The sequence below is a fragment of the Sturnus vulgaris genome, chromosome 27, assembly GCF_052056855.1.
Source record: "Sturnus vulgaris isolate bStuVul1 chromosome 27, bStuVul1.hap1, whole genome shotgun sequence".
Lineage (NCBI taxonomy): Eukaryota > Metazoa > Chordata > Aves > Passeriformes > Sturnidae > Sturnus > Sturnus vulgaris.
In genome coordinates, this window is record NC_142269.1 from 4,701,755 (window position 1) to 4,835,068 (window position 133,314).

The window sequence follows — 133,314 nt, forward strand, 5'->3', positions numbered from 1 at the left end:
CCCTCCTTCCCCCCTGCCGTGGTCAGGAACACCTTCCATAGCCCAGGGCAGGTTCAGCACTGACAGACACAGCCATGACGGAGCCTCTTCCCCCCTTGTCCCCCTGTACTTCCCTCTCCTTGTCCCACAGCCGGAAAAACCACTTTAGAGTCAAAAACACAGCTCACTGCGCACTGTGGAGGAGCGATGTGGGGCTGAAGTGCGACAACGGGCGCGGAGGGGGAGGCCGAGGCCGTCCTTCGCTGCCAAGCGCCTCAGGGACCTGAAAGCGAGGAAAAAAAAAACTACCAAAAACCTCCCCACAACAAAATACTGCTTAAAAAGCTAAATGGAGTGCTTAGGAAGCAGAACGTTTTAAAAACAGTGTAAAAAGCACCGGGTGTGGGCGAGGGAGCGGAGAAGAAGCGAGGGACCCCGGCGGGGACACCTCACCCTTCCCGCCCTCAGCCCTGAGGGGAGGAAAAAGGGCGGGAAGCGCCGTGCGCGCGCGGGGATGGAGGCGGGGGGAGGGGGGGTCCGTTAGCGCCCCCTCGCGCCCGCGGCGGCCGTTGTGAGGGGCGGCGGGAGCATGGCGGGGGGCGGCGGGCGGCCCCGCTGCCCCCCGGGCGCTCTCCTGGCCGTGGCGGCCGTGGTGGTGGCGGCAGGATGGGGTGAGCGCGGCTAGGGGTGGGAAGTAGCTGCAGGGTTGTGTTGGTGTGAGGCCGGTTCGCTCTGAGGGCGGTAGAGCAGATCGGAGCTCGTCGGCGGCTCTGCTGAGCGGGGTGGGGAATCCCTGTGGAACCTTTCCTCAGAGTGGGAGATTGAAGCCGCGTTAAAGGTGACAGAGAGAGCTCCAGCAACACCACATCGGTAGATACCTCTACACTGCGGGAGACAAATGTCCCTAAAAACCCTTCTCTCCGACTGGGAGATGTCCCCGTTAGAGGGGACAGGGGGGCTCCATTGACACCCCATTGGTGGGTACTGCTCCACTGTGAGGGACAAATGTCCCCAGAAAACCTTCCCTCAGAGTGGGGGATTGAAGCCTCATTAGAAAGGACAGTGAGCTCCAGAGGTGCCCCATTTGTGGGTACTGCTCCACTGTGAGGGACAAATGTCCCTGAAAAACTCTTCTCTCCAAGTGGGAGATGAAGCCCTGTTAGAGGGGACAGAGTGAGCCCCATTGACAATCCATTGGTGGGTACCTCTCCACTGTAGGGGACAAATGTCCCCTAAAACCCTTCCCTCAGAGTGGATGATGAAGCCCCTTAAGATGAGACAGGGAGCTAAAGCCCCTTAAGAAGGGTTGTCATAGGTTCCATTGACACCTCACTGTCCCCCAGGCTCAACTCTGGGACAAAACAATCAGTCAGGACCAACCCAGTGTGTCCATGACCTGAAAAAAACCCCCCATTTCCAATAATTTTCACCTCTCCTGGAGATTCTTGTCACAGATTCTTCATGCCTGACACCAGTCTGCTGTTTTGCAGAAAAGGGCTGAGAGATTCCTACCCTGTGTAGTCTCAGGGTCACACTACAGAGCCTTTTACTTTACAGTCAGATTTTACAACTATTTTATCTGTTATAACTATAACTATTTTAGTGGCTTTTTGTAAAGAGGAAGGTTCATCTGGTCTGGAACCTGGTACATCCAGGCAGGTTTGCAACATGGGCGCTAAAACAACTAAAAAGTGACAGGTCAAAAACATGGACTCCTGCTTGTTGCTGAGAAAAAAAAAAATAGGGAAAAAGGAAAAGTAAGACAAAAAGAAACAAAATGAGGCAAAAACCAGGGTGAAATAAAGGATTAACAATCATACATTTAGATTGATCTCTAATATTCCAATTACTTTTCCCTGCAGTGAGAGCAGAACCAAAGGCAGAGCAATCTATTGATTTAATTGGAAAGAATGAAGTTTACGGTGACACCAGGCATGAAGGTAAATTTGTCCTTTTTTCTATCTATATCTAATTTTTACTGGAATTTGGGGTTTTAAGCCCAGGGATCATTATGTAGCATCAGTATACATACAACCTTGTCTGCACAGGAACAAGATAAAGGAATATATTTGTCAATATACACAAGAAATGTATTTGTCCCATAGTGCTGCTGGAAGCACTGATGAAAATTTAACATCTAAATGAGGGTTTCAGTGAAAAATCTGGTGCTTTTTTTTTGCCTGCACCACAGTTTGTGTGTGGGATGTGAGTGTCTCCCTCTAACAGTCAGCACCAGCCACACTGTGGACAGTTCCAGGATATTAATTAAGTACAAATGGAGATTAATCTTTAATATTACACTTTGCAAGTCCAAAACTGAAAAATACACTTGAAACACAATTTTCAGTGAGGAGGTTTTTTTTGTGATTTCATTCAATATCAGCATTTTACATAATTTATGTGATTCTGTATTGCAGTGAGTGTGTATGTTAAGGTGTTCACAAACAGCCCATTCCTGGTCTGTATGGATTTGGCTCTTTCTCAAGAAAGAATAATAGATCCCAACTATTTGTGGATTGGTCCAGATGGATCAGATTTACAAGGTTAGTTCAGACTAAAAATATCACACATTTTCCTTGTTTCTACTCATAACACGCCTGCCCCGTGGTTCCAAATAGTTCCTTGGCCCTTTGGCAGATATTTCCACAAGTTCTGACATTAAACTACATTTCTCTTCTCCCTCTAAAAGTTCCAAATACTTGAGCTGAAAGGAAATTTGTAGTAAACCCTAAAAGTATGAATCTTAGCTCATTTCTGGCTGACATGAACCAGCATCGTTATGCACAGGAGCAAGATTTTATCTTCAAATATCAGAAAGTGGACATTTCTGGTAATCCAATATTTCTGTTTTAGGGCAAGAATATGTGAATCTGACAGAGACAGGGAAGCTGATGGTGATGGGTTTCAGGGTGTGGATGTCTGGTGCCTACACTTGTACTCTCTCCCATAAAGTCATCGAAACTACGACACAGGAAGAAATAGAAATGGTTGAGGCCTATAAATTCATGGTTTATGGTAAGATTGCTAAGTTAGGAGTAAGCACATGGCCTTTGCAGATTGGTGGGTTTGTGAACTCTGTGATTATTACAAGGCTTGATTTAAAAACAAAACAAAACAAAACAAAAAAAAAAACCAAAAACCAAATTTAAATGTTATCCCAGACTGGAAATTTTTTTTTTTACTTATACACACACATGCACCCTCTCATGCTTTTGGAAAAAGCTTAATATTACTGCTCCCAAGGATGCATGGCAATTAAATCATCTCTACCCTTAGGTACAGAATTAACTGCAAGAATTCCAGAGTTATCTGAGATCTGCACTCCAGCCCCTTCCACCTCTTGTAACCACTCTTCACCAACATCACTTCCCACCCACAACATAACAACCCAAAAACACTTGAGAAACTCCAACTTTTGAAATAATAATAAAATTACTCCTCCACTGTAATTGCATAGAATTGGCACCAATCTGTTTCAGACACACAGCTTTGCAGACATACTGGTTCTTTGCCATTTTACTATTTACCTCCTTTTTTTGTTTTTATTATTTGGGAACAGAGTGTCCACTAAGTATATAAATTCCTGTATACTTCAAATTAAATGTCTTTTACTATTGAGTCAGATGTGGCAAGGACTAACATATTGTGGTATAATTAATGACTGTGATTTATTTATTTATTTTCTTTTGAATAAAAGCCCATATTTCAGATACAAAGAACTGATAATCCGTCTGAGATGGGATCTGTAATTGCACCCCAGATTCACACCCCAACTATTTCCTCCCAGCCTACAGAGAAGCTGACCATGCCTATCAGATATCTGTTCGCTTTAGCACAACGCATTGCAGGCTGAAAAAACACCGTTTGTTTGTCGAGATGTTAAACAAAATCCTCAACAGCACCATCTCCCACCTCACCTGCCACATCACAGGGTCGTCCTACAAGTGCCACTCTATCAGGACACCAAAGAACGGCCTCCAGCATGAGCTGTTTGTTAACTTTCTAGGTAATGCATTTCAGTGCTTGTTTGGGAGGGATCGTTTATTGTTATGAACAACTTGTGAGTGCTCGTGAAAAACAGCAGAGTCAAGAGCACCTTCGAAAGTTGTTCCGGGTTTGTTTCCTTTTTTTTTTTGGAGTCCCTGTATTTTTTTTTGTTGCCCACAGATGGAGCTAAAACGCAGTTTTTATGTTAAATTTAGCATTCAACTTTTTACAATCCTAGCGAGAGCAGTTATTACCAAGGTTACAGAGGATTGTCAGAAGGAGACAGCCCATAATAATGTCACTGTCATATTTAGGTTTTCAGTATTTGATTTTTAATAAGTCTGCTTTTAGAATCACAGAATGGTTTGGGTAGGAAGGGACCTTAAAGCTCATTCAGTTGCCCCCCTGCCATAGGCAAGGACACCTTCCACTGGACCAAGTGGAAAGTCCCATCCAGCCCAGCCTTGAATTTTTTTGCTTGATTCTAGGAAACTGCACAGAGCTAAAGCAAGAGCCTGAGAGCTCCCTCATGGTAATATTGAGGTGGTTTAACCTCACAAACAAGTTAAATCAATCCTGATGCTGCTTTGAGTTATCACTGAGGGAAGGGAGTTATTCTTTAATTCTCTGGCCACATTCACTCCTGTATCTGTTCTCACACTCACCAAGAGAGAGCATCCAATAGGTTAAGGAACACTTTTGTGGATATTTTCCCTTAAGTAAAGTCAAGAAACTTTCATGACCCAAAGACTTTTTAATTTTACACAAAACTTCAGCCCTTTTAGGACCCTGAGGTTGTTATGTGAGACATTAGTTCCATTCTCTCAGCTGAGTGTATTTCCCCCCACTCCCCCCAATTTTATATTGCTTGACCTCTGACTCTTACTAAACAAAGGAAGGCACTGGAAACCACAAGGACATAATCTATCTTTTTTTTCCCCTTTTTCATGGATCTTTTTCCTTCCATCCACAGTCAGTCCATTTGCACCAGGATGGGAAGAAATTTGCCACAAGGTTCCATATGACTGTGAAGATGTGACAAACAGGAGAGTCCGACAGGTTCTGTGTCAGTCACCTCTTGAACACCCACCTCTGCCTTAGCTCCTGTACATATAACTGGTAGTAATCCATCTTTACCCAGATTTTGTGGGATTAATGTTGTAAATGATGATTCATGGATTTAAAATCATTCCATTCAGGAAGAAAAATGGGTTTAGAAGTTAAATTGATATAAATAGCTTTTAAAAAAACTGTTAAAAAATCAGGCTCATTACTTGCTTTGCATTTGCTTCTAATAGTAAAGAATGATAAACATTATTATTTATATTGAACTTCCAGTCCTCTAAATGATTTTTTTTATTTATGATTTGATTAATGGAATGCAATTTAAAGTAAGTCTACTGTAGCCAATTTCTAAAATCTGTTCTCTCTACCTTCTAAATATTAAATCTTGGGATCAGCTCACATCCTAGGTTTGATTCCAAGCCTCTTGAAGCCAAGAAACGCTCCCAATAAAGGTGACAAGTCAGCGTATGGAAATCAGGACTAGAAGATATTTCCTGATATTTTTAAATCAACAAAAATCACTGACTATGTTTTTATTCTCTCAATACGTCTGAATTTTAGGCAGCAGAGCGAATTGGGAAGTTTTTCCATCAGCTGAAGAATGTTTTGAAGTATGAGTTTCACACTGTTCCTACAATACAGTACGTGGACAACAGCTTCTCCATGACTCCCATCGACAGCTGTCGGCCAGGTTTTGGGAAAAACCACCACAGCCAACAGAACTGCGCCAGCTGCTGCGGTAAATATAAAATACATCCATTTAAATATAGCTCCTTGATTTAAATATAGCTGATTAGAGCTGGGCACAGAGCCCTGGGGAGGATTAGGGAAATATTGGGGTCAAAAGCAGGGATATTTCTGTTCATCCTTTGGGAAGTCATTCACATTGTAGATATAAAGTAATGATAGGAAATGAGCCAGTGGAGCGTGTCAGTGCACTCACAGGTGTAGCTGCATTTCCATGCAAAGTGGAAGCAGTGCAGTGGGCTTTTTTCCTTCCAGGTCACTGGTGAGTGAAAATCCTCAGAATCCAGAGACCATAAGAAACAATTCCCTTCATGGAAGTCCTGCTAGGAAATTCTCTGCTGATTTTTCAAGTTCTTTTGCAGCACCTGCTGCAGGCTGTGGAGTTGAGGGGGATTTAGCCAGAGGCTCAGGGAGCTCTGGAAGGGCAGGAGCTCCCATAGGGCACTGGGAAGGCTCATGGGGATGTCTGATGGTCCCCCCGAGGTGGGGGAAAGTGGCTGGAACCCCAGCTCTTTTCTTTTCACAGTGGTTTGTGGTCCTGGAACTTACAGTCCCAACAATGAGGTGACGTGTCGGACCTGTGCCAGCCCTCAAGCCAGAATGTATGGAGCAGAATCCTGCTATTAAACTGGCAGAGACTGGAAAACCAAAGAGCATCTGGGAAAGAATTCTTGGTGCTGTGGTGTTCTTTCCATTTTAGCTGTCAATCCTGGAATCTTCGGTTCCCTGTGGAACAAAACATCCTCATTCATACACCCCTAGGTTTTCCTGTGTTCAGAGACCCCTTAGACTGGAAAAAGCACTGCTTAAAAATACAGTGTTCATGCAAGGAAAAGTAATTAAATGGGAAAAAAAAGGAAGTTTTTCACGTGTTTGAGTGCAGAGTCTGTTTCTTAGTGGTGACACCAGACACGCCACAGCTTTGTGCTGCTCAGAGAACACAAAGGAGCTACAAACAATTCCAGGCAGGATGGCAGGTGGCTCTGATGGAGTTATGTGCCAGACTGGCATATGCCAAAACCTCTGTGAGGAATTTCTAGCAGACACTAACAGAAGTATTTGATCTTTTGAGATTTAAAAGCATTACATTCCCCCCATTTTTTTTCCGACATTTCTTTCACTGTTTCTGAAATGTTCCAGCCTGGACATGAGGAGAAAGGAAAAACAGGTCTCCAAGACAAAAGAGGGTGAGTAACAGATTACACAACCCAGCATTCAGGAGGATTAAGGACCCAAGTTATGGTTCTCTCCTTGTCCCCAAAATATAGAGGGAACATTCCAGAGGGAAGCAGAGTCTGCAGAGCCTCTTCCCCTTCAGCTGCACCAGAGCCTCGTACAGGGCCCGGCTGGCCCCAGGTGCTGCAGGAACAGACGATCCTCTTACACCAGCTGTGAATTCCTGACCAGTTCACCGGATGATACAAATTGCCAAAGCACTGAGCTAATGGGAATGTTTTCTTCCCAGAGAAACCTCACCCCGACCCACTTTGGAAGGTTAGCTGCTGGATCTGCAGCAATCCATCACCTTGCTCACAGAGTGAGTAAAGATTATTTGACCACTATCAAGAACATCATGTGTAACTCCAACAGCTCCCCAGCCCCAGCTGAGCCTCCCATGGCACAGCTCCTGGAACAGGGGCTTTCAGAGCATCTTTCTAAGCTGTTCTCTGTGGGAGTTTCTACCTTCCCGACTCACTTTGGTGAGGGACATCAGAGAACTCAGTTTCTACACACACACTGAGCCGCGGAAAGCAGTGCCCAGCTTTCCTCCTTTTTTTCACAAAGCAAAACTAAGTCAAGCAAAAGAAGCATCTCCCACTCAACAACCCCAACTTCTTGCAACGTCTCGAAATTCCTTGGTGGGTATTCATCCAAAAATCGACCCGATTCAACCCAGTTTAACTTATCCATAGTGACAGGAACACAGCAGGAGACAGCACGGGCACAGACCCCGCTCCGAGCTTTTCAGAGTCATTACTTATTAAATACTGAGGAATAAAGTGTGCTGTAATGAGCATTTCCACTGCCCTTGGGCTGATTATCCTTGCTGCCAACTGGACACTGTGCACTGCTCAGGCTGAGACAGATGAAGCAGCCCGAGCTCTGCAGTGCTGCCTGGTTCTCTTGGCCTATTTCAGCAGGAGGAAATGTCACATGCATCAATTATGAGGGGAAAAAAGCCCTAAGTACATACTAAGAGCCATGGAAAGTCACAAATGAACTGTACTCCCTCCTAAAAGCTTTTACAGCATCTCCACTTCTTCAGTGGGCCTCAAACTTTGTGGGACAATTTTAGTTGGATACACAGAGGAAACTCTTCCCTGTGAGGGTGGTGAGGCCCTGGTACAGGTTGCTCTGGATCCCTGGAAGTGTCCAAGGCCAAACTGGGCAGAGCTTGGAGCACCCTGGGATAGTGGAAAGTGTCCCTGCCCTGAGAGGGGGTGCAGCTGATGAGTTTTAATGTCCTTTCCAACCCAAACCATCCTGGAATTCTATGATTCTAAAAGTAGAAAAATAGCTCAAATATTGAAGTATCACATTGCAAAGTAGTTTGTGTCAGTAATTCTGTGGAGAGTCATAAAAATCTGACAGGAAGTGACTTCTCTCTGACCTTTCCTGTGTGAAAGTCCTCTGCATCCAGCAGAGCTGGGTGTCTGGGGCAGCAGCTGAGCTTTTCTTTTCTGACACCATCCCTCACACCTCTCTTCTCTGTCACACCTGGGGATATACAAATTCCTGTGATCAGCTCTCACCTCAACTGTTCTCATCCCTCTCTACCTCCGACAGCTGCAACAGCTCATGAGGAACTGCAAGATCCTTCCTCACTGCTTTAAACCCTTCTCAAATTCTCCTCTTCTGCTTGGCTCTGGTTTTACTGGAGGAATCATGGAAACCTGATGCTCTTGGTGAGGTGGGGCAGCTCCATCACCCCTGCAGGCTCAGCCCTTTGAACGCCCACCTAAACCTGCCCTGGTCCCACAGCTCTGACCTCACTCTGTGCCAAGGACCACCACAACACCTTGACAAAACTGAGGAGTCCTCACAAATAATAAATTTAGAACTTCAAACTTCCTGTCCTCTTCTCCATACAGACCTCCTAGATCTCAGCATGTACTGACAGCACACGAGAGCTTTGAAACATCCACAAATGGCAAAAATAACAGGAATAATCTGCCAGCTGGAAGCTGTAGCCCATTGTTTTCCCATCAGAGCTGCCTGGAACAACCCACTTGAGAAACACTTAAGGAACACGTGTTCAAACATTCACTGCAGAGCTGCAAGCAGTGACGAGACTCGTCCATCAGGCGACAGTGACACTTCTGCTCTGGTGGGAAAGTTGTCTTGTAACTCCCTGCAGCAGCTTCATTAACCTACAATCAAGATTTTCCTTTAAATTTAAGCCAAGAGGAGTTGAAGGAACCACAGACCTGCCCAGGACATAACTCATGGCCCCCACTGATAAGGTGATAAGGGGAGGGCATGTGGGAAGCAGGCAGAGCAGGGTTGGCACATCCCAGGTACTGATCACACCTGGCATGGGTGTGGTGCAGCTCTGGCTAATCCATCCCCAGGAATTCCTCCAAGGACACATCCAGGAGCAGTTTCAGTGGAAAGTTGCTTGAAAAGAAACCTTGACCAAGAGTTGAGTGTGTTCCAAGAGTGCCCAGGTGGGACTGAAGGTGCCACAGACACAGGTACCTGGTGCTTCCACAGGAGGATGAACCTGAGCCCCACACCATGGAGGCTGATGGTCCTGAGTCTTCTGAGACACGAAAAATACCTGGAAATACAGCATTTCCCTCTGAGGGAGAAAACTTTGAGAGTCACACAATTTCATTAATTGATATACAACTTCATCCTAAAAGAACAGCTGTTGGAAAATGATCCCTGATCTCAGCCATGCCTGCCTTGGACGAGTGATGAGAGGGAAAATCACCAGGGAGTGTGGAGGGGAGTGTCAGCCAGCTGAACTGCTGAGCTCTCAAACACAGGCACAGGAAGTGCTATTGTGATTTTTAGATCTGCTTCGTTTTCCTACCCACTGAAATTAAATTTTCTCCTGCCCAAGCCCAGTGACCACACGATGTGCCTAGCAGCCTTCCTAGAACCACTGGCATCATTGGATTAATGAGTCCTGTACAGGCAGTGAACAAGGATGATTCATTATTGGCAACAATGCAGCTCTACATGGATTGTTTTGGGGTGAAAAGAAATAAATAAGGTCCCTAACTGAAAGGCGGGTGATGAAGTGTAGCCTGGCTTTAATCCCAGTGTAACCGCTGCCATCACTCCTAATTATTGATAAATATTTTTCTAATTGTGGAAATTTAACAATTAGACATCCTTCCTTCCCTCCTGGAAATCTAATCAGTCTAAAGTTCAGGATGCAGTCTGGGGCCACTGCTGCAGAACATGCTTCACTTGTGGGCTGAGGAAAACAGAACTTCTCCCAAAACCTCCCAAAGGCCCCCAAAGCCCCCCTGCCACCAGCCATGCTGCTGGGAGCACGGACACACGGGCAGGGAGTCCCCTGGCATTGGATATCCTGGGGGTTTCCCAGGAGCACTCCTCCATCCCTGTGCTCCCAAAGGATTCCAGGGCCAAGTAGGCAAAGAGTCATCCCTGCAAAAGAGGATTCAGGACGTAGATCTTGCCCCAGTGACATATTTTCCTCCATCCTGGAGAGGAGAACAGGCTGGTTAATGACCAGGCAGGCAGAGTTCCTTGGAAGTTAATAACAAAGATTTACCAGCGTGCTGGAACGCACCGAAGGAGGTCACGCTGTTAATTCTCCTGCTGCTGATCCCTGTGGATAAATCTACATCAGGAAACGAATTACCCAGGGAAGGGTATTAAAAGGGATGATTCTAATTCCTTGCTGAAGGAGAAGTGTTGCCTTTAACACTGAGCCCTTCGTGCCCACTGTGCCAAGTGCCAGCTCCCTCTCCCAGCAGGATCTGGCCCACAGCACTGCACAACTGGAAAGAATGGGATGAGAAAAATCCCTCCTTGAGGTTTAAGCCACCTGGCAGACTGTGTCCCCCTGCTCCCGAGAGCCCAAGTTGGCCAGAGCACCCCCAGGAAATAGCCCTATAAACCCATTTTTCCATTCTTCCCCGTTCCCTGTCACACACTGATCTGACAGTACTGATAGCCTAAGTCCAGAACAATTCCATCCATCCCAGACCAAGTTACCTTCCCAAATCTTATTGCAAATTTTTGTTAGACTTCTCATGTATTTTATCCCCCTGTACACCCACACAGGCCGGTGGCTGTTCCACATCCAGACAAATCCCTGGAATCACTTCCTTTCCCGTGTTCTCATCAGTGTGGGTTGTAATGAGCCTGATGGTTTCCATCCAAGTAATACCAAGACAGGATCCAGAGCAGGGCTGACCCCGGGGGACTCAGCATTATCCAGCCCCGTGAGAGGGACACCGGCAGGATTCCAGGGAGCCACGGCCCCACGGACAGGGTGGCAGCTGGGGCCACGTGTCCTGCGTGTCCCCCAGCCCTCCCCAGCTGCTCCGGGAGCCGCGGGAGGAGGATCCCCAGGGAGTGACCGGAGTGGGGGACGGCAGCCATCTGCTCCAGAGCCCGGGGTCTGCGTCTGGAGACAGCCGAGTGACAAACAAGGTTAATGTCCCACGAGCGGGAACTGTCACTCTGCGTTAGGGCCCGGGTTTCACCTTCCATGGCACAAGACTCCAGCGCGGATCGCGCGGGGAGAGGCGCCGGCAAACCAGGACGGGGCTGTGACCGGAGAGGCCTCTTGTGGGGACCGGTGGGACCGTGGTGTTGGAAGGGTTTGTCCTTCCCGGCCGTCACGATCCTGCCTGTGTGCCACGCGATGCCGGAGGCTGCTCCGGTGGGGACGGGAGGGCAGGGAGCGGAGCAGAGCCCTGGGAAACCATTCCACGGGGTCCTGGGTGTCGCGGGGACCGGCACCGTGCCAGCGACCTGAGCCGGGCCGCGGGTGTTCATTATTGAAGGCTGGGGCAGGGTTACCGGAGGGACAGGTGTCCTGTTTCTGCAAGCGCCTGCCCACAAAGACATCGGCTATCGCGGGCACCTCCGTCCTTCCTTTGCAGCCACGACGTCACCAAGGTCCGGTGATCCACAGACACGCACACACACACCAGCACACACCGGCCACCGGCTCCGAAGTAATAGCCAACTTTATTGTCGTATAAAGTAAGAACTAAAATGTCCCTTAACCCAAACACGGATGGGTCGAGTGGTTCCAGCATCCCCCATGCTGCGGTGGCCTGGGGGGAGCAGCCTGGGGGGGTTCAGTCGGGTCCCCCCAGCCCCTTTTCTCCTCAGCCGGTTCTGGAGGGGGAAGGAGCTGCCTTGGGGCTGCGGGGACGCCTGGATGGGAGCTGGGGCTGAGGTGCTTGTGCGTTGCAGAGCTCCAGCTCTGTGCTGGGATCAGGCACTTGTGGAAGGGCGCGGGCCCTGCTCCTGGCCGGCTCAGTCCCACGGCTCCCACCGGCACAGGGGCACGAGGGCACTGGCAGCAGCCGGGGCCAGAGCCCTGCCTGCACTGAAACGTGCTGCCCACACCAGGGGCTGAGGCTGGGCCTGGCAACAAGGCAGGTCTGGCCCGGTACAGAGGAGGTTCCAGCCTCTTTGGTTGGTGCTCTTGTTGAGTTAAGGCAATATAGCATTGGTTGGTTTAAAAAAAAGGCCAAAACCAGCAAAACCAGATGTCCCAGAGGCCCGACAGGCAGGTGGAAGAGTCTGGGGCTGCTCTGGCTTTGCTCTGAGTTGCCACTTGGACCCTGCATGCCCAAAAGTGGGCACTAAGCCCTGCCTGTGCCAGCTCTGTGCTCAGCATCACCTCCACCACCACCACCAGGAACCTGCAGCCCAATACCGGAAGAGTCAAGAAGGGACTTTGGGATATTTTAGGGGAGATTCAGGCTCCTGACAGCAGTGCGGGAGTGGGGAGAGGACGGAGGAGCTGTGGCAGCTCCCTCCATCCTGTTTCCCATCACAGTGACCGGTCAGCAGCTTGTGAGGTGGGAGCTCTGCTCTGGCAGTGACATGAGCAGATGGTCAAGGGTGCTGCAAACACCCTCCCACGTGGTCCCCAAGAGCACTGAGGGGAAGCCTGCTCCCCCAACATCCCAGCAGGGCTGGACCCACTGCCAGGACCCCAGCAGCTGCCTCTCCATCAGCACCCACATCCTTTGGCAGCCCCAAAGGGCTCTGCCCCAGGGGGTTCATTCCATGTTTAGTTCTCTTTCCCCATACTCTGAGGAGAAAGGCCCTGGGTTTGCCCATCAGTGACCCTATGTCTGAGTGGGGACCCACATACCCCTTGCCCCACCTGGCCTGAGAGTGCTGGGAAAGGGGCAGGGAAATGAAATGAAAGATGAGGTGGCACCAACCAGTGTGTCCCCACCCCCTGCCCCACCTCTTGGTCACACTGGCTGCGGTCAAAGCCTGTGACCCTCCAGGGCCAGTGGCCTGGCAGGGCACTGGCCGTGCACCTGTACTGCTCCTCCCCACTGCCCTCCCAGCAGGGACCCAGGCCCTGGCTGCCCTGGGCTGCTGGACCATCCCTTGGGCAACCAAGGGGGAGCCAAGGAGAGATGAAAACACCGATTCCATTAATGCCCCAGGGGATTTCTGCAAAGGAAATAGAAAAAGTTTTAGATGAAGTCCAAATGTCCAGATCAGTCAGAGCAATGGCCGCACGCCAGGGGGATGCTCCGGGTTGCTCCAGTCCTTCATAACTTGGGAGAATGCTGCGGATCCTCCATGCTCATGGCTGATATCCATCCCTGACCTCAGCCACTAGAGCCAGGGACTCATCAGCTGTGGCTGCTGCTGCCAGGAGGAGAACGGAACAAATCCATGAGTATCTCTGTGCGATGCCGGTGGCTGGTGACAGCTCCTGCAGCCGTGGCGAGCCCCTGGAGTGGCCGGTCCTCATCTCCACACATCCCTATGTCCTGCAGGTTGCTGGTGCTCACACCACGGTGCTGATGGTGGATGACTCCTCCGATCGCCGCTGCTTGCTGGGCAGTGACTTGAGATACTCCAGGTGCCGCCGGGCGTCCTCCTGGTTCTGCCTCACGTAGTAGACCAGGTAGGAAATCACCATGGCGAACCAGCCAAACATGGTGACCAGCATGGCGATGTCCGTGGTCTTCTTGTACACGTTGCAGAAGTCCGTGTCGGCAATGACCTGCAGGAAAGCTTTTCCCACGTGCTCCTCCTGCGTGGAGGAGTCACACACGATGCCCCCTGAGGAGTCGGCCGCCAGCTCCACTGCGCGGATCAGCTCCTGCAGCCGACAGTCACACAGCCATGGGTTGCTGGACAGGTTCACCTTGGCTTTCAGGTTGCCAAAGGCGTCTTTGCTGACTGACACCAGCCTGTTGGAAGACAAGTCCAGAGAGTGCAAGTGCTCTGCTAGGCCCTGAAAAGCGCCACTTTCGATTCTGGTGATGGCATTGTGGGACAGATCCAACTCCAGCAGGAGTGGCAGGTCCCGGAAGGCATCGCGAGGCAGGAAGGAGATTTGGTTGAAGTCCAGGTAGAGCTTGTTGGTGTCATTGGGGATGTCTCTGGGGACCTCAGTCAGCTGAGCATTGCTGCAGCGAAAGGTCTTCAGCCCCTCCTCTTCTGAGGGGTAACAGCCCTTGGGGAAGGCAGCAGCTGGATGGAGGCAGGAGCCCAGGAGGAGGAAGAGGCTCTGCAGGAACAGTCCCATGGTGATGGGGTGGAGGAGAAGCCCCCGAGCTGCAGTCATGGTGCTGCACTGCCTTCCTCACAGCCACAGTGGCTTTAGCTGGACTTGGCACATCTGAGACAGGGACAACAAGGGGACAGTGTCAGGCTAGGGGAGACAGGGGCAGAACTGTCACTGCACTGGCTGTGAGCACCACATCTGACCCTAGCCATGAAGCAGGGACAAGGACGGGGACCGGGACAGCCGTCATGGCTCACGCTTTCCCCCATGCCCGACCATCATCTCGCTCTAGGCTCCTGCGTGGCAGGATCAGGCCCCAGGGGCTGGGCACGTCTCCTGCTCCGGCAGCTGGGTTATAACAACCGGAGACGCTCGGGCTGAGGCAGAGGCGGGGTGAGCTCCCGCCCTGCCAAGGTCACGGCGCCGCGATCGCTGCTCGCAGGAGGCCGATGCATCCTGCGGCGGCCGGAGGACGAACCAGCGCGAGCCCCGGCTCCGGGCGAGCAGCCGCTGCAGGCAGCCCCCGGGGAATGCCACGGAAAACATGTGCAGGCAGCGGCTCAGAAGGTTCCTGCTCCCGGCTCCACTCTCCGGGAGCGCTCGGGGCACACGCGGACACGGGGCGGGTTTTCTCCTTCCGAGGGGACCGGCACAGGTGGGTGCTGGGTGCTGCTGTGCTCTGCCCACTGCCACCCCACCGTGGGGTCGGGCTGCTCACACCACCCGGTAACCATGGGCCTCATCCAGCCCTTGATTCCGGAGGGGAAAAGCGTCAGCAGGAAAGAAACAAAAACAGAAAAAGGAAATTCACTGGAGCTGAGCGTGCAACCAGTTCCCAGGGTGGTGGCAGCAGATAAGGGCAGTTTCTGAGCGCTCCGAGCGCTGCCCGGCTCTCCCAGCCCTGGGTCCCACCACGTCCAGGGGTCCCAGCTTGCCTCTGAGCCGGCCGTGGCAGCGGAGCTCTGGAGGTAGGATGGAGGTGTTCTCCCTCCACCTCACAGTCAAAGCCATTGGCGCTAACACGCGCCTGTGTCAGCCGGTCAGGCAGAGCTCAGTGATGCGGGAGCCCCGAGCTACGCCACCAGCAAAGCTGCCTGCTGATCCCACTGCTCTCCTGAGCACCCCAGCACCGGCAAACCCGCTTTGGGATGCTAATCGGGGGTCCTCGGTGTGGTGTAGAGGTGGCCACCCAAGGGTGGTCCCCACAGCACAGGCAGGTGAGCACAGGTTGGGCACTGTCACACAGACCTGCCACGCCGGCACACCCCAAGGTCACACCTGTGCAGAGCTGACCCCTGCACTGCCGGAGCCCCGGAATCCAGGAGGGTCCTGAGAGGGAACCAGAGCTCAGAGTACACAAAGGGCACACGGACTCCAGAGCCCCACATTGCACCAGCCCCTCAAGCCTTCCAGAGGTAACCTGGGACAAACACAGCCCCTCGGTACCCTCTTCCAGATGCCCACCGGGGAAACCACCGGGATGAGCCGGGACCCGGTGTCCCGGGAGGGGGCTGCTTCGTCCACGGAATCGGGACACCTCTGCAGGTGGGATGCGGACCAGGCACGGCAGAGACGACAGACAGGCAGTCTTTGCCCCACCGCGGGTTTCCCAGCCCGCAGCCGGGCGCGGGGATTCCCAGCCCGACCCCGGGGGTGGCCGCCAGCCTCAGGTAATGCGGTTGAGGAGCCGGGCCAGTGCGGATGCCAGGATTCTCCGTGAGCCCGGGGATGCCCGGGAATCCCCCCGGCCCCTCTCGACACCGGGGGCGTCGCAGGCGAGGGAAGCCCCGGTGCTTCCCCGGGGGAAGCTCCGCTCAGCGCGGCGCTGCCGGCCCTCCCCTCCCCGCCTCCAGCCCCGCCGGAGGTCCCGTTGCGGACTCACCTGCCTGTGCAGTCCCCGGCGGCGGAGCGGCCCCGCGCCCCGGGCCGGAGCGGCCGCGCCCCGCGCAGCGCGGCGGCCCCGGAGCCGGCGGCGGCGGCGGGGCCGGTGGGCGGGATCCTCCGCCCGGGCCTCCCCGGGGCTCCCCGCCCCCGGCCCGCCCCGCCTGGGGGGGCCGTGCAGCGCCGAGCACCCTCGGCCCCGCTCTCGAAGCATTCCCAGCTCCTCGCCCCACGGGGGAAGCGCTGCCCCGGGTGCTCAGACCGGGAAGGGCGGGAAGACACCGGAGAGACCCAGTGAGGAGCTGCCGAGACCCCCGAGCCAAGGGCAGCTGCTGCAGGGGCGTCCCGGGACATTCCATTGCTTCCACCCCGCCGCGTCCCCGCCGAGCTCCAGTGGGAGCCCTCTCGGCTCCGCCCGGCTTCCCGGACCCTCGGCGCCCCCCGGCGCTGCCCCCACAACCCCCCAGGAATCCACTCATCCCCCTCCCCAGATCTTCGGGGCGACCAGGACCCCAGTTCTCCCACTCCGGCGGGGTCACGGTGCCCCCCCGCCCTGCACCGGCATCGCTTACTCGGGGAAACCCGACCCGCAGCGGTGGCACCGGGCGGGGCGGGATCCAGGGGAACCGGAGTGGGTCCCCAGCTCAGCCCCCAGCTTTCTGGGGCGGTGGCCGCCGGGCTGGGCCGTATCTCGGGGTCCCGCCGCACCGGGGCACCGGCGAGGCTGGCTCAGGACCATGGAGAGCGGCCGCCGTTACCGGGCCGGGGCCGCCCGTAGGGACGCGGTTCCCGCTGCCCCCGTCCCGGATCTCCGCGGCGGGACAGCCCGGCCCCGGGCACTGACGTTCTCCTGCTGCTGCGGGAGGATAAACTGTTTAGGAGGCGTCTGGCCTGAATCTCGCCTCAATTAGGAAAAGGGAACCTGACGACAGCCAGACACGGCAGCGGACAGATCCTCCCCAGAGACCCCCGCACTCTCCGGAGCCCCCTACGCTCCGCCGGGAGCAGGCCACTGCTGGGTCTGGCACCCTGGAAGTGTTCAATAAACGTGTGGATGTGGTACTTGGGGACATAATTTGGTGGTGAAGGTGACAGGGCTTGGTTATTGGTTGGAGTCGATGATCTTAGAGGTTTTTGATGTTTCCATGCCCGTAGGCAAGCCCGACGCTGGACCGGTGCTGGGCTCACTGGGCAGGGCTGTCCCGGGACACTGCCAGGATCCCGGCAGGCAGCAGCTGGCAGCCACAGTTGGTTCTCTTGAGCACTTCTCTGGAATCTCCCCGTTTGGGAGCAGCCCCGTGCTGCCCATCACCATTTCCCGAGCCGCCAGGAGCTCTGCACGAAGCGGGAGCAGGGATGGGCATGTTGGGACGTGGCGGCTCCGGTGACACAGCCACCTGCCACGGGACGATGGTGGACACCGAAGGGCCAAGGTGACAGGCAGGTGAATGGGGACACTGAGCTGGGACCCGAAGAGGCGGTGGGTGATCCCGGCAGCGGGCACAAACTCGGGAGCGGGAGCAGCCCCAGGGCTGCACCCCATGGGAGTCCCACGTGGAGGACACGGAACCCACCAGCACAAAACCTGCAGTGCAGCACGACCCACAGGGACCCTTCCCATTGCAGGATGGCTAAAAATAGCTGGCACCGGCTTCTCGCTGCCACCACGGAGCTAAATATAACCGGCATCGACAGGGCAGGGGGACCGGCAGCCGGCAGAGCGGGAGCTGAGCACGGCCCGGCACCGGCTGGGGCTGGGAGCGAGCGAGGCCTAGGAATCCACACGGGAACGGCCCCCCTGAGCACGGGGGGAACGCGGGTGCGACTGCTGGTGAGCGGATGGGGCCGGATCCCCCCAGGGAACTCCCCGCCCCCGGTGCCGGTGTTCCCTGGGCGGGTGAACGCGGTGTGGGGAGCCCAGAGAGCGGGTCGGGTCCCCCCCGCGCTCCACCGGCAGCGGCGGCTGCTGCATCACGGAGAGCGATGAATATTGATGGGCGTTTAAAAATAGCTGCTGCATTGTGCTTCCCCCTCACGTGCGGAGCCAGCGGGGTGCGGGGAAGCTGCTAAATTAGATGTCACCGCGCAAAGAGCTGCTCAGTCAGGCAGGAGCAGGATAAAAATAGAGCCTGCTGTGCGTGCGTGGATCTCCTGCAAAGCAGGACCGGATCCCGTGGGATCCCCCGCCTCCGCACGCCGGCATCCCCGCACCTCGCCCTGCCAAGAGAGCACCGCAGAGGAGCCGGGCAGGGACAACGCGGTTCTACAGGGTGGCAATCAGTGGCCTTTCATCTGCTTTAGCCCACATGTGAGTCTCTCCGTGCCCAAAGCCCTCTGGAGGCAGACATTGCTGAGCTCTGGCTCCGGCAAATGACTCCGTGCCCTGCCAGCAACATGGTGCCAGCGTGTGAGACTCAGGCAGCCCCGGCCCTGGCAGCCCGTGGGGTCTGCATCTTCTCGCCGTGCCCTGTAAGGATCTGCGGCTGGAGCCGAGGCCGGATGGATGCAGACAGGGTCAGGACAGCTCAGCGTGGAGGCACAGGGGGACTCAGGGAACCTCGATGTCGCTGTGACTCCACCTGGGCCAACATCAAAACCCACCGTGGGCTGTGCCGAGCGAAGTGTCTGTGCCAGCTCGGGGGGCTGCGAGCGGCACCGGCAGAGCCACACGTGCCCCGCGGGCAGGCGGGAGCGCCGCGCTCGGGCTCCGCACACTGCCAGGGGCTCTGCTCGGCTCCGGGCAGGGGGTTTGCAGCCCAAAGCGGCTCCGGCGCTGCCCCTCGGCTGCCGGAAGAGCCGGCAGCAGGCACACATGGAGCCCTGCACAGATGGCTGCGGCACCCGTGGGCCGTGCCAGCCCCACGCGTCGAGCTTTGATGGTTGTGCAAACAAAAGCGGAGCCAGATGGTCTCCCCCCGCGCTCCAGCGCTGGAATCCTGCGCTCGCTCCCAGCGCCGACCTTGGCCGGGTATCCTGCAGCGCTGCCGGCCTGCCCGGGCTGTCTGCACGATGCTGCTGCTGGGATTTTCACGGCGTCACGGAATCGGAGTGGTTTGGGTGGGAAGAGATTTTAAAAACCACCCAGTCCTACCCCCTGCCACGGGCAGGGACACATTTCAGTATCCCAGCCCCGTTCAACCCGGCCTCGAACACTACCAAGGATAGGGCAGCCACAGCTCCTTCGGGAAGCTGCCCCAGTGTTCCGCCGCCCTCGGATTTCCCGTGGGAAGAGCGGCGGGGGAGGCAGCCCACCCTCCTCGAGCAGGCTGAACGCACCCAGCCGGGTCTGGGGCCTCCTGTGAGCGGAGCGGGGGTCGGTGCAGTCCCCGATGCCCGTCTCGGAGCCGCTCCCGCCGGTTCCCATGGCGGCTCCGCCTCCCCCGCTGCTGCCGGACTACAGCTCCCGGCGTGCCGCGGCGGGGCGGGCCGAGGGGCCGCCGGGAGCGCACCGGGAGAGCACCGGGAGCGCGGCGGAGCGAGCGCCGGCCCCGCCAAGCCGAGCCGGGCCGGACCGGACGGGAGCGGTGAGTGCGGGCCGGGGGCGCGGGGCGGGACCGGGGGGCTCAGCCCTCCCCGGGGGCGGCGGCGGCCGAGCCCCGCGGCGGGGCCGGGGGAAGGTGGCTCGCATGGGCCCGGCCCGAAAGGGAAACACCCCAAAAGAGAGAAGCGGGTGCTGAGATGGAGCTGGGAAGCGGTGGGGTGGGAGTGGGGGGTCCCAGATAGGCAGTGCGGGTCCCCGCGGTGGGGTCGCGCTGTGCAGAGCCCGGCAGGGAGCGGGTCCTGCCCCGGCCTCCCGGGGCACCGTCCCGTCCCGGGGAAACGGGGAGGAAAGTGGAGTCTGGGACCCCACGTGAGCCCTGAGGAGCCCAACCCCGGCCTTCTCTTCGTGTCCAAGATCTCCCGTTAAATCCACTAGGAAAGGCCGAGGGGGCAGGATCCCCACCCTCAGCCGGGGCGGCTCACGCGTGTCCTCGTCCCCGTGTTCCCCGTGTTCCCCGTGTTCCCCGTGTCCCCTGAGGGGCTCTGGCAGCCTCCAGCTCCCCGAGGAGGAACCGGGCAGCGCTGGGGTTTAGACAGGTCTAACACGGCCTCGGGCTGGAGGGACACGGAGCGTTGTGTTCCCAGTCTCACCTCTCACCCAGCAGCCGCCTCCCAGCACGGCCCAGTTCACCAGCGTCCCCCATGTCCTCCATGCTCTGGTTCATCCGTTGCCAGCGGCAAAGGGTTTAAAGGATTTGTTTGGGAGATGACAGCTGTTGCTGCTAGAGATTGGGATCTGTGATCCGTGGGATCATCATCGCCTGCAGTCTGGGAACACTCGAGATCAAGATAAGCACCTGAGCCCTCCTTCCCTCACTAGACCTGTGAAGATCCTGCAGCAGGGTGCCAGGATCAGAGCATGATCCTGAAATCCCTGGGTGAAGGGGGACAACACTGCCAAATCATAGATCATTTTTTTAGGATGGAAAAGACCTTTAAGATCATCAAGTCCAAGCATTAAGCAAGGGATCAGGAACAAATGGTGGTCACGCTCCTCTGGGGACAAAGGTGAGGAAGGAGCTGCCCGTGGATAGGGAGCAGGACAGGCAGGATGAGGCAGAGGGAGGGCTCAGCTCCACCGCCACATTGTGCCCTTTGCCACTGACCACAGCTCCGACTTTTCCCCTTCTTGGATGGCCACTGTCCAATGTCAGCACAGCCCTGACCTTCACCCTCAGCCTGGTGCAACATTCAGGCTTTTCTGTCACAAAAATGAGTGGGAAAGCAGAGCCTGGCAGCAGCTGCTCTAGGAAGGGGGGGCTGGAGTCCTTCCCATGGTGGGCTGTGCCTTGTCCTGCAGGTGAACAAATCCTGGTGTGGAATTGGAAAGCAAACATGGCATGTGGGATGGGGGTAGGGACAGAGCTGTGGGAGCTCATGTGTCCTCACCAGGCTTGTGCAATATGAAATTTGGGAGAGCTGGGCCAAGGGCTGCAGAGCCCAGGGCAGAGCTGGTGAAATATTTAAGGTGGGGAAGGACAGAGTTGGAGACGTGCAATCACCCTCACTGCAGCAGTGAGTGCTTGGTGTGTCTGTATCTCCTGCAAGAATGAATTAATCTCTCGTGTATTCTAGCATTCCACCCCTCTAATCCTTAATTTTACAAGGAAGGGAAACTGAGGCACATGAAGGAGAATTGCTTCACATACAGCTTCCATGCTGGGCCCTTTCCCACCCAGGGTCTGCAGCTGCCCTCATTTGCAGAGGAGACTAAGTCCAAGCTTTTCCTTAGTTTTTGGAAGTTACACTCATGGTTGGAAATTCCACAGTACCAGCCATGTGCACCTCTGGCCACAGGGAGCTTCCACAGCCCTTGGATAAGAGTATCAGGAAAGACTCAGGAGAGACTTCTGGAGAGAAGGTTTTTAACTGTTAATGAAACTAAGGCTTCCAGCAAGAGCATGGATCCCTTTCTGTGGGCAGTCCCTTCCCACATCCCTCCTCCTGCACCCCTGAGTTGCTCCAAGACCCAGCCATGTGGTTGCTGCTGCTGCACAGCTGGAATCCCACAGACACAGCTCTCTGTGGAGCATCCGACTGTTCCTCACGCCTGTCTCCAGCATCCTCCAGACTAAACAAACCCGTTTCCTTCCAGCTGTCCTTGCAGGTCATGTTTTTCCTACACCTCTGCTCATTTTCTCCAGCTCCTCCCAGGACTGGACAGTGTTCACCCAACATCCAGGAGAACTATTTCCCATGTCTGGCACTCAGCACTCCTGTTTACACATTCCATAAGATGTTTTGCTTTTTGTTGTTGTAACAATCTGACTCTTTTTGACTCGTTTGTGCTTCACCCCAACTTCCAGTCTTCCTTCTGAGAGCCCTTGGGAAATGCAGCAGGTTTAGGACAGAGCTGCTCCTTCTGCCAGGGGTGAAGTGCTGAACTCTGGCTCCCAGTCCTGTTTGCAAACCAAACTTTGGGTTTTTCTCTGAATTTCTGTAAGCTGGTGAGCTGGAAGGTGGGCAACAAGGGAGTGAGCACCCCGGAGACCTGCAACCTCTTTCCTGGAACAAAATCCTTCTCCTGGTATGATAGAGTGAGGTGAGGATCTGCAGCAACAGCTGCCTGTGTGCATGGAAGAGGCTTGGGAGTTACTTGGAGCATTCCAAGAGCTGTGGAGTGGAGGCTGGCTGTGAGTCCCAGCCCTGGGCAGGAGTGGGGATGGTGCCAGCTCCTGAGACAAGGCAGGCCCAGCACTCCACGAGGGAGCTGGGAACAGCTGGCAGTGAGGAGAATGTGATGTTGGATCTGGCTCAGGCTCGCCTCCGGAGAGCTGAGGGAACAGCAACACAGCTTCCAGCTGTGGGAAACAACAGCAAAGCCACGAGGCCAGACATCAGGAAACAGCCTTCACTGTGGGGTGCTGTAGCCAAAGAGGATGAACTGGATCATCTCATCAAACTCCCCTTCCTTGGGACACAAAGATGATTTTACATAAGAATTTCCCTGATCTTGGTGTGAAGACATTCAGCTTTACAGTGAGTTTCGTTTGTGCTATAATCCCTGGATACCAGTGAGCTAGAGCTCTCTTGCTGCCACTGGCACTCTGTCAGTCCAGAAAGCCACTTGATACCTTCACTGTCTCAAGGGCACCACTCCAAGGACTTGCTTTGAGAGTGACACTCTCTTGCTTCCTCTCCTTCCTGACATTGTCCAGAAAACCATCCTTGTGCTCCTCCTACATGGCAGTTGTTCTTTCCAGGTAGGGGAAGGGCTAGCTCCTCCACAGCTCTTCCTCCTGAAAGATCCTCCCAAGGCACTTTGTGCTGTTATCTCTCCCTTTTTACTTTTTACATTCCACAAGAAGAATCTCATTCCTTCCCTGGGGGGCAATTTTTTTATTCCTCTTTTTTTCCATTCTGTATATCTTAAATCTGAAGGCAAAACACATGAACCAGAGTGGGAGACCAGCAAACCTCCTGAGCTGTGCAGAACCCTCTTAATTTAGTTAAATTAATTAGGAGATCTGTTGATACAGAGCCTTTCCTCTGCAACTACTCTGTTCTCTTCCCAAGTTTAAAGGCATGCTTAACAACTCCATAAACATGCAGGAAGCTTCCTGTGCTGTGTGTTTCCATGATTAACACTGTGTTGAGGATTTTAAAGTGCATAAAAGTATTGGTTTGAGTTTTGTCAGGCAATCGTGGGATTGAACCTCAACACCTCGGCTCCAGGAAAACATCTCAAATCACAAGAAGCTTCTGTCACAGACAAGCTTCCCACACATAATTCCCAAATCTCAACCACTCCTGGAGTTAGCGACGTCAGCTCTAAGAATGGCAATAACGAGGGGCAGAGGAGGGAACTGACTCGGGATTTTTATAGCAAACAGCAGATTTTGGGTTTGCTTGACAACCAGCCGGTGCTCAGCCCCACTGAGCAGTTTGGATCCAGGCTCTGACTTCAGTGTTTCTGTTCCAGGGGCTCCCGTCAGCCACGAGAGCCAGGATGAACGTGGGAACGGCGCACAGTGAGGTGAACCCCAACACCAGGGTCATGAACAGCCGTGGCATCTGGCTGTCCTACGTGCTGGGCATCGGGCTGCTGCACGTCGTGCTCCTGAGCATCCCCTTCTTCAGCGTCCCCGTGGTCTGGACTCTCACCAACATCATCCACAACCTGGTAAGGGAGCGGCGTGGCCAGGGGCACATACGGGGAGCCTTGCCACGGCTGTTGCTCTGAGCAGTCTGCTGAGATTCCTGTTGAAACAATTCCTTTGTGTTTCCAAAGATGCTGGGTGTGTTGCTCAACTTCCAGCCCTCAGCCTGTACTGGTGCCTCTGGGTCATGGATTTAAATCCAGCCCGGGTACAGGTGAGGAAGCAATACCAGGTGAGGCTGCTCAAAGGGGATGTGGATTCATTTCCTGTAGGACAAGTCCTTTGTTGTGTCCCCTTCCCAAAGCGGTCTGTGGCAGGCTCTAGACAGTGGCAAGACATAACTGGGGTTGGTAAAACCTGAATTTGCTTCTTGAGAGTTAAGAAAAAACAAGATTAACCCCGAGATTTTGCTCCATTTAAAGTAAAAGATTAGTCCAGGAACTGATTTGTCCTTCTGAAGATCAAGTCCCCAGATAGGTCTCCTTGGGCAGAGGGGACAAAAAACTTCAGGGATGGAGCAACTGATTGTGGATCTTTTATTTTAAATAATATCTCAGCCTGGGAATATTCCAGAGACAGAAATGACAGGGATTGAGGACCCTCACGATAAGTTATTACTAGTGAGGGATCGAAACCTCCACAAACGCCCAAACTGGAGCTGCTCAGGGGATAAAAACAACCACAAACCCCCAAACTGCAGCTGCTCAGCACTCAGCTCACAAGCTGCTGGCTTCTCATCCATCTTCCCTGGCAGCTTTAGGTTCTAGGGACAAAAAGGAATTTAAAGGCCAGGAGTGGCTGTGGTGTAGCTGGAATGTTTATGACCTGTGTTCCCTTGGTAATCAGGGGGTGACAGACCTTCTCCCAGCACGTTTTCGGGGAGCCTTCAGCCGTGCCGCAGCAGGCAGGCGCTAATCTCCCGATCGCAGAGATCCCAGGGCTGTAATCTTGCCACCGCCTCCTTGGCTCACACCCAGGAGCCGAGCGAGAGGTTTGACGTGGAGCAGCCGAGCTGCCCCGGCCTTTCCCAACTCTCCTTTCCCTGCTTCCGTGGCCGCTCCGAGTTTTCCAGCAGCTCCACATCCCTCTAGTGGAACGGCTCGGGGGTGCAGGCGCCCAGATCGGCTGCCCTGCACCTGGGGTTTTGGGGATGCAGGGTCCGTGTGCCTCACGCTGTGTGTCCTGCAGAGCATGTACATCTTCCTGCACACCGTGAAGGGAACCCCCTTCGAGACCCCGGACCAGGGCAAGGCCCGGCTGCTCACACACTGGGAGCAGATGGATTATGGAGTCCAGTTCACCGCTTCCCGCAAGTTCCTCACCATCATGCCCATCGTCCTGTGAGTATTCTGGGGTGGCTGAGCTGCCTCGTGTCCTCCTACCCATCAGTGTTCTGTCCTGGGAGACAAACACACGGGATGCCACAGCTCAGTTTAAACTCTCCCTCTGTTCCCACCTTCCCTTTCCAGGTATTTTCTAACCAGCTTTTACACCAAGTACGACCGGATACACTTCATCATCAACACCATCTCCCTCATGAGCGTCCTGATCCCCAAACTGCCTCAGTTCCACGGAGTCCGGATCTTTGGGATCAACAAGTACTGAGCAGCGTGGCCAGAGCGGATGGCGGAGGAGTGGGGCAAAGGGGGGGTTCCTTCTCTCCAGCCCCATTTCCTCCCCCAACACAGACTGGGATGTGGTTTTGCAGCAGCTGTTTAAAGCAGATCCCAACAGACACATTCCGCATGCTGGATCCTCGTGCCCAATAAATCCAAGCCAGCTCCAGAGTAGAGTTTAGTGCGGAGCAGGATGTGCGACACCGGATTTCTCTTATCCCAGGGTCATCAATAGATGCAAAACCACTGAGACTTTGAGGTACAACAAGGATGAATTTTGGGAAGAGTCTCATCTATTCCAGACATGGAATGTCAAGGATAGGGATGAGGGGAAAAGCTTTTAGTGCTGGTACTATTGCTGTGGTAAATGCACTTTAAAATACATTTCCCTTCCTGAAGCTGGGTGCTTTGAGCAGAACGTGAGGGAAATCCAAAGGGATACAGCCAGACTTTCCCAGGACTGGATTGTTTTGGGGTCTGATTTCCAGTTTTAGGTGGGAAGTGGGAGGGGGAAGTGAATGACAGATTTTTACTTTGCAGTTGTTGACACCACTGAGAGGGAAAGTTCTTTTCCTAAAAACAGCACAGGAAGGAATGACCTGCAGTTTAACAAACCTTTTGGTTTCCTACAGCACCATCCATGTGTTCCAGGGGAAAGGTGGATAGATCCCAAATCATGCTTGTTATTTTCAGCTTATACCCAAATCTGCCCAGGTAACTCCTCTCCTCACCCCAAACTGCTGTTTTTCAGTGCAGAGGGGCTCAGTGGGCATTTGGATCAAGGGCTGGGGGCAGGTGATTTAATGACTGACTACAAATGCCATGGAGCTCCTTGGAACATGGACATGGACAGGTGTGGGAGAGGCTGACAATGGGCAGGTACAGGAGGAGGGCTGATTGCTCTAATCAAGCACGCAGCCATCCCTGACTTGGAATTCTTCTCCTCACTTCAGCATGTAAATGGTATTTGCCATTTCTCCATGGACTCAAGGGTTGGATTTCTGGCTTACCTGGAAATCTGTCCCTCAGCTCCATGCCCAAGGGCTGTGTGAGCAGCAGCACCAGCAGCAGATGAATTGACCAGCAGAAGGAGTCGATTGGTCACTGATAATAGATCCTTTCACACAGGAACAAAATCAAGCCATTTTCCCTCTAAAATTACCACCTAAATAAAGCAGGCTTAGGTTTCCTGGCTGAGACAGCTTTTACTGTTTTACTGAAAATCAGAATGACCTGATTTTCCTTTGGGTTGTATCCCAGATGGAATGTGTTTTCTCTCACTCTTCCCGTGTAACCCCACGAATACCTGTATTTTTGTTGTCTTAGTGCTTATATTGTCTCACCTTTTCTGACAATGGTATAAATCTTTTAAATCTGCTTTTTTTTTTTTTGTCCCTGCAGTAGCAAATCCAGCTTTAGAGGCCATGGTGGAGAGTGTTGAGGTTTTGGATGGTCTGAGCATAGGACATGGAAGGGGGAATTTCAGATCTCTTACTACTTCATGCATAATTTTAGGCAAGTTGCTTCACTTCTCTCTCAGACTTCCTATGGGACTGCTACAGGGAAGGAAAAATATGGAATGTACCTCAGAGGGCTGCTGGAATGCAGGGAGAATCATTCCCTAATGTGTTTGAAAAGTGTAAATCCAAGTGAAAAGAAAGTTTTCAAGCAGGTAGAAGGAGAAGAGTGTCTGGCTGGAGACCCCAGGGTATTGACAGATGTGCAATTTCCTTGATGGGCAGTTTAAACCTTCAAACCTAGGATAGAAGAGCTGCTGCTTTAGCTAAGGTACTCTCTACCCTAATCGGCTCTTTAAGCTACTAGACAATGATAATTGTGATAAAAATAGAGATATTTCATCAATCAGCTGGGAAATAGACAGACATGAGCAGTATTCCTGCAGAAAAGGCAGCTCCAAGGGCGGACAGGTCCTGGCAGGGCAGCTGAGGCTGGACCTGAAATGCTGATTGTGGTGCTGAGCAGACCTGAGTGTCTGCCCAGACACCACTTCCATCTCCAGGGGAAACGAAAGAAAACTAATTATTGTCATAGAAAACATGGGAAAAAACTTTTTTTGCAACAGAAACAGCCTCTAGATGCTTTCAAACGTGACTCCTCACAGACAGACATATGCTGGGTATTTCTAAGTATATGCACATCACAGATTTGTAAATTTAGAATAATTATGAATTGAAAGGATTGGGGTTTTTTATGAAATACAGCAATTTCCAGAGTCTCCTTGAAGGCATTGACACAGCTGTGGGCTTGAACACTTGTATGGTCACTGACACTATGGACATGTGACTCTGTTTCCTTAAATTAAAGACCAACTGAATGGGATTATAAACTTATCAAACAAGCAGATTCTAAAGCCTAAATCCCCAAACTTGTAATTAAGACTCTGCCTAGCAATAAAAGTAAACTTTTTTTTGATTTCTCTGCTTCACACAAATGATCAAAACAGCCAATGCCAGATTCACGTGACACTCTTTACAACACAGGTGTGGCATTTTTCCATGGAATAACTGAGATTAACTTGGACTCAGTTAATCCAATCAAGGGAAACAAATGGAAACAGGAGAAATATGGATAGAAGCGAGTTGAAAAAAGATTTCATGTTCTGTTGTGGTGAGTTAAGTACCTATACATGATGAATAAGTATTTGAATAATTACACTTCGTGTAGCATCTTCCTTAAGATCCAAATTTAAGGGTAGGTGTCAGGATCAATCAAAAATAAAAAGCAGGAAGTTAATTGTAATTAAACCACCATTCTTGGGTGTACCTGATGCAGTCTGAAGTGAAAGAACAGCATGAGCAGGCTGAGGGATGGTCAGACGTGTCTTGGCAGGAGAGAGATCAGAGGTGAAGCCACACTGTGGGAGGAGAAACCAAAAGTGAGCAGAACTTTTTTGAGTGGAGTTTTCCCCAGGTGCCTGCATGGAGGAGGTAATTGTTACTGATTGTAAATGGGATTCTGATCACACTTGACAGATTTCCTCTCACACTTGTGCTGTATCATGACCAGGACAAGTTCCTACCTGGAGAGATCAACTCTCCTGTGATGGAGAAACAAACCCTGCTAAGAAGGTATTTTCTGTTTTGTTCTGCAATGCAAGAGAAAATCTTTTGAAAGGTTGGAAGCGTTCTCAGGAACTGGCAGCAGCCTGTCCCATCTTGTACTTGGCAAAGCCTCCTCAGCCACTGTCAGCACCACGCACGAATCCACGGCGTACGGCCGTCCCTGCTCCAGGACACTCAGAAAACCAGCACGTCCTCCCAGCCTGGTGCTCCTCAATCAGGGATCCTGACCTGGGACTTGTTCCACAGAGCTACCAGCCTGGCAAATAGTCCAAACCTTTGCAGGAAAAAGCCTCTAAAATAAACTAAATGGAGGGCTACTTATTCTCATGTACTTTTCTGTTTGAATCACTGTTCAATTTTGGGTTGTTTTTAGAAGCTCGGTACTGGCCCTCGAGGAGGGAACAGCAGTGGGTTCACACATTAATATTCCTCCTTGTGACTTCTGTTGCTTTAGCATTACCTAGAATATCTTTTAAGCATGTGAGTGTTGGTGTGTCCATATCCTCCTTGGATCAGTTAAATCAGCTGAATTAGTTGGGAGGGTTTTTTAAAGGAATGTTCTGTACAAAGTTTTAGGGCTTTTTTCCCATAGCCTTGTTTTTGCTGTGGATACAGGAGTCTCATGTAGAGAACTTTCTAAAATAAAGTGTGAATATTTTTATTACTCCTTTGTACAGTATTCTAAGAGAGACTAATAAAAGTGAAGTATTCAGGTAAAAAGTTGCACTTGCCTCCTGGAATTTTCACATGGATGCCTTTTGCTATCATACAAGCATGGCAATGACTACAGGAAACATGGAATGCCTTGTGCTGGAAGGCACCTTAAGGATCATCCATTCCTGCCTCTGCCATGGGCAGGGACACCTTCCACTCTCCCTCTGGGTAAACAGTGCCAGGGCCTGACCAGCCCCACAGGGAGAAATTCCTTGTCAACGTCCCCTCCTGAGTCCATTTTTCCATCTGTCAAAGAACAGCAGCATTACCTGGCTCTATCAAGTTGAATCATGCAATGATGGAATGCTTTGGGTTGAAGAAACTTCAAGCCCATCCAGTCCCATCTGCTGCCAGAGGAAGGAAGACCTTCCTGTCCAGTCTGATGTTGGAGACTTCCAGGCATGGGCTTACATCTCCTACATCTATAGAATTTCAAGTTATCCAAAGTCCATATAATAAACTCTGCTCAAGGAGGTGTTACACAAGTAACAGCCGTTTGGAGGAAAGTAAACACTGGGGAGGAGGATGGTAAATAAAAAAAAGTTGGGAATAACTCTGGGCAATAATAAAAGTGGTGTGAACAGCCAGGATCTGCCGGCAAGGATCAGATCTAATGCTGCAGCTGCCCAGGTGTTGCTTTGGGGAGCCTACTGTTAGCAAGGTAAGAGAAATCAATTTACTCTTTTCCCTGGGTTTGTGGATGTGCCAGCTTCCTGTCAAACTCGCCACTCCCATACTTAGCAAAGACTGCCTCCCCTTTTAGCAGAGAGCCAGAGAACTTCTCCCAGTTCTGCTGCTCTCTAGAGCCCACATCACCTCAGCAGCTCCGTGGTCTGCTCTGCACACCCACTGCCCCACAAACAGGCGAGTGCATTATCCCAGAGCCTTGGGTATGGGAGAGGGTTGGTGGGAGCTCTCTTGTTAAATGCTCTTGTTTAGTTTTTCTCTCTTCTTGGAGACTTCCAGGGGAAAGAATCCGGAAGTGCTACTAACACTGAGCACACAAAGTATTTGTCTTTGGAATGATTCAAACGGAAAGAAAGTAGAGTTAGATGGGATGTTGGGAAGAAATTCCTCTGTGTGAGGGTGCTCAGCCACTGGCACGGGCCAGCTCACATCCCTGGCAGTGTCCAAGTCCAGGTTGGAAGGGGCTTGAAGCAATCTGGGATAGTGGAAGGTGTCCCTCGCCATGTTAGAGAAAGGAATGGAATGAGCTTTAAGGTCTCTTCCCACCCAAACCATTCTGGATTGCTCAATTTCCACAGCCTAACTCCATCCTGTAAAACATCTGAAAAATTAAACTGAATTTTTTTATTAAAACAAGCTGAGTCAGAAAAGAAACAGGGATTTCTTTCTGACACTCAATCACCCGTTCTCCCCTGCAGACAAACAGGGTCTCTCCGAGGAGCTGGACTGGGCTGATTTCTCTCTATTTTGGGGCACATTTCTCCCTAAAATAAACATCCTTAGAGTGTGCTAGCTGTGTTCTCTCTGCACCATAATTGGAGCTCACCAGCAAAGGAGGACGAGGCCAAACAAACCACAGCCCCTGCTGTTTCCTCTCCAAACACTCCCTGTGAAACTTGTGTCCCTGGGTAATACTATTTTGAAAACTACTTAATAATTAAAGTAACACTTTGTTACAACGTCCTGCTTAAGCTGTACAAGGGGGAATTTAGCACAGACATCAGGAAAAAGTTCTTCACTAAAAGAGTGATTGGTCACTGGAATTGTCTGCCCTGAGAGGTGGTGGAGGAATCATCCCTGCACATGTTTAAAAAAAGTGAGGAGGTGGCTCTCAGCACCGTGATTTAGTTGATGAGGAATGTTAGGTCACAGGTTGGAGTAGATGATCTCAAAGGCCTTTTCCAACCTACTTCATTCTGTGATTCTGTGCTATTATTTCAAGCAATTTGGCTTAATTTGTGCTGCATCTTTCCCAAGGCACAAATCCACTTGGCTTTGCTTCAAAACCTCAGCTACTGCAGAATGTTTAAAAAACTCACCAAATTCATCGCAAAGGAAATGGATCCATACAAAGAATTGGTCCCTGTCGAGAGCATTGCATACAATGAGCACTTCAGGCCTCTCTGTCTACTGAAAAAAAAGAGAAAATCAAAAACCATATTCCACCCAGCTCCCTACTACCAGCAGACAGGGTTCACACTGCATGATGTGCTGCTGCCTGGAGAAGATGGTGAAAACACAGGTAAAGCCCAGATTTATCAATCTGAATTTAAGAAATGCCATAGATAATATTTTTGAACCCTTTGTTTCTAAACAGTATCAGCTTTCCTATGTGTGATATACTTCCAGTGCTGAGTCTGTGTAATCCTGCTTAAGATAACAAATGAAATTATTTCAGAGTCCCTCCTTCAAGATTCCAGCCATATTACTCTCACAAAAACCAGCACAGACCAAGCTGATGGAGGTCTCAGCATTTCATTTGACCCTGCAAGTGTAGAAATGCATGGAGGTGCCTCCTTGTCCAAGGCAATTGCTATCAAGCCACAGAAGAAGAGTGTATCACTGCAATCACTGGAAGCACTGAAAAAAGAAAGGTAAGGAATGATAAAGGGAGCACACACACTCCAGTCAGCCTCCTCCAGCCTCCAGCACCAGGTTAACAATGGGTTTTCAAAAGCCTAAAACCAAGATTAAGACCTTAGGGCATGAATTTCCCCTAACTAGGCCAGGGTAGACAGAGAATGGAGTGACAAGATCCCTCCTGACTCTCCTCTTCTGCAAGCTTACCCCGGTTGTGGTTTGACCCTGACGAAATGCCAGGCACTGACAAACGTCACTCACTCTCTCCCCTGCTACAGCTGGGTAGAAGAGAAAAAATTATACGAAGGGTTCATGAGTTGAGAAAACACTCTAGGGGCAAAACAGGCTCAACTTAGAGCTACAAAATGAGTTTATTCCTAACAAAATGAGAGGAGGATAATGAGAAATGAACTAAGCCTTTAAAAACACGTTTTTGCACCCCAGTCCCTCCCTCCTTCCCACCACCAGTGCCAGGGAAAGGGCAGGGGGGTTTTGGTCAGTTTGTCATCCGTGGTTTTCTTCTGCTGTTCAGGGAGAGGAGTCCTTCCCCTCCTAAGCTCTGGGGGTCCCTTCCCATGGGAGACAGCTCTCCGTGAACTCCTCCAGTGTATTTCTAAATCTCACGAGCAGCAGTCCTGCCAAAATTACTGCAAGAGGAGTCCTTCCCATTGGAAACAGTCCTCTCAAAACTGTGGTGTGGGTCACTTTCCCAGTCCTCCAAGTGGTGGAGTCCTGCACCCCACCACGGGGTGCAGTCCTCCAAGGAGAGGCCGTTCCAGCTTGGGAGCAGGGACCCCCTCCACTGGATCACAGCCTCATCCAGGCATCCAGCTGCTCTGGCATGGGCAACTCTCCCAGGGTCTGTGGGTGGATCTCTGCATTCCCCATAGATCCCCAGGGGCTCTGGGTGGATCTCTGCATCTCCCATGGATCCCCATGGGCTGTGGGTGGGATCCTCATGGATCCCCATGGGCTGCAGGGGCACAGCTGCTTCACTGTGGGATTCACCACAGCCTCCACAGGAATCTTGGCTCTGGTGCCTGGAGCACCTCCTGCCCCTCCTTCTCCACTGGCCTTGGTGTCTCCATGTTCTTTCTTTCACATGTTCTCACCACCTCCTCTTCTCTGGCTAGGAAAAAACTGTGTCCAAATTTGTTTTGATTTTCTTCATTAAGTATTTTATCACAGAGGTGTTACCAACATCTCTCATTGGCCCAGGCTTGGCCAGCAGCATGTCCATCTTCAGAGCCATCAGGGACTGGCTCTGCCAGACATGGTGGAAGCTTCTGGCAGCTTCTCACCACAGCCACCTCTGTGGCCTCCCGCTACCAAAAACCAGCCATGGAAAACCAACACATCCCTCCAGCTGCATCAGCCACTCCTGGTGCTCCAGAACCTTCCTAAACTTTTTGTCTTTTAGACAAATCAACATGGATCATTCCTTCATCCGACAACTACAGAGAACTGACATCGATCTATATGTGGTCACTGAAATCCTCGAAACCTCAGAGGAGACTGTCTACAAGGAATCCACCAAGGCAGATGGGGGCTTCAAGGCCACATTTTATGCCACATTCTCTGCAAAGGTTTGGCCCTTCCTTCCTTCCTTCCTTCCTTCCTTCCTTCCTTCCTTCCTTCCTTCCTTCCTTCCTTCCTTCCTTCCTTCCTTCCTTCCTTCCTTCCTTCCTTCCTTCCTTCCTTCCTTCCTTCCTTCCTTCCTTCCTTCCTTCCTTCCTTCCTTCCTTCCTTCCTTCCTTCCTTCCTTCCTTCCTTCCTTCCTTCCTTCCTTCCTTCCTTCCTTCCTTCCTTCCTTCCTTCCTTCCTTCCTTCCTTCCTTCCTTCCTTCCTTCCTTCCCCCCCAACACCTGCACCCAGGTGTTCTCACTGCTTGTTTTCCTTCACCAGGGCACCAGAGAGAAGAACCAAGACATAGTCATTCCCAAGGGCTGCACCCTGGCCTTCAGGACCATCCCGCTACTCATTGGAGATGGAAAATGGGGTAAGTAACTTCCAGAAATGACCAATTCCTCCTTTCCAGAAACAGTGCAGAAGAGGAAGAATATTTTAGCAAGCATCACTCAACCCTACTCTGCCCTCAGCTGGTGTGCAAGGAGATGAGGAAGTGTGAGGGACAGAAATCAACTGAGGGAGGTCAGATAACCCATGCGAGGTCAAAGAGCTACAGGGGAAAGATGCTCTTTAAGGAGGGGTCAGTTAAGAAAGGAAAGAAGGAAGCCTCAGGCCTGTATTTCAGGAGCTGCAGAATTCCCATTCATAAATAACACAGAGAGCAGAGTTTGGTTTCTTTCTTTTCTCTGTTTTTTTCTCTCTTCTTTGCTCATTTTCTTTCTTTTCTTTTTCAGACGAAAAGAGACAAGGAGAAAAGAGGGTGGGTGAACAACACTGGGAATACAACACTATAAATTGTCATTTTTTTGTTCTCTTTCAGATGTGGGTTATTTCTTCACAACAAGACAGAATATAGAAACTGTGGGAGGTGATCATAAGTAATGTATTTTAGAGCTTTCACTTGCAGAACTTTTACCTGCTTTGGGTAAGATGGAATCACCCAGTATAAAACAAATCACCTGCAGTGATTTGCCTCTGCTCTAAGATATCACAACTGTCCAAATTCCATATCACTTCAAAAACACTCATACAAGTGTTTCAATCTCTGGGTTTAGAGCTGCTAATGAACTCCTAGAACTCAAGTGACAGATTTGGTCTTATTCTGGTTTACAGATGAATCAATGGGAAGATTAGCAGGTGTCATGGGTGAAGTGGAATGCCGCTGTCAAATTTTCTCCAAGTTGTCTCCTGACCTGCTGCTCATTGTCTTCAACACCATCAAAGCTGTGATGACAGACAAGAACCTCTTTCAAGAGCTCAGACAGAAAGTAAGTGAAGCTTTTCTTACTGCCACGATTTATAAATACAGACACAACCAGGACCACGCCTCTTGCCCCACGACTCACCTGTCCTGTGCCACAACTGCCCATCCAAAATTCCCTCACTCACCACATCTCTCTGTACTGGACAAGCAGCAGCCTCAGCCCTCAGATCCTGACATTTCTTTCCCTTGTTCCCACAGATGGAAGAAATTCTTGAGCAAAATTACGGTTATGAGCTGAAAACTGAGAGCCCAGACTTAAAAGACCTGTTCAGCAACTTACAGCATTCTCCAAGAGATTGTCTCCTTCCACTGGCAGAAGGAATCACCTACATCCTTGATGCTTTGCATGGTGAGGCTTTGAGACTTCAGGAGGGAAATCAAGGCAGGGATGACTCCCAGACCTGCCATTCTCTTCCACCTTCCACTCTCACTCCTTTTCCTCCTCAAGTGGAATCAACATCCAAGTCCCGTGGAGGGGAGAGGAGAGAAATCCCCTCCACACCCACCCAGGGCTCCCTGCTCCCTCAAAGTGCAGTCACAGCTTCTGCCCAAGGGCCACCTCCAATCTCTGCTCTGGTGACCATGGACAGGACACAAGCAAATGGCTGGAGCTGTGTCTGGGAGGGTCAGGTTGGATATCAGGGAAAGGTTCTTATCCCAGAGGGTGCTCAGGCACTGAACAGACTCCCAGGAAATGGTCACAGCCCCAAGGCTGACAGAGCTCCAGGAGTGTTTGGACAACTGTCTCAGGCACACAGTGGGATTGTTGGGGTTGTCCTGTGTAGGGACAGGAGCTGGACTTCAATTATCCTTGTAGGTCCCTTCCAAATCCATATTCGATGATTCTGTGAGTTACAGCCAGATCACTCTCACAGTGGAACTATACAAATCAGTTCCATTAAAACATCCAAACAACTTCCAAACAAATGGGCACGAGAAATGATCACCCTTCCCCTCCTCTTTACTCTCTCCCATCCTTCTCACCAGTCCCATTCCACCACTAACTTTGGCAGGAAGTTTTGCATCCAAACCCTGTTTATTTCTGCAGAGTTAATGGACGATCAGCTGCTGCTGTTGCTGGAATCCTTGGAAAGGAATATTCTGTACCAACAGCTGAACCTGGTGAGAGTACACATCACACTTGGCTACTTTCAAGGGGGCACAGACTATTTTAATTCTAGCAGCATCACCATAGTGATGTCACAACTTGACAACTCATTGACATCCTGATTTTGCTTTTTTATTGTTGTTCAAAGGTTGCAGAGCTACTGAAACATGACCTGGAGGATAAGATGTGTAATTTCCATGTGGATGCCAGGCTGCTCTCCTTCCCACACAAGGAGGAACAGATGTTAACCATGGATCTGGTGGAGCTGAGTGGAGTGCAGCTCCAGGAAGATGGATCAGCTGTCCCTAGGGATCAACCCTTCGAGGCTGTGGCAGCCCTGTTTGTGGCCCTGTACTTCCTGAATGGCTTGAATATGATGTACCTCGCCCTGTCCAGGGAAAGGCTGGATAAAGCAGCAGGAAATCTCTGCTGACCAACCAGGTTTCTCTCCCAGTATTATCCTTGTTCATGCTCAAGGCTGCTTTGGCTGGGCAAAGCAAATTTAAGGCTGAAAAATTAATTAGTGATGCTATGATAGGCTGGATATCAAAGTGGGTTTGTCTGTCAGTCTCCCCAAGAATACTGAGCTGCAACAGGAAAATCCACAAGCTCACAGAATCCCAGGCCTGCCACTGGTGCCTCATGCAATCCTGCTTCCCTCAAAATGCTGCTACTGCTTCTGCAATCAATAAATGGGAAAGGGAAGGGTAAAGGGGTATGCAAAGGTAGGGGAATGCAAAGGAAAGGGGGAAATGAAAAAGAAACGAAAGCCAAAGGAAAACATGAGCAGTGATTCACTTACCCTGCTTCCTCTTGGCTTCAGTGGGGATTCCATGAACTGCTAGTCCCAGGAAGGTGGGGAAATCCCAGAGGTTTCACTGACACCTCCTGGTCCCACCTCCCTGAGTTGCTTGAGGGACCCGGGCTGCACTTCAGAGCAACACTACAAATACTCTCATGATCACTTTATAAATAAAGAGCAGCTTCTTGCTAAGCAATTGGGTGCTTTCAAAGGCAATTTCTTATTTTCGTGGTTTTGGTCCCATGGCACAACTGACAAACTCAGGATTGAAGCTGTACCAGAAATAAGGGCCCTTGATGTGGACACAGCAGTCTCATGTAGAGAACTTTCTAAAATAAAGTGTGAATATTTTTATTACTCCTTTGTACAATATTCTAAGAGAGACTAATGAAAGTGAAGTATTCAGGTAAAAAATTGCACTTATCTCCTGGAACCATCACATAGATGCTTTTTGCTGTCATACAAGCATGGCAATGACTACAGGAAACATGGAATGCCTTGTGCTGGAAGGCATCTTAAGGATCATCCACTTCCAGCCCCTGCCATGGGCAGGGACACCTTCCACTCTCCCTCTGGGTAAACAGTGCCAGGGCCTGACCAGCCCCACAGGGAGCAATTCCTTGTCAACGTCCCCTCCTGAGTCCATTTTTCCATTTGTAATAGAGGAGCAGCATTACCTGGCTCTATCAAGTTGAATCATGCAATGATGGAATAGTTTGGCTTGAAGAAACTTCAAGCCCATCCACTCCCACCTGCAGCCAGAGGCAGGAACATGTTTCTGTCCTGTCTGGTCTGGGAGGCTTCCAGCAATGGCCTTACATCTTCCACATCAGTAGAATTTTGCGTTATCCAAATTCCATGTAATAAACTCTGCTCAAGGAAGAATTATGCATACAAGGGCCATTTGGAGGAAACTAAACACTGGGGAGGAGGATGGTAAATAAAAAAAGTTGGGAATAACTCTGGGCAATAATAAAAGTGGTGTGAACAGCCAGGGATCTTCTAGAAAGGATCAGGTCTAACACTGCCCCTGCCCAGGTGTTGCTTTGGGGAGCCTACTGTCAGCAAGGTAAGAGAAATCAATTTACTCTTTTCCCTGGGTTTGTGGATGTGCCAGCTTCCTGTCAAACTCGCCACTCCCATACTTAGCAAAGACTGCCACCCCTTTGGCAGAGAGCCAGAGAACTTCTCCCAGTTTCTGCTGCTCTCTAGAGCCCACATCACCTCAGCAGCTCCGTGGTCTGCTCTGCACACCCACTGCCCCACAAACAGGCGAGTGCATTATCCCAGAGCCTTGGGCATGGGAGAGGGTTGGTGGGAGCTCTCTTGTTAAATGCTCTTGTTTAGTTTTCCTCTCTTCTTGGAGACTTCCAAGGGAAGGAATCAGGAAGTGCTACTGTGCTGGTTTTACCTGGGGAGGACAGACCCAGAGAAAGGTTTTTTCTATGAGAACTTCTTTTGTGAGTTGATGGGACTAATTGAAGGCTGGTTTGGTTATTGACAGCCTGAGGAACTAATTGGAGAAAGTTAGTTCGCTCCATGAACACACATTTTGAAGGAGGTAACCCGGAAAAGAGCTTCCTTTCTTTTCTGGCAGCAGTGCAGGTCACAGGGCCCAGCCTGGCTGCACTGCAGGCCTGGCAGAGGGGCAGGGCCCGGCCCCTGTCTGGGGAACTGGCATGGCCCGGCAGGGAGGAGGGGTGGCCATGGCAGTGACTGCTCCTGCTGAGCCAAGGGAGGCTGGTTGAGATTTTAGCCGCTCCCCTTCTTTCTCATTTCTAGCGCGGCCTGAGGTTTTCGAGATCCTGGCACAGCTCCAGCACTACAGCCTTGCTTTTTCCATGTAAAATTTTAACTCTTTTAATGCTCAGATAAGATTTGTATAATTTTCAATCTTTTCCGGAGTGAGAAGGAAAAAATAAAAGCTAAGTTTCCTTAGATGGAAGTAGAATGAGGAGATGCTGTGAAGATGGCTGAAAATTCTTTTGTAAGATTGTAAAGTAAACTGATATTACACTGAATATTTCTATAAACCATAGAAAAAGACATGAGGGATTGGAGATATTTCATTTGATAGATCGTTAATTAAAAGCATCTGTGTTAAGAATCTTTCACCCCGAGGAGAAAAGGGGATCTCTATTTCCGGAGATGAATCATAAACAGAGAGAAAGAAAGAAAAAGAGAATTTTTGGTTTGGAACAGTTCATTCTTAAAAGTAAATACTTCATGAGTTTAACATGGCCTATAAGCACAGCTTTGGGAAAGCTGTGAAAATAGAAGGAGTTTCACAATTTATAAGTTCTTTTTCCGGGCGGATGCAAATCTTGAAAAGTGAAGCCATGAGAGAACTGGTTTTACTTCCTTCCTTGTGGAGAAATCCCTATGGCCTGACAAGAGAAAACTTCTCTCTCTGAAGTGAACTGAAAAAGGACTAGTAGTTTTTTGTATTTTTCTTGTTGTTACGAAATTTGGGAAAAAAGTGGTCTAAAAATTTTATTCTGAATTTGCTTTTCTTTCTCTTTCTTTGTGTAGTTAATAAACTTTTTCATACCCTTTTAACTTTTAAGCCTGCCTTGATCTTTTACTTCTGGTTCTGTCTCACAACAAAAAAATAAGTGTATTTAAATTGGGAAATCAAAACCAAGACATTATTTAGTGCATTGACCAGGAAATTCAAATTAAACCAAGACAGCTACTAGTTGAGCACACAAAGTATTTGTCTTTGGAATTATTCGAATGGAAAGAAAGTAGGGTTAGATGGGATACTGGGAAGAAATTCCTCTGTGTGAGAGTGCTCAGGCATTGGCACTGGATGGCCCATATCCCTGGCAGTGTCCAAGACCAGGATGGACAGGGTTTGGAGCAACATAGGACAGTGGAAGGTGTCCCTCACCATGTTAGGGAGAGGAATGGGACGAGCCTTATGGACCCTTCCCACCCAAACCATTCTGGATTGCTCAGTTTACCCTCCCCAGCTCTATCCTGTAAAACCCCAGAAAAATTAAACTGAAACTTTTTGATAAAAACAAGCTGCGTCAGAAAAGAAACAGATTTCTTTCTGACCCTCAAACACCAGCTCTCCCCTTCAGACAAACAGGGTCTGTCCAAGGAGCTGGACTGGGCTGATTTCTCCATATTCTGCTGGACATTTGACCCTAACATTTCCATCCTCAGAGTGTGCTAGCTGTGTTCTCTCTGCACCATAACTGGAGCTCCCCAGCAAAGGAGGACGAGGCCAAACAAACCACAGCCCCTGCTGTTTCCTCTCCAAACAATCCCTGTAACAACCCTGTGAAACTTGTGTCCCTGGGTAATATTATTTTGAAAACTTCTTAATAATTAAATTAAGACTTTGTTACAACGTCCTGCTTAAGCTGTGCAAGGGGAAGTTTCACATAGGCATCAGGAGAAAATTCTTCACTGAAAGAGTAATTGGTCACTGGAATTGTCTCCACCACCAGAGACGTGGTGGAGGAATCATCTCTGGATGTTTTTTAAAAAAGACAGCACATGGCACTCAGCACCATGATTTAGTTGATGAGGAATGTTAGGTCACAGGTTGGAGTAGATGATCTCAAAGGCCTTTTCCAACCTACTTCATTCTGTGATTCTGTGCTATTATTTCAAGCAATTTGGCTTAATTTGTGCTGCATCTTTCCCAAGGCACAAATCCACTTGGCTTTGCTTCAAAACCTCAGCCACTGCAGAATGTTTAAAAAACTCACCAAATTCATCGCAAAGGAAATGGATCCATACAAAGAATTGGTCCCTGTCGAGAGCATTGCATACAATGAGCACTTCAGGCCTCTCTGTCTACTGAAAAAAAAGAGAAAATCAAAAACCATATTCCACCCAGCTCCCTACTACCAGCAGACAGGGTTCACACTGCATGATGTGCTGCTGCCTGGAGAAGATGGTAAAAGCACAGGTAAAGCCCAAATTTATCAATCTGAATTTATGAAATGCCATAGATAATGTTTTTGAACCCTTTGTTTCTAAACAGTATCAGCTTCCCTATGTGTGATATACTTCCAGTGCTGAGTCTGTGTAATCCTGCTTAAGATAACAAATGAAATTATTTCAGAGTCCCTCCTTCAAGATTCCAACCATATTACTCTCACAAAAACCAGCGCTGACCAAGCTGATGGAGGTCTCAGCATTTCATTTGACCCTGCAAGTGTAGATCTGCAAGGAGGTGCCTCCTTGGCCAAGGCAATTGCTATCAAGCCACAGAAGAAGAGTGTATCACTGGAATCTCTGGAGGCACTGAGAAGAGAAAGGTAAGGAATGACCAAGGGAGCACACCTGCTTCAGTCATCCCCCTCTAGCTCATGCCAGGTTAACAATGGGTTTTCAACAGCCAAAAATCAAGATTAGATAGACCTTAGGGCATGAATTTCCCCTAACTAGACCAGGTTAGATAGGGAATGGAGTAACATTATCCCTCCTGAGCCTCCTCTTCTACATGCTTATCCCCCACAGCTGCCTCAGCTGCTCCTTGTGATCCAGAACCTTCCTAAACTTTTCCTCTTTTAGACAAATCAACATGGATCATTCCTTCATCCAACAAGTACAGGAAAGAGCCATCGATCTATACGTGGTGACTGAAATCCTCGAAGCCTCAGAGGAGACTGTGTACAGGCAATCCACAAAGGCAGATGGGGTCATTAATGTCATGTGTCACATTACAGTCGGTGCCAAGGTTTGTCTTCTCTCTCCTTCCTTCCCCAAACAACTCCACCCACGTGTTCTAACTGCTTGTTTTCTTTATCCAGAGCACCAGGGAGGACAAACAAACCATAGTCATTCCCAAGGGCTGCACCCTGGCCTTCAGGACCATGCTGCTACGCATTAGAAATGGAGCATGGTGTAAGTAACTTCCAGAAATTCTTTCATTCCAGAAAAGTTGCACAAGAGAAATAACATTTCGGGAAGTATCACTGCACCTCAGGTTGTCTGAAACAAGGTGGAGGCAGTGTGAGGGATAGAAATCACCTTGGAAAGGTCAGATAACCCATGCAAGGCCAAAGATACTATTTCGGTGTGGGGAGGTTCAGTAAAGAAAGAAAAGAAGGATGTCTCAGATCTACATTTCAGGAGCTGCAGAGCTCCTGTTGATAAATGGCACACACAAAAGAGTTTTGGTGTTTCTTTTCCTTTCCTACTCAGAAGAGAAGAGCCAGGGAGAAAACAGGGTGGGTGACCACAACTGGGAAAGCTGGAATAGAGAATCATAACTGTCCTTTCTATCCTTCTGCAGATCTCGATTACTTCCCAATAAAATCACAAGGTTCATTAAATGTGCGATATCAAGGTCCTGTACCTGTGAGAAGTCAAGGCTATGTAGCTGATGGGACGTATTGCATTTTAGAGCATCAAATTGCACAACTTTCACCTGCTTTAGGTAAGATGGACTCTTACAGTGTAAGACAAATCATCTGGAGTGATTTGCCACTTCTCTGATATAACATAACCACCCAAATTCCATATAGCTTCAAAAACACTAATACAGGTGATTCAAACTCAGGGTTTAGACCTGCTAATGAACTCCTAGAACTCAAGTGACAGATTAGGACACCTTTTGATTTACAGGTTCCTCACAAGGAAAATTAGGAGTAGTGGTGAGTGAAGTCAAATACTCCTGCAGAATTTTGCCCAAATTGTCTCCTGACCTGCTGCTCATTGTCTTCAACACCATCAAAGCTGTGATGACAGACAAGAACCTCTTTCAAATGCTCAGACAGAAAGTAAGTGAAGCTTTTTGTACTACCACGATTTATAAATACAGACACAATCAGGATCACACTTCTTGCCCCACTACTCACCTGTGCCACAACTGCCCATCCAAAATTCCCTCACTCACCACATCTCTCTGTACTGGACAAGCAGCAGCCTCAGCCCTCAGATCCTGACATTTCTTTCCCTTGTTCCCACAGATGGAAGAAATTCTTGAGCAAAATTACGGTTATGAGCTGAAAACTGAGAGCCCAGACTTAAAAGACCTGTTCAGTGTTTTACATCAAATTTCAAGAGATTCAAGAGATTGGTTCCTTCAACTGGCAGAAGGAATCACCTACGTCCTTGATGCTTTGCATGGTGAGGCTTTGAGACTTCAGGAGGGAAATCAAGGCAGGGATGACTGTCCTGCCATTCTCTCCCGCCTTCCTCTCTGTCTCACTCCTCCTCCTCCTCAAGTGGAATCAACATCCAAGTCCCGTGGAGGGGAGAGAAATCCCCTCCACACCCACCCAGGGCTCCCTGCTCCCTCAAAGTGCAGTCACAGCTTCTGCCCAAGGGCCACCTCCAATCTCTGCTCTGGTGACCATGGACAGGACACAAGCAAATGGCTGGAGCTGTGTCTGGGAGGGTCAGGTTGGATATCAGGGAAAGGTTCTTATCCCAGAGGGTGCTCAGGCACTGAACAGACTCCCAGGAAATGGTCACAGCCCCAAGGCTGACAGAGCTCCAGGAGTGTTTGGACAACTGTCTCAGGCACACAGTGGGATTGTTGGGGTTGTCCTGTGTAGGGACAGGAGCTGGACTTCAATTATCCTTGTAGGTCCCTTCCAAATCCATATTCGATGATTCTGTGAGTTACAGCCAGATCACTCTCACAGTGAGGCTGCACAAACCAGTTCCATTAAAACATCCAAAGAACCTTTGACCAAACAAGCATTTCCTACACGAAATGATCACCCTTCCCATCCTCTTTACTCTCTCCCATCCTGCTCACCAGTCCCATCCCACCACCAACATTGGCAGGAAGTTTTGCATCCAAACCCTGTTTATTTCTGCAGAGTTAATGGACGATCAGCTGCTGCTGTTGCTGGAATCCTTGGAAAGGAAGATTCTGTACCAACAGCTGAACCTGGTGAGAACACACATCACACTTGGCTACTTTCAAGGGGGCACAGACTATTTTAATTCTAGCAGCATCACCATAGTGATGTCACAACTTGACAACTCATTGGCATCCTGATTTTGCTTTTTTATTGTTGTTCAAAGGTTGCAGAGCTACTGAAACATGACCTGGAGGATAAGATGTGTAATTTCCATGTGGATGCCAGGCTGCTCTCCTTCCCACACAAGGAGGAACAGATGTTAACCATGGATCTGGTGGAGCTGAGTGGAGTGCAGCTCCAGGAAGATGGATCAGCTGTCCCTAGGGATCAACCCTTCGAGGCCGTGGCAGCCCTGTTTGTGGCCCTGTACTTCCTGAATGTCTTGAATATGATGTACCTCGCCCTGTCCAGGGAAAGGCTGGATAAAGCAGCAGGAAATCTCTGCTGACCAACCAGGTTTCTCTCCCAGTATTATCCTTGTTCATGCTCAAGGCTGCTTTGGCTGGGCAAAGCAAATTTAAGGCTGAAAAATTAATTAGTGATGCTATGATAGGCTGGATATCAAAGTGGGTTTGTCTGTCAGTCTCCCCAAGAATACTGAGCTGCAACAGGAAAATCCACAAGCTCACAGAATCCCAGGCCTGCCACTGGTGCCTCATGCAATCCTGCTTCCCTCAAAATGCTGCTACTGCTTCTGCAATCAATAAATGGGAAAGGGAAGGGTAAAGGGGTATGCAAAGGTAGGGGAATGCAAAGGAAAGGGGGAAATGAAAAAGAAACGAAAGCCAAAGGAAAACATGAGCAGTGATTCACTTACCCTGCTTCCTCTTGGCTTCAGTGGGGATTCCATGAACTGCTAGTCCCAGGAAGGTGGGGAAATCCCAGAGGTTTCACTGACACCTCCTGGTCCCACCTCCCTGAGTTGCTTGAGGGTCATGGGCTGCACTTCAGAGCAACACTACAAATACTCTCATGATCACTTTATAAATAAAGAGCAGCTTCTTGCTAAGCAGTTGGGTGCTTTCAAAGGCAATTTCTTATTTTCGTGTTTTTGGTCCCATGGCACAACTGACAAAATCAGGATTGAAGCTGTACCAGAAATAAGAGCCCTTGATGTGGACACAGCAGTCTCATGTAGAGAACTTTCTAAATTAAAGTGTGAATATTTTTATTACTCCTTTGTACAATATTCTAAGAGAGATAATGAAAGTGAAGTATTCAGGTAAAAAGTTGCACTTGAGTCCTGGAATCTTCACATGGATGGCTTCTGATGTCATACAAGCAAAGCAATGTATCCAGGAAACATGGAGTGGCTCGGGTTGGAACCTTAAGGCTCATCCACTTCCAGCCCCTGCCATGGGCAGGGACACCTTCCTCTGTCCCAGGTTGCTCCAAGCCCCATGCAACCTGCCCTTGGACACTCCCAGGACAGCCACAGCTTCTCTGTGTAACCAGTGCCAGTGCCCAACCAGCCTCACTGAGAGGAATTTCCATGCAATATCCCCCCCGAGTCCATTTCTCCAAATGTCAAAAAAGAGCAGAATTACCAGGCTCTATAAAGTTGGAACATGCAATGATGAATGGTTTGGGTTGAAGAAACATCAAGCCCTTCCACTCCCACCTGCTGCCATGGGCAGAGACACCTTCCTGTCCTGTCTGGCCTGGGAGACTTCCAGCAATGGACTTACAGCTCCTACATCTGTAGAAGTCACAGTTATCCACAGCCCCTGTAACAGACTCTGCACAATGACTAAAAAGGAAGTGTTACACAAGCAACAGCAAATTTGTGGGAACAGAAGACTGGTAATGAGGATGTAAATAGGCTGAAGTGATGTCACAGCTGAGAACAACTCCTGATAAGCTGCTTGCAACAGCCAGACATCTTCTAGCAAGGAGCAGGTCTAACACTGCCCCTGCCCAGGAGTTGCTTTGGGGACCCTACTGTCAGCAAGGTAAGAGAAATCAATTTACTCTTTGCTCTGGGTTTCTTGTGGTACAAGCTTCCTGTGCAGCCGAGGAAGCTCCTGTATTTCATAAACACTTCCACACCTCTGAGCAGAAGGGAAGCCAGAGAACTTCTCACCAGTCCTGCTGCTCTCTAGAGCCCACATCACCTCAGCAGCCCCGTGGTCTTCTCTGCACACCCACCGCCCCACAAACAGGCAAGTACATTATCCCAGAGCTTTGGGTACAGGGCAGGGGTGGTGGGAGCTCTCTGTTAAGTGCTCTTGTTTGGTTTTTCTTCTCCTCCTGGAGAAGGGCTACTAACCATGAACCTATTTGTTTTTGGAATAGTTTAAAGTCAAAGAGGGCAGGGTTAGATGTGATTTGGGGAAGAAATCCTCCCTCTGGGGGTGCTGAGGCCCCAGAACTGCTTGTCCAGACAAGCTGTGGCTGCCCCATCTGTGAAAGTGTCAGGTTGTACAGGGCTTGGAGCAGACTGGGAGACTGGAAGCTGCACCTGACCAGAGCAGAGAGAGAAATGGGATGAGCCTTAAGGTCCATTGCCACCAGGGAAACCAGTTTTCCAAAACCAGCCAGGATTGTCCAATTTCTCTCCCCAGCTCTATCTCATAAAACACCACAAAAGTGAAACTGAAATATTTGATAAAAACAAGGTGTGTCAGAAAACAAACAGCAATTTCTTTCTGACCCTCAAACACTAGCTCTCACCTGAAGACAAAAAGGGCCTGCCAAAATAAATGGGCCTGGGCTGATTTCTCTCTATACTGGGGCACATTTGCCCCTAAAATCAGCATCCTCAGATTGTGCCAGCTGTGTTCTCTCTGCACCATAACTGGGGTTCTCCAGGAAAGGAGGACAAGGCAAAACAACCCACAGCCCCTGCTGCTTCCTCTCCAAACATTCCCTGTAACAACCCTGTGAAACCTATGTCCTTTGACAGTGAGGGCAATTTCGAGGCATTATTTCAAATTTTAAAGTCACTCCTTGTTACAATGTCCTCCTATTATGTCAAGTAATTTGCCTTAGCTTGTGTTTCCTCTTTCCCAAGGCATAAATCCACTTGGCTTTGCTTCAAAACCTCAGCCACTGCAGAATGTTCAAAAAACTCACCAAATTCATCGTAAATCAAATGGATCCACGCAAAGAATTGGTCCCTGTCGAGAGCATTGCATACAATGAGCACTTCAGGCCTCTCTATCTACTGAAAAAAAAGAGAAAATCAAAATCCATGTTCCATCCAGCTCCCTACTACCAGCAGACAGGGTTCACACTGCATGATGTGCTGCTGCCTGGAGAAGATGGTGAAAGCACAGGTAAAGCCCAGATTTATCAATCTGAATTTAAGAAATGCCACAGAAAATATTTTTGAACCATTTGTTTCTAAACAGTATCAGCTTTCCTATGTGTGATATACTTCCCGTGCTGAGTCTGTGTAATCCTGCTTAAGATAACAAATGAAATTATTTCAGAGTCCCTCCTTCAAGATTCCAACCATATTACTCTCACAAAAACTAGTGCTGACCGAACTGATGGAGGTCTCAGCATTTCATTTGACCCTGCAAGTGTAGATCTGCAAGGAGGTGCCTCCTTGGCCAAAGAGTTTTCCATTGCACCACAGAAGAAGAGCATATCACCGCAATCACTGGAAGCACTGAAAAAAGAAAGGTAAGGAATGATAAAGGGAGCACACACACTCCAGTCAGCCTCCTCCAGCCTCCAGCACCAGGTTAACAATGGGTTTTCAAAAGCCTAAAACCAAGATTAAGACCTTAGGGCATGAATTTCCCCTAACTAGGTTAGATAGGGAATGGAGTGACAAGACCCCCCCGAGCCTCCTCTTCTACATGCTTATCTCCCACAGCTGCCTCAGCTGCTCCTTGTGATCCAGAACCTTCCTAAACTTTTCCTCTTTTAGACAAATCAACATGGATCATTCCTTCATCCAGCAAGTACAGAAAAGAGCCATCGATCTATACGTGGTGACTGAAATCCTCGAAGCCTCAGAGGAGACTGTCTACAAGGAATCCACCAAGACAAATGGGGGCTTCAAGGCCAAATTTCATGCCACACTCTGTGCAAAGGTTTGTCTTCTCTCTCCTTCCTTCCCCAAACAACTCCACCCACGTGTTCTAACTGCTTGTTTTCTTTATCCAGAGCACCAGGGAGGACAAACAAACCATAGTCATTCCCAAGGGCTGCACCCTGGCCTTCAAGACTATGCTGCTACGCATTAGAAATGGAGCATGGGGTAAGTAACTTCCAGAAATGTCCAATCCCTCCATTCCAGAAACAGTGCAGAAGAAGAAGAACATTTTAGGAAGTATCACTTGGCCGCTGAGCTACCCTCAGCTTGTCTGCAAAGAGGTGGAGGCAATGTGAGGAACAGAAATCATCTGGGAAAGGTCAGATAACTCATACGAGGTCAAAGATGCTCTTTGGTGGTGAGGGGATCAGTAAAGAAATGAAAGAAAGATGTCTCAGATCTACATTTCAGGAGCTGCAGAGCTCCTGTTGATAAATGGCAGAGCAGAGTATTGGTGTTTCTTTTCCTATCTTACACTGAAGACCCAGCAAGGAATCTGGGTGGGTGGTCACCATTGAGAAGACTGGTATAGAAAACTGTCCATTTTACCCTTTTTCAGATATCGATTATTTCCCAGTAGAAGTTTCGAGAAAAGCAGCATATACAGCTGATGGTAAGTAATGTATTTTACTGCTTCCACTTGCACAACTTTTAGCTACTTTAGGTATCTCCCAGTATGAAACAAATCACCTGGAGTGGTGCATTTGCCTCTTCCTTGAGACATCATCACTGCCCAAATTCTATATCACTTCAAAAACACTCATACAAGTGTTTCAATCTCTGGGTTTAGAGCTGCTAATGAACTCCTAGAACTCAAGTGACAGATTAGGACGCCTTTTGATTTACAGGTCCCTCAAAAGGAAAATTAAGAGTAGTGGTGAGTGAAGTCAAATACACCTGCAGAATTTTCCCTGAATTGTCTCCTGACCTGCTGCTCGTTGTCTTCAACACCATCAAAGCTGTGATGACAGACAAGAACCTCTTTCAAGAGCTCAGACAGAAAGTAAGTGAAGCTTTTCTTACTGCCACGATTTATAAATACAGACACAACCAGGACCACGCCTCTTGCCCCACGACTCACCTGTCCTGTGCCACAACTGCCCATCCAAAATTCCCTCACTCACCACATCTCTCTGTACTGGACAAGCAGCAGCCTCAGCCCTCAGATCCTGACATTTCTTTCCCTTGTTCCCACAGATGGAAGAAATTCTTGAGCAAAATGACGGTTATGAGCTGAAAACTGAGAGCCCAGACTTAAAAGACCTGTTCAGCAACTTACAGCATTGTCCAAGAGATTGTCTCCTTCCACTGGCAGAAGGAATCACCTACATCCTTGATGCTTTGCATGGTGAGGCTTTGAGACTTCAGGAGGGAAATCAAGGCAGGGATGACTCCCAGACCTGCCATTCTCTTCCACCTTCCACTCTCACTCCTTTTCCTCCTCAAGTGGAATCAACATCCAAGTCCCGTGGAGGGGAGAGGAGAGAAATCCCCTCCACACCCACCCAGGGCTCCCTGCTCCCTCAAAGTGCAGTCACAGCTTCTGCCCAAGGGCCACCTCCAATCTCTGCTCTGGTGACCATGGACAGGACACAAGCAAATGGCTGGAGCTGTGTCTGGGAGGGTCAGGTTGGATATCAGGGAAAGGTTCTTATCCCAGAGGGTGCTCAGGCACTGAACAGACTCCCAGGAAATGGTCACAGCCCCAAGGCTGACAGAGCTCCAGGAGTGTTTGGACAACTGTCTCAGGCACACAGTGGGATTGTTGGGGTTGTCCTGTGTAGGGACAGGAGCTGGACTTCAATTATCCTTGTAGGTCCCTTCCAAATCCATATTCGATGATTCTGTGAGTTACAGCCAGATCACTCTCACAGTGAGGCTGCACAAACCAGTTCCATTAAAACATCCAAAGAACCTTTGACCAAACAAGCATTTCCTACACGAAATGATCACCCTTCCCATCCTCTTTACTCCCTCCCATCCTGCTCACCAGTCCCATCCCACCACCAACATTGGCAGGAAGTTTTGCATCCAAACCCTGTTTATTTCTGCAGAGTTAATGGACGATCAGCTGCTGCTGTTGCTGGAATCCTTGGAAAGGAAGATTCTGTATCAACAGCTGAACTTGGTGAGAACACACATCACACTTGGCTACTTTCAAGGGGAGGCGGGCCTATGTAAATCAATATCTCCATAGTGATGTCACAACTTGACAACTGACTGACATCCTGATTTTTTTTTGTTGTTGCTGTGAAGGTTGAAAACCTCTTGGAACATGACATAGATAAGGGGAAGATTTTCCTTGTGGATGCCAGGCTGCTCTCCTTCCCACACAAGGAGGAACAGATGTTAACCATGGAACTGGTGGAGCTGAGTGGAGTGCAGCTCCAGGAAGATGGATCAGCTGTCCCTAGGGATCAACCCTTCGAGGCCGTGGCAGCCCTGTTTGTGGCCCTGTATGCTCTCAACTTCCTGAGTGGCTCGGAGTAGGACACACCAGGCCCTGCCCAGGGAACCTCTCTGCAAGGTCTTGGGAAATCTCTGCTGTCAAGACTGTTTTCTCTCCCAGTATCATCCTTGTTAATAAACAAGGCTGGCAAAGGCTGGCAAGAAGAAAATTTAAGGCAGGAAAACCCGTTATGTATATTAAAGGTTGGATATCAAAGTGGATTTTTTTCACTGACACCTCCCTCGTCCTAACACTGCCATCATTCCTGAGATGCTCGAGGAACACAGGCAGCATTTTAGAGCAACCATACTCTCATTATCACTTTATTTATAAAGAGAACCTTCTAGCTATGCAACTGGGTGTTCTCAAAGTCAATTTCTTAATTTTGTATGATTTTGGTCCCACAGCACATCTGACAAGCTCGGGATGCTGTACGAAAAACACAGGCACTTAGCCCTGGGGGAAGGGGGCGTCCCTCAGGCTTTGGGACCCTGGGAGGGTTCCTGGAGGTCAGGGATGCCTGCAGCAAGGGGCAGAACTGCTCACCTGTGTGGGCACTGACAGCTCTGGGAGGACCTCCAGCACCAGGGACCAGGCTCTGCCTTGCAAGACCTACAAGGGGAGCCCGATGCCAACCTGGAACTGTCATGGGACCCTTTGGCCCTAGTCCCAGACCAAACCCCTCATAAAACCCCTAGCTTCAACCTGGCCCCTCATGGGACTCCCACTCTCAGCCCCCAGCTCGCCTCCTCACGGGACCCCTCACAGAATCCCCGGTCCCAGAGCGGCCCCTCACGGGATCCCCTGTCACAGGCCAGCCCCTTATACGGGACCCTTCACGGGATCCCCGCTCTCAGCCAGCCCCTCACGGGACCCTTCACGGGATCCCCGATCTGGCCTCAGCACGGCCCCTCACGGGACCCTTCACGGGATCCCCCAGCACAGGCCAGCCCCTCACGGGACCTCGCGCTATGCCTCAGCGAATACTCCACCTCGCCGGCGCCCCCAAAAGGCGGGAACAGCTCAGCACCTGGCGGAAACGACCGAAATCTCTACGGAGATTCCCGAGGGAGTGAGGCGAAAGAAGCCGATCGATGCCGGAACCCTCCGAGAGGGCTCGGCCGCAACGCCCGAGAAGGAGGCGAAAATCTACGAGCGAAGACGGAAACATCCGAGAGGATCACGGAACTCCACGAGAGGGCACTACGGAACTCTCCGAGCGGTGCCTGAGATAGCCGAAAGCGCGGCGGAACAACCCGAGCGATGGCGGAAATGGCCGAGCGAAAGGCGGAAGGAGACGATCGTGTGTCGCTCGGCGCTCGGCTGGTCGCGCCTGGCGGCCCGTTGTGCAGTGTCACGCCATGAAGCAGGACGGCGCGTCCCGCCGCCGCGGCGACAAGGCCAAGGCACCCCCGGAGGGACCCCCGCCCGCCCCTCCCGATGTCGAGATGCACGAGGAGGCGGCGCCGGTGGCCCCCGAGGCGGCCGGAGAGCGGCAGCCGCAGCGGGAGCTGGACGCGATCACGCTGGAGGGTGAGGGGGGGGGGGGGGGCGGGTGTTGTTGTACTGGGGGTGTCTGTGAGGATGAGGAGGGAACTGGAGGGTCTTGGGGGTAGAAGGGACCTGGAACCGATCGGGGGAACCCCTGAGAGGGAGGGATGTTGGAGGAAAGGGTTTGGGGGGGAGGTATAGGAAGCCCTGAGGGGGTCAGGGTGGGAGTACCTGAGAGGGACTGGGAAAGGGGCTGGAAAGGTGTTGGAGGAGGGGAATGTCGGGATCAGTGAGGAGGGCAGTTGGAGGGGACATTGAGGGAAAGAGAAGTGAGAGGTGAGTTTAGGTTGGGGGGACACCTTGGGGAAGGGGAGTTGTGGGGGCACCATGTGGGAAAGGGAGAGGAGAGGTGTGTCTGGGGGGTGTCCCTATGGGGAAGGGATTTAGAGGGAAATAGAGACGGGAGGCGTGTTTTCTGTAGGGCAGACACTGTGGAGAAGGGTATTGGGGCAATGTGTGAGAGAAAGGAAGGAGGAGGTTGTTTTTGGGGGCAGTCACTGAAGTATGGGAGATGGAGCCGTGGTTTTGGGGGATCACTGTGGAGGGGAATTGGGGCAGCTCTGCGAAGATGAGGATGTGTTTTGGGGACAGACTGTGAGGGACAAGGGTGGCTGCAGACCTGCTGTGATGGGACCCCATGGAGGTGCAGAGGGATGCTGGAGCCCTTCAGGAGAAGGGAGAAGACTCTGCAAGGGCCTCACCAGCCCCCTGCTCCAAGCAGGGACCGCCCTGAGGGCAGGTCAGGTCACTGGGGTCACCAAGGCCACGGGCAGAGGGACATCAAAACACCAGGACAGGGTGAGGGGGCAGCCCTGGCTTTACTCCAGGGAGCTCCTGGCAGAGGATTTGGGGTGAGGGGTGTCCGTGTGCCCCTGCAGACATCAAGGAGCACGTGAAGCAGCTGGAGAAGGCGGTGTCAGGGAAGGAGCCGCGCTACGTCCTGCGGGCGCTGCGGGCTCTGCCCTCCACCTCCCGCCGCCTCAACCCCAACGTGCTGCACAAGGCCATCCACGGCTTCTTCACCTCCAACTGCACTGTCAGGGACTTCCTGCTCGGATTCCTGGAGGAGGTAGGGACAGGAGTGGGGAAGGGACACCTGCCCTCAACTCTGCCCTGCTCTGGTGACACCTCCCAACAGAGCTGCCCCAGTGCAGGGGTCCCAGCACAGGAAGGATGTGGAGCTGTAGGAGTGAATCCAGAGGACAATCAAAAGGATGGAGCAGCTCAGCTGTGAGGAAAGACAGGGAGAATTGGGATTGTTCAGCCTGAAGAAGAGGAGGTTTAAGGGTAACCTAATTGTGGCCTCCCAGTATCCAAAGAAACAACAGGAAAGATGGAGAGGGCTTGGAGCGACAGGACAAGAGGGAATGGCTTGCCACAGACAGAGGGTGGGATTAGATGGGATATTGGCCAGAAATTCTTTCCTGTGAGGGCAGTGAAGCACTGGAATGGATTTCCCAGGAAAGCTGTGGCTGCCCTATCCCTGGAAATGTTCATGGTTGGGTTGGATGGGGCTTGGAGCAACCTGGTTTAGTGGAATGTGTCCCTACCCATGGCAGGGAATGGGACTGGATCAACTTGAAGACCCCTCCAACCCAAAAAAGTCTGGGATTCCGTGATTCTTTCCCTCTCCAAGGACCCTCTAGAATAGGGCAGTGGGGTTTGGAGGTGAGCAGCCCCTCTGCTCAGACACACATGTGAGCAGGGACAGGCCCTTGCAGTCCTGGGCTGGCTCTTGTCACACTTGGAGCAGAGCTGTCTCCACATAGGGGCAGTGATCCAGAATTTCTGTCTCCCCTCAGTCCATGGACACAGAAGCTGAGCTGCAGTTCCGCCCACGGACAGGGAAAGCAGCCTCAGCCCCTCTCCTGCCAGAGGTGGAGGCCTACCTGCAGCTGCTGCTCGTTATCTACCTGATGAACAGCAAGAGGTACCCTGAGGTGAGACCCCTGAGCTGCCCCTGCTGTGCTCCTGCTCCCCAGGCATCCTCTGGCTCTGCCCTGTGCTGTCCCCTCATCCCAGCAGTGTTCAGTTCTCCCCCAGGCTCAGCCCCACGGCCAAGGTGGTCTCTGCCTCTCCTCGATCAGTCTCCCTGCCCTGACCTCCCTTCTCCTCCCACAGGCTCAGAAAGTGTCCGATGACCTGATGCAGAAGATCAGCTCCCAGAACCGCCGGGCCCTGGACCTGGTGGTGGCCAAGTGTTATTATTACCACTCCCGCATCTACGAATTCCTGAACAAACTCGATGTGGTCCGGAGGTGGGATGGGTCCTGTGGGGGAGCTGAACTTGATCCCCCGTTTTCCTCCCTCTTCCCTGACTCCCTGTCCCATCCCGCAGCTTCCTGCACGCCCGGCTGCGCACAGCCACGCTGCGCCACGACGCCGACGGCCAGGCCACACTTCTGAACCTGCTCCTGAGGAATTACCTCCACTACAACCTCTATGACCAGGCTGAAAAGCTCGTCTCCAAGTCTGTGTTCCCTGAGCAGGCCAACAACAACGAGTGGGCTCGGTACCTGTACTACACAGGTGAGCAGGGCTCGCTGCCTGCCCTGGCTCCTGGCATCCCACACTGAGGGCTCCAGTTCCTCAGAGAACCCCTTTGAGCAGCTGGAGATGGGGCTTCCAGGCAGGATGTGGAGCCCCATCCGTGTAGGTCGGGTTGGATTCACTGGGTGACTTTCCCCACCCGCCCCGTGTGGGCGCAGGGCGGATCAAGGCCATCCAGCTGGAATACTCGGAGGCGCGGCGGACCATGACCAACGCCCTGCGCAAGGCCCCGCAGCACACGGCTGTCGGCTTCAAGCAGACAGTGAGTGGGGAGAGGGCAGGACTCCCCCGGCTTGGGTCTGAGACCTCCTTGGGGTTGGGATCTCATAGGAGTTGGATGCAGAACTTTCTGGGATGTCAGACCTCATGGAATTTGGTTTGAGACCTCCCAGGTTTGGGAACTCCCAAGCTGGGGACCTTCTGGGATGCAGGCCCAATGGAGTTTGGTTTGGGACCTCCTTGGATGTTGGGCCCCACGGAGTCATGTCCCCTGGGATTTGAGACTTCTCAGGGTCAGATCTAGGACTCTCCAGGGTTGGGTTCCATGGGGATGGTTCTGGGACCTCCCAGGCTTGGCACCTTCCAGGATGAGATCTGGGACCCCCCAGGGTTGGGATCTGCAGGGACAGTTGTGGGATCACCCAGGGGGGACAGGTTTGGGACCTCCCAGGGTGTTGGGCCCTGTAGAGATAATAGGTGCAGGATCTCCTAGGTTTCTAACTTGCCAGGGACAAATCTCGGACCTTCCAGGCCCCACAGGGACAGGAACGGTTTTGGGATCTCCTGGGCCACATGGGGAGTCCGTGTCTTGGAATGCACAGGATCAGGGATGGTTTCAGGTTCCGTGGGGGCTCACTCAGGGTCTCACTCTACCCCAGGTGCACAAGCTGCTCATTGTGGTGGAGCTGCTCCTCGGGGAGATCCCAGACAGGCTCCAGTTCCGGCAGCCCTCGCTCAAGCGCTCACTCATGCCCTACTTCCTGCTGACCCAGGGTACGGCCACCCACCCCTGCCTGTCTCTGTCCTTCCTGCAATCTCAGAGAATCATGGAATATCCCGAGTGGGAAAAGACCCAGTGGAAATTCTCTCCCCTTGATGGGACTTGGATGCAGATGCCACTTGGGAAGGAGGAGAAGGAGGAAGTCAGCCAGCCCTGACTCGCTTTCCCCAGCCTTTCTTCTTTCTCCATTCCCACCTTCTTCCCTCCAGCCGTCAGGACGGGGAACCTGGCCAAGTTCAACCAAGTCCTTGACCAGTTTGGGGACAAGTTCCAAGCCGATGGCACCTACACTTTGATCATTCGGCTGAGGCACAACGTCATCAAGACAGGTAGGAGGGTGTTTGGGGACCCCCCCCCAGGCTGGGCAGGCCTGGAGGGCTGATCCCGTTCCCTTCTCCCTGCAGGTGTCCGCATGATCAGCCTCTCCTACTCCCGCATCTCCCTGGCCGACATTGCCCAGAAGCTGCAGCTGGACAGCCCCGAGGACGCCGAGTTCATTGTTGCCAAGGTACCAGCACAGGGAGTCCCATCCCTTTGGGGGTCCCGGAGTACCCACAGCTCCCCACCCTGCCCTGTTTCCCCGCACCCCCTCCCTGCAGCACTGCTGGGTTTGGGTTGAGGCTCATCCAGGGAAAACTGGGGACTGGGCTCTGTATGAGCCCTCTGGGACACCCCATGCCCGGGCTCACAGGCCATCCGGGACGGCGTGATTGAGGCCAGCATCAACCACGAGAAGGGCTACGTGCAGTCCAAGGAGATGATTGACATCTACTCCACACGGGAGCCCCAGCTGGCCTTCCACCAGCGCATCTCCTTCTGCCTCGACATCCACAACATGTCCGTGAAGGTGAGCACAGCATGTCCCCAGGTCCCTGACAGGGACAGCAGGACATGGCTCAGGACTGGCTCAGCTCAGAGCTCTTCTCCTCTTCTTTTTCTCCAGGCCATGAGGTTCCCACCAAAATCTTACAATAAGGACTTGGAATCTGCAGAGGTGAGATCTCACCAGGGTCGCTGCAGCCACCGTGGCCGCGGGAAGGATGTGGCGTCTGTCCCCACCTGCCACCAACCTTGGCCTTTGCTTTCCAGGAGCGCCGGGAGCGTGAGCAGCAGGACCTGGAGTTTGCCAAGGAGATGGCAGAGGATGATGACGATGGTTTTCCGTGATCCTGGGCCCTGGCTGTACTTTTTTACTTGTCCCTTGGACAGATGGTGGCTGAGCAGGGCCCTCCGTCCCCCCCAGACCCCCTTTTATAAATCCCTGCATGTCTGTACTGTGGGAGGGGATACGGGGGGGTTCCCTGGGCCCACACCCACTGACCACCTGCACTTGTGGTGGGACCCCCCTCCCCAATAAACATCCTTAAAAGGTGACATCCCTATGGTGACATCAGAGCCCGTGCTAGAGGGCTGTGAGGGGAGTGGGACTGGAGGGAGCAGGAGTGGGGTCTCTACTAGTGCCCTCCTAGCTCCCATGACAACGGGGTCAAACTTTGTTAAACTTCAATTATGACTTTTAAAATAAAAGATGGAAAAACACCAGCCTGAGTGGGCTCCTGCTGTGGGTTTGTTGGGAATGGGGAGAGGGCCTGGGGCTGGTTTGGGGGCTCTGCTCTCTCCTTGGGCCTAGGCACTAGAGATGGGTCTAGATCTGGTCAGGCCATCCTGGGGGAGTGGAGTTTTGTCTCAGTGGTGCTGGGAGTGGCCCCAGCAGCTCCAGGATGGTATCCCAGGAGGATTCCATTGAGAAAAGGCACATAGCCCCCCTTGTGCCCCACAACACCAACCCTGGGCATGATGGGGACAGGGGACATGCAGCTACTCCAGGTGGGTCCTATCAACATCTGGGATGAGTTGTCTGAGAAAATCTGGGAATCTCCGAGCCACGCCCATGCTGGGATGGCAGCCAGGGCTGCAGGTCAAGAGCCGGGGTGTCCCAGCCCATTCCCGCTCTAGGGGAGACCAAAGAAGGCAAGAGCACAGCCAGGGGGGCTGGGGCTGGCGCTGGGGGCATCCCAGGAGCACTGATGTGTTGGCAGACGTCAGGAAGGAGCTGGAAGAGGAACGGTGACCACGAGGCTGAAACATAACAGGGTGGGTGCCCAGGACAGTCCCTGGACCAAGCAGCTCTGGCCCCATGGTGCGGGGGGGTTTGCTGGGCCAGCTCCTTCCCCCACCCTCCAACACCCACAGTTTCAGATTTGAAACCACTTCCTTCCTTGGAAAGCTGACAGGGACTTTGGGCGCTGATTCAACCCCCCCCCCCACACACACACGCCCCCACCACAATTCCTGAAAGCACCATCCTGCTGAGAGGGCAGAGCTGCTCTGGGGTCATCCCGTGGGTGCTCAGACTGAGGGGACCATGCTGAGCCCTTCCATGGCCACAAGCTCTCCCTGGCTCTAAGGTGGGGACAAACACAGTTGGGGGGGCTGTTTCTCCTAAAAATCCTATGAACAGTCTCTACTGCCAAGGTCCTTTCACACATCCGGAGGGCAGAACGTTTAGTTCTGACAGGTTTGAAGAGAGGTCATCAGCAGGTTTTAGAGTTAACACCTGGCAGTGCCAGGAAGGCTCTGCTTGGTACTCGTGGATTGGCTGCAGCTGATGGGGGTTGATTTCCCAGCTGGAGGCAGGAACGTCAGCTTCTGGTACCGGTGCTGTGGCTGTACCCCAAACTATACCCCACTAACTGTACCCCACTAACTGCCCCACTGGGTGTGTGGCCCATCCCAGTGCCCGCCAACACCTGCAACCTGCCAAGATGGTGTTCCCTGTCCCCATCCCTGTCCACAGCCTCCAGGAAGGCAGCGATGGGACCCAGCCAGATGTCAGGGGTGCAGAATGAGCCTCCCCAGCCCAGTGCTGCCCGGGAATCGCTCTGTCCAGGGCTGCGAGGGGAGCGGGTGTCTCCCGCGCCCTGGCCAGCCCGTGCCGGGCAGGACTCGGCCAGCTGGCACCAGCCCAGCAGATCCTGGAAGGACTTGCGGGAACCGGCACGAGCCAAAATTCCCTCGTCAGCGCAACGGGGCCTGGAGCAGCCGCCCCTTGCCAAGGGCTGCCCCGGAAGCCTCTTCCCTCTAGGGGCAGGGGGGGGGCTGGCCCCCGCGGGTGGAGTCAGCCCCTTGTGGCCGGTGTTTGGTGTTGCTCATGGAGACACTGGGCACAACCCGGCCCCACAGCACCCAGAAGGGCAGGATCTGGCCCCGTGGTGCTGCCCTGGGGAGCCACAGCCCTGGGCAGGTGCCTGGACCGGGTTGCACCTTGGTCACCTCCAGTTGGTGCCAGCACCATGAAGTTCACACCACCAGCACCCGCCCTGATGCTGGGGTGAGGGTCTAGGGCAGCTGACAGGGGGTTCTGCACACGTGGGATGGGGATGGGCACAATCTCAGAGTGACAGCAGCAACGAGAAGCCACCATGCCCTTGGCTAGTCACCTGTGAGTAACCCTGGGAGTGACCCTGCACATGACCCTGCTGTGCTGGGCACCGGCCCACCTGGCCAGTGTAGTGGGAGCCCTGCGAGCAGGTTAATGAGTCACCAAGGCACCACCTGCCCTGTCCTGCCACCTGCCTCAGGGCCTGGGCTCCACCGGGCGACTGCAGCCACACCGAGGGTACCGCTGCCCACCGGCCCCGGGAAAGCCCCACGGTGCGGCGGCGGCCGAGCACCCGGTTCGCGAGATTTGCATGCTGTGATTAAGGCAGTGAAGCAATCGCGCTGTTGCCTCATCGGTGAGAATCCCCGAGGCCCGTGCGGTATAAATGCCCTCGATCAATGAGCACAGCCGGGCAGCAGCTGAGAGGAGCCGGGCCGGGCTGGGCAGGGCCGCACTGCACAGAGGAGGAAACACCGAACCGGGAACCCACCATGTGCTTCCTCACCCGTGAGTACCCAGCACTCCCATCTCCCACTGCTCCTATTACACTCACTTTCCCCACTGCACCCAAACCACCTCTAAAACCCACTTTTGCCCATAGGACCCACTGCCCCCACCGCACCCAGACCACCCATTCTAACAGCAGTACCCACTGCCCCCACTACACCACTGCACCCAGAGCACCCATAAACCCACCCTACCTGTAGCACCTGCTGCATCTACACACTCTGGATGTCCTGCTGCTGCCTTCAGCACTGGTCAGATGCAGGGAACATTGGAACTTCTCCCTTTTCGGGTCTCTGCCCCTTCCCCAGGCCACGCTGCTGCCACCATCCCCAGGGTGGTCCTGGTTGCTGAGCCCACCCTGGCTGAGGGGTCGGGGCTCCCTGGGGTGTCCGGTGGATGCTGAGCTGCTGTCTCTGCAGGTGGGCTGGCGCTGCTGCTGGGTGTGCTGCTGTGGCGGGGACTGCATGGGGCACCACTGACCGAGCTCTCAGGGGACCAGGACTTCCAGCTCTTCCTGCAGAGGAACCTCGAGTTCACCCGCAAGATCCGTGGGGATGTGGCTGCACTGCAGCGCATGGTGGTGAGTCCCACATGCTGTGGAGGGGAGATGGCAGCCACTGTGAGGTCACAGATAAGGTGACTTTTCCCTCCCTGCCCTTATCGGCACCGCAGGGCCAGGAGCCAGCAGTGTCCCCTGCACTGCCCAAGGCTTAGCCCCAGCATGTTGAGGCACCCACCGGGGACACGTGGTGACCCTCCTGGGTACACACTTGCCAGAGAAGCCACACTCCGTCCCCATTGCACTGGGTCCACTTCATCCCCTCCCTCCTCCTGCCTGGGCTGCACAGGGTCCCAGAGCCCAGGGATGGGATGTTGGAGGGTGCTGGGGATGTCGGGGTCCTCTGCTGTCCTGACCCTGTCCCCTTTATCCTCAGTGTGACACACTCCAGCTGTGCAATGAGGACGAGCTGCTACTGGTGCGGCAGGACCTGGACATCGCACAGGCGCCACTGGAGCAGTGTCACAAGCGCACCTTCCAGGCAGTGAGTGCAGTTAGCCCAGCCCTGCCATGAGCTGGTCAGCTCTGTCACAGCTCAGGGCACCCCAGAGCCCCCTGTGTCTTGGTGGCCACGCCCAGCCCCACTGACCATGCCATGCCCACCACAGGAGACCTGCTTCAGCCAGATCCGTGCCGGGCTCCGCATCTACCACAGCTCTCTGGCCACCATCCAGACCCTGCTGCCCGGGCACACCGGGCTGGTGGAGACCCTGCAGCTGGACATGGCCAATCTGTCCTCCAACATCCAGCAGCAGGTGAGGGGGCAAAGGGGGGACTTTGTGGGGACAGGCGGGTAAAGCAGGTACTGCGTCCCAAAGAAGGGATGGGTATGGCAGGGGCGGCATTCACAGGGAGGGGTGGGCAGGGTGGGGGCTGTATCCCCAGGAAGGGCACACCGGGGCAGGGGGGTATCTCCAGGCCTGGAGCTGATGTCTGTGTCTCTGCCTGGCTGCAGATGGAGGACCTGGGCCTGGCCACAGTGACGTACCCCACAGAGAACCAGGAACCCCTCCCCACCTTCTCCTCCAACTTCCACCACCAAGTCGGTGGCTTCTTCATCCTGGCCAACTTCCAGCGGTTCCTGGAGACGGCATACCGGGCGCTGCGGCACCTCACCAACCTCTGACCCCTGCTGGTGGATGTCCCACTTGAGGGACATCCCGGGAGCACCCCATTTCCTGCTTATTTAATATTTATGGCTATTTAATATTTATCTGTCTGGGGATGCTCCCCCACCCACAGCCCTGGGCAGGCGCCAGGGGATCCTACGGTGGATCCGTGCACAGGTACCTGTGCAGCATCACCCTTGTTTAATATTTAAACACAAGCGTATCTCTGCTATGAGGTTCTGGAGCTGGGCTGAGCCCCCACAGCTGCTGCTGGCACCGCCTGTGCCTCAGTTTCCCCACAGCTCGCACTGCTGGGGCTGCTGCAGCATCCCACGGGAAAACACCTTCATCCCAGGATGAGGATGCTCCCGAGCAACATCTCCCTGTCTGGGCTGCAGCCTGCAGGGACACATCTGATGGGTGTTATTTCTAGTAATTAATATTTATTAGCCATTATGAAGGAATGGAAAGGAAGATGGAAGAACCATAGGGATGCAGCAGTTTTACCAGGATGAGGCTTTTCCAGGGAGCCCCAGCACTTTGGGGTGCTGCATCTCTGCTCTGTCCCCATTCCCTGCTAAACTTAAGAGTACTTATTGCAGTTTAACTTATTTGTGCCCATCCCTGGCTGGAAAGAGCCACTTGGACACATTCCCATCCTCCTGAGCCTGACGCAGCCCCGGTCCCGTGGCTGTGTGGGAGCTCTGGGCGTGGGGGGTTTTGTACTGTATTTATTGCTGCAGCTGGGTGAGCCCTAAGAAACACCCGCTTTTTTTCTATGTGATAAAAATGGAAATAAACTCTATTTTTGCACTGTCTCTCTGTTCCGCTGTCTCCTGCTTGCGTGGGAGGGAGGCAGAGTGGCCAGGGTGTGGGGACACAGAGACGTGGAGGATGAGGGAATGGGACTTTGGGGCGGGGCTGTGGCTGCTGGTGTCAGCTCAGAAAGATGAAATGCAGACCCCCAGTGCCCCCACCCCATGGCCTGAGCCCGCTGAGGGCCAGGAGGCACCGTGGGACGGCCGCTTCCTCCCACGCCCGGCAGCGTGCTTGGGCAAGAGTCAATTCCTAGAAAGCTCCGGAAGCCTCCCGCACTGGCAGTGCCCGCTGAGGGCACCGGCACCATGCCCAGAGCTGGTTTGTGGGCTCATCCCGGGGCTTGGTGGCACTAGGGGTCCCCAACCACCCTTCTGCTGCTGCTGTCACACAGGGAATCTGCCCCAGAGCTGCCCAGGGATGTGCCAGGAGCCCTCCCAGAGCTGCCATGGTGGGAGGAGGCTTTCAGCAATGAGGAAAGCAGAGCGGATGGACAAAGGGGGCAGCCCCAAACGTGGCTGCGCAATGTCAGGAGAGCCCTGGGCATCTCCCATGCCCCAGAAAGCCCCTAAGGGCACCCCCAGCCTCTCCCCAATGGGTGTTTGCCCACCCTGGGCTGTCCCAGCTTCACCAGCCCTATTTCCTGCCTCTGGGCCCACGCTCACATCCCATGACCACCAGCATCCCTCACCACACTCATCCCAGCCACACAAGGACCAGTGCTGGGGCGTGCCCGGGTTCCCAGTTTCTGCCTCCCCCCAACTTCTAGCCCTGGGCAGGGGCTGGCACAGGCTGGAGCCCCACAGTCACGAACTTCCAGGGGGAAGCCCTCGCCCACGGGCACGTGGCTGCACACACCCCACGGACAGCAGTTCCCTCCTTCCTCCCCTGCTTCATGGGTGCTTACAGAAAACCCCTTCTCCTGCTCCAGCCCTTTCCTGTAAGGGGAAGCTCCAGTGCCAACACCAGGCATGGGGCTGCCTCGGCAAATATTGACAGAGCCGGGAAGGCCACGCCAGCTCCTGCTCTTTGCTCCGGGCTAACGGTAAAGAGCCGCCCCTGGGCGAGCAGAGGTGCCCGGGTGGGTCGGTGCCAGCTCAGGCTGGGACTCACACCAGTGTCAGGCCCAGCGAAGCCATCCCAGCCCATCCCTGTTTGTGCCACGGCTCTGTTATCTGCCCCACCCAGCCCCGTAGCTGCTCCAGCTGCCCCAGACTGGGACCAGGGGCTGGACCCCTGGGGCGAGCGGGAAGGGGGGAGATGCTCTGTGTGTGAAGGCAACACCCGCAGCTACCTCAAATGCATCGGGGTCTCTCCCTCCAGCAAAGCCTGGGAGCTGCCAGGAGCTGAGCTCATCCTGGGATCAGATGGGGTCAGCCCAGCCCTGAGTCAGTCCCGCTGCCTCTTCCCTGGCCAGCACTGACCCAACCCCTGCAGCACCGCTCCAGGATCCCCCCCATGCCTCATCTCCCTTCAGAGCCTCCCAAAATAGGGCTGGGAACGCCACTGGTGCCGAGGGGGGCAGAGGCACAGCCCAGCCCCAGGAGTGGCTCTGGAGTCATGGTGCCCTGAGGGAAGGGCTGGTGCCCGCTGCCCGCTTTCCCCTTTCCTGTGAGTCAACACCAGTGGAAAGGGCAGAGGTGCAGCCGCCCTGGCCCTGCCACCACCTCAGTGGACAGGAGTTCGTGACAGTTCTGGGAGGATTCACCACTGGAGCAGCCGACAGGGTGTGGGGACAGTCCCAGGGGAGCCTGTCTCAGCACGAGGCCAGTGTGGTGCTGGCGAGACCACAGTTACTCACCCAGTGCCCGTGCCGTGCTCACCTCGGACTGAACTCATGGGGAGGAATTCCAACAAGAACTCACACTCATGGGAAAGAATTCCAAGAGGAACTCACACTCACGTGGCGGAATTCCCAACAAGACCCCACTTGTGGCTGACAGCACAGCAGGGAAGCATCCCTGCCCCACCCAGCACAGTGCCTGCTCCCAGTCAGAGCACCACAGGCAGCCCACCACTCACTCTCAGGTCCAGGACAGGGTGAGGGAGATTTCCCCTCCTGTCCAGCACAAGGCTTGGTCACCGGCTCCCCATCACCCCAAGAATCAAGGGGTTTTGGGGAGTCCCAGGAGCCCAAATGTAGATGATGCAAAAGCTGGATGTACAAAAGGATTGATTTAGAGAATAAAAAAAAATTCGGGGTGTCTCAGTCTCAAAAGTGCCATGAGGCAGAGCAAGGAGATGGCTCCATGTGCCAAGGGAGTAGCCCTGCAGCAGCTGCAGTGACACAGGCCATCCCAGCTATCCAGGGATCCAGGAGATCCCTGGGCTCCTCAGGATCCCCCCTGGCCGGAGCAGCCCCGCTCACAGTGCAGCGATGGCCTTGGCGGCGACACGGCGGCCCAGGGGCAGGCTGAGGTCAGTGATGGCCAGGACGATTTTGGGACTGGACATGGTGGACACCTTCACCAGCTCTGAAACCTGCCCAGGGACAGAGGAGAAGCACAGATGAGTGTCACCAGGAGCCTGGGATGTGCTCATCCCTGGTGCACCCCCAAGCAGGGACAGGGGTGTCACAGCTGCTGGACCCACCATGGTGAAGGGCATGAACTGGAGGATGCTCCCACGGCTGCCCTGCTCCAGGCACTCCACACACTCCTCCATGAACCACTGGACAAACTGGGTGTGGGTGCCAGCAGTCTTGGCCCCCAGAATGGAAGAGATGAGCAGGAAGAGGTTTGCTGTGGGAGAGAGCAACAGTCAGGTCACTTCTGGGAGGCTGCAGGTGGCTGAACTTCCCACTGGTGTCCCAGTGGTTGGATTTGAAGGCAGGGATCCATGCCCTACTTACCCAGCACCCGGTTCAGTGGGTCCCTCATGCTGACAGTGTGGAGCTGGGAGGCAGAGAGTGAGCTGCTCATGGAGCGATCTATGGGCAGGAGCACAGAGTCAGGAACAGCCTCATGGCCCCCTTGGCTGAGCCAACGTGCCCATGCTGGCCAGCTCTGGCCAATCGAGGCCACCAAGCTCTGGGAGGGGCTTTGCCATGAGGCAACTCTGTGGAGCAGAGGAGGCTTAGGCCCCCTGTACCCAACAGAGTCTGTGCCAACAGAGCACCCCAGAAACACAACACAGATGGTCTCTGTCCCATCCCTGTCCCCTCTGCCAGCTCAACGGAGCCCAGGTAGGTTTCCCAAGCTGCTTTTGGGGTGTGATACGTGGTGTCACAATCAGGAGTGGAGGAGAACAGCAGCAACACACATGTTACACATCTCGTGTGCAAGCCAGATGTTCAACAGCTGCACAGCAGCCCTTCCATCTCACTGTCAGGGCACAATATAGCCATCAGAGCTGAGGCACATCCAAATCTAGCAGCAAATCCTGAAACAGACCAGGAGGATTGAGCTGACCACAGCTGTTAAGCACTGCTGGGCACTCCTGTGGGAAGAACGGGGTCAGATCCGCTCCAACAGGATGGGAATTCCCTTGGGAAGGCTCTTGTGCACACTCCACAGCCCCTGCCCAAATCTGCAGGATCCACCTTGTGCTGCTCTGAGGATGCTCACCAGAAAAAGAAAGCCCTCCCACACTTTTCTCATGGAATCACATGAGTTAGATGGTGGCTGCAGGAAGCAGCATTTCCACATCACTGCAGCAAATAGCCCAAAAAAGTCCTGAATGTCACTGGGAAGAGGTGGGACTGCCTCAGGAGGTAAAAGAAGATAACTGAAATAAAGGGAAAAGCCCATATTTCAACAGTAATGAAAACAACCGAAACTGAAGGTCAATGGATGTGTTGAAAACTAATACAGAAAGTAATTTGGGATAAGGGGAGAAACAATGACCTGAGAATGTCCTGACTCACTGCCCAGGAGTGTGGACAATATCTGTGGGAACTGTGACAGCACCCACTGGGCAGGACACGGACCCCCCCAGCAAATCCCCCTCGGAGCTGTTGCAACCCGTGACACTGCAGGGACACGGATGTGACCAGGGGCCTCATCCGCTCTGCTTCAGTCTTGCTAACAGCACTGGAATGTCAGGATTTGGCCCCAGACACCAGGAATGTCATCTCCAGCTGTGGTCCCATGTGGGGTGGCTGGATGGACACAAAGCCCCCCTGAGCCCTTTGGGTGGGGGTGTGCTGGGCTGGGGGACACTGGCACGAAAGGAAGGTGTGAAGTCATCCTTTTAAATTGTTCTGATCAGAAAAATGAAGAAATGGATCTTTCCCAAATGCAAAAACTCCAAGATAACTCAAAAAGCACTTGAGAGCTCTAAACCCTCACCCAGTCCCTCTGGGAAGGGAAGGAGTTTTGCGCAAATACACATTTCACACCCAAAAGGGACAGCGAGGCAGGGGAGCCATCCCCCCTCCCCTCCTGCACTTACTGGGGCTGGAGAGGATGTTGGAATCCTCCTCGTTGGAGCTCAGCAGCCGCATGAGCTTGGAGGGCTGTGTGTCATCCAGCGGAAACAGGCTGATGTAATCCTGCGAGGGGAGAGGGAGGTCAGCCCCACCAGCCCCTCACCCTGCACAAGGCTGCTGACCCACCCAGGGCTCTGCACAGCCCCATGGCCCAGGATCTGATCTCTGCTCACCCAGAGCACCCCAGTCTGGGCTGGACACATGCTGACCAGCTTGTTGCAGCCCTTTGGCCAGAAAAGAAAAGGGAGAATCTTGAATTTTATGGTTGGAAGGCCTCAGAGAACCCAGAAAAGCTGGGCAGGGAGTCTTGCTTTACCCATCTACTCCTGCCACCCTCACCTTCCCCAGCCAAGGCTGCTTTGGGGCACAGAGAGCTCCCAGCCAACCCCTGCTCCATCCAGACCCACCTCAATGTCCTCCCGGTGCCTCTTCTTCTGCCGGGCTGAGGCCTGGACCTTGCTGTGGGAGGAGTAGGAGCTCAGGGCACACCAAACAGAGAGCCTGGGGACAGAGCAGGGACACAGCCAGGTGCTGCCAGCCCACCTGACAATGAGGTGTGGGACACAGCAGCTTCCTCCTCAAAGGGCCGCAGCAGAGAATGGGGAGCAGAGTGGGAACTGCAGCCACTGCTGAAGCCAGAGTGGGATTTGATCCTCATCCCAGCACAGAACATCTCCCCATATAGGCCTGGAGGAGAGAGTCTCCATTAGTCTGGGGTCTTACTTGGCCAGGGCCTTCCCGGGGGGGTCCATGAGGGTGTGCCACTTGGAGGAGTCTGTCAGCAGGTTGGGCAGGATGTGGCCCAGCAGTGTCAGTGTCAGCTGGTGCATGTCCAGGCAGAAGATGGCATAGAGCAGCTCCACAGCCCTCAGTGTGTGCTCCTTCCGTGTCTCCTTCAGCAGCTCCTGCAGGGCAGGGGGGAGAGGTGGGCCTGCCCCACTTCCCTCCAGTGCCAGAACTGTCCCAGCACCCAGCCCAGGGACACCCAGGACACTGGGAACACAAACTAGGCCCACCAGGCCTGGCCTCAGCACCCTGTCCCCTCATACCTTGACCAGGTTGTTGCAGAACCAGTAGACCCCCCCCATGTGCAGCAGGGTGTCGAAGATGTGGATGGAGCGGCTGTCGACCCAGCCTTTCTCCAGCACCTTGGTGAACACGCTGGTCAGCACCTCCTTAATGGGCTTCTTGGGGGGCAGAAGATTCCAGTAGGGAATGGTGTCCATGCCAGTGGAAGGGAATTTGATCTGCGTGGCAGTTTGCTGCAGGACATCTGCACACATGTGCTCCAGGATGGAGCTCATGATCACCACACTGCGAGAGAGAGACAGCGTCAGGCGGGCACCAGGAAGGGACAGCAGGGCAGGGAATGGCATGGCTTGGGAAGTGTAAACTGAGCAGGAAATGGAAACAGGAGATTACACAGCACCGGGGAAGTGGAAGCAGGGCAGGAGATGACATGGCACCGGGAAACAGAAACAGGGAAGATGGCACAGTGCTGGGAAAAGGAAGAAGGGCAGGAGACAATGGCACTGGAAAGTGGAAACGGGGCAGGAGGCAGCATGGAATTGGGGAGTAGAAGCAGGGCAGGAGATGACATGAGATCAGGAAGTGGAACTGGGGCAGGAGGCCATGGCACTGGGAAAGAGAAACAGGGCAGGAGAGGGCACAGCATCAGGAAGTGGAAAAGGGGAAGCAGGGCAGATGTGGCACTGGGAAGGGGCAGCAGGGCAGGAACAGGCCCGTGTCCCCGAGCTCACCGCTCGTTGTAGAACTGCAGCGTGTTCTCTCCGTACAGGGGCGTGGCGAGCTGCCGGATCATCTGCAGGGACTTCTCCCGCTCATCCAGGCCCAGCATGCGGACATGGGCCACCAGCCAGGCCACGGCACACACTGCCATGCTGCACACCTTCCCCTTGATGTTGTCTGTGATTTTCTACGAGAGGAGATAGAGCAGAGGATGAGCACAGCCAGGTGGATGCACAGCCGTTACCTCCTAGGGCTGTGGGTCCCAACTGCAGGGTCCAAGCCTCTCCTCCAAGCTCTCTTCTCCATGGGTGACACTGTCCCTGCCACCCACAGGGCAGTTTGGAGTAGAAACAAGGGACTGGAGCCACATCAGTTTCCCACTTCCAAGTCACAGCAAGCTCCAAGGCAGCTGCCAGAGTGATCAGGACAGGAGAACAGGGTACCCCAGAGCTCTGGGCCCCTCCTCAGGACACAGCACAGCTCCCACCAGCCCCACCTGGATCGACTCAAAGGTCAGGACTCCGTTCTCCCAGGCATTGAGGATCTCCAGTATGGCGGCTGAGATGCTCAGACACACCTCGTGCCACTTCATTTGCCTGTCAGGGCAAGATGTGAATTCAGACACAGCTGTGGGGCCAGGGGAGCTGGGCTGGGAGCTCCCCCCAGGCCTGGCAGGGTGGATACAAGGGTGGGCTCTTACACCAGCTTCATCTCGGAGGAATTGTTGAGGAGGGCAACCAGGGACTCCACCTTGGTGGAATCTGGGCGGAAGCAGGGGTGGTCAGGGTTGAGGATCTTCCCCTCCTCGGGCATGCAGGTCAGCATCCAGGTCTCGAAGAAGGGCACCTCACCCGGAGGGTTAGAATCAGACAGGATCACCTGGAAAGGAACCAGCATGGAGTCTGCATCCCACAGGGATCCTGCTGGGGACCGTCACCCTGGTGCCTGTCCCCCACGCTGGGGTCTGTCCCCCACCCTGGGGCCTGTCCCCCCCACCATGGGGTGCTGATGGCCGTGGGAACAGCGCCGCCCTGTGGCCTGGAGGGAGAGACAGCCACCGGTCAGGCCCCAGCAGGGCACTGGTCAGCACCTTGAGGCACTGGTTTCCCATCTGTGGGCTGTGGTTTCCCTCAACACCGGGGGCTCCCCAGCAGAACACAGCTCAGCTCAGAGAAGAGATGCCAGGCCAGCTGTGAGTGTGGCCACGGGGTCACCGTGTCCAGCTCAAACAGGTCCCTTGTCCCCCCACCCCGTCAAGCCATGCATAGAATCCCTGGGGCTGGGGTCACACAGCCCAGCTGGGAGGGTCCTGTGGGGGCCATGAGCTGGGAACCCCACACGTCACTTCCTCCCCTCAGCCTGTGTCACCCAGGGGACACTATTTTTGTCCAAAAAAGCTTCGCACATCTGTTCAGCAGCAGCTGGGCAGGGAAGTTGCCGAGCTGAGAGGGGGGGATGAGATCTCATTGGACAGCCCTGGGCACATCCGTCCCTGCCTGGTCCCCCCCTCCCTGCTCCCAGGGCCGGCTTGGCAGGACTCCTCTCTCACTTTCTCTGCATTTCCAGTGTTTCGGTATCATTTCACCTCCCAACACACATAGATGTCGAAACCTGGAAAATTTTCAAGCAACTGAAGTGCTGTTTCCTGAGCAGGGCTGTGAGTTCCTCCTTGGACGGGGAGGGCTGACACTGCCTGGCCATGCAACCCTCCAGCCAACCAGTGCCAAACTGGAGGGGCAAACTGGGAGCTGGGTGGTGAGCTCCAAGTCCATTGGAAGCAGCACTGCCACTGATCCCATCCCCATCAATGGAGCACAGTCCCCAGGGAGGGGCAGCCAGTCCTGCTCCACCACCTGGCACCCAGAGAGGCCCAGGGACAGATTTCCAGGTGACAGGCACTGGGTGCTGTGCCCTGGGCTACGAAGTGGCAGGAGGGACAATGGTGACAGTGGCAGGCTGGCCACTAGAGGAGGCTGATAAGCTGCAGCAGCGCAGGGGCTGAGCTGGCAGGGTGAGAGCCACTCTTGGAATCCAGCCTCATCCTTCCCCTCCCTCAAAGAATCCAGTCCCACCCTCTCATCCCCTCGGAGGATCCTTACCTCTGAGCCATAGGTCTGGGCCACATGGCACAGCATGAGGAAGGAGATGTCAAAGAGCAGAGCCCGGACTGGGCCACTCTTGGCTGAGGGAGGAGAAATAAAAACCTTGGGGCTCTTTGGTCTTAGCAGGAGGAGGGAAGCAGAACCCCACGAGCATGGGGGCCAGGGCCCTTCTTCCCCCACACAGCTTTACTAACCCCTCCAGTGCTTCTGTCTGAACAAGAGGATGTGCCAAGTGCCTCTCCCCACCTCATCTTGAGCCCCCAGAGCAGCTCTGGCCTCTCTCTGGGCAGCCCCAGCCCAAGTGGGGCCCCCGTCACCATGGAAGGTCAGAGCACTCCGCAAGTTTCATCACACGGAGTCAGAGTCCTTATCTGGGCTGTGCTGACACATCACCCCTTCCAGGGAGGGAGCCAAGGGGCCTCCAGACTCAGCTGGGGAGAGGGAGCCCATGGGAACACCCTGGATTTGGGATGGACACGCACATGAAGGCAGCGTGTCCCCAGGAGCCCAGATCCCTGCTGGTACATGGCCCCCTCCCTGCCAGCACCCCCAGTCAGGCCTGGCACAGCTCAGCTTGCTCCAGTGCCACAACCAGTCCCAGTTTAATGCAGCCAGGCCCCCAGAGCATCCCAGCAAAGGCAGCGGGGGGGGCACAGCTCTGATCACCCCACGCACGGACGCACACGCACTTACAGATTTCTCCAGTGATTTGCTTGGTGAATTCATTCAGCCTGGAGGGGCAGAGAGTGGCAGCAAAGCATTATCAGTCCAACCAGACAATTCTCAACCCTGAGACAAGCAGGGGGCTGCCCGGTCTGCAGAGACCCCCAAACTCCGTCCCAGCACAGAGGGGCAGGAGATGCAAGGCCCAGCTCTGCAGACACCCTCCAGCACCACAGGGACAAGTCACCCTCCTCCCCGTCTCCACTCCCTGTGGCCACACAGGTCCAGCCATGCTGCTCACCCCACACCAATGGGGTGGCATTGCTGGCACGGCCAGCTCTGTGGGCATTTTGGAGCACAAGCCCCCAAACAGGCCTCCCCTGTACCCCGAGGCTGGGTCAAGCCACTTTGGGGGAGCCCATCACACAGCCCCACGTGTGTGCTGGTGCCTGTGCACTAACCAGGACACGTGTGTCTGCACAAGGCAGGGACACACTGCCCTGGATCCAGGGCTCTGCCATAGCCTTCAGTTTTCTAAACAACCCCAGACCAACCTGGCTCCAATTCTGTGTTCTGTTCACGCAGAGGCAAAGAGGGGGTGCTGTGGGGTGCAGCCTCCCTGAGATCCCAGCCCTCCCCAGTGTTCCACAGGGCCAGAGGCACATCCAACCCTGTCTAGGGGGCAGTTTAGTGGGCTGCCTGTTCCCCCCAGCCCCCTGGTCACCAGTCACAGTGCCACCCAGATGGACACTCACTTGACAAACTTCCGAGCGAAGGATTTCAGCTTCCCAGTGGCTGCTGCTGCTGCCAGCAGCAAGTCCAGGCTCTTCCCAGACAGCATGTGACCCAGGACCCCCAGCAGGCCCTCAGGGGACTTGGAATGATCCGCATCCATGGTCTACAAGCAAAAGAGTAAGATGAAAGGGAAGTCATGGGGAATGTGTGCTACAGAGCAGCAACAAACTCCAGCTTTTGAAGTACAGAGTTGATCAGCTGCAAGAGCTGTCCCTGAGACCTTGAGGAGTAGGGACCTGCTGGATTTGGGGGAGGTGGGATGGAGACCTCTGAGCCCCTGTCAGCAGCAGGAAAACATCCCCTGTCACTCAGTAGCAGAAAAACAACCAGAGTAACACAGGAACATGGGGAGTCCCCAGGGAATAGGGGAGATGCACACAGGGAGCAGCTGAGCAGGATGGGCAGAGCTGGCTGGGCTCAGGCTGCTGGCACTGATGACACGTCACCTGACAGCTCCTCCAACTTCCTGGGAAGGAGGAGGGGAGCTCCTAATCTCCACAACGGAGTCGAAAGGCTCAAGTGATTTCTCCACTACTCCACCCCAGGGCACCTCCGGGGAAATCCGGCACCTCCCAGCCGCCCTGCTGGCAAATACTGCAATACTGCTGGCAAAGGGTTCCAGGCCCGAGCCCAGCCAGCCCAGCAGGGCTGCAGAAGGGCACTCACCTTCAGGATGTTGGTGACAGTGGGCTCAGCCCTCAGGATGAGCCCGGGGTTTGGCTGGATGTTGGCATTCTCGGCCGATTTCAGGGACGGAGAGTTTTCCTTGTCTGCAGCCCTGGGGGACCCCAAAGAAGGACTAGTGTATAGGAATCCATCACCCTGCCTCCCTCCCTCCACCCATCAACACCCTCCAGGGACAGCCTACGCCTCAGGCCACCACCAGCTGCCTCTCTGACGGGACAGACTCTGCCAGCACCCAACCTGTCCCAAAAGCAGCATCCTGTCTCCCCAGACTGCCATGTCCCAGTCCCCCAGTGTCAGCACAGCTGCTCCCTCGTGCTCCCCTCAAAACTAGGTGCTCCAGCCCCACTGCTGGGGGTTTCCTAGGCTTTGGCGTGGCTGTACCGTTTGTCGATGAGGTTGTTCATGTTGGCCTCGGAGAGCAGCCCCTGCTTGCTGCACTCCTGTAGGAGCAGGCTCATGCAGTTGCAGCTGGAAGAGAGAGGAGAGCTGTAGCCCCAAGGACAGAATTCCTGTCACCCCAGCCAGTGCCACAGGGCAGGGGGACTCATGAGCTGCCCTCCTGGCCCTGTCCCACCCCTCCAAGGGTGCTGCAGGGTCCAGAGCAGCTCTGAGTGTCACACATGACTCAGCTGTCACACACTCACTGCCTCACTTATGTGGCAGCAGAAGCAGGTCCTCGGGAAGAAGAAATGGGATCAGAAACTAACCCAGCCCTGCCAGGAGCTGCTCCAGAACCCCACACTGAGGACAGGGTGGTTGTGGCATGTGGCAATGTGGCAGCTCTGGCCATGGAGAGGACTCACTTGCAGCGCTGATCGGCTTTGTCAAGCAGAGGGGTCAACTTCAGCAGGAACTCGAAGGCACAGTTCACATCCTCAGTGAAATCCTGATGAACACAAAGGCAGGTCCTCAGCTCTCCAAGCTGCTGGCACAGGCCCACCTCCCCCTGCCCCATCAGGGAAGGTTCTTGGCACCTTCCCCATGCAGGCCAGGCACAGCACCATCCTGACACACACAGGCCCACAGATGGCCCTTTAGTCTCACCTTGTCCCCTTGGGGATACTTCTTGAGTTTAACCAGCACTTGAGGCATCTGAAAGACATGGGACACAGAGTGACGAGGGCAGACCCCGTTCCACAGCTGAGACCTCCCAGCAGCACCAGCCCCCACCAACACAGCTGCACACAGCTGCTCTCCCAGCCCCAGGAAAGCAGCATTTCTGCAGCAGGGGATTTTGTGGCCCTGCTCCCCCCTATGGTGTCCTTCCACCATCACCTGGCGCCACATTTTCCTCACAACATCTCAGGAAAACTCACTCTGCCAAATAAAATGAGGCTGGGCTGAAAGGTGGCCCCTGACAGCCAAGTTGACGCTCAGTGGGTGACAGGAGGGGCTCAGGTGGGATGGACCCCAAGGGGCACATTGTGGGGAGTGAGGGCACCCTGAGCACATTGTGAGGAGAGGGGGGGCATATTGTGGGGTGTGAAACACCCTAAGGGGCACATTTTGGGTGTGGGGGCATCCCAAGGAGCACAGTGTGAGGTGTGGGGGCATCCCAAGGGGCATCCTGAGGGGCACACTGTGGGTGAGGGGCACACTGTGGGGTGAGGGACACTGTGGAGTGTGGGCACCCCACGGGGTAGACTCTTGAGAAGGGCTGATTTCTCAGGGCTCAGCAGGAGCCAGACCTACAGGAAAAGGGCAGTAGCAGGCAGGGACTCGGTGCTGGGGCTGGGCCCTACCTTCAGGAAGGTGAAGGCTGTCCACTTGAGCTCCTCTGTGCCCTCAGGACACTCGATGAGACCCACAAAACAGGCCTTCCAGATCTCCAGCACAAAGAGCGGGGAGGGGATGCGCTGTGGGGCACACACACAAAACTTCCCAGTGCTGGGCTGTCAGCAAAGCACATCCCCCAACACAGCCAAACCCTGAACCCCTGCAGAGCTGTTGATGGGCTCCCGCTGCTCCCCTGGACCAGGACCAGCACAGGGAAGGCACATGGCATGGAGCTGCGGCCAGGCCCCACAGCTCCAGGCTGCCTGAGCAGAACACACTGTCACTTCTGTACCTGCATCCTCTTCACCATCATCAGCTGCTCCACTAGTGGCTGGGTCTCTCCTGTGAGGTTCATGGTGCCCTCCAGCAGCACCACGGCATGCACGGTGGGGAAGCCTGTCTTGTTCAGCTGCTCCGAGTGGACTGAGAGCATGGTGGGGATGCTGGGTGGAAGAGGACAGCCCAGGGTCACCGGAGCCCCGCAGGGACAGATTCCTGCTCCTCCTGTCCCACTCCCCTTCCCTGGCCAAACCCCTGACCTCTGCTGCCCCAGGGCAGGACACTGGAACACCTGTGCCTGGGAATCCAAGGCACAGCCAAGCCCTCGGGCCCCGGGAGCAATTCCAAGGGGATTCAGAGCAGAGACAGCAGCTCTGGTGTGGCCAGAGCAGCTGAGGGATAGTAAAAGGTCGCAGGGTCACCAGAGGAGCAACCCCTGGGTAAGATTCTTCTGCAACAGGTCACCACTAGCCCTGTCCTCTCTCTTCTGGCAGCCCCTGCTGGAGCAGGGGTCTGAGCTGGAAAGGGACAGGGAAGCAGGGAGCCAGTGTGGACGGAGGCAGGAGCCTCTTGGTCCTCAGAGCAGGGAGTTTGGGGGACTCAGAGTGGGGCTCAGAAGCATTCTCCCCCCTGAGCCCAAGGAGCAGCAGCACACAGCCACCTCTTGATGAGGGACACGCAGTTATCAGCCTGGCTCCGCAGCGGGGAGCTGCCAAGGTTGTTCAGGTTCTCTCCTAGCTTGACAAGGGACTGCTCCACAGTGCTCCAGGAGGCTGGGGAGAGAAGGCAGGGATTCAGCAAGGGGACAGTGGCACATGGGGGAACCAGCTCCAAGGCCCACAGCAGCCAAGACAGGCTGAAGAGCCTGGGAGTCCCCACTGGTGATGCAAGCCCAACCCAGGGGTCTGTGTACTCCCAGCAGGTCCCACCCCAAGCCCAGCCTGGCACAGCCTCCTGGACAGACACAGGCACAGACGAAGGCGTGGGGATGTGCCAAGCTGTCAGAGCGCAGGGCTTGCCATGCACCCAGGAACAGCTCGCGCAGCCTTCACATTAATTCTGCTCCTCTTCCAAGGGCAGCACAGAGGGGAGGGGGCAGAGAGTGGCACAGAGCCAGGGAGGAGACGGTTACAGCAACAGGGCTGGAAGATGGATAGGCTTGGAGCAGCAGGGACAATGCGGCAGGAGCCGGGCAGGGAGAAGGGAGAGGTGGCAATGACATCTCTCCAGGGCCAGCGCATGGGGCAGGGACATACACGTCTCTTCCAGCTTGGCAATGTGGATCAGGGCACGGTTCTTGGTGCTGCTGAGCATCTTCTCCAGCCGCTCCAGGCACATCTTGAGCTGGTTCTCCGCCGCCGCCTGCTCCAGCGGATCCTTCACCTTCTCGGCGTAGAAGGTGGCGCAGCGCAGGAGCCAGGTGAGGGCACTCAGCAGCGCCCGGCACAGGCTGATGCACTCCTCGGCCTTGCCGTGGCAGCTGGGACAGGAGAGAAGTAGAAATATGCTCACCGTGCGTGTGGAAGCTGAGGTATGGACACTGGGTAGGCTGGGGAACCCAAAACCAGGTGCAGCAACACTCCCAGCCCACTCCTCTGCTGCAGATCCCAACCTGCTCATCACACCAGCATTCCCACTGTGCCGGGGAAAGGAGACACCCCCAGCCCCCACCATGCAGCATCCTCACTGGCCTCTCCACTACAGGGAAACTTTCCAAGCTTTTAATCAAATTATCTTGCTAAGAGAGGCTCAGCATTGATCAGTGCACTGCAAGAGGTGAACGCTTTCCCCTCCTGATGCACAAATCATCAGGGCCAGAAGTTTTGATCAAATTAAGTAGAGGATCAGAGCAGGCAGGAGAGGATTAAGGACTGGCTCTGCAGTTGGCCAGCGACAGCTCCTTGTCAACATCTGCCACTGATGCATATTCATTGCTGCTGCTTCATTTCATCTCATTGAAGAGCCTTCCTCATCCTCCTTCTCCTCCCACTGTCCCTGCCACACGCTCCCGCCTCCCAGAAGAGGCTGTCAGGGGTTAACAGGAAGATTTCTGAGCTTTCTAAAAAAGTTTTTGTGGCCTGAATTGTCTGGACTCCCCTGGGTCCTGCAACACCAGCGGAAGAGCATAAAGGGAAAAAACAAGGCAGCGCCTGGGGCAGCACAGGCAGGACCAGACCGGGACACAGCAGCCAGGGCCTGGGAAGGTGCAGAGGGAAAGGAAATAGAGACCCTCAGACTACACCCACACCATCTACCTGAACTGGGCAGGAAAACCACGGTGAAGTTTCTCCCAGAATATTGGGGGTTTCCAGCAGCTTCCCACAAAGCTGGTGGGGTTTGGATTCCCTGTGCTGCCACTCATGTGGCAGGAACTTGGTAACAGACACAGAGCTGGAGGGGAAACCTGCCTTCCCCTGCCAGGGTGAGTATCCTGGGATCAGACAGAACCCTCAGGCTCCGCTGGTTCCTGGTTCTGCCCATGGCACAGCCAGGGCAGAGATGGCAGCCCTGGAACATCACACAGTACCTGAGGCGGTCACAGAACATGTCCATGATCTCCAAGAGCGACTGGACACACAAGTCCCGGGAGAAGTCATCGAACTAGAGCAGAGAGAATTCAGATGGGGGCTGCTCCGGCAGCTCTCGACACAAGCTCAAGCCCTTCCTCCAGGGCCGGGCCAGGCGCTGCGGCCACAGGACACTCCCACTGGCAGCTGCCCAGAAGCCACTTGAATGAGAAGTAGGTCAGGGCTGTCTGTCGGCCAGGTCGTGCCCTCCCGGGGTGGCGAGAGGCGGTGAGGCCGCGGCAGCAGGGCTGAGGCTGGGTTTTCTCCGCAGCCTCAGGCCGGGGCTGCGCTGCCTTGGCGGGGCGGTGGTGGCCGGACGCCAGCCCCCTGCCCACCCCCGGCTAGGTGAGGCTGGCAGTGCCAACAGCCCGGCCGGCCGCGGGGCTGGGGGCGGGGGGCAGCAGAAGCGCGGCTCCCCCGCCTCCTCCCGGAGCAGATGGGGAGCCCCGCCGGGCCGGAGCTTGCCCGCAGCTCCGCGCTGGGCCCACGCTGCGCTGAAGGAGGAAGGCTCGGCTGTCAAGGTCAGCGCTGTGCCCGCCCCTCTGAACGGGCAGCGACGCGGCACCGGGTAACAGCAACGAGCCCAAGCCCTTCGGAGCAGAGCTGGGCTGGGTTCTGCTCTACCCTCCCCCCTACATCGGCGCTGGGACCACTGGAGGGGTCCCCACCTTGCCAGGGCTGCACGGCACAACTCCGAGCTCAGCTTGCAGACCCCCAAAATTTTCAACGCTGACGGCCAGCGGCGTTCTTCTCCCATCCCCCATAAGAACAACGAGGGAAATCATTCTCCCTGAAATCATTCCTCCTTTGGTCACCTTGAGTAGGGCGCCTGAAGTGACCCTGACAAGGAGGAGAGTGGGGGGTCTGTCTTAGCCTGTGAGGGACTTCCCAATACCAAGCAGAGGCAGGCATGGAGGGTGCTCAGTGTGCCCGTGGAAGCAGCACAGGGACACAGAAGCCGTGGGAAGCCACAGCAGAGCTTGGTGTGTGGCTGCAGCCACATGGCCCAGGCCCTGGCAGCTCCTCCACGGCCAGCTCCGATCCCCACAGCGCTGCCAGCACCGCCGGCTGCAGCGGGATGTGGTTTCCGGCGGTTGGGATGGGGTTACACACAAGCCAGGAGCCTGCCAGGCCCCCCAGCGCAGAGAGACCGGGCACTCACACTCCCAAAACCCACCGGGACCCGCGGCAGCTCAAACCCGGGGGGACACGGAAAGGCTCGGGCGCTAATCCATGCCGGCTGCCCACTGCTGACTCAGCCCAGGACGTCGCTTTCCACTTGACCTATATTTGGTGGGAGTTGTGGGGAGGGAAAGGGATTCGTGGGGTTGTGAGTGAAGAGTGAAACCTCTGAGAGAACCTGCCAGAGCCGTACCTTGCTGATGGCCGTCAGCACCGTGGAATAAGACACCATCTACAACACAGAAAGCCAAAACAAGCGCAGTGTCACAGGGGCTGTGTGCCAGCACCGTGCTCGTTGCTGAGGAACAGCAAGGTCAGGGCATGGCCCCACTGACTGTCACCGCAGACAGGGCCGGGGCCGGGGCGCTGACCCGGCACAAATCCAAACAGACATTTTTAGGTGATCACTGATGTGTTTCACACAAACTTTAGGCGATATTAAATGCCAGGATATGAAAGCGTGGAGCTCACAGCGAGTGCAGAGGCTCTCGGGGGGCAGAATTCCCACCCTGGGCGATGGCAGAGGCTATTTATGGAAACATCCCTGCCCAGGGCACGCGCTGAGCCCTCCACTGCCTGCCCCGGCCCAGGAGAGGCTCAGATGGGGGATTTGGGGTGCCTGCCCACCACCAACACCCCAGTTGCTTTGCCCAACCTCACTAAGGCTGCAAGGTGACCCCCAGCAGCACCAGCAGGTCCTTACCTGGGAGCTGATGGCGTATTTCAGGTAGGACAAGATGAGTGGGTTTGGGGACGGCCCAATCATGGCCTGCTCCAGGAGAGCCTCTGCAAGGAAAGAGGGTCCCAGGTCAGCACATAGGGACACACAGACACACTGTTCTCCCCTCATCCCATAGGGAAGCTGGTAAAGTCCAACTGTACCAACCACAGCAACTCCGTACCAGTTTTCTCCTAAATTCATTGAATCCCACAACTTTCTAATCCCTGACGGGCACAAGCCAGTGAATAATTCAGGCAGAGCACGCATCCTCCTGCTAACACAGCTCTCCCTGGGTGCTCCGGCCCCGAAACTGCTGCTGCTGCTGCTCTCCACGTTCCCCTTCCTCCCACTTCTTGCCAGGAGGCTCCTGCAGCCTCCACCGAGTGGCTTTTGCCCAGGCACCTGGGGCTGAGCTTGGGGCACCAGTCCCCTGCACTGGGCGCAGCCCTGCCCGTCTGGCCCTCGGTGGCCTGAGGGGCTCTGCCCGTCCCATCTGCTCAGCCAAGCCTTTAATTGCCCATTTGAACCATGGCAGAGTGCAGGAAGCACCTCCCCGAGCAGGCCCCGGGCTGCAGGCTGCAAGTAGGTCAGGGCACCCAGATGTAAAAGGGGGAGCAGCAGCCGGGTGGGAAGTTGTCGCCCCAAAGCCGAGGAGGAGGAGCCACTACCGGATTCCGAGTGCAGGAGCAGGAGACTCCCTGGGTCTCGCTCCAAGGCTGAATCCTGGGCCAAGAGCGTCTGGGATGAGGACAGAAGGCTGGTGGCAGCCGTCCCCTCCCCAGCCCATCCCAGAGTGTCACCATGAGCCAGCCACATGCTGCTCCCCGCTGCAGACATGTCAGCAGCGATCTGCCAGGCCCTGCCGTGATTCTGGCAGCTCGTGCCAGCTTTCCCTCCTTTGTACTTCCAAGCTGAAAGGCACGAGCTTGGGAAAGGACAGCTTCAAGGGCTGTGGTGAGGGAGGGAGCTGCTGTTCCAGCCATCAGGACCTCAGGAATGGGCTCTCCCGATGTGCACACAATGGTCAGTTAGGGCCAGCGTCCTGCCCGTGTGGCTCCCAAAAGGAAAAGGGGACATGGCTCCTTCCTCTCCTGGCAGAGGAGCTGCCCCAAAGAAGCCACTGAGCCCTGGCTAAATGTGGGCCAGGAGAAACTCGTTCCTGCAGAAATAACAGGGAATTATCATCTCTGCGTCTGTTTTTGGGGATACACAGATGAGCCTAAGCCAAGCACCCTGCAGGCCTCGCTGCCAGCGGAGCAGGAGTCGGTGCCACCAGGGTGGGAACAGACACCAGGGAGCCCCAGGGACCAGCTGGGCAGCAGCAGGACTGGCTCTCGAGCCAACCACCCCCACCCCCAGCAAATCCATCCAGAGCAAATCCATCTCCCCACAGCAACAGCTCGACTTGGCCCCTCCAGCCACACCTCGGAGATGACAAACTCAGCAGGGGCAGCTCAGCAGTGGGGACGGGGTGTGACAAAAAACAGACACTGACAGAAAATCCAATGGGAGGATGGAGAGAGGGGAAAAACATCCACAAGTGAAAGATCCCCACACTCAGAGGAGTGAGAGCTGCTGCCTGTGTGGGGCTGGTTGCTTTAAACCCCCTGGAGCAGCAACCCTCAGCTCTGTTTATTTATCCAGGGACTTTCTGCACAGGGAAAATCCCAGCACCAAGTTTCTATAATTAGAAGGAGAGCCTGGCAAATCTTTAAACCAGTCCTAGCCTTTGGCAGGATTTGTGTGAAATGCCCTTGAATTGGGCTGGGAAGCAGCCTTGGGAGCAGCACCTGGCTCCTGTGCAGTCCTAGAATCAGGAAATCGCAAAATCATTAAGGCTGGAAAGACCTCCAAGAGCATCTAACCACTAACCTAAGTCCCCAGGAGCCACATCCACATGGTAACTCCACCACAGCCTGTTCCAACGCCTAACCGCCTTTCAATGAATAAATTTTTCTTAATTTCCAACCTAATTCTCTCCTGGCTCAACTTGAAGCTGCTTCTCTTGTCCCAAAAGCCAGGCTGTGCTGACCCCTGAACCCTCCCATGGGGAAAAGGGAGGGAATGACCCCAAAACGGAGCTGGCAGGGTGGGAAAGGGGCGGGGGAACAGTTGAGAATGGGCTGACATGGTTGGGAATAGGCATTTTGTCGTGAAAAGCAGCGTGGCAAGGGGGGACCCAAAATGCAACACGAACCCCCATAATATCCCTGTTTGCACCCCAAAGGGGGGGAACGCTGGGGGCAACACCCCAATACCCGCGTGGGGACCCCCAAAACAGCCCAGTGTGCCCAGTAAGGAGGGGAAACCCCCCGCCTCCCCCCGACCTGCCAAGTTGAGGATGTCCCAGGTGGCTCCGCGGGGGAAGAACCGCTTCATGTTTATGGCCCATTGATAGTCGCTCCAGCGCTCCTTCCAGGCCTGCAGGATGGCCTGCTTCAGGTTCACCACCTTCATGGTCACCCTGCGGACGGACAGCTCAAGGCGAGGGTGATGGAGCCCTGACCCCGCCGGGCAGGGCAGAGCGGGCCGGGCAGCGCGGGGAAGCGGCCCAGCGGCTTCGGAGCGGCACAGCTGGGGGTCTGCCCGCTCCCCGGGCCGGGGGGAGCTCAGAGCCGCCCCGGAGCCCCCCGCAGCCCCCCAAGGTCCGGTGCCCGCAGGTCCCGCCGGGTCCCGCCGCCCCTCACCGTGGCCCGGCACCGCCCTCAGCGCCTGGGCACCGCCATTGCGGCACCTGCCAACAAGAAGCGCGCTGATTGGGCGGTGGGGAACGGCGGGCGCGGGGGTTGATGGGAGTGGTAGTTCGGGGGGCAAGGGCGGGAGTGAGTGTGCAAAAGGTGGGTGGAAACAGGGGGCGAGTGTGCAAACACCAGGGTGAGAGTGCAATCACCGTGTGGGTGAGCAAACAGGGGAGAGTAGGCTAACACGGGATGCGTTTGTGTTGAAACATGGGGCTGAGTGTGGAAATAGGACTTGACTGTGCAAACACCGGGGGTGAGTGTGCAAACAGGGGGTGTGCAAACACGGGGGGAGGTGTGAAAATGGGGGGTTGCAAACACAGGTGTGCAAACAGGGGCGGGTGTGGAAATAGCAGTGGTGTGGAAAGGTGGGGGTACAAACACGGAGGGAGAGTGCAAATATTGTGTATATGTGAAAATGAGGAGTTGTGCAAAAACAGTGAGGGTAAAAACGGGATGTACAAACGGGGGCTGAGTGTAAAAGCAAGGGATGTGCAAATATGGTGCAAAGGGATGAGTGTGCAAAGGCTCTGGGGTGGCAGCACGGGTCTCCTAACAAGTCTGCGTGTGTGTGCAGGTGTGCAAGCGTGTGCACGCACACGGGATTGTGTGTGTGCACGTGTGTGTACATAGATGTACAGGCGTTCATGCACGCACATACGCGGGCACAGGTGTGCACACAAGAGTGTGAGCACAGAGGTGTGCAGGTGTGGGTGTGCAACCACAGGTGTGCACTGTGGACTGCGTGTGACACAGACGGGTGTCTGCACGCGTGTGGATACACAGGAGTGTGTGTGTGTGTGTGTGTGTGTGTGTGTGCGCGCGTGTGTGCATGTGTGTGTTCCTGCACACACCTTCAGACTCCAGCACCCCCGGGCAGGTGTGCACACAGGTACCTGTACAGGGGTGGGCACATGCTGGTGGGCACGGCCGTGTGCCGCAGACACGCGTGTGCACACACGTGTCACAGCCATGGGCCCGAGCTGCCCCCCACCCCCTCCCTGCAGTACCAGCAGCTAAAAATATCCCCAGGGATGGTGCCAGCCGTTGCCATGGCAACGGGAGGATGGGGAGCAGGGCCGGGGGGCAGCCCCCCACAACAGCCAGCCCCCCAGAACCCCAACACCCTCAGTACTCCCAGCACACCAACCCCCCCCAGAATGCCCCCAGTAGCCCCCCAACACCTCCAGCATCTCCAGAACCCCCTGCAACCCCAACACCTCCAGGCCTCAGCACCCCCAGAACACTCCCAACGCTCCCCAAACCCTCAGCACCCCCAACACTCTCAGTATCCCCAGAACTCCACAGGGGAGAACCCCAGGGGAACCCCCAAGGCTCAAGAGCAGGGTGAGGCCCCCAGGGGGATGGGGTGAGAGCTCAGTCACCCACTGCCCCCACTGTTCGGGGGGGGGGGGGGGGCTTCGCGGCCCCTTAATTCCCCGGTTAATCATTCATGGGGCCGGGGCGCAGCAAATCCCCCCGTGCCGGGGCCGGGATTAGGCGGGCAAGCGGCTGCCCAGCCGGCGAGAGGCCCCGGCAGCGGGGGGGGTCCCTCCGGGGGGAGCCCGATCCATGAGGAGGGATTTCCTGTGCAGGGGGGGCCCCACTTCCCACAGCTGGCGGGGGAACAGACACCACGGGGGTCTCCAGGCAGGACACCCCCTGGCACAGCACTCCCAAACTCTGGGGGCAGGGGGTGCTGGCCCCGGTGGGGTGGGGGGGTGCAGGGTGTGCTCGGGGGGTCGCAGCTCCCCGGGGCGCCGCGGGGGCGGCCGGGTGGGGGGAAGGCGTCGAGGCCTCGGCGCCTTGGCAGGGCGCCCCGGCACAGCTGCCTCCGGCCCGGGGCCGGGGGGGCCGGAAGGGGTTGGGGCCGTTCCCAGCGCTGGGGGCAGGCGAGGGGCGAGCAGGGGCCAGCGTGGGGGGCTTCCCCTTCCCACGGGGTCACTGGGATGGCTGGGACCTCTGATGCTGCATCCTGCTGGGGGGCACATGGCTGGTGACTGGTGTTTGGTGGGGTGTGAAGGGTCTGATCCGGGGGTGGGGGGATACCTCCATGGGGGCCAGCTGGACCTTGGCTGCTGGTGGGTGCTGCCCTATGGGGGTGTCCAATGCTGGGGTTGGGGGTGCCTGGTGTCAACCCCTTCTTAGGGGTCTGGGGGGGCACCGCCACTGCTGACTTGGGACTATATTTAGTGTCTCTGCCGCAGAGCAGCAGGATGAATTTTAATTAGCATGTTCCGGCCGACTGCCTGTGCCCCGAGAACAGCACAGCCCCTCTAAATCCCAAATCCCCCCAAAGCAGGATCTGCCACAGGGCACGGGGTCCCTACCGTGCTGGGGCAGTGCAGAGGGACCTGTGGTGGCACTGGAGGCACCTCACGGGAGATCGAGAACTGGTGATGAGTGTGGGAGGTGCCTGTGGCTCCAGAGGGGCCGCAGGCAAACTCCATCCCTGCCTCAGTTTCCCCACTGGGATGGGGGCTGCCAGGCAGCTCGGGCAGGGGGATCTGGGGACATGATGTGGTGTTGAGACGGCCGAGCCCCATGGGCTGGGGGCAGGCAAGCTCGGCCACAGCCTTATCATGGGCAGACGGTTGCGGGGGGCCGTGGCCGTGCCGTGTTTGCTGAGGATAAAGTGTACGGAACAGGCGGGGAGGGACGGGGGGGCCGTCACGCTGCTGCTGCCCCGCCACGCTGGGGCCGCCAGCCATGCAGATGAGGGCCCTAGGGTGACACAGGGACCAGGGGATCGATGTGGGCTATGGGGACCACAGGCCTGTGGGGATTAGGGGCAGCAGGAGGTCCCGGGGTCCATCGAGGTCTGTGGGGACACCCACCAGCAGTCCCAGGTGTCACTCTCCTCCATGTTCTGGGTACTCCCATCTCCTGGGCACCACCATCCCCTGGGGACTCTCATCACCTGGGGACCACCATCCCCGGGAACTACCATCTCCTGGGGATTGCCATTCCCCGGGTAGCATTGTCCCCTTGCTGTCCCCGTTCTGAGCAGCACCATGCATGCCCTGAGAGCCGGTGGCCCTTGGGGACCCCCTTCCCTGCGTGTTGCCTGCACTCCCCGAGTATGGGAAACCATCCCCTGGGTACACCCCTCCCAAGGAAACCTTCATCCCATGGGGACCCTCCTCTCCTAGAAGAAGCCTTCATGCCCGGGAGACCCCCATCCCCCTCGTCCCCTGGGTGTCACCGCACCGCCTGTGCAGCCCTGGGAAGGGGTACCCACGGGGTTAGGGGGTGGGGGGCGGCCAGGCTGAACCTCACAGGGGTCCCAGGGCCGAGCTGCGGGGCGCCGGGCGGGGGTGGGAGAGGGGGGGGTGGCAGAGCCGCTTTAAGCCCGGGCATGACGGGACGTGTAGTCCGGGCAGGAAAAGGGGGGGCTGGGAGCAGGGGCTGCTGGGAAGGGGGTGGGGTGGCACGGGCGGGTCGGGGGGCTCCGGGGGGCGACTCTCAGCGCCCTCCCCAGTGACCCCCCGGGATCCCACTGCACGCCGCAATCCCTGGCCCTACAGCGGCTCCGGCTCCGGCCCCACAGCGGGGTACGGCCCCCGTCCTCCCCAGTCCCACACATCCCCCGGGGGGCGCAGGGGCAGGGCCCCCCGACGTGCGGGTGTCCTGCGGGGCCAGATCCTGCCCGGAGCGGTGCGGATCTGGGTGGGATCCCCGTGTCTGGTGTGTGCCCCTCCCCAGGCCAGGCTGGGCACCCCGGGGTGTGGGAGCTGCCCTCTGCCCCATGGGCACTCCCACCAACCCCCGTGGGGACCGTCCCAGATCTCCATGAGCATCATCTCCACCCCACCGCTATCCAGCGAGGGCACCGTCCCAGCCCCTCCTGGGTGCTGTCCCCAAATCCTGCGGGCAGCTTCCCCAGTCCCCCACTGTCATTATCACAGCATCCCCGAGGGCACCATCCCCAGCTCCCTGCGGGTGCTGTCCCCTGCCCTCGTGGACGCTAGGTTGTCACTGTCACATCATCCCCGTCGGTGCTATTCCCAGTCTCCGTGGGCACCATCCCCACCCTGCCACGGGCGTCCCCCTGGGCCTCCCTGGGCACCGTCTCCGGCCCCCTTCCGTACAGCCCCCCACGCTGTGGTCGCCATCCCCCGTCCCCGTTGTCACTGTCCCGACATCCCCGTGAGCACTGTCCCAAGCCTTGTGGGCACCAGCTTCACCCCACCACGGGCAGCATCCCGGGGCCCCTGTGGGCACCGTCCCCAGCTCCCTGTGTGTGCCGTCCCCAACCCCCGTGGGCACCTCCCCTAGCCCCCCCCTGCACACAGCCCCCCACCCTGTGCTCACCACCCCCCGTCCTCGTTGTCGCTGTCACATCCCCGTGGGCACAGTCAGGGCTCCCATCACGCACCCAGCCACGGCCACCGTCCCCACCCCGTGATCCCTGAGTCCCGCGCCTCCCACCCCGGGGTCACCCTCCCACAGTACGTTCGGACCCCGCCGCTCCCCCGTGGGTCCCCACGCGGGGCCGGGCGCGGCGGGTGCAGGGAGCGGCTGCGGCCGGCGGAGGGGGCTGCGGCCGCGGCGGAGCGGAGCGGGCGGGCGGCGGGGCCGGGGGAGGGAGGAGCCAGCGCCGTTCGTCCGCCGCCGCCGCCGCCGCCGCTGCGCCCCGCTCCGCTCCGCGCCCCGCACCGTCGCTCCGAGCCCCGCTCCGCACCCCGCACCGCCGCTCCGCGCCCGCCGCCGTCGCCACCAGGTACGGCCCGAGCGGCCCCGCCGGCCCGAGCGGCCCCGCCGCTCCCCGGTTGTTTACCGCCGCCCCCCCGGGCCCCCCCGGCTGACCACGGGCGCAGTTCGGTGCGTGGAATGGGGGGGGTAGGGGGCGATCGGGTCGGGAGGCTCGGGACCCGCGGAGGGCTCGGGGGCCGCGAACCGCGAATTAAAAACACGGGGAAAGATTTTTTTCTTGGAAAATCCGGGCGTTTGGCGTGGGGCGGGGGGGCCGCGTTCCCCCGTGGGGGCGGGGGGGGGGGGCACCGCGCCCCCCACCCCCACCGCACCCTCCGCTACTGCATGCGGGGCACGGCGCTACCCCCCGCCCGCCACGCCACGCCACGGGGGCAGCCCCCCCCGGCCGTGGCCCCCCGGCCCCGCGGCCCCCCCGTGGCCGTGGCGTGGCGGCGTGGCGGGGTCCGGGCCGCGGCGTGGCTCTGCGGTGATGGGCGCGGGGCCGCGCCGTGGGCAGGTCGCGGGGCCGGGCCGTGGGCAGGCCGTGGCCCTGTCGCGGTGGGGGGGGGTGGAACCGTGGACGGCCGGGCCGTGACGGCGCCGTGGGGTGTCCGTGAGGGTTTTAGGGGCCCCTGTGGCCGCTCCCCTGCACCCACCCCGCAGGGCGGTAGGAATGCTGCGATTTTTTTTATTTTTACAATTTAAAAATATTTTTTTAATTATTTTTTTTTTGCGCCGAGAGCAGAGCGCGGGGGGGGGGGGCGGTTCGGCCGCTCCCGGTTAGGGCGGGGGCAGCGGGGGGGCGTCCCCGGTGCGGTGGGGCGGGGGGGGGGCCCTCGAGCCCCGCACCACAGGCTTCGCCCTGAGCGGGGCGCGGGGCGTGGCGGGGGCTCCCCTCTGCACAGCGCCTCGCAGTCCTGCGGGGTGTCCCCCACCCCAACCCCGGGGGGGGGCGGATCCTGCCCCCGGTCCGGTGTCGCCGCCGGGGTTAGGGATGCGATCCCAACCGGACTTTGGCGCGTCCCCACTGTGTGATGCGGGGAAACTGAGGCAGAGGCGGGCGGGCGCCACGGCCAAGGTCACCCCGGGACCGCGACCTTCAGCCGTGACCCCCCCGCCGGGGACTGCCACCGGCACCGACACCGGGAGCCGCACCGGGAGGCCGGGCTGCACCTCACCCCGCCTGACCCTCGACGGCACCGGGGACCCCCGCGGCTCCGCTGGAGCGCTAGGGGGACTGGGGCCGCCGTGGGGCGCGGGCAAACCCCGGTGGAACCGGTTTGGGGGGGCTCCCCTGCCCGGGGGTCTTGGCGCAGGGTGGGGGCGCGGCGCGTCCCCCCCTCCCCACGGCAGTGCCGTGCGGCTGCGTGTGGCCCCCCCAGTGGTGCGGGCCCCGCGGGCCGGCGGAGTGGGATCCTCGCGTGGGGGTTCTCCCCGGCACCCCTTACCCTCCCGCGGCCGTGACCTTCGCGGGGCCGCGGCGTGGTCGCCCCGCGGACGGGCTCCCGGAGGGAGGGAGCGCGGGCCGTACACGCCCGGTGTCCCGCACCCTGCGGAGCAGGGACGGGGGGGCTGCTGACGCACCCCCGGACCCCTCCTGACGGGCGGCGGCTGCAGGAAGCGAGACCCCCCAGCTCCGCTCCTCGCCCCTCGAGCGCATTCCCGGGTAGCAGAGACGGAAGCAGCGGCAGGGCCGCCTCGGGGGTCCCATCCCGCGGACCCCCGGCCCCTCCGGACCCCGCGCAGCCGCCGGTGCGTGGGGGCGGGGCCGGACGCCTGGGTCCCCCTCCGAACTGGGGGGGGGAAGAGGAGGAGGAGAAGGGGGGATGCGGTGTAGGCGAAGGCGGGTGCGGGCTGCGCTCCCAGGGCCCCGCTCAGGCTGGATGCGGGCGGGGGGCGCAGCGGGGTCGAGCCCCCAGGGGCGGTGCCGTTCGGGATGTCCCCTGCGCTGCAGACCCTCGGACAGGGTCGGGTGACTGCAGGAACACTGAGAGGACTGTTCCTCGCGTCCTCTTCTCAGGGTGGACGGGCTCCCATGGTGCCGTGTCCCGGTGCCGGTTCCCATGTCCCGGTGCCTGTCCCTGTGTCCCCTCGTCGGTGCCTACGCTGGGCACCTCGTGGCGGCCACCTCAAACAGGGCCTCCCGGGGAGAGGATCTAGGAGGGCCCCCCCTCCCCGTCCCCGTGCACGTGAACCGGAGCCCCCGATTTAGAAACGTCCCATGCCGTGCCAAGGGCTGAGAATAGCTCCCGGCGTCCCGGCACACCTCCTGGGGCCAGGGGCACCCCGCGGGGCTCGGGGCCCGCAGCCACCCCAAAGAGCTGAGACTGGGCACACTCAACACAGACCAGGTGCTCGAGGGTCCCTGTTGGGTGACCTTAGTGGCCTGGACAAGCAGTGACATAGGGATGAGCCACATCCTGTGTGCTGGCACATGGGACTCGGTGCTGGGGTTATGGGAGCGTGGCTCTTCCTCTGACAAGCAGCTCTGGTGGGATAAGAAACTGAGGTGGGATGGGGAAAAGGAGGCACAGCTGAATCCTCACACACTGCAGGAAGGAGCTGCTGGTGTGGCCTTGGTTGGATGTAGTGTTGTGGGGAGTCCTGTGGGGTTTGTGGGAGCTGCGGGGCCGGGGGTGGGTCACGGTGCAAGTCCCCACTGTGACGATGCAGGACCCGTCAGACACAGGATCTGTCAAAGGCTCAAGGCCACAACATTGGGTGCACATCAGTGTCGGGACAGGTCACCAGCCCTGCAGCCACCAGCCGTCGTACGAGTGGTGGCTTCTCTGAGCCACGAGCCACGGGAAGGACACGAACCCAGGCTCAGCCATCCTGTGCCACAGCACAGCCCACACCCCACATGTGTGGGGAGGGGGCACCATGCAGGGCTCCCATGGCACTGGGTGGGCTGCCCTGATGTCAGGCCCGTGGCATCCCCCTTGCTCAGGCTGCCCAGCTGCTGCACATGCCTGGGATTCCTGCAGCGTCCCAGCACAGCACGGCACGGCACAGCACGCTGTCCCCACTGCCACACGTGCCCATGGCACTGGGCACTGTGTGGCACTGGGCAAGGTGTGCTGGGCACTGGCACAGGTGTGTGATGAGCATACAGCACCAGACGCAGATACGCGTGTGGCACTTGGCACAGCCTCACACACGGGCATCAGCGCGTGCCGGGTGCTGCCAGCCATGGCACGGCAGGTGCCCTGTGCCTGGCCACACTCCCACGGCACAATCCTGCCAGCCGGCACAGCCAGGCTTCTTCAGGCAGCAGCAGATCTGTACCACCCTCGTGCCCACCGTGATGCTGCCCCAGTGCCCACCGAGACGCTGCCCTGGTGCCCACCGTGATGCTGCAGTGCCCGTGATGACACTGCCCCAGTGCCCGAATGGCCGGGCATCGCTGGCCGGTGGCCGCGGGTCCGCCCTGCCCCCAGCCCGTGCTAATCACACTAATTGGCACCGTGGCTAAAGCGCTTAGGCTCTCACCTCCCTGACCCGGCTGGCAGCTGGGCTGGGGGGGTGCTGGGACCCCCGGAGCCCATCTGTGCTGGGGGGCAGGGACATGGCAGTGGCCCCGTGGGGTGGCCTCGGTATCTGGCACCCACGTCCGGCTGCACGGAGGCGGTCAGTGCCTTTGTGGAGGGGTGTCCCATTGTCTCGGGTCCCCGGGGGTCCTCGAGGGTGTGGTCTTTGGAGAGCGGGGTGCTGGTTGCCCCCGCTGGGGCGAGGTGGCTCTCGCCGTCAGCCCAGCCCCGGACTTTGCCCCCGGGTTGTTTTCAGCCGCCTGCAACCACCCGACTCAGCAGAAACGCTCCCCTGGGCGTGGGGCTGGGCTGGGGGGGAGCCGGGGGGGCTCCCGCTGGCTGCCACCCCGCTCCCACCCAGCACCCACCCAGCACCTGGTGCTGCAGGTGGGACGCGCAGGTTTGGGTGCCGGCGGCGCAGGGTGGGCTGAGACCTGACTGCGCTCATCACACGTGTCCCGCTGGAGGAGGAGGAGGAAGAGGAGGAGGAGAAGGAGAAGAGCCGCCTCCCGTGTCTGTCTGTCTGTCTGGGCCGCCCCAGCGCGCCCGGGATTCCTCGAGTGACGGTTCCTGGAGCGGCACCGCAGGCTCCGCAGGGTGATCCCAGAGTGCCGGTGATGCCGGGGGTATCAGGGGCCTGCTGGGGTCTCGCTGGGGTGGCGAACCCCGACCTAACGCCGCCGCCCCCTGGCTTTAACCCTGAGCCTCTCTCGTTCGGGGCTGCACCCACCAGACCACCTCAATGGGGAAACTGAGGCGGGATGGCCGAGCCCACCCACCGCACACTGGTTTTGGGGACACGCCATATTCCACCCCACGGTGGTTTCACCGCGACGTCGATGCACCCCGAGCCCCACACATGCACCGAGCGAGTCGGGGCTCTGCCGGCGCGCGGGGTCCCGGGGGAGAGGGGCGGGGGGCGGCGGGGGGGCCGGTGCCCGGCGGGGGCCGCGCAGCTCTGGATCCCTGCCAGTGCCTATACTTGGAAGTTCTCTGCGCGCCGTTCCCATATGGAACAAACATTTGCTGCAGCCCCTAGCTCTCTATAGGTACCGCCAGCCCCAAACCCAGCCTGAGGCTGAGACGAGGGGCGCCCAGGCCCCATAAGCCCCCCGAGGCGGGGAGTGTACCCCGGCCTGGTGAGATGCGGAGCGGTGCCTCAGTTTCCCTGAAGAGGCTGGTGCAGGCGACGCCCCCTCCTCAGACGTTCTGGGGGGATCCCCCGTGAGGCGCGGGGTGCTCTGGGCACCCATGGGTGCAGCATCCCTCGCCCCCCATCCTTCGCTGGTCGGGGGTGTCCTCGGCTGGGGGAGTGGGGGGCAGCAAGGGGGGCCAGCCGGAGCGCCCCGTAGCGTGGGGGTGTCGGGGGGGCCTCCAGCTCCGTCCGCCGCGTTTTAAATCCGCCGGAGGAATTTCTGTGGCGGCCAAGACAAACGTGACCTACTTTCTGCTGTCCCCGCGCGGAGCGGAGGAGCCCGGGGCTGGGCACCGCGCCCGCCGCGGCCCCCCCGCCGCCCCGGCGCGGGCTGCGGGCCCCCCGCGCCCCTCACACCCCTCCGCGCCGGGAGGGTCACCGGGGGGTCACGGGGGGGCTTGCGAGCAGGGCCCCCCATCCTCCCGTGATGCTGGATGGGTGCTGGGTATCCGTGGGATGTGGAACGGGGTGGGCACAAAGAGCCGGGGGTGCTGCCGCTGTCGTGCTTCAGTCACGGGGAGCCGTGGGGGGGTCGGGGGGTGCCCCCCGGTGCTGCCCGTGCCCTGACCCCCCCCACAACGTGTCTTTGCCACAGCAGAGCTCGCAGAGGAGGGATCGCCCGGACCCCCGGCGGCTCCCACCCCGTAAGTCGCCACCTACCCCACCACCTACCCCATAAGTCACTCCCCACCCCATAGGTTGCCCCCTCACCAAGTGACCCCCACTGGCAGATTTGCTGTGCAATGAACGTGTCAGGGCTCAGCCTGGCTCCCGACGGCAACATCCGAGGAGCTTCCCTGGGTGGTGAGGGGCTGCCCTCTGCACCCCCTCCCCAACGGGTTCCCCCCACCTCTTGGGGGCCCCCCCAGCCCCGCCCCAAAGGTGGGGGAGCTTCCTGTGCTTTGCTGCACGCTCACAGCTCTGGGCATGTTCTCACACAGCCTTGCACCCCTGGGTATGCTTTTGCACACCCACCCACACCTGTGCACGCTCACAGAGCCTTGCACACCTGTGTGCAAGTTGCACAACCCTGCACACACATTCTATGCTGCTACAGCCCCGCATACCTGTGCACGCTCTCACACACCTGTACATATTCTTGCACATCCGTGCACACACTCTCATATGCCCTGCACACCTGTGCATGCTCTCCCACAGCGTGGCACACCTGTACACACACTTGCACACTTGTGCATATTCTCGTACATCTCTGCATGCTCTTCCACAAACCTGCACTCTTTCAGTCCCTTAATGCTCTCACAGCCTTGCACACCTGTGCATTTCACCCCCCTGTGCACACTCTCACCTCGCTGTGCCCTCTGGCCCAGCCCCGCTGCTGTCGCACACACCCTGCACGTCTCTCCCTCCTTGTGTTCTCGCACGTCCCTCATGCCCTTGCCCAGCCCTGGGCGCCCTTGCACGCTCCACACGTTCTTGCACACTCACACCCAGCCCTCCCCAGTGGCCAGAGCTACTGGGGCTACCCCATGGCTCCACACCCCTCCCTGGGGGACCTTTCTGTGTCCCCCATAGCTGGCCCCCTTTCCCCGTCCCGGAGGTTCGTGCTGACGCCGCTGTCCCGCAGGGTCCGGCCCGGGATGCTGCGCGGTGCTGAGCACTGAGGTGCACCATGGGGTGCGCGGCGTAGCCCCGCGCCGTGGCCCCCCCGCCGTGGCCGCCTCGCCGTGGCCCCCCCGCCGTGGCCCCCGCGTGGCGCCGGAGCCCCCTCGGTCGGTGCTGAGCGCTCCTTGATGGAATTGCGGTGAATGGAACAGAAGCCCAGCACCCTGGACCCGCTGTCGGAGCCAGAGGACACCCGGTGAGCCCCCACCCCAACGCGGGGACACGCGGGAGACACGTGTGGCACTGCGCTTGGCGTGTCCCTGCGCATCCCTGTGTGGCCTGCACCTGGCTGTGCCCTCCGCGTCCGAACGTTCTGTGTGTCCCCATACCTGCTGCACCCCTGTGCCCACTCTGTCCCTTGTATCCCCGTGCCTGGTGTGTCCCTGGTGTCCTCGTGTTCAGTATGTCCCCATGCGTCGCTGCATGGTCATGCATGTCTGTGCCCTGGGTGTCCCCTGTGTCCCTGTGTGTCCCTGTGTGGTTGTGTATGTGTCCGTGCCCCGTGTGTCCCTTGTGTCCTGGGTGTCCCTTGTGTCCCCGTGCCCACCACGTCCCCGTCCACCCCATGTGTCCCCAAGCATGTTCCAAACCTGGCTGTCCCCATGTCCTGTGCATCCCCGTACCCCAGGTATCCCCCAGCCCCCCTGTACCCCACATGTCCCCAGGTGTCCCTATGTGCCCCCGCGTTCTGGGTATCCCTACATGTGCCCATGTCCTGCGTGTCCCGCTGCACCCCACATGGTGTGTCCACCATGGTGCGTCCATGCCCAGGTGTCCATGTGTCCCAACGCCCACACGTCCCCACTCGTGCCCCCCTCAGGGCGTCCCCCCCACTCGTGCCTCTCCCAGCCGCCCCCTCCCGGCGGGGGCCCCTCGTCCCTCCCTCCCGGGGCTATTTCGAGCCCCCGATGAGGGGTGGCGGCCCGGGGTCACCTTTGCCTGGAGCCCCCCTGTGGGGGTGCGGGGGTCCCCGGGGGGCTCCCCCGCCCCCCCCCCGCAGGTGCCGATCCCCGCGGCCTCGGGGCCCCCCCCCCGCGGGGACGGGCGCGCGCGGACCCCCGCCGCCCGCCATTGGCTGAGCCCCCGATGACGTCACTTCCCCGCTCAGCCAAAAGGACATTTTGTCTTTGACTGTGAATGAGCCCCTCCCCCACCCGCCCCTCCCCCACCCTTCCCCCGCCCCACCCCCCACCCTTTCCCTTCCCCTCCCCCACCCGCCACCCTTTCCCTTCCCCTCCTTACCCCCCTTCCCTCCCCCCGCCCGGTCCCAGCCCCTCCTGGGGCGGTGCCGTGTCCCGGAGGGGGGGTCCCGGGAGGGGCGTTCTGGGTGGGGGGGGTCCCCAGGGCCCTCTCCTACCCCCCCCCCCTCCCGCACCCCAGGGCCGGACCCCACCTGTGACATCGCCGCGTTGGGACCCCCCCACCAGGGGCTGCCTGCTTCCCAGCAGAGAACGGGGTCCGAGGGGGATTTTGGGGGGCTCTTGGAATTTTGGAGGGGGCAGCGGGAATCCGTGGGCACCGTCCCAGCCTATCCCCCCGCTCCCGCAGGTGGCTGGATGGGAAGCGCAAAAGAAAGAGCAGCCAATGTTTGGTGAAGAGCAGCATGTCAGGTACGGGGACCCGCGGCACCCGCTGAACCCCCCCCGGGCACCCCATGGCCCTGCTGGCCACCCCCGGGTCACTCAAGTACCTGATGTGCTCCCCGGCTTCTGCAGGCATACCTGGTGGCCACCCTGGGGGCCCTGAGTGCTTGCCAGGGTCCCCTGCACACCCCATGTGTCACCTGTGTCCCCCAAACTCTATTGACACCTCTTGTCCCCCATGGGCACCCCAGGATTCCTACGTCTGTGCACCTCAGTGTCCCACGGACACTCCTTGTCCCTTGTGGGCACCCCAGGAACTCCATGTCGTTGCCAGGGTCCCACGGACACCCCTGGTGTGTCAGCCCGAGGTCCCCATGTCTCCCAGGCACCCCAGAATCCCGCGCACACCCTACTCCCATGTCGCCCCCCAAGGCCCTCCCCGCACCCCACATCCCTGCAGGGTCTCCCGGGGTCCCAGTCTCCCACGTCCCCGTCGGCGCCCCGTGGGTCGGGGCGGTGCTGTCGGGGCGGCAGCGCCCTGGGGTGGGCGATAAGGGGGGCCCCGCGGGCGCTGCCCCCCGCCCTGCCCCATTCCCCGGCGGGGAGCGGCCGGCGCCGGCGGGACCTGGCGGGGGGGCCGGAGGGAACCCGGGCGTCCAACTCCCGCCCATCCCCTGCACCCGCCCCGCTCCGTGAGGGAGGGAACACCCGGGGACCCCCACGGCCAGCACCTGCCGAGCGCCACAGAGGGCTCCAGGGGTCCCCACGCCTGGATTTGTGGGATGCCGGGTGCGTGTGGCAGTCCCGGGGTGCTGGGGACACCCCCCCGAATTATGGGTGCTCTCTACATGGAGGGCCCAGGCGTCCAGCCCCCTCCCCATCTCTCCCAACCCTCGGGGAGTTCCATTTCCAGCACCCCCAAAACACGAGGGTGAGCTGCTGGGGGTGACATCGGGGACCCAGGGTGCTGGGAGCCACCCCGTGCTTCATGGATGATCCGTGCCTCAGTTTCCCTGAGCCGGTGGTGGCGGGGGGCTGGTCCCGGGCTGCCAGGCAGGGGGACCCCGGACACAGTGGGTCTTTGTGTGCCAGGGGGACGGGGACCCCCCCGCTGCCGGTCCCCAGCCGGATAATGGGATAATGGGGGCTTTATTGGTGCGGGGGGCTCGGGCACCCCCCACACACCCCCAGCGTTAACCCTTCCCGTGCCAGGGCAGGGGCAGTGGCGGGGCAGACAGTGGTGGGTGCAGACAGAGGGGAAACTGAGGCACGGAGAGGGGAGGGCATGCTGGGCATCCCTGGCATGGGGTGTGGAGGGGGGTCCCTGATGCTGCATAAGCCAAGGGTCTCTGTTTTGGGGTGTGCAGAGGGCTCCCTGACTCAGGGTTTCTGGGGGGGTCCCTGGTGTGGGGTGTGTGGGACAGTCACTGGTACAGGGTGCTCCAGGAGTCCCTGACTTGGGGTTCCCTGGGGTTACCCTGTCATGGAGCACTCTGGGGGCCACTGATTTGGGGTGCTCTGGGGGTCTCTGTAATGGGAATCCCTGTCATGGAGCACCCCATGAGTCTCTGCTGTGGGGGGCCCTGCCCCGGGGTGCCCTGGGGGTCCCTGACTCGAGGGTCCCCGCAGGGTACATCCCTAGTTACCTGGACAAAGATGAACAGTGTGTGGTGTGTGGGGACAAGGCCACCGGCTACCACTACCGCTGCATCACCTGCGAGGGCTGCAAGGTGAGTTGGGGCAGAGGGGCTTAGGGGGCTCAGGGGGGCTCAGCAGGGCTCACTGTGCCACCCCCTGCGCCCTCCCCAGGGATTTTTCCGTCGGACCATCCAGAAGAACCTGCACCCCACCTACTCCTGCAAATACGATGGGTGCTGCGTCATTGACAAGATCACCCGCAACCAGTGCCAGCTCTGCCGCTTCAAGAAGTGCATCTCCGTGGGCATGGCCATGGACCGTGAGTTGGGGGACACGGGAGGGGCTCAGCTGGTGGGGCAGGTTGGAGTCCTGGCACCATGGGGCACATTGGGGTACTCAGATCAGCTGCAGGAGCAGGCTGGGATGTCAGGTGCTGTGATGCAGCAGCGGGGTGAGATGCATGGATGTGGAGTCCTAGCTGACTGCAGGGGTTCCAGATGATAGTGGGTGGTTTTTGGGAGGTGGGTTGGGGTCCTGGTGCTATGGTGCGAGTTGAGGCGCCTGGAGCAGCCATAGGAGGAGGCTGGGGGGTCACCGTGGGATGCACGGATGAGGGGATCCTGGCTGATGCCAGGGGTCCCGGCAGTGGTGCTGGATGACTCCAAGCGGGTAGCCAAGCGGAAGCTGATCGAGGAGAACCGGGAGCGGCGGCGGAAGGAGGAGATGATCAAGTCCCTGCAGCATCGCCCCAACCCCAGCGCCGAGGAGTGGGAGCTGATCCATGTTGTGACAGAAGCCCACCGCAGCACCAATGCCCAGGGCAGCCACTGGAAGCAGAAGCGGAAATTCCTGGTGAGGGGACTCTGTCACCATCTCAGCCCCCACCCTGCCCCCAGCCCCAGCTGGGATCTGCTGAGTGCTCGCACACTCAGCACACACATGGTGGCAGTGCCAGGGTTTGGGATGTCACAGGTGTCCTTGGGCAGTCGAGGGGGGTTGGGACATCGTTCAGTGTCCTTGAGTAAGTCACCCCCAAAGGGTTCAGGGGTGAGCAGTGACCGAAGGGGACAGCTGTGCCCGCGGATGGCCCTGGCCCTGCCACTGTCCCTGTCATGCAGCTCCCTCTCCTGGCTGCTGCACCGGCCCTGCCATGACTGCTCCCGGTGACGTGGGGGCCCCAGGGTGGGGCAGGGTCACATCACGGCTCCCCGGGGGTCCCAGGGAGGGGGAACACGGTCACACCTCACCCCCATATGTCCACTGTGGGGGTCATGGGGGGAAAACAGTCACTCTGCACCCCCTAACACCACTGTTCACTGTGGGGACCACAGGCTGGACATGGTCACACCAGATCCCCAATGCCACCACGGGAGTCCCAGGGCAGGATATGATCACACCACGCTTCCAACCCCACTGCCCACCATGGGGGTCCCAGAAGGTCACACAGTCACGCTGCACCCCCAAACCCCACTGTCCACCATGGGGGGGACACAGTCACACCACGTGCCCTGTCTGCTGTGGGGGTCCAGGGGTGACACGGCCACATCACGCTCCCCAATGCCACCATGGTGGTCCCAGGGGGCACATGGTGACATCACACCTCGCCAACACCACCATGTCCCCCACAGCCTGAGGACATCGGCCAGTCCCCCATGGCCTCCATGCCCGATGGGGACAAAGTCGACCTGGAGGCGTTCAGCGAGTTTACAAAAATCATCACCCCGGCCATCACCCGCGTGGTCGACTTTGCCAAAAAACTGCCCATGTTTTCAGAGGTAACGGTGGGCTGGGCAGTTTGGGAGGTCTGGGGTGGTCTGCCCAGAATCTGAGTCACACCAAAACCCCCAAAACTTCCCCCAGCTGCCTTGCGAGGACCAGATCATCCTGCTGAAGGGGTGCTGCATGGAGATCATGTCGCTGCGGGCGGCCGTGCGCTACGACCCCGAGAGCGAGACGCTGACGCTGAGCGGGGAGATGGCAGTGAAACGTGAGCAGCTCAAGAACGGCGGCCTCGGCGTCGTCTCCGATGCCATCTTCGACCTGGGCAAGTCCCTCTCTGCCTTCAACCTGGATGACACCGAGGTGGCCCTGCTCCAGGCTGTGCTGCTCATGTCCTCAGGTAATGGGTGATGGTGGAATGGGGTGGGCACCCCAGTGCCCAGGGAATTGGAGGGTATGTTGGGTGGGCACCCCAATGCTCAAGTTCTCACGGTCCTGGAGAGGTGTTGGGTGGGCACCCTGATGCCAGAGGTCCCCAGCAGCTTCAGGGGGAATTGGATGGGCATCCCCATGCCCAGAGGTTGTCCATGGGGGTTGTTGTGTTGGCACCCCCTTGCCCACCACCTCCAGCATATGAAGGTGTATTGGGTGGGCACCCCGATGCCCAGAGTCCTCACTGTCTTGGGGGTGTGTTGGATGGGCACTCTGATGGCAGAGCCCCCCAACATCTTCAGAGTGCGTTGGGTGGGAAACCATGCCCCCCTGGATTTGGGGTGGGCACTCCCAATTCTTAGAGCTTCGGGCAGCTGTGCCAGGCTGGAAGGGATCCCAAGAGGATGAAGTAGGAACTCCAGTCCCTGATACCCAGGTTGAGGCTCTTGGTCCCCTGAGGACCTCTTCCAGACTGACGTGGGTCTGTGGGATGGGCACCCCAACAGCCAGGGGTGCATGGGACACTCTGCCCTGTGGGAGGGAGAATCCCTGTAGATGCTGGACTGGGAGAGGGACTGTTCCAGAGGTAGAAAATGCCAGGACAAGGAGAGGTTTAAACTAAAAAAGGAAGATTGTGATGGTATATTGGAAAGAAATTCCTCTCTGTGAGGGTGGTGAGGCCCTGGCACAGGTTGCTCAGAGAAGTGTGGCTGCCCCATCCCTGCAAGTGTCCAAGGCCAGGTTGGATGGGGCTTGGAGGAACCTGGGGTAGGGGAACATGTCCCTGCCCATAGCAGGGGTTGGACTGGATGAGCTTTAACATCACTTGCCACACAAACCATTCTGTGACTCCATGGTGCCCTGACGGTTCCCTGGTTCCTGCAGACCGGACGGGGCTGATCTGCGTGGAGAAGATCGAGAAGTGCCAGGAGACGTATCTGCTGGCCTTTGAGCACTACATCAACTACCGCAAACACAACATTCCCCACTTCTGGCCCAAGCTGCTGATGAAGGTGACGGATCTGCGGATGATCGGCGCCTGCCACGCCAGCCGCTTCCTGCACATGAAGGTGGAGTGTCCCACCGAGCTCTTCCCCCCCCTCTTCCTCGAGGTCTTCGAGGACCAGGAGGTGTAGGGCTGACACCCCCCACCCTGTGCCCCCACAACCCCACTCTGGCCCCCCCAAAATCTTTCTCGTCCCCCTGTAAGGACAAGGGGATGCTGTGCCCAGGGTGGGGGTCCTGCTGTGCCCCCCAACAGCCACCCCCCCCGCCCCAGGACTTGACGAATTTTGTTTGTTTGCACAGGGAAGGGCCCCGACGGTCGAGCGTTCCCTTTATTGTCCTTCTCTTCGTAGATTATTATTTTTTAAGCATTTATTTCCCTCCCTGAGAGGCTAAAATATTAAACTAACTGCACTTTGGAAGGAGGAGGAGGAGGAGGAGGAGGAAGAGCAGGGAGGAGAGGAGGGGGCTCTGGGCTGCACAGGGAGAGGCTGCCTCGGCTGGGGGGCCGTGGCCATATGCACTTTTGGCCGGGCAGCAATTTGGGGGGCTGGGGTGGGGACCAGGACCCTCCTCCATAGCAGGGCAGGGGCTGGGACCTCCATCCCCCATAGTGGGGTGAGGGCCAGGACCCCCCCCATAGCAAAGTGGGGGCCAGGACCCCCCACCCCCCACAGCAGGGCGGGGGCACAGGGGGGGCACAGCGGTGGTGAGGGGGACCCAGCCCATCGGGGTGCAGGGCTGGTGGACCCTCCCCAGCCCACTGGGTCTGCCCCGGCTGGGGTGACCACCCTGTGTCCCCCCCTTATCCCCAAATTTGGGGCCAGATTTGGGGTTTGGGGGGTTCTCTTGTCTTTTTTTTGGGCTGAGAGGAGACAATTTTGTGCCAAGCGCCGCGGATGGTGGGCGCTGCAGGACACTGGGGGGGGCGACTCCCCCCCCAACCCCCCCCAACTTTTCCGTTGTCCTTTTTTTTTTGTTGTTTTTCCCCTCGTCCTCGTGGGTTTTGTCGTGTCCGTCAGGAGTTGCAAAGGCCCCGGAGGCGCCGGCGGGGGGGCAGTGGGTGCCCCCCCCGGGATCCCCCACTGCACTACTGCCCCGGCCCCCTGGCAGCAGCACTTTGGGGGGGCTGCACCCCCCCAACTGCCCCCCCAATGCTGCCAGGGCGGCCGGGCTGAGGCGGGGGCCGGCAGGGGGAGTCCCACAGGGGGTTGGGGTGGGGGGGCACAGCTGCAAGGGGGCACCCGGGAATGGTTTTATCACCTTTTTATTCCCCCCCCCCCCCAAGATTTAGGTTTGTGAATTTTTTCTTACCTCAGGCGGAGGCCGAGGGGGGGTGCGGGCCGGGGGGGGGCCGGCGAGGCAGGCCGGGCCCACCTAAGCTAATATATATATATATATATATAAATATATATAAAATATATAATTTTTGTAATTAAAAAAAAAAATCTTTTTACGGGTCGTTTAAAAGCAGAAAATCCCAACACCAGACACGTCCCCCCACAGGCACAGGGGGCCGGGCTGGGCTCCCCCCACACCCCAGACTCCCACAACCATAGGGGTCATGTCGGGGGGGCCCCGCCAGACCCCCTGCAGCTGGGTTGGGGGGCACAGCGGGGCTGTGGCACCCCAGGGTGCCGTGGGTGGGGGCGCCTGCCCCCAGCCCTAAGTACCAGCGCCGGATTTGACCTTGGTGCAAAATGTCTTAAACCCCCACCCGGGTGCCCGGGGGGTCCCGGCTCGGGGGTCCCGGCAGCACCGGCTGCGGGCGGTGCAATAGGAGCCGAACACTAACGCCCGCACTGGGGGGGCGCAGGGTTCGGGGGTTCGCCCCCCAGCCCTGGCAGCACCGGTCCCGACACGTGCCTTCGGGCCACGGGCGGGGCTGCGGCACCCGGCTGATGCCCCCCAACGCCCGGTGGTGTTGTGGCCGTGCCGGTGCCGTGGCCGTGCCATGTTGGTGCCGTGACCGTGCCGGTGCTGTGGCCACGCGTGCTGGTGCTGTGCCAGCGCCGTGGCCGTGCCATGTCGGTGCCAGTGCAAGGCACGTTGGTGCAATGCCGGTGCCACGGCCACGCGTGTTGGTGCCGTGGCCGTGCCATCTCAGTGCCATGGCATCTCCTGTTGGTGCAATGACGGCGCGGAGCCGGTGCCGTGGCCGTGCCATGTCGTTGCGGTACCGGTGCCGGTGCCGTGGCCCCGCGCTGCCCGCATGTTCCCGCGCACACTCCGTGTGACGCCGCGCGCTCCCGTCGCGACACGGGACGTGTCTTAATCAGCCCCCGTGACCCCCCCCGAGCGGCCACACGGGGCCCTGGGGCAGCTTGTCCCGGGGTGGGGGGCTCAGCCCGGCACTCCCCACCCGCTGCCCCCCGCACGCCCCCCAACCCTGTACTCCCCCCGCGCCCCCCCCGGGCCGTCCCCGCGTCTCCGTCTCGCGTCGCCATCGCACGTCCAGCATCCAGCGTCGGTCCCGGGGGGCCACACCGGTGCCCCCCACCCCTGCGCCACCTCCCCCGGGCCACCCCCGCCCCGCGTCCCCCGTCCCCGCGCCCCCCGTTCCCCCCCCCCCCCCCCCCAAGCACATACCTCATGGCTCCCGGAGCTGCCCCTGCCCGTGGGCGTCGAGCCCGGCCGGCACCTGGCCCAGCACAGCCCCGGCACGGCCCGGCTCGGCTCGGCGCGCCCCACGCGGGGTCCCCCACTATGCAGGGTGCCGGGGGGGCCGCGGCCGGCGTCGCTGAATGTAGGGGCGCGGGCCGGGGGGGCCGCGGAGCCCCCGTGACAATCACAGTCTGTGACGTGCGATTTTAAACCCTTTTGTGTTTTGGTCAGGATTTTAAAGAAAGATATTTTTATGGTAATTGTTGCTGGTCTATTTTACTATATATTTATGTAATAAATATATGATGAAAAAAAACCAACCAACCAAACCCCCTCCCCCCAGACCCACCCCCCCAGCGCGGCTGGATCCAGCCTCTGCGTCCCACCCCCGGCCGCCAGAACGGGGGTGTTGGGGCGAGGGGACCCCCCGGCGCTGCCAGCGGAGCCGTGGGGGCGGTGCCCGATTTGGGGTGGGGGGTCCCAGCATCCTGGCGCCCACCTTGGGGTGAATCCCTGCGAGTCCGACGGGCGCCACGGGGTCGGTGCTGCCCCGGGGGGGAGGGGGAAGTCTGTGTGTCCCTTCGCTGTGGTGTATGTACAGGGGTGCGCGGGGGAGCCCGGGGGGTCCGGGGGGCACTACTGGGCATCGATGCGGAAGGAGAGCAGCTTCTCGGAGTGGAGGTTGTTGAGGGTGCGCAGGTCCGGCAGCTTCAGCAGCAGTTTGGTGAAGCGCGAGGTCTCAGCCGGGCGCGTCTTCAGCACGAGGGCCCGCAGGGCCCGCAGCAGCGTCTCCTGCAGCTGCTCCACTGATGCTGTGTCCTCCATACCCGAGCGGTCTATGGAGGACAGGGGGTCAGGAGCCAGGGAGGAGACACCCCAGTTCCACCCTCAAAACCCCCTGATGTCAACCTCAGCATCACCCTGATCCTAGCACAGAACCTTCTGATGTTCCCCTGGTGTCACCTCAATGCCACCCCAGTCACCCCAATCTCATCCCTGAATGCCCCGGACACCCCACTAACCCCCTGATCCCAACCCCACACTCCTCGACCCTTTTCCAAACTCCTCTGATCCCAGCCCCAAATGCCTCAATCTCCCCCTAAAACTCCCCAAATCCTCCTGTGCCCACCTGCTGAGACAAGGACCACAGCGGTGAAGAGCCCCAGCTCCTCGTCACTGAGCTCGAGGGCGCTGAGCTTCTCACTGAAGTCGAACATGGCCCCGAGCAGGTCCCCCATGCCCATGGCCCACAGCTCCTCCAGCCCGTACCGCGTGCGGCTCATGAACGTCACCGTCTGCTCCTTCACGTCGAACAGCGACGCAAAGCGAACCATCAGCACCTGTGGGCGAGGGGCAGGATAAGGAATGGGGCACCAGGCAGAGCGACAGGCACGGGGACATCAGTCTCCATGCCACAGCTCCCAAATGTGGGGCACTGCCGTGCCATGGGGCACCAGATGATGCCAGGGGCATTGTGCCATGCCATGAGCTCCATGATCCACACTGTGACTACCAAATGTGGGGTACCATGCTATGGGAACTGTGTTTCATGCCACCAAATGTGGGGCATTGCAATGCCATGGGACACTGGGCAGTGCCACGAGGCTTCATGTCAGTCCGTGGTTCCTAAATGTGGGGTACCATGCCATGCCAGGGGCATGCTCCATACCGCAGCTCCCAAAATGTGCCACTGCGGTGCCATGGGGCACTATATAATGCCAGAAACACTGTGCTGCATACCACAACTCCTGTTTGTGGAGCACTGCAGTGCTGCAGGGCTCCATGCCAGTCCACAGGGCACTGTGCCATGACAGGGACACCGTGTTCTGTGCCACAGATCCCAAATGTGGGGCACTGCAGTGCTGTGAGGCACCAGGCAATGCAATGGCCACCGTGGCTCCCAAATGTGGGGCACTGCAATGCCACGGGACTCCTGCCATATTCTGGGCCACTGTTCCCATGCTCTGGGGCTTCATGCCAGTCCATAGAGCACCGTGCAATGCCATGGGGCACCAGGCAATGCCACGGGGCACCCTGTCAGTCTGTGGGGCACCACGCTGTCCATTGAGTCCTTGCCATTCCGTGACGTACCTCAAAGGTGCCAGCCTTGAGCAGGGTGACCTGGTCGTGCTGGGAGAGCGCCTGGAAGCCGGGAATGTGCTTGGCGAACTCCACGACCTCGCGGACGGCGGGGGTGAAGCTAAGGGAGAAATCCTCCCAGATCTCCTGCACGGAGCGCCCGCTGCGGCCGGGCACGTGGCTGTTCATGGGGCACGCCTGCGGGTGACCAGGGGTCAGCGGGCATCGGGGGCTCCCCTGGCCCTGCCGCCACAGGAAGGGGGGCACCGACAAGGGGATTAATGTGATTAGCGGCTAAAAATAGTCGGGGGGGAGCGGGAGCCCCCGGGCGCTCACCGGCAGGACGTCCTTGGGGCCGCGGGGCCAGGGGCAACCCCGCGGGGCCGGGGGCTCGGGGTAGGCGGCGGGGCACAGCCGGGGCTCGGGGGGGCCGGGGGCCCAGGCGGGGGGCGCGTCCCAGCGCAGAAGACCGCTGTCGCAGGCGGGAGGGGGTCCCAGCTTGTCGTGCGCGTAGATGAAGATCTCCTTGTGGGCCTTGGCCACCTGCGCGATGACGTCCTCGGTGGCCCCCCCGGGGCTGGGCGAGCGGGGCGGCGTCAGCTGCTGGGGGAACTGGGAGAAGCAGGCCGGGGGGGCGAGCGGCGGGGGGCCGGGAGGCGGTGCGCGGACCCCGCCCGCGGCGGGACCCTCGCCGGGCCCCGGCATCGGCGGTGGGGCGCTGGCCATGCCGCCCATGGCGCTCTGCATCTCCGCCAGCATCCGCTGCTTCTCCCGCTTGGGGATGCGCCCGAAGCGCACGGCTGAGGGGGAACACTGGTGTTAGGGGGACATCAGTAGCAGCAAGCACGGTGACCCCCACCCCGCCATGAGGGGCCAGGAGCTGACGGGAGCAGGGCTGCAGCCTTGGGCTTGGAGGGGACACGCAGCCCTGAACACGGGGGGAACCCATCCCGGGAGGGGACATGTAGCTCTGGGCATGAGGCACCCAGTCTTGGAAGAGACACGCAGCCCCACATATGGGGGTTCCCAAGAAGGCGGGACAGGCACAGCACCCAGCACAGTCAGGGGGACCGGGCTCCAGAGGGAACGTACAGCGCTGGATAAATCCCGGGAAGTGACCAGCCGCTTGGGCACGGGGAATCCACCCCCGGAGGGAATCCCCGGCTCCAGAAGTCACGAGCGGTCCCTCCGAACTCACCATCACGGGACATGCCGACCAGCAGGCACTTCTTGAAGCGGCACTGCTGGCAGCGGTTGCGGTTGATGCGGACGATAGAGCAGTTCTCGTTCTTGAGGCACTTCTTATACTGGATGTTCTGCTGGATGCTGCGGCGGAAGAAGCCCTGCGGGGCGAGCGGGGGAATCATTAGGGGTCCCCGCAGTGTGACAGGGGCACCTCGCTCCATCCCCGGCCCCATCCCAGTACCTTGCAGCCCTCGCAGGCGTGGACGCCGTAGTGGAAGCCGGAGGCGACGTCCCCGCAGACCTTGCAGAGCAGCACCATCCCGTTGAGCTCTGCGGGGGTATGGGGTTATCGGGGTCCAGAGGTGCGTGCCGCGGGGTGGGGAGACCACCCGCCATCCCCCCGCGAGCCCCACTCACTCGTGACGGTGCTGCCGGCTTTGCTCGGCGAGCTGCGGCGCCGCTCGTCCGCGGGGACCGGCTGCACCCCGGGGAAATTCACCGAGGAGCTGTACGAGGAAGAGGAGGTGGAGGAGGAGGAGGATGAGGAGGAAGGAGAGCCGTCTTCATGGGGGGCCAGCGTGGCTCCGCCATAGGCGCGGGAATCCTGGAGGGAGCCGGTGGGCGACGGTGGGAAGTACGTGGGGAAGGGCTGCGAGCCCGACTGGGAGCTGCTGTTGGAGCTGTCGCTGCAGAGGGACACGGGACTGGTGCGGGTGGGAGAGGCGCCGCTGGAGCCCACGTAGCTGATCACCCCACCTGCAGAAAGAAGGAGCCACTCATGCACTGAGCTGTGCCGGGCTCATCCTCCCCCGACTCGTGGAGGTGGGAACCTCCGGAGGTGGGTGGGATGCCAAGGGAAGTACCCCGAATCCATCGGCAATTAGAATCCATGGGCATCCCGCGGAGCCACACACGCACTGAGCTGTGCCAGGCTCAGGGAAACCCCTCGGAGGGGGACTGCAGCCCCAGGTGGGGTGGGATCCATAGGGAAGCATCCCGGGTGCATCCCGGTGGGCCACCTATGCAATGAGCTACACCAGGCTCAGCCTCCCACAGCGCAGGAGGGGGGGGGGGGGGGCGGGGGGAGCCCCCTGGAGGGGAATCGCAGCCCCACGCGGGGTGGGGTCTACAGGGAAGCACCCCGGATGCATCCCGGATCCGTGGATATCCCGCTGCGCCGCACGTGTGCCGCCCACCCTGAGTCAGGCACCGCACCCACCGGCCGCCACGGGCTACGGCCCCACGTGGGACGGGGACAGCCGGGTTTATCCTGGTGCGTGCCGGCTGGGGACACGGGCAGGGCACCCCGGAATTGCCTGCAGGAGGAATGTGGGCTGGGAACCCTCTGGAGAGGTGAAATCAGGAGGTCACAGGAGTTACTCCTGCCGTTCCTGGCTCCGTGCCTGCAGCACAGCCAGGCTCCCGCCCCACAGCTGCCGGGACAGTCCCACGGCGCAGCCCCCCGTGACACAGACCCCCACGGCACTGGGGTGCTCCCAGTGGAGCCTCCCATGGCACCGGAATGCTCCCAGTGCAGCCCCCTAAATGGGGGGATACGTCCCCACTGCAGGACTGAGGAGGTGTGTGAGGACCCCCGAAAGTGGGGAGCAACATGGGGGGAAAAACACGCGTGGCTCCTGGTTGCAGTCACAGTCGTTGTCACCCAACTCACGGGGCAGGGACAGCAGCACCGGGACACGACTCCGGGCTGGGACACGTGGATGGTGATGTCGGGGACACACGGGATCACCACGGCCATGTGTCTCCCGCCGCACACGGTGCCGCTGGCACAGATGCCACGCGCCAGAGCCAGCTTGTCACCATCCCCCCGCACTGAACCACCTCCAAAGGGGGTCACTGAATTGGGGACAGTGGGTCCCACCTCCAGGGCAGCTGATCCTGGGGAGCCCCCGCTGCTATGACACCAAAATAATGGGGGGATCCCCACACCCCAAAGCCTCGGGACGCCCATTTTACAGTTTGGGGTGCGGGGATTCCCCCTAACGGCTTGCCCCAGAGCTAGGGAAAACTTTCTTGACCCCAAAACAGAGGGAACCCCCCCAAACAGCCTCCCCGCAGCCCTCCCCCGAGCTCAGGCGGCCTCACGCCGCCGCCCCACGTGCTCCAGCCGCACGTGGCCCCCTCAGACCCCGCCCCTTCACGCGTTACCACGCCCATCTCCCCCTCATTGGCCAAACCCCGCCCCGCCCCTTCTCGTTGTCCCGGAGACTGGGCTACCCCCCCCAATGAACGGCGGCGTCCCCAGTTCCGCGCGTGACGTCATCACTGATGTCATATGCCGACCAATGGGAGGGGGTAGGGCGGGGCTGCGGGGAAAACAAACTCCGCACGTGGCAGGGACGGGGAGGGGGACACGTGCGGGGGGGGGACACGGGGGAGGGGGGGGCACCGCCTCCGGTCCCCCCTCCGTCCCTCCCGGTGCGCAGGGAGCCCCGACACGCGCGGCACCGCCTCGGCCGTCCACGGGCTGCCCGGTCCCCGTGGCCCCGGTGCCGCTGATACGGAAAGCCCAGATCCTGCCGCGGTCTCCTCCGGTCACCCTGACCGGTCCCACCGCCCGGGATAAACCGATCCCTGTGAGCTACCCTGCAGTCCCGGTTTCTGGGGCACTCCAGTCCCGCTGCCGTGGACCCACTTGTCTCCTCTCTGGTCCCGCTGCCCAGGAAACAACAATTTCGGTTCTCACCCTTCCTACCCCTGCATCCACCACTCTCCGGCGTTCGGGAATCCTCAGTCCCGGTCTCCGGGACACCCGGGTCCCGTCCCGCTCCCCTCCAGTCCCGCTGCCCGGGACACCCTGGAACACCGATCCCTGTTCTCAACCTTCCTACCCCTGCGTCCAGCACGCCCCGGCGTTCGGGATATCCCAGTCCAGTCTCCATCCCTTCTGCCCCGACCGCCTGAACACCCCAGTACTAGTGATCACGTCGCCCCGGTGTGCAACACAGCCGGTACCGGCGCGCAGCCCTCCCTACCCTCCTCCCGGGGACACCCCGGCCCCGTTGTCCGAGCCTTACCCCGCTCTGCAGGACCCCTCGGTCCCGATAGGACGGAGCCCCGTTCCGGGACGTGGCCCCGGTGCGCATCCTGCCCGGTCGGGCGTGCGGGACCCCTTGGTCCCGGTGTCCGGACCCCTCCAACTCGCGGTCTCAGCGCGCAGCCCCTCGCCGCAGTCCCGAAGCGCTGCCCCCCCGATCCGCTCCGGTGCTGGGGACCGCTGCCGGTGCCGGTGCCCGCACGGTGGTCCCGGGGTTGGGGGGCTCCGGCGGGGCACTGACCTGTGCTGCCGGCCTCGGGGGCCGCCATCCTGTCCCGGCCCCTTGAGCCTCCCAGAGCGGAGCCGCGCCGAGCCGTGCCGCGCCGCCGCCCGGTGCGGGCTGTTGTGCGCCCGCCGCCCGCCCCGCCGCCCCCCGCACCGGCCGCGGCTGCGCACTGGGCCGCACGCGGCGCCGCCGCCTCCCCCATGTGATTCCCGGGGACAGCCTCGTGCCCCAGTGACACACTTTCCGCCGGCGGCCCCGGCCCCGCGCCGCCGCCGGGGAGCCCGGGCTCGGCGGGGACCCCAGCACCGGGGCCGCCTGACGGACCGCGGGGACCGGTACCTGCACTGGCCCCTGCACCGGGGACGCGGGGTACCCCGTCACGCAGCACAGCATAGTCCTGCATTGGGAACCCCTCCCGCAGCACTGTCCCCTGCACTGCGGACACTTGGGTGCAGCACTTGACACATCTGTCACCTGGCACGACACTATTCCCTGCACTGGGGACCGCCAGTCGCAGCACTGTCAGCCCTGTCACCTTGCACAGAACTGTCACCTGCACTGGGAACACCTGACCGTGGCACTGGCTGTCCCCTGCAGCGGGGATATCCAGGCACAGCACTGTCACTCTGCGTGGCACCTTCCCCTGAGGACACCTGGGCACTGATGTCACCCCGCACAGCACTGGGGACATCCAGGTACTCCTGTCATCCCTCAAAGCACTGTCCATTGTTCTAGGGACACACAGGTGCCCCTGCAACCCCGCGTGCCACTGTCCCCTGCACAGCTACCCCTGTCACCCCACATGGCACCATCTCCTGTGCCCACCTGTTCGGCTCCAGCACTGCAGCCCCCACCGGGTCAGGGACGCCTGTGCATGGTACAGCTCCCTGCACAGCCCCTGCCCGCTGCCCCCTCCCGATGTCCCCCTGCTGAGCCCCTGCTGTCCCCATGCTGCCCACGGCGGGTGCCCGCTGTGGCACGTGCCTGGCATCCACGTCCCAGCCTGGCCCCACTCCCGGCTGCCGCGGGGGCTGCGGCAACGCGGTGCCAGGGCAGAGTTGGTGGCAGATCTGGGTCGCGGTGCCGGTCGGGGCCAGCCCAGCCCGGTGGCACCGGGGGCTCCGTGGGTACTCCTGCTCCCGCCGCGGGCTAGGTTTTGGGGGTGCCAGCACCCTCTCGGGTGCCACGTGCCGGGCGCTGCCCTGGACCCCAGCCAGGAGGAGAAGGAGCAGAGCACGGATATGCCAGCACCGGGAAATACTCTGAGCTAATCCCACAGGAGGGGTGGCCTCCAGTGCCCCGGCTGTGCGAAGTGGCCGGGGAGGGACACCAGAGCTCTGCACCCCAAAGACCCCCTGGCTCCCCGTGGATGACAAGGCCACCCCTCAGCTGGGGGTGTCTGGGGGTTGCTGGCGGTGGTCCCGGATTTTGGGGCTCCCCAACGCAGTGGGGCAGTGGGAACACCCCAATACCCCACAGGACGTGCCCTTGCCCTGAGTCACGGGGCGGTTTCACGGTGCCGTGGCACCTCCGGCCGGGAGAACCGCGGCAGCTCCCGGAAGGATGTGTGGGGCCAGGCTGGCACGGGAACGGGGGGACCCGGGAGGGTAATGCCGGTCCCGGGGTGAAGGGACCCGCCTGCCCGCAGGGCTGTGCCTGGACCGTGCAGGTGCCCCCGCTCCCACGCAGCTCCTCGTTCCCCTCCCGGCACGTTCCCGGTGATTATCCGTGACTCAGCCGCACGTCTGGATTGGAAAAACATCCCCGCGCACTGCGCTGCGGCACACGGCGCCTGTGATGCTCGCCTGAAACCCTGATCCCCCAGGAATCCCCGAGACGGGAGTGGGGCTGGGAGGGACGGGACAAACCTCTTGGGGTCTCTCTATGGGGTCCCACCGGGAGGCTGGGAACCCGGCACGGGGGGTCCTGCTGAAGGTGCTGTGAGCAGGGACCCCTGGCTGGGCACAGCTGGGATATTTCCGGGATATCCCGACTCTGGGACCACCCATAGAGAGCAGGATAAGGGAGAGGGGCCACCAAAGCCACCGGGACAGGGGGGTACTGCAGCTGACGTGCGCCGGGAACGCCCCCAGAGGCCGGGTCTATGCCTCGAGGGGCTTCCCGCGGGTCCCTGTGCACCCCATCATGGCAGTGCCTGTGCCATACTAGTCCGTGGCACGGAGGGGACACCTGAACGCCCCTCACATGCCACCAGATTCACTCCTAAATCCTGCACCTCCACGGACCTGCGCACCCTTGCAACTCCAAACCATGCACTACCGCATCTTGCACCCCCAAACTCTGCATCCCTGCACTTCCTGGGGTCCCTGCAAACCCAGATTCTGTCCTCCCGTATCCTGCGCCCCCAGATCCTGCACCTCCCGGGTCTCTACCCCTCAGTCCAGGTCTGCCCCATCCCCTCATGCCAGGACCCCGTGGGGTACCCCCACCCGCCGTGGGGTGCCCGGAGTGTCGGGGGGACACACACGTCACCCCATCCGTGCCATCGGCTGTGCCCCTCCCTTCCCATGCCGAATCCCCCCAGTTGCACCCCCTGCACCCCCGCACTTTAACAGCCCCTGGGGGGATGCAGTTCGCATTTCCCTCCCCCGCCGCTGCTCCCGGGGGCAGGAGGCAGCGGAGGGGCGGTGGGTCTGGTGCCTGATGCCCGGTGCCCGGTGCCCGGTGCCGGTGCCGTGGCCGTGCCGCGTGACGCTCGCCCCGCTTCCCGCCCGGCGCCTGCGTGCCGAGAGTTTATTTTTACTCGGGGCTGGAGCCTTGTTTACCTTGTTGAACCTTTTCCAGGAAAAGGGGGGTTGTCTCCGCCGGGACCGGGGCTTCATTCTTGCCTATCACCCTCGCCCCCCAGGCTGGACACCGGGGGCTGACAGGGGACAGGGGCCCCAGCCCTGCACCCTCAGCCCCGCTTGGACACCCCCAGACCCATCGTGGGTCTGCAGCTGCCCTGTGGGTTTGGGGACACCGGGTCCAGCTGTGTCCCCATGTCACCCTACACACATAGAACCTCAGTTTCTCCACCTGTAACTGTACTTCGGGGGGGGGAAACAGAGGTGCTGGGTTCCACCCAATTTGGGGGTCCTGCACCCCTGACCCCCCCCTTTCATCCATCCCAACTGACGGCACTTGGGGGGAACGGTGGGGCAGGAGCCCCAGTGCTGCTGTGGAGGGCCAGGAGAGTACTGGGAAGGTTGGGGTTTGGGGTGGTTTGGGGGTGTTTTCCTGCCGGGAGCAGCCCTGGCTCGGTTCCTGGCTCTTGGCTGGGGCAGCAGCTCCCGCTGCCAAAATCATCCTCCCTCCCCGGGAACGGGAAAAATCGGGTAAACAAGGCAGGCCTGGCCCCGGGCGGGGGCACCCCACGGCAGATGGGGACACCCCAAGACAGGCAGGGACACTCCGTGACACTGACACATTCCTGACATTGTGGAATAGGGCAGACCAGAGTGGGGGACAGAGATCTCAGGAAGTGCAGGGTCTGGGGGTGCAGGGTGCAGAGGTGCAGGGTTTGGGGATACAGGGACCCCCCAGGAGGGTGCAGGAGTGCAGGATTGGGGGGAGCAGGAGAGCACAGATTTGGGAACGTGCAGGATTTAGGGATGAATGCACCCTGGGAGGTTGCAGAGACCCAAAAAGGGTTGCAGGGTCAAAGGGTGTAGGGATCCCACGAGGATTCAGGGGTGCAGGGCCACGGGAAAGGTGCACTGGGATAGGGTTTGGGACTGCCAGGACCCCAAAGGGGCCCAGAAACTGGGGTGATAGTGTGACATGGGGGTGCAAAAGGGGTGCAGGACCCCTGGGGGAGGGGCGACCCCAGTGTGCTCATCCTGTGGGGGGGTCTGGGGAGCACCCCCAGGGGGAGTAGCCATGGCAGGTGGGGAACCTCTCACCTGTCCCCCCTCCCCCCCAAGATCTCACGTGCTGATGTTTGTGTTCTCTCTGCAGCCTTGAGACCACACGGGCAGGGGGAGCAAAGGAGGGGTAGGATAGGGGGCGGGACAGCACCGGGAACTCCTTCGGCCTCCAGATCCCCCACCCCAGACCCACCACCTGGCAACCCTCCTCCCCTTTCCCATTCCGCCGTCACCCCATGTTTGACCTTCCCAAAGGTCAAATGTGTCAGGAAAGGAGGGGGGAAAGCACCCCATCAGCCCCCCAACCCACAGGTCACACAGAGGCCACGGCGTCGTGGCCAGCTGCCCAGTTGGCATCTGTGCCAGCCCATGTGAGCGGGCTCCCTCCTCCTCCTCCTCCTCCTCCTCCTCTTCCTCCTCCTCCTCCTCCTCGCGCGGGGAGCCCTCTCCATGCGCGTCACGTGGCGCTGGCATGTGCGCCCTGCTCCATTTTTAGCCCCAGCAGCCTCCCTGCTGCAGAGCCATGTGCGGGCGGGCGCCGGCCGGCACGTGGGCCTGCCGCAGCGGGGATGGGCACCGGCCCGGCCCCGGCCCGGGCAGGACGGGCACGGCGGGGACACGGCACCCGTGTGTGCGGATACGGACCTGTGTGTGAGCACGGCTGTGTGTGTGTGTGTGTGTGTGTGTGTGTGTGTGTGTGTGTGTGTGTGTGTATGTGTGTGAGCACAGCCAGGCGTGTGTGTGAATGTGGCTCTGTGTGTGCGTGTGAACATTGCTCTGTGTGTATGAACACTGCTCTGTGTGTGTGAACATGGCTCTATGAGTGTGTGTGTGAACATGGCTCTGTGTGTGAACATGGCTCTGTGTGTGTGTGTGAACATTGCTCTGTGTGTGAACATTGCTCTCTGTGTGTGAACACTGCTCTGTGTGTGTGAACATGGCTCTGTGTGTGTATATGTGAACATTGCTCTGTGTGTGAACATGGCTCTGTGTGTGTCAGCATGGTCACACGTGTGATCGTGGCACTGTGTGTGTGTGAACATTGCTCTGTGTGTGTGAACATGGCTCTATGTGTGTGTGTGAACATTGCTCTGTGTGAACATGGCTCTGTGTGAACATGGCTCTGTGTGTGTCAGCATGGTCACACGTGTGATCATGGCTCTGTGTGTGTGTGTGAACATTGCTCTGTGTGTGTGAACATTGCTCTGTGTGAACATGGTGATACATGTGTGTGACCCTGGCTCTGTGTGTGTCAGCATGGTCACACGTGTGAACCTGGCTCTGTGTTTGAGCACAGTTATGTGTTTGAATATGGTTCTGTGTGTGTGAACATGGTCATACGTGTGTGTGAACATGGCTCTGTGTGAGCACTCGTGTGAACATGGCATTGTGTTTCAGCACTGTCATGTGTATGAACATGGTTGTGTGTGTGAACGTGGCTCTGTGTTTGAGCAGTTATGTATGTGAACACGGCTGTGTGTGTGAACACGGTCATACGTGTGTGTGAATATGGCTGTGTGTGAACATGACCGTGTGTGTGTGTGTGAACATGGCTGTGTTTGAGCAAATCGTGTGTGAACATGGCTCTGTGTGTGTGAACATGGCTCTGTGTGTGTGTCAGCATGGTCACACGTGTGTGAACATGGCTCTGTGTGTAAATCAACACAGTTGTGTGTGTGTGTGAGCACAGCCACACACATGTACAGCCACGGTTATGAATATGAGAACAGCTATGCATGTGTGTGAACATGATCACACGTGTGTAACAACCATGGCTCTGCGTATGAGAATGGCTACACACATATATAAACACAGACACACGTGTGTGTGAGCACAGCCACGCAGGGAGACAAGCACTGCCACCCCTGGAGGTGACAACAGCCACATGTGTGGATGTGCACAATCCCATGGGGGGAACAATCACAGCCCCCCTGTGTCTGAACAATAGCCATACGTGTGCGCACGCTGGTGGGCACAGCTGGCAAGGCTCCATGTGACCCATGGCACAGCCAGAACCGCGGAGGGGCTTCCCCAGCGCCACATCGTGGGGGTGGCACCACCAGTGTGACCCGGGCACCAGGACCAGGGGCACCCTGAAGCTTGCAGGAAGCTGGGTGAAGGGGGATCTCCCCCCGCGTGTGTTTGTGTGTCCCTGAACGCAGCTCTGCAGAGAGGCACGTCCCCCACGTGTCCCCTGTACGTCCCCAGCACGTGCCACGCGTGTCCCCTGTGTGTCCCCGGTGACACGGCCCCGTGTGCTGCGGGGGGTGGAGTTTCAGCCGGGAGAGGGGGAAATGATCCTATATATGTGTGTATACGTGTACATACATGTCCGTGCATGCTCATTCCCGTCCATACGTGTGCTCGGAGGCTGCAGTCCGGGCTGTGCGTGTACACACATGTGCATGAATGTACACACATGTGCATGAGTGTGCATACGTGTGCATACGTGTGTTCCGAGACTGCAGCCGGGGGTGCATGTGCACGGGCTGCAGTGTCTGCGGGCTGCGCCTGTGCTGCAGTGGGGGCTGCAGTCGTTCCCTGCAGGGGACACGCGTGTGCATGTGCGTGCATGTCCGTGTACGTACCAGTGTGCTGGGGCTGCAGCCTCTGCAGAGGGGGTGCTGCGGACTTGAGTGTGTGTGTGCACGTTCTTGCACACGCCCAGCAGGAACTGCAGAGCTCTGTGTGTGCACGAGGGGGGTTCAGCCCCCGTGGAGGGGTGCGCGCCTACGGGGAGGTGCAGACCCCCAGAATCACAGCACAACCACCCCCTCTCGGCCCTCCCCGCCTGGGGGGCTCGTAGCGGTGGGTCCTTTGTGTCGTGCCCCTCTTCCCCGCCCCGCAACCCGGAGGTGCTCCCGGCCCGTCGTGTCCCCTCCCGCCACGGGACCGGCCCGTGACCCGAGACCCCCCCGTGGGTCGGGGGGCGGGCGCGGGGGGCGGGCGCGGAGAGCCGGTACCGCCACGCTCGGGGGCCCCCGAGCGGCCGCCCCCGGTACTGCGGCGCGGGACCCCCGCCTCACGCGTGTCCGCGTGTCGCGACCACCCCCCACCCCCCGCCCGGGGGAAGCGGCGCGAGTGGGCACCGTCCCGGGGGTCCCCAGGCGCGGACCGGCCCCGCTCCTCACCCCCGGGGATCCCACCGCCCCCACGGCCGCCGGCGCATGCGCGCCGAGCCCCGTTCGCCGGTACCCGGGGTCCCGTGCCCGGTACCGACCCCCGCCCCGCCGCCCCCCCCCCGCGCGGCTCGTCCCCGCGCGGGTCATCCCCGGGGCGGGGGCCGCTCCGCGCCGATGCCCCCGGCGCTCCCCGCGCCGCCGCCCCGCGGTGCCGGCGGGCGGTAACGGGGCCCGGCCATGCGGTCCACGGCGTTCCGGGGAGGCGGGCGGCGGCGGCCCGAGGGGGCGGGCGGGGAGGAGGAGGAGGAGGAGGGGGAGGAGGGGGAGGAAGGCCCCGCTCCGCCGGCCCGGCGGCCCCGGGCCCCGCCGCCGCTGGGGGCACACACGGGCCGCGGCTGCGGGGTGGCGGAGCGGGAGCGGAGCGGGGCCGCGGCGGGGCCGGCGGCCGGCGGGGGCAGGGCCGCGGCGGGGGATGCGGGCGGGCTGCCCGGGGAGGCGGCGGCGGCGGGGCCGGGAGCGGGGCCGGGGCCGGGAGCGGGGCCCGCGGAGCCGGGGAAGCGGCGGCCCGCGGCCCGCGCAGCGATGGGCGCCGGCGGAGGGTCGCCCGGGCAGGCCGCCTGCCTGCGGCAGATCCTGCTGCTCCAGCTGGACCTGATCGAGCAGCAGCAGCAGCAGCTGCAGGCCAAGGAGCGGCAGATCGAGGAGCTCCGGGCCGAGCGCGACACGGTATGGCGGGGGAAGTGGGGGGGGAGGCACCGGGGAGAGCGGGGAGGAGGGCGGGAATGCGGCATGGAAGGGGTTAACTCCCGCCAAGGTTAACCCCTCCTTGGCTTTAACCCCCTCTCCCCCCCCAGATTTAACTCACTCCTCTGTGGACGACCCCCCACCCCCCTCAGGGTTAACGCGCCCTCAGGGTTAACTCCCCCTTAGGTTTAACCTCCCTCAGATTTAACCCTCCCCGCCGTGGGGTGACCCCCACCCTAGGGTTAACCACCCCTAAGTTTAACACCCTCCTATGGGATGACCCCCCCATGGGGTGATTCCCACTAGATTTAACCACCCCTAGCATTAACACTCCTCCCGTAAAGTGGTGCCCCCTCCCCCTAGGGTTAATGGCTCCCCAACACCACCCAAGGGTCTCTGGGATTGTGGTAGAATTCTGCCCAGCAGCAGGAAAGTTCACACTCCCCGTGACACCCAAGGGATTAATGCTCCCCCCCCCCCCATTTCGAGGTTAACACCTCTCTCTTTGGGGGTTGATTTCACTTCTCTTTGGGGGTTATTTCCATCCCCTCGATGGTTAATTTACCCCCCTTCTTGGGGTTGATACTCCCCTCTTTGGGGTAATGCCCCTCTTTTTGGGGCTTGATTTCACCTCTTTTTAGGGGGTTATTGTGCACCCTTCTTCGGGGGTTAATTCCAACACCTCGTTGGGTGTTAATTCTGCACCCCATGAGAGTTAATGTCCTACCTTTGAGGGTTAATTCTGCTCCCCTCTTTGGGGTTAATGGTTCCCCCCCTTTGGGGGCTGCTTGCACCTCTATTTGGGGGTTAATTCTATCCCCTTGAGGGTTAATATCCACTCCTCTTTGGGGGTTAATTCTGCACCCCATTGGAGTTAATGCCCCCCTTTTTGGGGGGTTAATGTCTCCCCATAGGGGTTAACGTCCAACTGCTGTGTCACCTTAGGGTTTAGTGCACCCCCTTGGGGGTTAGTTAATGTGTCCCTCATGGCAGTTAATCTGCTCCCCCGTGGCACCCATGGGGTTAATCCCCCCCTCTTGGCTGTTAATGCCCCACATTAGGATTTACTGTTCTCCCCTCGTGGGAGAGGCCCCTTGGGGGTTAACGTGTTTTCCTTTTGGGGTTAACGACCCCCGCTGGCACCCCAGGGGTTAATTCCCCCCTCCTTGGGGGTTACTGTTGTCCCCCCCGTGGCGCTGCAGGGGTTAATACCCCCTTGTTTGAGAAGTAATGCCCTCAGTGGGGGCATTTAGCCCCCTCCCCAAGGTACCCGGGGGGGTACATAACCCTCCAGGGGTTAATGCCCCCCTCCCCAAGGGGTTAAACACTCGTTAGAGGCAATTCTATGGGTGAAACCCCCCCCCCCCCCGGGGATCTGTGCCTCCCCCAGGCCTGGGTTCCCCCTCGGGGGTCGCGGGTTGCCCCGGGGGTCGCAGCCCCCCCCAGACAAAGCCGCGGGGGCACAAAGGGCGGGGGCGGGGCGGGGGTTAACGGGGCCGCCGCCCGTCACCGTGGCGACGGCTCGGGGGGGGCCCTTAAAGGGGCCGCGTCACCGCGGGACACGGCCACAAGGGACATGGCCCCGCTGCTCGGGCCAGCCCGCCGAGGAGGGGCTGCGCCTCCACCTCGAGGATCTGGGGGCTCTCACAGCCCTGAGAAGCTGTCAGCCTTAGAGGGGGGGTCCCCACTGCTGAACGGTGCTCCCCCCCCCCACGTGTGTCCTGTCTGTGTCACCCCAGAGATGCCATGGGTACCCCCACCATAGGTAGCCGACTTGTACGGCCCCCCCACATTGCGTTGTCCCCCCATGAGTGTTACGTCACCCCATAGATGCTGCGTGTTCCCCTCCACATCCATGGGCCACCCCCCTGCCAGCCCCACGGCCCTGTGGCCATGTGCCATCAATGGCGGTGGCCATGCCCAGCTGCAGTGGCGGTGTTAGCAGTGGTGGCCCCGGTTGTGGCAGGAAGGACGGGGACACCCCACGTGATGTCACCGCAGGCAATGCCGCGTCCCCCAACATGGAGGAGCCACTGCGGCAAGTCCGTGATGGGACTTCAGGGGCTGCCTCTGGGCACAGCCTCCTGGGGTGACACTGGTGGGGACATGGGACTGCCACACGCACCACACCCTGGGTGCACTCGGCTCCACTCCCCAAGGCTGGGTCACTCCCCACAGCCACGCCCTCGGGGGGTGCCGCGACCCCCCACACTCTGCCGTCCAGAGCAACCCCTCTAAACGGTGCAGGCCCTGCCTGGGGAGGGCTGGGGGCAGGTGACCATGGGCAGGGGTCACCAGGTGCTCTTTAAACCCACAGCTAATTGCAACCCTCCCTCTCCGTCCTGCATCCTCGAGGAGGATACAGAGGGGGTGGGACCCCCAAATTCTCTGGTTTCTGCTGCCCTATCTTTAGAAGTATTCAAGGCTGAGTGGGACAGGGTTTGGAACAACCTGGGATAGTGAAAGTTGTCCCTGCCTATGGTAGGGGATGGGACTGGATGGGCTTTAAGGTGCCTTCCAACCCAAACCGTTCCTGGATTCTTTGATTTGATGAAATCCCCCCTCAAACTGGTGTTTGCAGCTGGACACAGGTATAGGCAGTGCTGGAGCAGGAGAAGCAGCCAATGAATGACCATTTTGTGCCATTGGACATCCAGTGGCAGCTGCCCTGGGGTGCCCATGGTGGTGACCCCACGCCAAGGTGAGCCCTCCCTCACCTGCCTTGCAGCTCCTGGCGCGGATTGAGCGCATGGAAAGGCGGGTGCAGCTGGTGAAGAAGGACAGTGAGCGGGAGAAGCACCGCATCTTCCAGGGCTTTGAGGTGGATGAGAAGCCGGAGGCGGAGGCATGTGAGAAGCTGCCTCTGGAGTGTCCCCAGGACCTGCTGGAGCCTCCCCCGACCCTGCAGCCCAAGCACTTCCCCTATGGCAGGAATGGGAAGGGGCATAAAAGGTACAGGGTGCATGGGGGGCTGTGTGGGGAGAAGAGGGGGGGCACTCCTTATGGCTTCACTCTCTGTTTGTGGGGCTGGCATTGCCTAGCAGCCTTTGAGGTGTTTGGAGAGGCCACCCTGCACAGGAACACATCTCTGTGTCCAGGAGAACCTCAGGAAAGCCTGTGTGGGGAGTGCAGGGTCCCAAAATGGTGGGGAAGCCTCTCCGTAAACTGCTTAAGTCTGACCCTGGTTTGGGGGTTCCGGGAGCCCCTCACAGTGGCCCTGGTGCAGGGTGAGGATCCATGTGCCTGGCTCAGCTCCTCTTCCTCCTGCAGGAAGCCAGCGTTCGGGAGCACAGAGAGGAAGACGCCTGTGAAAAAACTAGTGTCAGAGTTCTCCAAAGTGAAGAGTAAAACTCCAAAGCACTCCCCGGGGAAGGAGGAATCGAGCGGCTCCTTGGCTGAAACTGTTTGTAAACGAGAACTGCGGAGCCAAGAGACTCCGGAAAAACCCCGGTCGCTCCTGGAGACCCCACTCAGAGCGTCAGCCCCACCGAAGGGCCCCGGCACCCACCCCAAGGAGAAAAGCTTTGTCAGCGAGGCCGACGACCTGCCCTATCTCTCCACCACAGAAATGTACTTGTGCCGCTGGCACCAGCCGCCCCCATCGCCGCTGCGGGAACCTTCTCCCAAAAAGGAGGAGACTGTAGCAAGTAAGGATGGAGAGAATGATGGTGAAGCTGCTGGGGCTGAGCCGGCCTGGGAGCAGGGCTCGGCACTCTCGTTCTGAATCTAGGAAAGGGCTCCCAGATTCCCAGAGGGATTGCCCGTGGTGCTGGGAAAGGTGCCATGCTGCTGGCTCTTCCACCGCAGTGGGTGCCGTCTCTGGGCTCTCCCAAATCTCATTTCGGGCTCACTCTGCTCTGGGCAGGGCTCCTGGCTGGTGTCTGTCGGAGCAAGCAGTGAAGCAACTTCCTGTGGGTGGATGGGAAACGTGTCTCTGGCTCATGCCATGGTGACACAGCACCAGGGTCACCTGCTGTGCCCATATCTGGTGCTTGTCCTGCCTTGAGCCCAGAGAGGTTGGTGCTGCTGATGGGAACTGGGCCGTGCCAGGTGGCTCAGTGCTCTGGCTCGGACAGAGCCTGGTGCATCCCTGCTTGTGTGCTTGGCCAAGGAAGTGGAGATGAACTCTGCTGTCCTATGGCAGCTCCCACGGCTGGCTCAGGATGGGGGTTTGGGGCATCTCAAGCTGTGCTCCAAGGGGAAGGATGAGCAGGAAGGGAGCGGGGAGGTGGTGGGATGGAGCAGGGGCTGTGGGGATTCCATTGTAGGGTAACACCCTCCTTCTTGCTCTGCAGTTCCGTCTTGGAGGGACCATGTCGTGGAGCCCCTGAGAGACCCCAACCCCTCGGACCTCCTGGAGGTATGTGAACCATCGGAGCTGGTGGAGCCACAGGGGCTTTCCAGGCTGTCCCACACTCCCAGAGCTGGTGGCACCTCATCACTTCATCCAGCATGAACCCTAGCTGTGGCTGGGGGGCTGAAATGGAGGATCTGGCCCCAGGATGATGCACTGATCCCTGTCTGGTGTCGTTGCAGAACCTGGATGACAGCGTCTTTTCCAAACGGCACGCAAAGCTGGAGCTGGATGAGAAACGGAGGAAAAGGTGGGAGCAAAGGGAGCAATGGCGATCTGGAGTCTGTCTCACAGTGGAGGGTCCTGGGGTGTCACCTGGAGCAGGGAGCAGGGCAGGGTGCAGGTGGGATGGTCACCAGGAATGCTGCTGCTGATGCTCTCACATCACTGGAGCTAGGACAGCCCCGTGATCACCTTGGGGGATGTGGCACTGCCTGTGGCTCCTCATTTTCACAGCCATCCTGTTTTTTAGGTGGGACATCCAGCGGATCAGGGAACAGAGAATCCTACAGCGGCTGCAGCTCCGAATGTACAAAAGAAAAGGGATTCAGGAGTCGGAACCTGAAGTTACCTCATTTTTCCCTGAGCCAGATGATGGTGAGGCTTGGGAAGGGGGTGTTGGGGATGGGGCTGCAGATGGGGGGTCTGACACACTCTGATGTCTCTCCACAGTGGAAAGTTTGCTCATCACCCCTTACCTGCCCGTTGTCGCCTTTGGCCGGCCCTTGCCCAAACTGACCCCACAGTGAGTACTGGGGCCAAGGGGATGGGGCTGGGGAGTGCTGGTGTCACTTCTGGGAAGGTGCCCTGCCCATTTTGGGTCTGGATGGTGCCATTTTGGGTCTGGACGGTGCTGCAGTGACACCAGATGTGCCTACAGGAACTTCGAGCTGCCCTGGCTGGATGAGCGCAGCCGCTGCCGGCTGGAGGTGCAGAAGAAGCAGACGCCGCACCGGACCTGTCGGAAATAGGGGAGATGCTGGGAGCTCCAAACACCTCCAGGAGCTCCGGATGTCCTCGAGGACTCTGAACACCTCTACGGCACCAGAAGCTCTGCCATCACCGGGTCACCACCAGCTGCTGTGTGCTCCATGCTGACGGATGGTTTCGTTCTTCTGTGATCCCAGTTTTGTTCGTTTGGGTTTTGGAACGTTTCCCGGACTCATCCCCCACACTGGCACCGGTTTCCCAGTGCCACCAGCCAGCAGTTCCACTCCCTGGGGCAGTGGCCCTATCCTCAAGTCCCCAGTGTGCCACCCCTGCACTCTGCAGCCTGTGGCCTTGGGATCTGGGGCTCTCACCATGTCCCGGTGGGAGCATGGGGATCACCAGCACCAGATCGGTGTCCGGGGGTGCCACATTCCCCAGGACTCACCTGCTGCTGCCTTCATGTTGTGTTTAGTTCGAAAGCAGAAGAAACAGCGGGTCGTGTTGGAGCTGGCTGGGGCCTGGGAACTGGGAAGCACATGGGATTCTCTTTTGGGAGGTTTTCCCCCTCTTTGGAGGTTTTCCTCTCTGGAGCGGGTTAGTGGGGGCAGAGGGGAGAGTTAAAAAGCAAAATTTTTTTTTTTTGTGAAATAGAAACCCTGTGCGCACAATTTGGGGGGTTTTAATGTTTTTTTAAAATGTAATTTAAATGTTTTGAGGCGGGCGAGGGGTTTGCTGTGAGAGGGGGTGATTATTGCCTGTCCGAGCCCCTGGGTGCTGCTGGACCCTCTTGGTGCTGGATGGGTGGGGAGGGGCTCCATGGGTGGGGGCTCCACGTGTCCCCCTTTTTCCTGTTTTTTCTCTGTTTTTTCTCCCTATCTCTCTTTTTTCGTCCTATCTTCCCCCTTTTTCCTCACCTTTCCCCATTTTTTTTTTCTTTTTTTCCTCCCCCTACACTGAGCCTGTGCCCCCCTGTCTTATCCTCCACCGCCCCCCTCTCTATAATTAACCCCGAGCTTATTGAACGCCGGAAAACTCGTTTACAAAAAAAAAAAAAAAAACTTAGAAAAAAAAAACTTTAAGAAAAACAAACTTTAAAAAAAAAAACCACCCTAAAAACCCCGGAAATCGTTAAAAAATCTAAAAAGTTCTAAAACCACCAAGTTATAAACACGTTACGGGCGGGGGTGGGGTCACGCGCGGACACGCCCGCTCGCTGGTTTTATTTTATTATTTTTTATTGCTTTTCGTTGTTGGGGTTTTTTTTGTTTGTTTTTTTTTACAATAAACAAGGAAAAGGCCGCTGGCTGCTGGTGTTTCCCCCCCACTATTTACCCGCCCTTGATGTGACGTCATTTCCGCGGAGCGGTGACGTCATCGGCGCCCGCGGCGCGCGCCCCCTGGCGGGCGGCGGCGGGACCAGCGCGGTACCGGCGGGGGGCGCCGCGCGCGCCGTTCCCGTGGTGCCCCGCGGCCAAGATGGCGGACCGGCGGCGGCAGCGCGCCTCGCAGGACAGCGAGGACAGCGAGGGCTCGGCGGCCTCCGACAGCGCCGGCTCCGCGCCCGGCTCCCCCCGTTCCGCCCGCTCCCGCTCGGGCTCTGGATCCCGCTCCCGGTCCGGCTCGCCCCGCCTGCCGCACCGCCCGCCGCGCGGCGCCGCGGGGGCCCTCGGCGCTGGGCCGCGGGGCCGCGGGGCCGAGAGCGCCAGTGGGGCGGGGGGGAAGAGCGCGGCCGAGTCGGAGTGTGTGAGTGAGGGGCGGGCGGGAGGGACTGGGGGGACCTCGGGGACAGGGGGCTCCGGTGTCTGAGTGTGGCCGGGGGGAAGTCGGGGAGGCTGGGGACACTGAGGGCCCTGGGGAAGGAGGGGTCTGGGAGCTGTGTTCTGGTGTCTGGGGGAATCGTGGGGAGGTTGGGGGACCCTGGGGAAAGGAGGGAGGCGGCTGAGGGATGTTCTGGTGTCTGGGGACCCCGGGGGGAAGGCGGGGGCTTGGGACACTGAGGACCCAGGACAGGGAGGGGGCTGACAGAGGAGTGGGGGGCTCTGGTGTCGGGCGGGGCGTGGGGGAATTTGGGGGACTGATACTAGGACCCGCGGGGCATGGGGACACTGGGGACGAAGTGGGGGGTGGAGAGCTGATGGAGCACCATCAACATGGAGTCTGGGGAATTGGGCTGAACCTTCCCATAATGTGTGTGGGAGAAGGGCAGTTTCAGGTGGAGTGGGCGCTGCAGCCCCCCAGGACCAGGCAAGGGGCTTTGATCTGGCTCCCTGTGCCCTGTGGCTGGATCTCCCCAGTCTGAGATCCTGTCCCTGCTCCTGGGGTCCCTGCAACAAGGGCAGGTGGGGAGTGGGTGCTGCTGTCTACCCCCGCCGTGCAGTTCTGCTCTTGCAGTTCACATCCAGGGACAATTCCCTTCTGATTTGGGTTCTAATGCTGGTTATTTCCAGCTCTTTCCTGTTTTGGGTTCCAGGGCTGGTTATTTCTAGCTTCCCCTGACTCCCTGTGTGTTTTTCTGTGGTAGTTTTGAGTTTATCTTGTCACCTTGGTCAGATTGTTTGTGCTCTGGGGTTGTTTTTCCTGTATAGTTGGGTTGATCTCTGCCTTTATGCTGGAATCGTGGAATGGTTTGTTTTGAAAGAAACCTTAAAGTTCCACCTGCTACCATGGGCAGGGACACTTTGCACTATCTTAGTTTAGTCCAAGCCCTGTCTAACCTTGGATAGTATCCTTGGATACTTCCAAGGATGGGGTAGCCACGGTTTATCTGGGCAGCAATTTTACTGAGCACTTCTCCTGCTCTGAGCTGTTTGCTTCATCCAGACCCTGCCCTGAGCTGGGTCCTGCTCAGCCTCTCTTTGTTATTCCCTGTTCTTGCCCTTTCCCCAGCTCTCAATTGGCAAGGGAGGGATCCTGGCTCCCCTGTCACTGTCACTCTGTTCCCTGGAGACCCCCAGCACTGACAGCTGTGCTTTGCTCTTGATATTCCCTCACTGTAACTGCTCTAGAAGGTTCTTGGAGAAAGGCTCTAGAAGCCTGGAATTTGTTTCTTCTTGGTCACTGGAGCTGAACTTCCAAGAGTGAAACAATAGGGTCAGGGCGAGACCTTGCTGTCACCATGTCTGGGATCATGGGATGCTGGGTATTAGGAAAAATGGACATTAGAACAAAAGAGTAGCTGTTAGGAAAAGATATTAGGATAGTAGATAGTAAGAGAACATGTTTTGAGGGAAAATCGTTTCATGGAAGGGGTGGTCAGGCGCTGGCACAGGCTGCCCATGGAGTGGTGGAATCCCTATCTCTGAAGTGTACAAAAAGTGTGAATGTGGTTTTTGGGGACGTGGCTTAATGGTGATGTGGGGCTGGTGCTGGTTGAAGGTTGGATTTGATCTTAAAGATCTTTTCCAGTCTAAACAACTCCATTATTTTATGGTTTTATGGATCCATGAATCCGTGTTACCTGGGACCTGGCTGCTGCCCTCCTCCCCTCTAACACCCCTCTCTTTTCTCTCTCTGCAGGAAAGTGAGGATGGCATCGAAGGAGATGGTAAGTGATGGCTCGTTGGCAGGGTTGTTTGTGAGCAAAAAAAGTAAAAACCGGGCAACCAGACAGAACGGCTTTTCCAACAATCCAAGCCATGCCAAATATTCACTTGTAACAGCAGGCAAACATGGGGTACAGGGACAGTGTCCCAAACTCTTCCCTGCTCCCTCCTGAGCTGGCTGTGGCATTGATCAGGGGTGGTGCTGGCATCCAGATTCCCTTTGGGAGGGGTTTGGTCTCATGGCAGAGGAGCCATGTCCAGCCCTGCCCTGACCCCACCTCCTTTCCCTCCCCACAGCCGTGCTCTCTGACTATGAAAGCGCCGAGGACTCGGAGGTAAGGGTGATCTCTGTCCTGCTGAGCCACTGATTCTCATGGAATTTCGGCACAAACCCGGTTTGTGTCCTTGGATCTCTTCCACTGACCCCTCTGTCTCCTGAGGAAATGGCCTCCCCCAGTCCCAGCCCCTGGCATGGGATCAGTGTTGCTGTGCTGCTAGGGAGGGTGTAGGGCCAGTATGTGCAAGGGAAAACCCTCCTGGCTCCTCACACTAGGAACTGGATTTGCCATGGCCAAGAAGGGCGTGGGAGGAGTGTGGGATGCTTGTTGGGTTTTAATTAGTTGGAATTAAAAAGCAAAGTGGTGGTTGGGAGCATCCCAGGAGCTTCCCTCTGTTCTGAGGGAGCAGCCAGAGGAGGGATGCACTTTGGGAGTTGGAGGGTGCTGAGGGAATCCCATCCACCCATGCCTGGGGGCTGCAGGTTCCCCTGGATTTTTAGTTTAGAGCTCTAAAGTTTGAGATTTACAGGGCGTTTAGAGAAGTTCTGGTCTCTGAGGATTATGGTGAAGGCTTTCTAAGGAAAACCCGTCTCTGTTTTTGGAATGTTGAGGGAAACAGTGGCTAGAGAACATCCAAACCACCAAGCAGAGGAAATCCAAGCTGTTTATTTGGGAATTAATCTATGCTATTAACAAGGAAGGAACACTGCAGGCTGCAGAGGTGATGGAGCAGCTCCCAGAGCTCTTCCAGCCTGGAATCCCACGTGGAAGCTCCCAGGGGCAATGGGGTTGTTGCATCACTGCCGTGCCAGGATGACTCTGTTCCTGTACCTAAAAATAATGCCCAGCCTGGGCTTCCCCGGCGTAAACACCGGGAGCAGCCGATGTGCAAAGGCTGTGTTGAAAGAGGAAAATGGAGCAGGGTTTGGTTAATCACCCCGAGCTATTTTTAGTTCAGCTCCAGCCTCCGGAGGCTCCTGGGGGTGAAACCAGGTCATGCTCCTGAGCAGAGTGAGTCAGCTGAGGAACTCCAGGGAATTTGGAAATGTGGCCCTGGCTGGATCCTGGCCCTCAGTGTGGAAGGAAGGGCCTGAGATCACCAGTCTTCCCAGTCTGCAGGAGCCTTTTTGGAATGGTGGGATGCTGCATCTTTGTGGAGAATCTGATCCCAGCTCCATTCCAGAAAGCCTGTTAGATTTTCCTTCTCTTGGGAGAGGTTGGGTTTAACCTTTGCTCTTTCTATAAAAATGTGGGGATAGGAAGACTTTTAGGAGCTAATAACCTGCTTTGGAAGAGTCATGTCTAACACCTGGAGCAGGGATTTGACTCCAGAACTGAGGGAATTCCTGGGCAATCGATTGCTGGATTTTACTCCAGATTTGGGGAAATTCCTGGCGGATCTGTTGCTGAAGGAGCACATTTGAGTCATTGGGTGTCTCCCAGGTAGAGGAAGAGGATTACAGCGAGGAAGAAAGCTCCAAGGTGGAGCTGAAGCAGGACAGCAACGATTCCTGCGAGTCGGCGGCCAGAGGGGAGAAGGGGAATGAGAAGGTGGATCCCAAGGGAGCCGTGACGGGCGAGCGGCAGAGCGGGGACGGGCAGGTGGGTGTCCCACGGCTCCGGGCCGGGGGCTGGCAGCAGGACTGCTGCAGTGGTGAGAGCTCCGTGGTTCTGACAGGAGAGCACGGAGCCTGTGGAGAAGAAAGTTGGGAAGAAGGTTCCCAAGCACCTGGACGACGATGAGGATCGGAAGAACCCGGCCTACATCCCACGCAAAGGGCTCTTTTTTGAGCATGACCTCCGAGGGCAGACGCAGGAGGAGGAGGTCAGGTATGTGAGTGTTCCCCTGGGGCTGTGGGAGGGCCAGCCTCTGGCAGCAGGGTTCCTAGCTTCAGTGGGATGCACTGGGAACGTCTGTGCTTCCATTACCTGCTCTGTGTCCCGCCAGGACACTTCAGCTCTTTGAAGAAGAGATGCAAAAAAGCCACATAAAAAGCCTTGTGCCAGGCAACAGTGACTCTTCGAGCTGCTTTTCCCAAATAGCAGTGGGTCACCAGCAGCTGCTGGGCGGGAGGAGCAGGAGGAAGGAAGGATGCTGCCTCCTGGGCATTCCCTGCCCCAGGAATGCTTGGGCTCTATGTGGAACTGCTTGAAACTGCCACATCTTGGCCTTACAGCCCCTTGCTCCTCCCTGTGTCCCTTTTCCAGGCCAAAGGGTCGTCAGCGGAAGCTGTGGAAGGATGAGGGACGTTGGGAACACGACAAATTCCGTGAGGATGAGCAGGCCCCCAAGACCAGGCAGGAGCTGATAGCACTGTATGGATACGACATCCGGTCAGCCCACAACCCCGACGACATCAAACCCCGGAGGATGCGCAAACCACGGTGAGCCCCAGAGTCACACCAGGGCCTGGATTGTCCCAGGGAGAGGGGCCAGGTCTGGAGCTCCAGAGGGAAAACTCTGTCACTTGGGACCATGTTCCTGCGATTTCTAGACGTGCCTGCTGGGGAGGTGTTTGTTCCCTGACACAGTGATTCCTCCCAGCCAGGAGTTTTTTAGTGAATTACTGTGTTTTTCTCCCTCAGCTTTGGCAGTCCCCCTCAGCGAGACCCTAACTGGTCCAACGAGAGGCCCCCCAAGCCCCCGAGGCACCAGGGTGCCAAGAGCCCTTCGGCTCCCCCACGGTCCTTCAACAGCCGCAGCTCTGCCGGCGCTGGCAGAATGCCCCCTGCCAGGAACTACCCCAGGATGGGCGGCTACAAGGAGACCCGTCCAGGCTACCGGGCTTCGGAGGCAACTGTCCCACACCGGAACGGGGAGCAAGCCAAGCAGGAGAGCAGCTATCGTGGGAAACGTGCAGAGCAGAGCCCGTCACGGGACACGTCCCCTGAGTTGGAGGTGGCACATGTCCATGGCAGCCCTGGGAAGGAGGAGGGGGCTCTGGAAAACCAAACCACGGCTGCCGACGCTGCGCAGCCGCCACCGGACAGACCAGTCGAGAAGAAATCTTATTCCCGGGCAAGAAGGACCAGAGTCAAGGCTGGGGAGGCAGGGAAGCTGGCAGAGGAAGTGCCTGCTTCTGAGGGGCTGGCTCCTGCAATTCCAAAACCCACGCCAGCTGAGACCTCCCCTCCACCAGCCAAGAGCAACTGGGAGTCACCAGTGGAATCCAACGTGGATGGACTTGAGCAGGAGATGACCCAGATGAACCTGACAGAGCAGAACTGGAGCCCAGGGCAGTCCCAGTTCATCCCGCCTCGGGAGCTGAGGGGTAAGTGGGAGCAGCCTCCTGGTTTTCCAGCTGCCCAGTGCCTCCTGATCTGTGCAGTTGGTTGGAGCTGAGCTATCTCTGCCTGAGCCCCATCCCAGGGTGGGTGCAGAGTCATAGTTCCTGCTGAGAAGGTGCAGTATGGGTACAACAGCAGAGAAAAAGAGAAATTAAACATTTCAGTGTAGGTGAATGAAATTAGGGCTGGGAAGGATGGAAGGGGAGATCCTTTCACTATGATGTGAGTCACAGCAAAACTGACCCCTGCTGCAGGAGAGCACGAGATAAGGATCAATAACTGGGCTCTCTGCAGGAAGGGACTTTTCCCTGTTTATCAGCTTATTTCCTGACGCTGGGATTTGGTTGCCAATAGCTGAGGCCTGGCTGGGGTTGGCAAATCCCTTTGTGCCTGGGAGGAGGGAGGGACATGGGACAGAGTTACTCTGGTGCCAGCTGAGGACAGTTCAGTTGTGTATCTGCAGAGAGGTCATGCAGGTATAATTATCCCTTTGCAGAATTAGAGTCCGTTCTGGGAAGTGTTAGAATGCTTCCCGAGGGGAGTAAAACTGGAGCAAGGAGAAGGAAGCGACTTGCTGCTTTCATAAGCATCTGTGAGGTTGAGGTCATGGAACCAGAAGTCATTTGGTACTGTTGGGACTATGAAGTCTGTGAGAACAGACCCCTGGACAGGCTGGAAAAGCTGCAGTGGGATGAGAGTTCAAAAGTGCTGGGATTGTCTGGTTTGCGTTGTTTTTTTTTTTTTTTAATGCGCAAAAATGAAGCATCTTCCCAAATTTCCCACAGGGCAGCTCTTGGCTGCAGGTACACAATCATGTTCTGCTGTGAGCATAATGACTCTGCTGTCCCTTTTTTGTCCCTAGCAGAGGAGGGAGGAGTTATTCTTGGAAGCATTTGGCTCCCATTAGTCCATTCTGTATCCCTCTGCCTGTATTTGCACTGTCAGTGATCCATGAGCACTTCCAGTGTTTGTTTTATCCATTTTCACTCCTTTGGAATCACCCGTGATCACCTTGGCACTGTGGTTTTAAGCCGTGGTTTAAAATTCACTTTGCTGTGAATTCACATGGATTCAGTTTGCTGTTTGAATCCAAAGGAGCCTGTGATAAAAGTGTTTACACCCCGCAGAGGGTTTAAACTGCAACTTCAGATCCCACATGGATCCTTGGTCCACCTGGAAGAGATCTGTGTCTCAGCAGACACAGAGCTCAGAGCAGGGCCTGAGTTTCAAGCTGAGGATGTAGTTTTGAAGCAGGATTTAGGCATTGCTGAGCACCGTGGGTGAGTGTGCAGTGACAAAACAGCCTGTAATTTGTCCCAAAATATTTAAAATCACCGGGGCGATGAAGTCCAAAGGTTCTGTGTCATGGGAGCGAGAGCTGAGCCGCAGCCACGCCCCCGGGCGAGGCAGCTCCGGCCTGGGAACCAGCACAAACCACAGTAATAACCAGTCTGTTCCTTCCTCAGGTATTCCCAACCATATGCACGTGGGAACTGGGCCACCACCGCAGTTTAACCGGATGGAGGAGATGGTAACGCGTGATCCCGGAGCGTGACTCCGGCTCACGGGCTCTCATTGTCTTGGGGTTGTGGTAATTAGAGGCTGTTGGTGCTTCAGCCTTTCCCTTCTGGGGGTGTTTGGGGGTGACCCAGGGGAGGTTTGGGAGTCAGGGCTGTCGGGTGGGTGCCCTGCATCCCCCCCTGACCCCTGGACTCTTGCAGGCAGTGCCGGGGGGCCGTGTGAAGCGCTACTCATCGCAGCGGCAGAGACCCCCTGTGCCAGAGCCCGCGCCCCCCATGCACATCAGCATTGTGGAAGGACACTACTACGACCCATGTGAGTGTTCCCTTCCTGCTCCTGTGGCTCCATGTGTGCTCAGAGCTGAGCAATTGGATCAGGGATCCCCCCCACTCCTGTCAGAGTTCTCTTTCGTTTGTTGTAGTGGCAGTCTGTCCCCTCATGCAGTGTCTAAAAGACAGCTGTGAGCCTGCCTGGTTGTGTTTAAACCCATGGAATTATCCTCAGTGTTATCCCTTCTCTATGCCACGGCTCTGAGGACATCCCAATTCTTCCTGAGAACTGGGATTTAAATTGAACTTTAAATCAGTTCTTTGACGTTTCAGCATAGGGACAACAGGACTGGGGATGGATTAGGAATTCCCTCCAGCATTTAAAGTGTTAGAGAAGAAATTCCCTGAGTATTTTCCTGCTTTCTAAAGAGAGTGGGAGGCTTTCCTTTAGGGAGCATGTGGCATCTGTGAGTTTGGGAGCCTCTGTGTGCCGTGGAAGCCCTCGGGGCGGACTGGGCTGTGTGTGCCTGGCTGCAGGGGAATGAAATTCCACGGAGCTTTTCCTCACAGCCTGTCATGTGTTATTGCAGTACAATTCCAGGGACCAATCTACACCCACGGTGAGAACCCAGCCCCGCTGCCACCCCAAGGGATGATTGTGCAGCCGGAGATGCACCTCCCTCATCCAGGTGAGGAGCCAGTGGGACACCCCTGGACCTGGGAAACAGAGAACTCTGCTCTCCCACAGCCTCTGTCACAGGGAGGCATCCATTTTCCTTAATTTCTACAACGTGGAAGAGACCTGCTCCCTCCTACAGTGAGGCTGAACCAGTATAAGTTTTAAGGAAAGAAAAAATAGGTGTTTCTGGAGCTTCCAGCTAGTGCAGGATGGGGGGAACTGAACCTTTGGCAGCTCCCAGATCGATGTTTGTGGGTCGCTGTGGGACTTCACCAGGCTGGGCAACTCCCTTCCGTGGGCACTGGGCTGGTTCCTCACTCCCTGGCCCTGTAGCTCAGGAAAAAGCAGAACTGGGAGCTGTTGAACATGTTCTCTGCTTGCCCACACAAATTGTTTCCTGCAGTGGAGTTGCGATGGGGCCGTGTGTGCTTCCGGTGAATCCGGAACTGGGAAGGGGGCTGTGCTCTGCTGCTCTGTATCCCCCCGCAGTGTGGGTCTGCAGAGAAGCCTTGGAGCAGAGCGTGTTCCTTCCTACTGCAGGGACAGTCTGGCTTTTTGGGTGACATCTGCTTCCCGTCACCTCCAGGTTTACACCCCCACCAGACGCCCCCTGCCATGGCAAACCCCGGCCTCTACCCCCCACCAGTGTCCATGCCCCCGGGCCAGCCCCCGCCGCAGCAGCTGCTCACTCCGACTTACTTCTCCGCCCCTGGAGTGATGAATTTTGGGAATCCTGGCTACCCCTACCCCCCTGGAGCTCTGCCCCCTCCGCCCCCTCCTCATCTCTATTCCAACACGCAGGTAAGCCGGATGCGCTGCGGCTCCTTCGCAGGCGGGAGCAGATGGGATGTTGTGGAGTGTGGGGTGTGTTCTGCGAGGTGTTCCTGGGAGAGGATGTGGAGCAGCTGGGCTGCTCCATGGGGAAAGGCTGCTGTCATCCCGGAAAAAATTGTTATGGCTGCTCTGCAGCTCCCTAAGTGTGGCGGGCAGTGGGTCCCCTGTCCCCGGGGTTTTAGAATTGAGGTGTTCCCTTATGGAACAGTAAAACAGCCCCTGCTGAGCCAAAGATACCTTGAGAATGGCTTTGGAAGTCAGTTCTGTTTGAGATGGAGGCTGGGAACTGACTGGTGTAAGCAGCATGGGGATGGATTTTCCTGCTCCATAGCCCAACTCCATATCTAAGGCCGCTGCCGGGCAGTGAGGAGGCAAATTGGATTGGGTCTCTGAGGAGGCAGATCAGATCAGATCAGATCTGATCCCTGAGCAGGCAGACCAGACCAGAATCTGTAGGGACATGGATCAGAGCAGCCAGGTTCCTGTGAGGAGGCAGATCAGATCAGATCAGATCAGATGCCTGAGGAAGCAGATTTGATTGGTTTTCTCTGAGGATCAGACCAGATCTGATCCCTGTGAGGAGTCAGATAGTTGTAATCCCTGAGCAGGCAGATCAGACCAGATTCTTGAAAAGGCAGATGAGACCAGAGCAGACCAGATCGTGGTGCCGTGGCTGGAGCAGGGCTGACACGCCGTGGAAGGCTGGAGAGCTGCATGTTCCCTGAGCTCCCAACCATCCCTGCCCTTCCCACTGCTCCCGCTGATGCTGGCAGACCTCGCCCCGCTTTGAAGGCAGTTTCCCCCCAGGCTGCAGGGCTGGATGTGCAGGGGAGCTGTGTCCAAGTGGAAAAGCTGCTGTTGGGAAGTTCAGGCATTCCATGGACTGCAGGGTGAGGGAATCCCATCTGCATAGGCTGTGTCCTGTCCCTGCTGGAGTGAGGGGATGTTAGTGAGGGATGGAGACACACAAAGGAGCTGATCTCTGGAGGGCACAGCCCCTCTTGGCTCTGGCTGGGGGCGACATCCAACCCCAGTGGATGCCAGGAGGGGCTCGCAGGGCCCCCCAGCCCCGAGCTCTGATCCTGCTGCTCCTGCAGGCGCAGTCCCAGGTCTATGGGGGGGTCACCTACTACAACACTGTCCAGCAGCAGGTGCAGCCCAAGCCCTCCCCGCCCCGCCGGACGTCCCAGCCTGTGACCATCAAGCCACCCCCTCCAGAGGTACCATCCCCTCATCATCAGTCCTTGTGTGTGTGTGTGTGTGTGGTGTCACTGGTGTGTGTGTGTGAGGCTGCAGTTCCCCCCTCCCATCCCAAAAAAGTAACGTTGTTCGTTTGTAAAGGGGAAATCTTAAACTGTCTCATCTCTGACCTGTCCCAAACCTCAGCTTCTCGTTGCAGGTGGTAAGCAGGGCTCCAGTTAATTTGAGTTACTTAAATCTTTAAAACTAAAACCACGTAAAAAGTAAGTCTGAAGTTGACTCTTTTTTATTTTATTTATTCAGGGTAGAAAACAGGACGATTTTGAGAGGGAAAAATCCAGCCCTGGCTGGAGGAGCTAGAAGGCAGGGAGTTCTCTGGAAGGATAAACATTGAGAACTCAGCAGATAATTCAGGCAGGAGAGTTAAAGGTTTTTCAGGATGCGAGTGCTTTCCTGTGCTGGAAATGGTCTCCTTGCTCCAGTGCTGTGAGCTGTGCATGTGTGAGCGTGCTGGAATGCCATGTGTGTTTTTGGTTTCCCTTTCCTTACCTTCACATATGGGAGCCAAGCAAGCCCAGACCCGGGCAGGCATGTGCCAGTGGGTTCCTGTAGATGGGGAGGGCTGAGAAGCAAATTTTCTGATGGAGGGGCCCTGGAAAGGCCTCGTGATGGAAAAAATATGGAACCATGAGGAGAGATTGGCAGAGGGGGCTTGTGCCCAGAGAGACGGGTCGGGGGGTTGCTGGGCAAGACCCAGCCATAGCACTGTCCCCCCCCATGAGGGGTTTGGGGGTCCTAAACCTCTGCTGCTCTTCCCTCTTCCCCCCTCCCAGGACAGCAAA

At 57.6% G+C, this 133,314-nt stretch overlaps 13 protein-coding genes across 16 annotated transcripts in view; 10 read left to right on the forward strand and 3 right to left on the reverse strand.

Moving 5' to 3' along the window:
* Positions 1-568: 568 nt before the first annotated feature.
* On the forward strand, positions 569-6,634 carry ZPBP2 (zona pellucida binding protein 2). Its single transcript, XM_088179481.1, has 7 exons — positions 569-650; positions 2,397-2,522; positions 2,833-2,994; positions 3,767-3,985; positions 4,940-5,025; positions 5,593-5,770; positions 6,305-6,634. Exons 1-7 carry the CDS (start codon positions 569-571, stop codon positions 6,403-6,405), a joined length of 954 nt encoding a protein of 317 aa, XP_088035607.1. The 3' UTR covers positions 6,406-6,634.
* A 6,976-nt stretch (positions 6,635-13,610) lies between these two features.
* Positions 13,611-20,621, reverse strand: LRRC3C (leucine rich repeat containing 3C). The gene is made up of 2 exons (XM_014885534.2): positions 20,498-20,621; positions 13,611-14,599 (listed from the first exon to the last, which is right to left on the reverse strand). Exon 2 carries the CDS (start codon positions 14,543-14,545, stop codon positions 13,760-13,762), a length of 786 nt encoding a protein of 261 aa, XP_014741020.1. The 5' UTR covers positions 14,546-14,599; positions 20,498-20,621; the 3' UTR covers positions 13,611-13,759.
* Positions 19,776-29,428, forward strand: ORMDL3 (ORMDL sphingolipid biosynthesis regulator 3). 2 transcript variants are annotated; one of them, XM_014885485.2, is made up of 4 exons: positions 19,776-19,890; positions 23,829-24,029; positions 25,195-25,346; positions 25,476-29,428. In XM_014885485.2, exons 2-4 carry the CDS (start codon positions 23,856-23,858, stop codon positions 25,609-25,611), a joined length of 462 nt encoding a protein of 153 aa, XP_014740971.1. In that variant the 5' UTR covers positions 19,776-19,890; positions 23,829-23,855; the 3' UTR covers positions 25,612-29,428. The 2 variants fall into 2 exon arrangements, with proteins under 2 accessions (XP_014740971.1, XP_088035890.1); XM_088179764.1 differs by lacking the exon at positions 19,776-19,890 and adding an exon at positions 22,720-22,885.
* Positions 29,429-30,174: 746 nt separating this feature from the next.
* On the forward strand, positions 30,175-37,126 carry LOC106858604 (gasdermin-A-like). Its single transcript, XM_088179762.1, has 10 exons — positions 30,175-30,283; positions 31,364-31,628; positions 31,785-31,980; positions 33,387-33,552; positions 33,872-33,965; positions 34,416-34,463; positions 34,709-34,863; positions 35,058-35,208; positions 35,908-35,981; positions 36,116-37,126. The coding sequence occupies exons 2-10, from the start codon at positions 31,409-31,411 to the stop codon at positions 36,398-36,400; spliced, it is 1,389 nt and encodes a 462-aa protein (XP_088035888.1). The 5' UTR covers positions 30,175-30,283; positions 31,364-31,408; the 3' UTR covers positions 36,401-37,126.
* Positions 37,127-37,948: 822 nt separating this feature from the next.
* LOC106858605 (gasdermin-A3-like) lies at positions 37,949-44,620 on the forward strand. Its single transcript, XM_088179761.1, has 10 exons — positions 37,949-38,041; positions 40,433-40,697; positions 40,854-41,049; positions 41,306-41,471; positions 41,545-41,638; positions 42,030-42,173; positions 42,362-42,516; positions 42,706-42,865; positions 43,567-43,640; positions 43,775-44,620. The coding sequence occupies exons 2-10, from the start codon at positions 40,478-40,480 to the stop codon at positions 44,057-44,059; spliced, it is 1,494 nt and encodes a 497-aa protein (XP_088035887.1). The 5' UTR covers positions 37,949-38,041; positions 40,433-40,477; the 3' UTR covers positions 44,060-44,620.
* Positions 44,621-46,551: 1,931 nt separating this feature from the next.
* Positions 46,552-50,463, forward strand: LOC148221079 (gasdermin-A3-like). The gene is made up of 9 exons (XM_088179763.1): positions 46,552-46,889; positions 47,046-47,241; positions 47,492-47,657; positions 47,731-47,824; positions 48,219-48,272; positions 48,508-48,662; positions 48,857-49,007; positions 49,714-49,787; positions 49,916-50,463. The coding sequence occupies exons 1-9, from the start codon at positions 46,670-46,672 to the stop codon at positions 50,147-50,149; spliced, it is 1,344 nt and encodes a 447-aa protein (XP_088035889.1). The 5' UTR covers positions 46,552-46,669; the 3' UTR covers positions 50,150-50,463.
* A 934-nt stretch (positions 50,464-51,397) lies between these two features.
* Positions 51,398-56,751, forward strand: PSMD3 (proteasome 26S subunit, non-ATPase 3). Its single transcript, XM_014885511.2, has 12 exons — positions 51,398-51,641; positions 52,538-52,728; positions 53,462-53,599; positions 53,781-53,917; positions 53,998-54,188; positions 54,368-54,471; positions 55,088-55,202; positions 55,419-55,538; positions 55,614-55,717; positions 55,901-56,056; positions 56,153-56,203; positions 56,299-56,751. The coding sequence occupies exons 1-12, from the start codon at positions 51,470-51,472 to the stop codon at positions 56,374-56,376; spliced, it is 1,557 nt and encodes a 518-aa protein (XP_014740997.1). The 5' UTR covers positions 51,398-51,469; the 3' UTR covers positions 56,377-56,751.
* Positions 56,752-58,616: 1,865 nt separating this feature from the next.
* Positions 58,617-61,584, forward strand: CSF3 (colony stimulating factor 3). The gene is made up of 5 exons (XM_014885510.2): positions 58,617-59,098; positions 59,518-59,678; positions 60,034-60,141; positions 60,266-60,412; positions 60,613-61,584. The coding sequence occupies exons 1-5, from the start codon at positions 58,990-58,992 to the stop codon at positions 60,781-60,783; spliced, it is 696 nt and encodes a 231-aa protein (XP_014740996.2). The 5' UTR covers positions 58,617-58,989; the 3' UTR covers positions 60,784-61,584.
* A 2,154-nt stretch (positions 61,585-63,738) lies between these two features.
* MED24 (mediator complex subunit 24) lies at positions 63,739-80,996 on the reverse strand. Its single transcript, XM_014885509.2, has 25 exons — positions 80,860-80,996; positions 78,515-78,597; positions 78,005-78,043; positions 76,590-76,663; positions 75,319-75,542; positions 74,724-74,835; positions 74,076-74,226; positions 73,750-73,863; positions 73,052-73,099; positions 72,811-72,893; positions 72,389-72,475; positions 71,987-72,098; positions 71,281-71,423; positions 70,556-70,593; positions 69,860-69,942; positions 68,461-68,639; positions 68,257-68,356; positions 67,772-67,947; positions 67,061-67,325; positions 66,735-66,916; positions 66,419-66,512; positions 65,975-66,074; positions 64,434-64,511; positions 64,175-64,323; positions 63,739-64,063 (listed from the first exon to the last, which is right to left on the reverse strand). The coding sequence occupies exons 1-25, from the start codon at positions 80,987-80,989 to the stop codon at positions 63,947-63,949; spliced, it is 2,961 nt and encodes a 986-aa protein (XP_014740995.1). The 5' UTR covers positions 80,990-80,996; the 3' UTR covers positions 63,739-63,946.
* Positions 80,997-92,357: 11,361 nt separating this feature from the next.
* THRA (thyroid hormone receptor alpha) lies at positions 92,358-99,137 on the forward strand. Its single transcript, XM_014885513.2, has 8 exons — positions 92,358-92,509; positions 93,862-93,923; positions 95,526-95,626; positions 95,706-95,853; positions 96,181-96,386; positions 97,163-97,309; positions 97,395-97,653; positions 98,571-99,137. Exons 1-8 carry the CDS (start codon positions 92,457-92,459, stop codon positions 98,819-98,821), a joined length of 1,227 nt encoding a protein of 408 aa, XP_014740999.1. The 5' UTR covers positions 92,358-92,456; the 3' UTR covers positions 98,822-99,137.
* Positions 99,138-101,634: 2,497 nt separating this feature from the next.
* On the reverse strand, positions 101,635-107,971 carry NR1D1 (nuclear receptor subfamily 1 group D member 1). The gene is made up of 8 exons (XM_088179577.1): positions 107,858-107,971; positions 104,976-105,314; positions 104,800-104,888; positions 104,572-104,716; positions 103,710-104,173; positions 103,386-103,571; positions 102,424-102,634; positions 101,635-102,130 (listed from the first exon to the last, which is right to left on the reverse strand). The coding sequence occupies exons 1-8, from the start codon at positions 107,883-107,885 to the stop codon at positions 101,931-101,933; spliced, it is 1,662 nt and encodes a 553-aa protein (XP_088035703.1). The 5' UTR covers positions 107,886-107,971; the 3' UTR covers positions 101,635-101,930.
* Positions 107,972-115,344: 7,373 nt separating this feature from the next.
* MSL1 (MSL complex subunit 1) lies at positions 115,345-122,160 on the forward strand. The gene is made up of 8 exons (XM_014885515.2): positions 115,345-115,559; positions 118,306-118,529; positions 118,848-119,224; positions 119,873-119,937; positions 120,114-120,181; positions 120,404-120,528; positions 120,604-120,676; positions 120,812-122,160. Exons 1-8 carry the CDS (start codon positions 115,416-115,418, stop codon positions 120,900-120,902), a joined length of 1,167 nt encoding a protein of 388 aa, XP_014741001.2. The 5' UTR covers positions 115,345-115,415; the 3' UTR covers positions 120,903-122,160.
* A 162-nt stretch (positions 122,161-122,322) lies between these two features.
* CASC3 (CASC3 exon junction complex subunit) overlaps positions 122,323-133,314 on the forward strand; it is an 11,417-nt gene continuing 425 nt past the window's right edge. The window contains exons 1-14 of one of the 3 annotated variants that reach the window (XM_088179440.1): positions 122,323-122,604; positions 124,378-124,405; positions 124,701-124,738; positions 126,125-126,283; positions 126,360-126,511; positions 126,890-127,066; positions 127,268-127,953; positions 129,436-129,500; positions 129,691-129,805; positions 130,350-130,448; positions 131,025-131,239; positions 132,370-132,492; positions 132,659-132,735; positions 133,306-133,314. The exon at positions 133,306-133,314 is cut by the window's right edge and continues 425 nt beyond it. In XM_088179440.1, coding sequence (XP_088035566.1) covers positions 122,338-122,604; positions 124,378-124,405; positions 124,701-124,738; positions 126,125-126,283; positions 126,360-126,511; positions 126,890-127,066; positions 127,268-127,953; positions 129,436-129,500; positions 129,691-129,805; positions 130,350-130,448; positions 131,025-131,239; positions 132,370-132,492; positions 132,659-132,694 — 2,160 coding nt within the window. In that variant the 5' untranslated portion in view covers positions 122,323-122,337 and the 3' untranslated portion in view covers positions 132,695-132,735; positions 133,306-133,314. Of the gene's footprint in view, positions 122,605-124,377; positions 124,406-124,700; positions 124,739-126,124; positions 126,284-126,359; positions 126,512-126,889; positions 127,067-127,267; positions 127,954-129,435; positions 129,501-129,690; positions 129,806-130,349; positions 130,449-131,024; positions 131,240-132,369; positions 132,493-132,658 lie in introns of all 3 variants that reach the window. The other 2 variants (XM_088179439.1, XM_088179438.1) reach the window with 2 other exon arrangements.

Bases quoted from the DNA above. Each gene is read 5' to 3' on its own strand.
- LOC106858605 (XM_088179761.1), top strand. From the start codon at position 40,478: ATGTTTAAAAAACTCACCAAATTCATCGCAAAGGAAATGGATCCATAC. The intron at 40,698-40,853 runs GTAAAGCCCAAA...AAATTATTTCAG, and splicing joins AGAAGATGGTAAAAGCACAG to AGTCCCTCCTTCAAGATTCC. The intron at 41,472-41,544 runs GTTTGTCTTCTC...TTCTTTATCCAG, and splicing joins ACATTACAGTCGGTGCCAAG to AGCACCAGGGAGGACAAACA.
- LRRC3C (XM_014885534.2), bottom strand. From the start codon at position 14,545: ATGACTGCAGCTCGGGGGCTTCTCCTCCACCCCATCACCATGGGACTG.
- LOC106858604 (XM_088179762.1), top strand. From the start codon at position 31,409: ATGTTTAAAAAACTCACCAAATTCATCGCAAAGGAAATGGATCCATAC. The intron at 33,553-33,871 runs GTTTGGCCCTTC...TTCCTTCACCAG, and splicing joins ATGCCACATTCTCTGCAAAG to GGCACCAGAGAGAAGAACCA. The intron at 35,209-35,907 runs GTGAGGCTTTGA...TTATTTCTGCAG, and splicing joins CATCCTTGATGCTTTGCATG to AGTTAATGGACGATCAGCTG.
- CSF3 (XM_014885510.2), top strand. From the start codon at position 58,990: ATGAGCACAGCCGGGCAGCAGCTGAGAGGAGCCGGGCCGGGCTGGGCA. The intron at 60,142-60,265 runs GTGAGTGCAGTT...TGCCCACCACAG, and splicing joins ACAAGCGCACCTTCCAGGCA to GAGACCTGCTTCAGCCAGAT. The intron at 60,413-60,612 runs GTGAGGGGGCAA...GCCTGGCTGCAG, and splicing joins CCTCCAACATCCAGCAGCAG to ATGGAGGACCTGGGCCTGGC.
- ORMDL3 (XM_088179764.1), top strand. From the start codon at position 22,832: ATGATTTTACATAAGAATTTCCCTGATCTTGGTGTGAAGACATTCAGC. The intron at 22,886-23,828 runs GTGAGTTTCGTT...TTTCTGTTCCAG, and splicing joins TGAAGACATTCAGCTTTACA to GGGCTCCCGTCAGCCACGAG. The intron at 24,030-25,194 runs GTAAGGGAGCGG...TGTGTCCTGCAG, and splicing joins CCAACATCATCCACAACCTG to AGCATGTACATCTTCCTGCA.
- PSMD3 (XM_014885511.2), top strand. From the start codon at position 51,470: ATGAAGCAGGACGGCGCGTCCCGCCGCCGCGGCGACAAGGCCAAGGCA. The intron at 55,203-55,418 runs GTACGGCCACCC...TCTTCCCTCCAG, and splicing joins CTACTTCCTGCTGACCCAGG to CCGTCAGGACGGGGAACCTG. The intron at 56,204-56,298 runs GTGAGATCTCAC...TTTGCTTTCCAG, and splicing joins AGGACTTGGAATCTGCAGAG to GAGCGCCGGGAGCGTGAGCA.
- MED24 (XM_014885509.2), bottom strand. From the start codon at position 80,989: ATGAAGGTGGTGAACCTGAAGCAGGCCATCCTGCAGGCCTGGAAGGAG. The intron at 73,100-73,749 runs GTAGGGCCCAGC...CATGTCTTTCAG, and splicing joins CAGCCTTCACCTTCCTGAAG to ATGCCTCAAGTGCTGGTTAA. The intron at 64,512-65,974 runs GTAAGTGCAGGA...TCCTGCCCATAG, and splicing joins CAACATCCTCTCCAGCCCCA to ATCGCTCCATGAGCAGCTCA.
- LOC148221079 (XM_088179763.1), top strand. From the start codon at position 46,670: ATGTTCAAAAAACTCACCAAATTCATCGTAAATCAAATGGATCCACGC. The intron at 48,663-48,856 runs GTAAGTGAAGCT...TTGTTCCCACAG, and splicing joins TTCAAGAGCTCAGACAGAAA to ATGGAAGAAATTCTTGAGCA. The intron at 49,008-49,713 runs GTGAGGCTTTGA...TTATTTCTGCAG, and splicing joins CATCCTTGATGCTTTGCATG to AGTTAATGGACGATCAGCTG.
- NR1D1 (XM_088179577.1), bottom strand. From the start codon at position 107,885: ATGGCGGCCCCCGAGGCCGGCAGCACAG. The intron at 103,572-103,709 runs GTGAGCGCCCGG...GGTCACCCGCAG, and splicing joins GCCCCAAGGACGTCCTGCCG to GCGTGCCCCATGAACAGCCA. The intron at 102,131-102,423 runs GTGGGCACAGGA...TGTCCTCCATAG, and splicing joins TGTGGTCCTTGTCTCAGCAG to ACCGCTCGGGTATGGAGGAC.
- ZPBP2 (XM_088179481.1), top strand. From the start codon at position 569: ATGGCGGGGGGCGGCGGGCGGCCCCGCTGCCCCCCGGGCGCTCTCCTG. The intron at 651-2,396 runs GTGAGCGCGGCT...TCTGTATTGCAG, and splicing joins GGTGGTGGCGGCAGGATGGG to TGAGTGTGTATGTTAAGGTG. The intron at 2,523-2,832 runs GTTAGTTCAGAC...TTTCTGTTTTAG, and splicing joins AGATGGATCAGATTTACAAG to GGCAAGAATATGTGAATCTG.
- THRA (XM_014885513.2), top strand. From the start codon at position 92,457: ATGGAACAGAAGCCCAGCACCCTGGACCCGCTGTCGGAGCCAGAGGAC. The intron at 92,510-93,861 runs GTGAGCCCCCAC...CCGCTCCCGCAG, and splicing joins TCGGAGCCAGAGGACACCCG to GTGGCTGGATGGGAAGCGCA. The intron at 93,924-95,525 runs GTACGGGGACCC...GGGTCCCCGCAG, and splicing joins GGTGAAGAGCAGCATGTCAG to GGTACATCCCTAGTTACCTG.
- MSL1 (XM_014885515.2), top strand. From the start codon at position 115,416: ATGGGCGCCGGCGGAGGGTCGCCCGGGCAGGCCGCCTGCCTGCGGCAG. The intron at 118,530-118,847 runs GTACAGGGTGCA...TTCCTCCTGCAG, and splicing joins AATGGGAAGGGGCATAAAAG to GAAGCCAGCGTTCGGGAGCA. The intron at 120,529-120,603 runs GTGAGGCTTGGG...GTCTCTCCACAG, and splicing joins TTTCCCTGAGCCAGATGATG to TGGAAAGTTTGCTCATCACC.